Raw genomic sequence first — 144,179 nt, 5'->3', positions numbered from 1 at the left:
TGTATCAGGTACAAGGCTGTATCAGTGACAAGGATGTATCCGGGACAAGGCTGTATCAGGTACAAGGCTGTGTCAGGTACAAGGCTGTATCAGTGACAAGGCTGTATCAGGTACAAGGCTGTATCAAGTGCAAGGCTGTATCAGCGACAAAGCTGTATCAGCAGCAAGGCAGCATCACTGACAAGGCTGTATCAGGTACAAGGCTGTATCAGGTACAAGGCTGTAACAGTGACCCGGCTGTATCAGGTACACGGCTGTATCAGTGACAAGGCTGTATCAGTGACAAGGCTGTATCAGGCACAAGGCTGTATCAAGAGCAAGGCTGTATCAGCGACAAAGCTATATCAGCGACACGGCTGCATCACTGACAAGGCTGTATCAGGTACAAGGTTGTTTCAGTGACAAGGCTGTATCAGTGACCAGGCTGTATAAGGTAGAGGCCTGTATCAGTGATAAGGCTGTATCAGTGACAAGGCTGTATCAGGTACAAGGCTGTATCAAGTGCAAGGCTGTATCAGCGACAAAGCTGTATCAGCGACAAGGCTGTATCACGCACAAGGCTGTATCAGGTACAAGGCATAATCAATGACAAGGCTGTATCAGAGAAAAGGCTGTATCAGGTACAAGGCTGTATCAGTGACAAGGCTGTATCAGGTACAAGGCTCTATCAGTGACAAGGCTATATTAGTGACAAGGCTGTATCAGGTACAAGGCTGTATCGGTGACAAGGCTGTATCAGCTATAAGGGTGTATCAGGTACAAGGCTGTATCAGTGACCAGGCTGTATCAGTGACCAGGCTGTATCAGGTACAAGGCTGTACCAGGTACAAGTCTGTATCAGGTACAACGCTGTAACAGAGACAAGGCTGTATCAGGTACAAGGCTGTATCAGGTACAAGGCTGTATCAGGTACAAGGCTGTATAAGTGAAAAGGCTGTATCAGAGACAAGGCTGTATCAGGGACAAGGCTGCATCAGGGAAGAGGCTGTATCAGGGGTACAAGGCTGTATCAGGTACAAGGCTGTATCAGGGTCAAGGCTGTATCAGGTACAGGGCTGTATCAGTGACAAGGATGTATCAGGAACAAGGCTGTATCAGGTACAAGGCTGTGTCAGGTACAAGGCTGTATCAGTGACAAGGCTGTATCAGGTACAAGGCTGTATCAAGTGCAAGGCTGTATCAGCGACAAAGCTGTATCAGCAACAAGGCAGCATCACTGACAAGGCTGTATCAGGTACAAGGCTGTATCAGGTACAAGGCTGTAACAGTGACCCGGCTGTATCAGGTACAGGGCTGTATCAGTGACAAGGCTGTATCAGTGACCCGGATGTATCAGGTACAGGGCTGTATCAGTGACAAGGCTGTATCAGTAACAAGGCTGTATCAGGCACAAGGCTGTATCAAGAGCAAGGCTGTATCAGCGACAAAGCTATATCAGCGAAACGGCTGCATCACTGACAAGGCTGTATCAGGTACAAGGCTGCATCAGCGACAAGGCGGTATCAGAGACAAGACTGTATCAGCCACAAGCCTGTATCAGGTAAAAGGCTGTATCAGGTACAAGGCTGTATCGGTGACAAGGCTGTATCAGCTATAAGGGTGTATCAGGTACAAGGCTGTATCAGTGACCAGGCTGTATCAGTGACCAGGCTGTATCAGGTACAAGGCTGTACCAGGTACAAGTCTGTATCAGGTACAACGCTGTAACAGAGACAAGGCTGTATCAGGTACAAGGCTGTATCACGTACAAGGCTGTATCAGGTACAAGGCTGTATCAGTGACAAGGCTGTATCAGTGACAAGGCTGTATCAGGGACAAGGCTGCATCAGGGACAAGCCTGTATCAGGTACAAGGCTGTATCAGGTACAAGGCTGTATCAGGGACAAGGATGTATCAGGTACAAGGCTGTATCAGTGACAAGGATGTATCAGGAACAAGGCTGTATCAGGTACAAGGCTGTGTCAGGTACAAGGCTGTATCAGTGACAAGGCTGTATCAGGTACATGGCTGTATCAAGTGCAAGGCTGTAACAGTGACCCGGCTGTATCAGGTACAGAGCTGTATCAGTGACAAGGCTGTATCAGTGACCCGGATGTATCAGGTACAGGGCTGTATCAGTGACAAGGCTGTATCAGTAACAAGGCTGTATCAGGCACAAGGCTGTATCAAGAGCAAGGCTGTATCAGCGACAAAGCTATATCAGCGAAACGGCTGCATCACTGACAAGGCTGTATCAGGTACAAGGCTGCATCAGCGACAAGGCGGTATCAGAGACAAGACTGTATCAGCCACAAGCCTGTATCAGGTAAAAGGCTGTATCAGGTACAAGGCTGTATCATCACCAGGCTGTATCCGGACAAGGCTGTATCAGCGACAAGGCTGTATCAGCGACAAGGCTGTATCAGGTACAAGGCTGTATCAGGTACAGTTCTGTATCAGGCAAGGGCTGTATCAGGAACAAGGCTGTATCAGCGACAAGGCTATATCAGCGATAAGCCTGTATCAGGTACAAGGCTGTTTCAGGTGCAAGGCTGTATCACGACAAGGCTGCATCCGCGAAAAAGCTGTATCAGGGACAATGCTATCTCAGCGACAAGGCTGTATCAGGTAAAAGGCTGTATCAGGTACAAGGCTTTATCAGGTAAAAGGCTGTGTCAGGTACAAGGCAGTATCAGGTACAAGGCTGTATCAGTGACAAGGCTGTATCAGTGACAAGGCTGTATCAGGTACAAGGCTGTATCAGGTACAAGGCAGAATCAGTAACAAGGCTGTATCAGTGAAAAGGCTGTATCAGGTAAAAGGCTGCATCAGTGACAAGGCTGCATCACATAAAAGGCTGCATCAGGTAAAAGGCTGTATCAGTGACAAGGCTGTATCAGGGACAATGCTATCTCAGCGACAAGGCTGTATCAGGTATAAGGCTGTATCACGTACAAGGCATATAATGACATGCTGTACAGAAAGGCTGTATCAGGTACAAGGCTGTATCAGGTACAAGGCTGTATCAGTGACAAAGCTGTATCAGCGACAAGGCTGTAACAGTGAAAAAGCTGTATCAGCGACAAGGCTCTATCAGCGACCAAGCTGTATCAGGTACAAGGCGGTATCAGCGAGAAGGCTGTGTTCGGTATAAGGGTGTATCAGGTTCAAAGCTGTATCAGGTACAAAGCTGTTTCAGGTACAAGGCTGTAACAGTGACCCGGCTGTATCAGGTACAGGGCTGTATCAGTGACAAGGCTGTATCAGTGACAAGGCTGTATCAGGCACAAGGCTGTATCAAGTGCAAGGCTGTATCAGCGACAAAGCTATATCAGCGACAAGGCTGCATCACTGACAAGGCTGTATCAGGTACAAGGTTGTATCAGTGACAAGGCTGTATCAGTGACAAGGCTATATCAGGTACAAGGCTGTATCAGGTACAAGGCAGAATCAGGCACAAGGTTGTGTCAGGTGCAAGGCAGTGTCAGGTACAAGGCTGTATCAGTGACAAGGGCTGTATCAGTGACAAGGCTGTATCAGGTACAAGGCTTTATCAGGTAAAAGGCTGTATCAGTGACAAGGCTGTATCAGTGACAAGGCTGTATCAGGGACAAGGCTGCATCAGGGACAAGGCTGTATCAGGTACAAGGCTGTATCAGGTACAAGGCTGTATCAGGGACAAGGATGTATCAGGTACAAGGCTGTATCAGTGACAAGGATGTATCAGGAACAAGGCTGTATCAGGTACAAGGCTGTATCAAGTGCAAGGCTGTATCAGCGACAAAGCTGTATCAGCAACAAGGCAGCATCACTGACAAGGCTGTATCAGGTACAAGGCTGTATCAGGTACAAGGCTCTAACAGTGACCCGGCTGTATCAGGTACAGGGCTGTATCAGTGACAAGGCTGTATCAGTGACAAGGCTGCATCAGGCACAAGGCTGTATCAAGAGCAAGGCTGTATCAGCGACAAAGCTATATCAGCGACACGGATGCATCACTGACAAGGCTGTATCAGGTACAAGGTTGTATCAGTGACAAGGCTGTATCAGTGACCAGGCTGTATAAGGTAGAGGCCTGTATCAGTGATAAGGCTGTATCAGTGACAAGGCTGTATCAGGTACAAGGCTGTATCAAGTGCAAGGCTGTATCAGCGACAAAGCTGTATCAGCGACAAGGCTGTATCACGTACAAGGCTGTATCAGGTACAAGGCATAATCAATGACAAGGCTGTATCAGAGAAAAGGCTGTATCAGGTACAAGGCTGTATCAGTGACAAGGCTGTATCAGTGACAAGGCTGTATCAGGTACAAGGCTGTATCAGTGACAAGGCTATATCAGTGACAAGGCTGTATCAGGTACAAGGCTGTATCGGTGACAAGGCTGTATCAGAAATAAGGGTGTATCAGGTACAAGGCTGTATCGGTGACCAGGCTGTATCAGTGACCAGGCTGTATCAGGTACAAGGCTGTACCAGGTACAAGTCTGTATCAGGTACAACGCTGTAACAGAGACAAGGGCTGTATCAGGTACAAGGCTGTATCACGTACAAGGCTGTATCAGGTACAAGGCTGTATCAGTGACAAGGCTGTATCAGTGACAAGGCTGTATCAGGGACAAGGCTGCATCAGGGACAAGGCTGTATCAGGTACAAGGCTGTATCAGGTACAAGGCTGTATCAGGGACAAGGATGTATCAGGTACAAGGCTGTATCAGTGACAAGGATGTATCAGGAACAAGGCTGTATCAGGTACAAGGCTGTGTCAGGTACAAGGCTGTATCAGTGACAAGGCTGTATCAGGTACAAGGCTGTATCAAGTGCAAGGCTGTATCAGCGACAAAGCTGTATCAGCGACAAGGCAGCATCACTGACAAGGCTGTATCAGGTACAAGGCTGTATCAGGTACAAGGCTGTAACAGTGACCCGGCTGTATCAGGTACAGGGCTGTATCAGTGACAAGGCTGTATCAGTGACCCGGCTGTATCAGGTACAGGGCTGTATCAGTGACAAGGCTGTATCAGTGACAAGGCTGTATCAGGCACAAGGCTGTATCAAGAGCAAGGCTGTATCAGCGACAAAGCTATATCAGCGAAACGGCTGCATCACTGACAAGGCTGTATCAGGTACAAGGCTGCATCAGCGACAAGGCGGTATCAGCGACAAGACTGTATCAGCCACAAGCCTGTATCAGGTAAAAGGCTGTATCAGGTACAAGGCTGTATCATCACCAGGCTGTATCCGGACAAGGCTGTATCAGCGACAAGGCTGTATCAGCGACAAGGCTGTATCAGGTACAAGGCTGTATCAGGTACAGGTCTGTATCAGGTACAGGGCTGTATCAGGAACAAGGCTGTATCAGCGACAAGGCTATATCAGCGATAAGCCTGTATCAGGTACAAGGCTGTTTCAGGTGCAAGGCTGTATCACGACAAGGCTGCATCCGGGAAAAGGCTGTATCAGGGACAATGCTATCTCAGCGACAAGGCTGTATCAGGTATAAGGCTGTATCACGTACAAGGCTTTATCAGGAACAAGGCTGTGTCAGGTACAAGGCAGTATCAGGTACAAGGCTGTATCAGTGACAAGGGCTGTATCAGTGACAAGGCTGTATCAGGTACAAGGCTGTATCAGGTACAAGGCAGAATCAGTAACAAGGCTGTATCAGTGAAAAGGCTGTATCAGGTAAAAGGCTGCATCAGTGACAAGGCTGCATCACATAAAAGGCTGCATCAGGTAAAAGGCTGTATCAGTGACAAGGCTGTATCAGGTACAAGGCTGCATCAGCTACAAGGCTGCATCAGGTACAAGGCTGCATCAGGTACAAGGATGTATAAGTGACAAGGTTGTATCTGGTACAAGGATGTATCAGGTACAAGGCTGTATCAGTGACAAAGCTGTATCAGCGACAAGGCTCTATCAGTGACAAAGCTGTATCAGCGACAAGGCTCTATCAGCGACCAAGCTGTATCAGGTACAAGGCGGTATCAGCGAGAAGGCTGTGTTCGGTATAAGGGTGTATCAGGTTCAAAGCTGTATCAGGTACAAGGCTGTTTCAGGTACAAGGCTGTAACAGTGACCCGGCTGTATCAGGTACAGGGCTGTATCAGTGACAAGGCTGTATCAGTGACAAGGCTGTATCAGGCACAAGGCTGTATCAAGTGCAAGGCTGTATCAGCGACAAAGCTATATCAGCGACAAGGCTGCATCACTGACAAGGCTGTATCAGGTACAAGGTTGTATCAGTGACAAGGCTGTATCAGTGACAAGGCTATATCAGGTACAAGGCTGTATCAGGTACAAGGCAGAATCAGGCACAAGGTTGTGTCAGGTGCAAGGCAGTATCAGGTACAAGGCTGTATCAGTGACAAGGGCTGTATCAGTGACAAGGCTGTATCAGGTACAAGGCTGTATCAGGCACAAGGCTGTATCAAGAGCAAGGCTGTATCAGCGACAAAGCTATATCAGCGACACGGCTGCATCACTGACAAGGCTGTATCAGGTACAAGGTTGTTTCAGTGACAAGGCTGTATCAGTGACCAGGCTGTATAAGGTAGAGGCCTGTATCAGTGATAAGGCTGTATCAGTGACAAGGCTGTATCAGGTACAAGGCTGTATCAAGTGCAAGGCTGTATCAGCGACAAAGCTGTATCAGCGACAAGGCTGTATCACGCACAAGGCTGTATCAGGTACAAGGCATAATCAATGACAAGGCTGTATCAGAGAAAAGGCTGTATCAGGTACAAGGCTGTATCAGTGACAAGGCTGTATCAGGTACAAGGCTGTATCAGTGACAAGGCTATATCAGTGACAAGGCTGTATCAGGTACAAGGCTGTATCGGTGACAAGGCTGTATCAGCTATAAGGCTCTATCAGGTACAAGGCTGTATCAGTGACCAGGCTGTATCAGTGACCAGGCTGTATCAGGTACAAGGCTGTACCAGGTACAAGTCAGTATCAGGTACAACGCTGTAACAGAGACAAGGCTGTATCAGGTACAAGGCTGTATCACGTACAAGGCTGTATCAGGTACAAGGCTGTATCAGTGACAAGGCTGTATCAGTGACAAGGCTGTATCAGTGACAAGGCGGCATCAGTGACAAGGCTGTATCAGGTACAAGGCTGTATCAGGTACAAGGCCGTATCCGGTACAAGGAGGTATCAGGTACAAGGCTGTAACAGCGACAAGGCTGCATCACATCCAAGGCTGTATCAGGTACAAGGCTGTATCAGGTACAAGGCTGTATCAGTGACAAGGCTGTATCAGGTACAAGGCTGTATCAAGTGCAAGGCTGTATCAGCGACAAAGCTGTATCAGCAACAAGGCAGCATCACTGACAAGGCTGTATCAGGTACAAGGCTGTATCAGCTACAAGGCTGTAACAGTGACCCGGCTGTATCAGGTACAGGGCTGTATCAGTGACAAGGCTGTATCAGTGACCCGGATGTATCAGGTACAGGGCTGTATCAGTGACAAGGCTGTATCAGTAACAAGGCTGTATCAGGCACAAGGCTGTATCAAGAGCAAGGCTGTATCAGCGACAAAGCTATATCAGCGAAACGGCTGCATCACTGACAAGGCTGTATCAGGTACAAGGCTGCATCAGCGACAAGGCGGTATCAGAGACAAGACTGTATCAGCCACAAGCCTGTATCAGGTAAAAGGCTGTATCAGGTACAAGGCTGTATCGGTGACAAGGCTGTATCAGCTATAAGGGTGTATCAGGTACAAAGCTGTATCAGTCAACAGGCTGTATCAGTGACCAGGCTGTATCAGGTACAAGGCTGTACCAGGTACAAGTCTGTATCAGGTACAACGCTGTAACAGAGACAAGGCTGTATCAGGTACAAGGCTGTATCACGTACAAGGCTGTATCAGGTACAAGGCTGTATCAGTGACAAGGCTGTATCAGTGACAAGGCTGTATCAGGGACAAGGCTGCATCAGGGACAAGCCTGTATCAGGTACAAGGCTGTATCAGGTACAAGGCTGTATCAGGGACAAGGATGTATCAGGTACAAGGCTGTATCAGTGACAAGGATGTATCAGGAACAAGGCTGTATCAGGTACAAGGCTGTGTCAGGTACAAGGCTGTATCAGTGACAAGGCTGTATCAGGTACATGGCTGTATCAAGTGCAAGGCTGTAACAGTGACCCGGCTGTATCAGGTACAGAGCTGTATCAGTGACAAGGCTGTATCAGTGACCCGGATGTATCAGGTACAGGGCTGTATCAGTGACAAGGCTGTATCAGTAACAAGGCTGTATCAGGCACAAGGCTGTATCAAGAGCAAGGCTGTATCAGCGACAAAGCTATATCAGCGAAACGGCTGCATCACTGACAAGGCTGTATCAGGTACAAGGCTGCATCAGCGACAAGGCGGTATCAGAGACAAGACTGTATCAGCCACAAGCCTGTATCAGGTAAAAGGCTGTATCAGGTACAAGGCTGTATCATCACCAGGCTGTATCCGGACAAGGCTGTATCAGCGACAAGGCTGTATCAGCGACAAGGCTGTATCAGGTACAAGGCTGTATCAGGTACAGTTCTGTATCAGGCAAGGGCTGTATCAGGAACAAGGCTGTATCAGCGACAAGGCTATATCAGCGATAAGCCTGTATCAGGTACAAGGCTGTTTCAGGTGCAAGGCTGTATCACGACAAGGCTGCATCCGCGAAAAAGCTGTATCAGGGACAATGCTATCTCAGCGACAAGGCTGTATCAGGTATAAGGCTGTATCACGTACAAGGCTTTATCAGGTAAAAGGCTGTGTCAGGTACAAGGCAGTATCAGGTACAAGGCTGTATCAGTCACAAGTGCTGTATCAGTGACAAGGCTGTATCAGGTACAAGGCTGTATCAGGTACAAGGCAGAATCAGTAACAAGGCTGTATCAGTGAAAAGGCTGTATCAGGTAAAAGGCTGCATCAGTGACAAGGCTGCATCACATAAAAGGCTGCATCAGGTAAAAGGCTGTATCAGTGACAAGGCTGTATCAGGTACAAGGCTATATCAGCGACAAGACTATATCAGGAACAAGGCTGTATCAGGTACAAGGCATAATCAATGACAATGCTGTATCAGAGAAAAGGCTGTATCAGGTACAAGGCTGTATCAGTGACAAGGCTGTATCAGTGACAAAGCTGTATCAGCGACAAGGCTCTATCAGTGACAAAGCTGTATCAGCGACAAGGCTCTATCAGCGACCAAGCTGTATCAGGTACAAGGCGGTATCAGCGAGAAGGCTGTGTTCGGTATAAGGGTGTATCAGGTTCAAAGCTGTATCAGGTACAAAGCTGTTTCAGGTACAAGGCTGTAACAGTGACCCGGCTGTATCAGGTACAGGGCTGTATCAGTGACAAGGCTGTATCAGTGACAAGGCTGTATCAGGCACAAGGCTGTATCAAGTGCAAGGCTGTATCAGCGACAAAGCTATATCAGCGACAAGGCTGCATCACTGACAAGGCTGTATCAGGTACAAGGTTGTATCAGTGACAAGGCTGTATCAGTGACAAGGCTATATCAGGTACAAGGCTGTATCAGGTACAAGGCAGAATCAGGCACAAGGTTGTGTCAGGTGCAAGGCAGTGTCAGGTACAAGGCTGTATCAGTGACAAGGGCTGTATCAGTGACAAGGCTGTATCAGGTACAAGGCTTTATCAGGTAAAAGGCTGTATCAGTGACAAGGCTGTATCAGTGACAAGGCTGTATCAGGGACAAGGCTGCATCAGGGACAAGGCTGTATCAGGTACAAGGCTGTATCAGGTACAAGGCTGTATCAGGGACAAGGATGTATCAGGTACAAGGCTGTATCAGTGACAAGGATGTATCAGGAACAAGGCTGTATCAGGTACAAGGCTGTATCAAGTGCAAGGCTGTATCAGCGACAAAGCTGTATCAGCAACAAGGCAGCATCACTGACAAGGCTGTATCAGGTACAAGGCTGTATCAGGTACAAGGCTCTAACAGTGACCCGGCTGTATCAGGTACAGGGCTGTATCAGTGACAAGGCTGTATCAGTGACAAGGCTGCATCAGGCACAAGGCTGTATCAAGAGCAAGGCTGTATCAGCGACAAAGCTATATCAGCGACACGGATGCATCACTGACAAGGCTGTATCAGGTACAAGGTTGTATCAGTGACAAGGCTGTATCAGTGACCAGGCTGTATAAGGTAGAGGCCTGTATCAGTGACAAGGCTGTATCAGGTACAAGGCGGTATCAGGTACAAGGCTGTATCAAGTGCAAGGCTGTATCAGCGACAAAGCTGTATCAGCGACAAGGCTGTATCACGTACAAGGCTGTATCAGGTACAAGGCATAATCAATGACAAGGCTGTATCAGAGAAAAGGCTGTATCAGGTACAAGGCTGTATCAGTGACAAGGCTGTATCAGTGACAAGAATGTATCAGTGACAAGGCTGTATCAGTGACAAGGCTATATCAGTGACAAGGCTGTATCAGGTACAAGGCTGTATCAGTGACAAGGCTGTATCAGAAATAAGGGTGTATCAGGTACAAGGCTGTATCGGTGACCAGGCTGTATCAGTGACCAGGCTGTATCAGGTACAAGGCTGTACCAGGTACAAGTCTGTATCAGGTACAACGCTGTAACAGAGACAAGGGCTGTATCAGGTACAAGGCTGTATCACGTACAAGGCTGTATCAGGTACAAGGCTGTATCAGTGACAAGGCTGTATCAGTGACAAGGCTGTATCAGGGACAAGGCTGCATCAGGGACAAGGCTGTATCAGGTACAAGGCTGTATCAGGTACAAGGCTGTATCAGGGACAAGGCTGTATCAGGTACAAGGCTGTATCAGTGACAAGAATGTATCAGGGACAAGGCTGTATCAGGTACAAGGCTGTGTCAGGTACAAGGCTGTATCAGTGACAAGGCTGTATCAGGTACAAGGCTATATCAAGTGCAAGGCTGTATCAGCGACAAAGCTGTATCAGCAACAAGGCAGCATCACTGACAAGGCTGTATCAGGTACAAGGCTGTATCAGGTACAAGGCTGTAACAGTGACCCGGCTGTATCAGGTACAGGGCTGTATCAGTGACAAGGCTGTATCAGTGACCCGGCTGTATCAGGTACAGGGCTGTATCAGTGACAAGGCTGTATCAGTGACAAGGCTGTATCAGGCACAAGGCTGTATCAAGAGCAAGGCTGTATCAGCGACAAAGCTATATCAGCGAAACGGCTGCATCACTGACAAGGCTGTATCAGGTACAAGGCTGCATCAGCGACAAGGCGGTATCAGAGACAAGACTGTATCAGCCACAAGCCTGTATCAGGTAAAAGGCTGTATCAGGTACAAGGCTGTATCATCACTAGGCTGTATCCGGACAAGGCTGTATCAGCGACAAGGCTGTATCAGCGACAAGGCTGTATCAGGTACAAGGCTGTATCAGGTACAGTTCTGTATCAGGCACAGGGCTGTATCAGGAACAAGGCTGTATCAGCGACAAGGCTATATCAGCGATAAGCCTGTATCAGGTACAAGGCTGTTTCAGGAGCAAGGCTGTATCACGACAAGGCTGCATCCGCGAAAAGGCTGTATCAGGGACAATGCTATCTCAGCGACAAGGCTGTATCAGGTATAAGCCTGTATCACGTACAAGGCTTTATCAGGTAAAAGGCTGTGTCAGGTACAAGGCAGTATCAGGTACAAGGCTGTATCAGTGACAAGTGCTGTATCAGTGACAAGGCTGTATCAGGTACAAGGCTGTATCAGGTACAAGGCAGAATCAGTAACAAGGCTGTATCAGTGAAAAGGCTGTATCAGGTAAAAGGCTGCATCAGTGACAAGGCTGCATCACATAAAAGGCTGCATCAGGTAAAAGGCTGTATCAGTGACAAGGCTGTATCAGGTACAAGGCTGCATCAGCTACAAGGCTGCATCAGGTACAAGGCTGCATCAGGTACAAGGATGTATAAGTGACAAGGTTGTATCTGGTACAAGGATGTATCAGGTACAAGGCTGTATCAGTGACAAAGCTGTATCAGCGACAAGGCTCTATCAGTGACAAAGCTGTATCAGCGACAAGGCTCTATCAGCGACCAAGCTGTATCAGGTACAAGGCGGTATCAGCGAGAAGGCTGTGTTCGGTATAAGGGTGTATCAGGTTCAAAGCTGTATCAGGTACAAGGCTGTTTCAGGTACAAGGCTGTAACAGTGACCCGGCTGTATCAGGTACAGGGCTGTATCAGTGACAAGGCTGTATCAGTGACAAGGCTGTATCAGGCACAAGGCTGTATCAAGTGCAAGGCTGTATCAGCGACAAAGCTATATCAGCGACAAGGCTGCATCACTGACAAGGCTGTATCAGGTACAAGGTTGTATCAGTGACAAGGCTGTATCAGTGACAAGGCTATATCAGGTACAAGGCTGTATCAGGTACAAGGCAGAATCAGGCACAAGGTTGTGTCAGGTGCAAGGCAGTATCAGGTACAAGGCTGTATCAGTGACAAGGGCTGTATCAGTGACAAGGCTGTATCAGGTACAAGGCTTTATCAGGTACAAGGCTGTATCAGTGACAAGGCTGTATCAGTGACAAGGCTGTATCAGGGACAAGGCTGCATCAGGGACAAGGCTGTATCAGGTACAAGGCTGTATCAGGTACAAGGCTGTATCAGGGACAAGGATGTATCAGGTACAAGGCTGTATCAGTGACAAGGATGTATCAGGAACAAGGCTGTATCAGGTACAAGGCTGTATCAAGTGCAAGGCTGTATCAGCGACAAAGCTGTATCAGCAACAAGGCAGCATCACTGACAAGGCAGTATCAGGTACAAGGCTGTATCAGGTACAAGGCTGTAACAGTGACCCGGCTGTATCAGGTACACGGCTGTATCAGTGACAAGGCTGTATCAGTGACAAGGCTGTATCAGGCACAAGGCTGTATCAAGAGCAAGGCTGTATCAGCGACAAAGCTATATCAGCGACACGGCTGCATCACTGACAAGGCTGTATCAGGTACAAGGTTGTATCAGTGACAAGGCTGTATCAGTGACCAGGCTGTATAAGGTAGAGGCCTGTATCAGTGATAAGGCTGTATCAGTGACAAGGCTGTATCAGGTACAAGGCTGTATCAAGTGCAAGGCTGTATCAGCGACAAAGCTGTATCAGCGACAAGGCTGTATCAAGTACAAGGCTGTATCAGGTACAAGGCATAATCAATGACAAGGCTGTATCAGAGAAAAGGCTGTATCAGGTACAAGGCTGTATCAGTGACAAGGCTGTATCAGTGACAAGGCTGTATCAGGTACAAGGCTGTATCAGTGACAAGGCTATATCAGTGACAAGGCTGTATCAGGTACAAGGCTGTATCAGGTACAAGACTGTATCGGTGACAAGGCTGTATAAGTGACAAGGCTGTATCAGTGACAAGGCTCTATCAGGGACAAGGCTGTATCAGGTAAAAGGCTGTGTCAGGTACAAGGCTGTGTCAGGAACAAGGCTGTATCAGTGACAAGGCTGTATCAGGGACAAGGCTGTATCACGTACAAGGCTGTGTCAGGAACAAGGCTGTGTCAGGTACAAGGCTGTATCAGTGACAAGGCTGTATCAAGTAAAAGGCTGTATCAGTGACATGGCTGTATCAGCGACAAGGCTGTATCTGCGACAAGGATTTATCAGCTACAAGGCTGTATCAGGCACAAGGCTATATCAGCGACAAGGCTGTATCAGCGACAAGGCTATATCAGCGACAAGACTGTATCAGGAACAAGGCTGTATCAGGTACAAGGCTGTATCAGTGACAAGGCTGTATCAGTGACAAGGCTATATCAGTGACAAGGCTGTATCAGGTACAAGGCTGTATCAGGTACAAGGCTGTATCGGTGACAAGGCTGTATAAGTGACAAGGCTGTATGAGTGACAAGGCTGTATCAGGGACAAGGCTGTATCAGGTACAAGGCTGTGTCAGGTACAAGGCTGTGTCAGGAACAAGGCTGTATCAGTGACAAGGCTGTATCAGGGACAAGGCTGTATCAGGTACAAGGCTGTGTCAGGAACAAGGCTGTGTCAGGTACAAGGCTGTATCAGTGACAAGGCTGTATCAAGTAAAAGGCTGTATCAGTGACATGGCTGTATCAGCGACAAGGCTGTATCTGCGACAAGGATTTATCAGCTACAAGGCTGTATCAGGCACACTGCTATATCAGCGACAAGGCTGTATCAGGTACAAGGCTATATCAGCGACAAGACTGTATCAGGAACAAGGCTGTATCAGGTACAAGGCTTTATCAGGTACAAGGCTGTGTCAGGTACAAGGTTGTATCAGGGACAAGGCTGTATCAGAGACAAGGCTGTATCAGGGACAAGGCTGTATCAGTGACAAGGATGTATCAGGAACAAGGCTGTATCAGGTACAAGGCTGTGTCAGGTACAAGGCTGCATCAGTGACAAAGCTGTATCAGGTACAATGCTGTATCAAGTGTAAGGCTGTATCAGCGACAAAGCTGTATCAGCGACAAGGCTGCATCACTGACAAGGCTGTATCAGGTACAAGGTTGTATAAGCGAAAAGGTTGTATCGGCGACAACACTATCAGTGACAAAGCTGTATCAGTGACAAGGCTGTATCAGGTACAAGGTTGTATCAGGTACAGCGCTGTATCAGGGACAGGGCTGTTTCAGGTTACAAGGCTGTATGAGGTCAAAGGCTGTATCTCGGACAGGGATGTATCAGGTACAAGGCTGTATCAGAGACAAGGCTGTATCAGGGACAAGGCTGTATCAGGTACAAGGCTGTATCAGGTACAAGGCTGTATCGGTGACAAGTCTGTATCAGTGACAAGGCTGTATCAGTGACAAGGCTCTTTCAGGGACAAGGCTGTATGAGTGACAAGGCTGTATCAGGGACAAGGCTGTGTCAGGAACAAGGCTGTATTAGTGACAAGGTTGTATCAGGGACAAGGCTGTATCAGGTACATGGCTGTGTCAGGTACAAGGCTGTGTCAGGTACAAGGCTGTATCAGTGACAAGGCTGTATCAGTGACAAGGCTGTATCAAGTAAAAGGCTGTATCAGTGCCATGGCTGTATCAGCGACAAGGCTGTATCTGCGACAAGGAATTATCAGCTACAAGGCTGTATCAGGTACAAGGCTATATCAGTGACAAGGCTGTATCAGCAACAAGGCTGTATCAGCGACAAGGTTGTATCAGTCATATGGCTGTATCAGTGACAAGGCTGTATCATGTAAAACGTTGTATCAGGTACACGGCTGTATCAAGGACAGGGCTGTTTCAGAAATAAGGCTGTATGAGCTACAAGGCTGTATCAGGGACAAGGCTGTATCAGTAACAAGGCTGTATCAGGTACCAGGCTGTATCTGGTACAAGGCTGTATCAGGGACAAGGCAGTATCAGGGACAAGGCTGTATCAGGTACAAGGCAGTATCAGGTATAAGGCTGTATCAGTGACAAGGCTGTATCAGTGACAAGGCTGTATCAGGTACAATGCTGCATCAGTGACAAAGCTGTATCACGTAAAAGGCTGTATCAGGTACAAAGCTGTATCAGTGACAAAGCTGTATCTGTGACAAGGCTATATCAGGTACAAGGCTGTATCAGGTACAAGGCAGAATCAGTGACAAGGCTGTATCAGTGACAAGGCTGTAACAGTGACAAGGCTGTATCAGTGACAAGGCTGTATCAGGTACAACGTTGTATCAGGTACACGACGGTATCAGGGAAAGGGCTCTTTCAGATATAAGGATGTATGAGCTACAAGGCAGTATCACGGACAAGGCTGTAACGAATACACGGCAGAATCTGGTACAAGGCTGTATCAGTGACAAGGCTGTATCAGTGACAAGGCTGTATCATTGACAAGGCTGTATCAGGTACAAGGCAGTATCAGGTACAAGGCTGCATCAGGTACAAGGCTGTATCAGAGACAAGGTTTTATCTGGTACAAGGCTGTGTCAGGTACAAGGCTGTATAAGGGACAAACCTGTATCAGGTACAAGGCTGTATCAGGTACAAGGCTGTATCAGCGACAAGGCTATATCAGTGACAAGGCTGTATAAAGTACTAGGCTGTATCAGCAACATGGCTGTATCAGCGACAAGGCTGTATCAGCGACAAGGCTGTATCAGGTACAAGGCTGTATCAGGTACAGTTCTGTATCAGGCACAGGGCTGCATCAGGAACAAGGCTGTATCAGCGACAAGGCTGTATCAGGTACAACGCTGTAACAGAGACAAGGCTGTATCAGGTACAGGGCTGTATCACGTACAAGGCTGTATCAGGTACAAGGCAGAATCAGTGACAAGGCTGTATCAGAGAAAAGGCTGTATCAGGTACAAGGCTGTATCAGTGACAAGGCTGTATCAGGTACAAGGCTGTATCAGTGACAAGGCTATATCAGTGTCAAGGCTGTATCAGGTACAAGGCTGTATCATGTACAAGACTGTATCGGTGACAAGGATGTATAAGTGACAAGGCTGTATCAGTGACAAGGCTCTATCAGGGACAAGGCTGTATGATTGACAAGGCTGTATCAGGGACAAGGCTGTATCAGGTACAAGGCTGTGTCAGGTACAAGGCTGTGTCAGGAACAAGGCTGTATCAGTGACAAGGCTGTATCAGGGACAAGGCTGTATCAGGTACAAGGCTGTGTCAGGAACAAGGCTGTGTCAGGTAAAAGGCTGTATCAGTGACAAGGCTGTATCAAGTAAAAGGCTGTATCAGTGACATAGCTGTATCAGTGACAAGGATGTATCAGGAACAAGGCTGTATCAGGTACAAGGCTGTGTCAGGTACAAGGCTGTATCAGTGACAAAGCTGTATCAGGTACAATGCTGTATCAAGTGTAAGGCTGTATCAGCGACAAAGCTGTATCAGCGACAAGGCTGTATCACTGACAAGGCTGTATTAGGTACAAGGTTGTATAAGCGAAAAGGTTGTATCGGCGACAACACTATCAGTGACAAGGCTGTATCAGTGACAAGGCTGTATCAGGTACAAGGTTGTATCAGGTACAACGCTGTATCAGGGACAGGGCTGTTTCAGGTTACAAGGCTGTATGAGGTCAAAGGCTGTATCTCGGACAAGGATGTATCAGGTACAAGGCTGTATCAGAGACAAGGCTGTATCAGGGACAAGGCTGTATCAGGTACAAGGCTGTATCAGGTACAAGGCTGTATCGGTGACAAGTCTGTATCAGTGACAAGGCTGTATCAGTGACAAGGCTCTATCAGGGACAAGGCTGTATGAGTGACAAGGCTGTATCAGGGACAAGGCTGTGTCAGGAACAAGGCTGTATCAGTGACAAGGTTGTATCAGGGACAAGGCTGTATCAGGTACAAGGCTGTGTCAGGTACAAGGCTGTGTCAGGTACAAGGCTGTATCAGTGACAAGGCTGTATCAGTGACAAGGCTGTATCAAGTAAAAGGCTGTATCAGTGACATGGCTGTATCAGCGACAAGGCTGTATCAGCGACAAGGATTTATCAGCTACAAGGCTGTATCAGGTACAAGGCTATATCAGTGACAAGGCTGTATCAGCAACAAGGCTGTATCAGCGACAAGGCTGTATCAGTTAAAACGTTGTATCAGGTACACGGCTGTATCAAGGACAGGGCTGTTTCAGATATAAGGCTGTATGAGCTACAAGGCTGTATCAGGGACAAGTCTGTATCAGTAACAAGGCTGTATCAGGTACCAGGCTGTATCTGGTACAAGGCTGTATCAGGGACAAGGCAGTATCAGGGACAAGGCTGTATCAGGTACAAGGCAGTATCAGGTATAAGGCTGTATCAGTGACAAGGCTGTATCAGTGACAAGGCTGTATCAGGTACAATGCTGCATCAGTGACAAAGCTGTATCACGTAAAAGGCTGTATCAGTGACATAGCTGTATCAGCGACAAGGCTGTATCTGCGACAAGGATTTATCAGCTACAAGGCTGTATCAGGCACAAGGCTATATCAGCGACAAGGCTGTATCAGCGACAAGGCTATATCAGCGACAAGACTGTATCAGGAACAAGGCTGTATCAGGTACAAGGCTTTATCAGGTACAAGGCTGTGTCAGGTACAAGGTTGTATCAGGGACAAGGCTGTATCAGAGACAAGGCTGTATCAGGGACAAGGCTGTATCAGTGACAAGGCTGTATCAGGTACAAGGCTGTATCAGTGACAAGGCTGTATCAGTGACAAGGCTGTATCAGGTACAAGGCTGTATCAGGTACAAGACTGTATCGGTGACAAGGCTGTATAAGTGACAAGGCTGTATCAGTGACAAGGCTCTATCAGGGACAAGGCTGTATGAGTGACAAGGCTGTATCAAGGACAAGGCTGTATCAGGTACAAGGCTGTGTCAGGTACTTGGCTGTGTCAGGAACAAGGCTGTATCAGTGACAAGGCTGTATCAGGGACAAGGCTGTATCAGGTACAAGGCTGTGTCAGGAACAAGGCTGTGTCAGGTACAAGGCTGTATCAGTGACAAGGCTGTATCAAGTAAAAGGCTGTATCAGTGACATAGCTGTATCAGCGACAAGGCTGTATCTGCGACAAGGATTTATCAGCTACAAGGCTGTATCAGGCACAAGGCTATATCAGCGACAAGGCTGTATCAGCGACAAGGCTATATCAGCGACAAGACTGTATCAGGAACAAGGCTGTATCAGGTACAAGGCTTTATCAGGTACAAGGCTGTGTCAGGTACAAGGTTGTATCAGGGACAAGGCTGTATCAGAGACAAGGCTGTATCAGGGACAAGGCTGTATCAGTGACAAGGATGTATCAGGAACAAGGCTGTATCAGGTACAAGGCTGTGTCAGGTACAAGGCTGTATCAGTGACAAAGCTGTATCAGGTACAATGCTGTATCAAGTGTAAGGCTGTATCAGCGACAAAGCTGTATCAGCGACAAGGCTGCATCACTGACAAGGCTGTATTAGGTACAAGGTTGTATAAGCGAAAAGGTTGTATCGGCGACAACACTATCAGTGACAAGGCTGTATCAGTGACAAGGCTGTATCAGGTACAAGGTTGTATCAGGTACAACGCTGTATCAGGGACAGGGCTGTTTCAGGTACAAGGCTGTATGAGGTCAAAGGCTGTATCTCGGACAAGGCTGTATCAGGTACAAGGCTGTATCAGAGACAAGGCTGTATCAGGGACAAGGCTGTATCAGGTACAAGGCTGTATCAGGTACAAGGCTGTATCAGTGACAAGGCTGTATCACTGACAAGGCTGTATCAAGTACAAGGCTGTATCAGTGACATGGCTGTATCAGCGACAAGGCTGTATCAGTGACAAGGCTGTATCAGGGACAAGGCTGTATCAGGTACAAGGCTGTGTCAGGTACAAGGCTGTGTCAGGTAAAAGGCTGTAGCAGTGACAAGGCTGTATCAGGGACAAGGCTGCATCAGGTAAAAGGCTGTATCAGGCACAAGGCTGTATCAGTGACCAGGCTGTATCAGTGAGCAGGCTGTATCAGGTACAAGGCTGTACAAGGTACAAGGCTGTATCAGTGACAAGGCTGTATCAGCAACAAGGCTGTATCAGCGACAAGGCTCTATCAGGTACAACGTTGTATCAGGTACACGGCTGTATCAGGGACAGGGCTGTTTCAGATATAAGGCTGTATGAGCTACAAGGCTGTATCAGGGACAAGGCTGTATCAGTGACAAGGCTGTATCAGGTACCAGGCTGTATCTGGTACAAGGCTGTATCAGGGACAAGGCAGTATCAGGGACAAGGCTGTATCAGGTACAAGGCAGTATCAGGTATAAGGCTGTATCAGTGACAAGGCTGTATCAGTGACAAGGCTGTATCAGGTACAACGCTGCATCAGTGACAAAGCTGTATCACGTAAAAGGCTGTATCAGGTACAAAGCTGTATCAGTGACAAGGCTGTATCTGTGACAAGGCTATATCAGGTACAAGGCTGTATCAGGTACAAGGCAGAATCAGTGACAAGGCTGTTTCAGTGACAAGGCTGTATCACTTACAAGGCTGTATCAGTGACAAGGCTGTATCAGGTACAAGGCTGCATCAGTGACAAGGCTTTATCAGGGACAAGGCTGTATCAGCGACAAGGCTGTATCTGCGACAAGGCTGTATCAGGTACAAGGCTGTATCAGGTACAAGGCTGTATCAGGTACAAGGCTGTATCAGGTACAAGACTGTATCAGCGACAAGGCTGCATCACATACAAGGCTGCATCAGGTACAAAGCTGTATCAGGTACAAGGCTGTATCAGTGACGAGGATGTATCAGGAACAAGGCTGTATCAGGTACAAGGCTGTATCAGGTACAAGGCTGTATCAAGTGCAAGGCTGCATCAGCGACAAAGCTGTATCAGCGACTAGGCTTCATCACTGACAAGGCTGTATCAGGTACAAGGTTGTATCAGCGAAAAGGCTGTATCAGCGACAACGCTGTATCAGTGACAAGGCTGTATCAGTGACAAGGCTGTATCAGGTACAAGGTTGTATCAGGTACAAGGCTGTATCAGGGACTGGGCTGTTTCAGGTAAGAGGCTGTATGAGGTCCAAGGCTGTATCTGGGACAAGGCTGTTTCAGGTACAAAGATGTATCAGAGACAAGGCTGTATCAGGGACAAGGCTGTATCAGGTACAAGGCTGTAGCGGTGACAAGGCTGTATCAGTGACAAGGCTTTATCAGTGACAAGGCTGTATCAGGGACAAGGCTGTATCAGGTACAAGGCTGTGTCAGGTACAAGGCTGTGTCAGGTACAAGGCTGTGTCAGGTACAAGGCTGTATCAGGTACAAGGCTGTATCAGGTACAAGGAGGTGTCAGGTACAAGGCTGTGTCAGGTACAAGGCTGTATCAGTGACAAGGCTGCATCAGTGACAAGGCTGTATCAAGTACAAGACTGTATCAGTGACATGGCTGTATCAGCGACAAGGCCATATCTGCGACAAGGATGTATCAGCTACAAGGCTTTATCAGGTACAAGGCTGTATCAGGTACAGGGCTGTTTCAGCAACAAGGCTGTATCAGCGACTAGGCTGTATCAGCGACAAGGCTGTATCAGTGACAAGGCTGTATCAGGTAAAAGGCTGTGTCAGGTACAAGGCTGTGTCAGGTACAAGGCTGTATGAGGTACAAGGCTCTATCAGGTACAAGGCTGTGTCAGGTTCAAGACTGTGTCAGGTACAAGGCTGCATCAGTGACAAGGCTGCATCAGTGACAAGGCTGTATCAAGTACAAGACTGTATCAGTGACATGGCTGTATCAGCGACAAGGCCGTATCTGCGACAAGGATTTATCAGCTACAAGGCTTTATCAGGTACAAGGCTGTATCAGGTACAAGGCTGTATCAGCGACAAGGCTGTATCAGCGACTAGGCTGTATCAGCGACAAGGCTGTATCAGTGATATGGCTGTATCAGTGACAAGGCTGTATCAGGTACAACATTGTATCAGGTACACGACGGTATCAGGGAAAGGGCTGTATCAGATATAAGGATGTATGAGCTACAAGGCAGTATCACGGACAAGGCTGTATCGGGTACACGGCAGAATCAAGTACAAGGCTGTATCAGTGACAAGGCTGTATCAGTGACAAGGCTGTATCAGGTACAAGGCAGTATCAGGTACAAGGCTGCATCAGGTACAAGGCTGTATCAGAGACAAGGTTTTATCTGGTACAAGGCTGTATCAGGTACAAGGCTGTATCAGTGACATGGCTGTATCAGCGACAAGGCTGTATCAGGTACAAGGCTGTATCAGGTACAAGGCTGTATCAGGTACAAGGCTGCATCAGGTACAAGGCTGTACCAGGTAAAAGGCTGTATCAGGTACAAGGCTGCATCAGAGACAAGGCTGTATCAGAGACAAGGAAGTATCAAGAACAAGGCTGTATCAGGTACAAGGCTGTATCAGGTACAAGGCTGTATCAAGTGCAAGGCTGTATCAGCGACAAAGCTGTATCAGCGACAAGGCTGCATCACTGACAAGGCTGTATCAGGTACAAGGTTGTATCAGCGAAAAGGCTGTATCAGCGACAACGCTGTATCAGTGACAAGGCTGTATCAGTGACAAGGCTGTATCAGGTACAAGGTTGTATCAGGTACAAGGCTGTATCAGGGACACGGCTGTTTCAGGTACAAGGCTGTATGAGGTGCAAGGCTGTATCTGGGACAAGGCTGTTTCAGGTACAAGGTTGTATCAGAGACAAGGCTGTATCAGGGACAAGGCTGTATCAGGTACAAGGCTGTAGCGGTGACAAGGCTGTATCAGTGACAAGGCTGTATCAGTGACAAGGCTGTATCAGGGACAAGGCTGTATCAGGTACAAGGCTGTGTCAGGTACAAGGCTGTGTCAGGTACAAGGCTGTACCAGGGACAAGGCTGTATCAGGTACAAGGCTGTATCAGGTACAAGGAGGTGTCAGGTACAAGGCTGTGTCAGGTACAAGGCTGTATCAGAGACAAGGCTGCATCAGTGACAAGGCTGTATCAAGTACAAGGCTGTATCAGTGACATGGCTGTATCAGCGACAAGGCCATATCTGCGACAAGGATGTATCAGGTACAAGGCTGTATCAGGTACAAGGCTGTATCAGGTACAGGGCTGTTTCAGCAACAAGGCTGTATCAGCGACTAGGCTGTATCAGCGACAAGGCTGTATCAGTGACAAGGCTGTATCAGGTAAAAGGTTGTGTCAGGTACAAGGCTGTGTCAGGTACAAGGCTGTATCAGGTACAAGGCTCTATCAGGTACAAGGCTGTGTCAGGTTCAAGACTGTGTCAGGTACAAGGCTGCATCAGTGACAAGGCTGCATCAGTGACAAGGCTGTATCAAGTACAAGACTGTATCAGTGACATGGCTGTATCAGCGACAAGGCCGTATCTGCGACAAGGATTTATCAGCTACAAGGCTTTATCAGGTACAAGGCTGTATCAGGTACAAGGCTGTATCAGCGACAAGGCTGTATCAGCGACTAGGCTGTATCAGCGACAAGGCTGTATCAGTGATATGGCTGTATCAGTGACAAGGCTGTATCAGGTACAACATTGTATCAGGTACACGACGGTATCAGGGAAAGGGCTGTATCAGATATAAGGATGTATGAGCTACAAGGCAGTATCACGGACAAGGCTGTATCGGGTACACGGCAGAATCAAGTACAAGGCTGTATCAGGTACAAGGCAGTATCAGTGACATGGCTGTATCAGCGACAAGGCTGTATCAGGTACAAGGCTGTATCAGGTACAAGGCTGTATCAGGGACAAGGCTGTATCAGGTACAAGACTGAATCAGCGACAAGGCTGCATCACATACAAGGCTGCATCAGGTACAAGGCTGTATCAGCGACAAGACTGTATCAGGTACAAGTCTGTATCAGGTAGAAGGCTGCATCAGCTACAAGGCTGCATCAGAAACAAGGCTGCATCAGGTACAAGGTTGTATCAGCGAAAAGGCTGTATCAGCGACAACGCTGCATCAGTGACAAGGCTGTATCATTGACAAGGCTGTATCAGGTACAAGGTTGTATCAGGTAATTGGCTGTATCAGGGACATGGCTGTTTCAGGTACAAGGCTGTATGAGGTCCAAGGCTGTATCTGGGACAACGTTGTATCAGGTACAAGGCTGTATCAGAGACAAGGGTGTATAAGGGACAAGGCTGTATCAGGTACAAAGCTGTATCAGTGACAAGGCTGTATCAGGTACAAGGTTGTATCAGGTCCAAGGCTGTATCTGGGACAAGGCTGTATCAGGTACAAGGCTGTCTCAGAGACAAGGCTGTATCAGGGACAAGGCTGTATCAGGTACAAGGCTGTATCAGGTACAAGGCTGTATCAGTGACAAGGCTGTATCAGTGACAAGGCTGAATCAGTGACAAGGCTCTATCAGTGACAAGGCTGTATCAGTGACAAGGCTAAATCAGGTACAAGGCTGTATCAGGTACAAGGCAGAATCAGTGACAAGGCTGTATCAGAGACAAGGATGTAACAGGTACAAGGATGTATCAGTGACAAGGATGTATCAGGGACAAGTCTGTATCAGTGACAAGGCTGTATCAGTGACAAGGCTGTATCAGTGACAAGGCTGTATCCGGTACAAGGCAGTATCAGGTATAAGGCTGTATCAGTGACAAGGCTGTATCAGTGACAAGGCTGTATCAGGTACAATGCTGCATCAGTGACAAAGCTGTATCACGTAAAAGGCTGTATCAGTGACATAGCTGTATCAGCGACAAGGCTGTATCTGCGACAAGGATTTATCAGCTACAAGGCTGTATCAGGCACAAGGCTATATCAGCGACAAGGCTGTATCAGCGACAAGGCTATATCAGCGACAAGACTGTATCAGGAACAAGGCTGTATCAGGTACAAGGCTTTATCAGGTACAAGGCTGTGTCAGGTACAAGGTTGTATCAGGGACAAGGCTGTATCAGAGACAAGGCTGTATCAGGGACAAGGCTGTATCAGTGACAAGGCTGTATCAGGTACAAGGCTGTATCAGTGACAAGGCTATATCAGTGACAAGGCTGTATCAGGTACAAGGCTGTATCAGGTACAAGACTGTATCGGTGACAAGGCTGTATAAGTGACAAGGCTGTATCAGTGACAAGGCTCTATCAGGGACAAGGCTGTATGAGTGACAAGGCTGTATCAAGGACAAGGCTGTATCAGGTACAAGGCTGTGTCAGGTACAAGGCTGTGTCAGGAACAAGGCTGTATCAGTGACAAGGCTGTATCAGGGACAAGGCTGTATCAGGTACAAGGCTGTGTCAGGAACAAGGCTGTGTCAGGTACAAGGCTGTATCAGTGACAAGGCTGTATCAAGTAAAAGGCTGTATCAGTGACATAGCTGTATCAGCGACAAGGCTGTATCTGCGACAAGGATTTATCAGCTACAAGGCTGTATCAGGCACAAGGCTATATCAGCGACAAGGCTGTATCAGCGACAAGGCTATATCAGCGACAAGACTGTATCAGGAACAAGGCTGTATCAGGTACAAGGCTTTATCAGGTACAAGGCTGTGTCAGGTACAAGGTTGTATCAGGGACAAGGCTGTATCAGAGACAAGGCTGTATCAGGGACAAGGCTGTATCAGTGACAAGGATGTATCAGGAACAAGGCTGTATCAGGTACAAGGCTGTGTCAGGTACAAGGCTGTATCAGTGACAAAGCTGTATCAGGTACAATGCTGTATCAAGTGTAAGGCTGTATCAGCGACAAAGCTGTATCAGCGACAAGGCTGCATCACTGACAAGGCTGTATTAGGTACAAGGTTGTATAAGCGAAAAGGTTGTATCGGCGACAACACTATCAGTGACAAGGCTGTATCAGTGACAAGGCTGTATCAGGTACAAGGTTGTATCAGGTACAACGCTGTATCAGGGACAGGGCTGTTTCAGGTTACAAGGCTGTATGAGGTCAAAGGCTGTATCTCGGACAAGGATGTATCAGGTACAAGGCTGTATCAGAGACAAGGCTGTATCAGGGACAAGGCTGTATCAGGTACAAGGCTGTATCAGGTACAAGGCTGTATCGGTGACAAGGCTGTATCACTGACAAGGCTGTATCAAGTAAAAGGCTGTATCAGTGACATGGCTGTATCAGCGACAAGGCTGTATCAGCGACAAGGATTTATCAGCTACAAGGCTGTATCAGGTACAAGGCTGTGTCAGGTACAAGGCTGTGTCAGGTACAAGGCTGTATCAGTGACAAGGCTGTATCAGTGACAAGGCTGTATCAAGTAAAAGGCTGTATCAGTGACATGGCTGTATCAGCGACAAGGCTGTATCAGCGACAAGGATTTATCAGCTACAAGGCTGTATCAGGTACAAGGCTATATCAGTGACAAGGCTGTATCAGCAACAAGGCTGTATCAGCGACAAGGCTGTATCAGTTAAAACGTTGTATCAGGTACACGGCTGTATCAAGGACAGGGCTGTTTCAGATATAAGGCTGTATGAGCTACAAGGCTGTATCAGGGACAAGGCTGTATCAGTAACAAGGCTGTATCAGGTACCAGGCTGTATCTGGTACAAGGCTGTATCAGGGACAAGGCAGTATCAGGGACAAGGCTGTATCAGGTACAAGGCAGTATCAGGTATAAGGCTGTATCAGTGACAAGGCTGTATCAGTGACAAGGCTGTATCAGGTACAATGCTGCATCAGTGACAAAGCTGTATCACGTAAAAGGTTGTATCAGGTACAAAGCTGTATCAGTGACAAAGCTGTATCTGTGACAAGGCTATATCAGGTACAAGGCTGTATCAGGTACAAGGCAGAATCAGTGACAAGGCTGTATCCGTGACACGGCTGTATCACTTACAAGGCTGTATCAGTGACAAGGCTGTATCAGGTACAAGGCTGCATCAGTGACAAGGCTTTATCAGGGACATGGCTGTATCAGCGACAAGGCTGTATCAGCAACAAGGCTGTATCAGGTACAAGGCTGTATCAGGTACAAGGCTGTATCAGGGACAAGGCTGTATCAGGTACAAGACTGTATCAGCGACAAGGCTGCATCACATACAAGGCTGCATCAGGTACAAAGCTGCATCAGGTACAAGGCTGTATCAGTGACGAGGAAGTATCAAGAACAAGGCTGTATCAGGTACAAGGCTGTATCAGGTACAAGGCTGCATCAAATGCAAGGCTGCATCAGCGCCAAAGCTGTATCAGCGACTAGGCTTCATCACTGACAAGGCTGTATCAGGTACAAGGTTGTATCAGCGAAAAGGCTGTATCAGCGACAACGCTGTATCAGTGACAAGGCTGTATCAGTGACAAGGCTGTATCAGGTACAAGGTTGTATCAGGTACAAGGCTGTATCAGGGACTGGGCTGTTTCAGGTAAGAGGCTGTATGAGGTCCAAGGCTGTATCTGGGACAAGGCTGTTTCAGGTACAAAGATGTATCAGAGACAAGGCTGTATCAGGGACAAGGCTGTATCAGGTACAAGGCTGTAGCGGTGACAAGGCTGTATCAGTGACAAGGCTTTATCAGTGACAAGGCTGTATCAGGGACAAGGCTGTATCAGGTACAAGGCTGTGTCAGGTACAAGGCTGTGTCAGGTACAAGGCTGTGTCAGGTACAAGGCTGTATCAGGTACAAGGCTGTATCAGGTACAAGGAGGTGTCAGGTACAAGGCTGTGTCAGGTACAAGGCTGTATCAGTGACAAGGCTGCATCAGTGACAAGGCTGTATCAAGTACAAGGCTGTATCAGTGACATGGCTGTATCAGCGACAAGGCCATATCTGCGACAAGGATGTATCAGCTACAAGGCTTTATCAGGTACAAGGCTGTATCAGGTACAGGGCTGTTTCAGCAACAAGGCTGTATCAGCGACTAGGCTGTATCAGCGACAAGGCTGTATCAGTGACAAGGCTGTATCAGGTAAAAGGCTGTGTCAGGTACAAGGCTGTGTCAGGTACAAGGCTGTATCAGGTACAAGGCTCTATCAGGTACAAGGCTGTGTCAGGTTCAAGACTGTGTCAGGTACAAGGCTGCATCAGTGACAAGGCTGCATCAGTGACAAGGCTGTATCAAGTACAAGACTGTATCAGTGACATGGCTGTATCAGCGACAAGGCCGTATCTGCGACAAGGATTTATCAGCTACAAGGCTTTATCAGGTACAAGGCTGTATCAGGTACAAGGCTGTATCAGCGACAAGGCTGTATCAGCGACTAGGCTGTATCAGCGACAAGGCTGTATCAGTGATATGGCTGTATCAGTGACAAGGCTGTATCAGGTACAACATTGTATCAGGTACACGACGGTATCAGGGAAAGGGCTGTATCAGATATAAGGATGTATGAGCTACAAGGCAGTATCACGGACAAGGCTGTATCGGGTACACGGCAGAATCAAGTACAAGGCTGTATCAGTGACAAGGCTGTATCAGTGACAAGGCTGTATCAGGTACAAGGCAGTATCAGGTACAAGGCTGCATCAGGTACAAGGCTGTATCAGAGACAAGGTTTTATCTGGTATAAGGCTGTATCAGGTACAAGGCTGTATCAGTGACATGGCTGTATCAGCGACAAGGCTGTATCAGGTACAAGGCTGTATCAGGTACAAGGCTGTATCAGGTACAAGGCTGCATCAGGTACAAGGCTGTATCAGAGACAAGGTTTTATCTGGTATAAGGCTGTATCAGGTACAAGGCTGCATCAGGTACAAGGCTGTATCAGTGACGAGGAAGTATCAAGAACAAGGCTGTATCAGGTACAAGGCTGTATCAGGTACAAGGCTTCATCAAATGCAAGGCTGCATCAGCGCCAAAGCTGTATCAGCGACTAGGCTTCATCACTGACAAGGCTGTATCAGGTACAAGGTTGTATCAGCGAAAAGGCTGTATCAGCGACAACGCTGTATCAGTGACAAGGCTGTATCAGTGACAAGGCTGTATCAGGTACAAGGTTGTATCAGGTACAAGGCTGTATCAGGGACTGGGCTGTTTCAGGTAAGAGGCTGTATGAGGTCCAAGGCTGTATCTGGGACAAGGCTGTTTCAGGTACAAAGATGTATCAGAGACAAGGCTGTATCAGGGACAAGGCTGTATCAGGTACAAGGCTGTAGCGGTGACAAGGCTGTATCAGTGACAAGGCTGTATCAGTGACAAGGCTGTATCAGGGACAAGGCTGTATCAGGTACAAGGCTGTGTCAGGTACAAGGCTGTGTCAGGTACAAGGCTGTACCAGGGACAAGGCTGTATCAGGTACAAGGCTGTATCAGGTACAAGGAGGTGTCAGGTACAAGGCTGTGTCAGGTACAAGGCTGTATCAGAGACAAGGCTGCATCAGTGACAAGGCTGTATCAAGTACAAGGCTGTATCAGTGACATGGCTGTATCAGCGACAAGGCCATATCTGCGACAAGGATGTATCAGGTACAAGGCTGTATCAGGTACAAGGCTGTATCAGGTACAGGGCTGTTTCAGCAACAAGGCTGTATCAGCGACTAGGCTGTATCAGCGACAAGGCTGTATCAGTGACAAGGCTGTATCAGGTAAAAGGCTGTGTCAGGTACAAGGCTGTGTCAGGTACAAGGCTGTATCAGGTACAAGGCTCTATCAGGTACAAGGCTGTGTCAGGTTCAAGACTGTGTCAGGTACAAGGCTGCATCAGTGACAAGGCTGCATCAGTGACAAGGCTGTATCAAGTACAAGACTGTATCAGTGACATGGCTGTATCAGCGACAAGGCCGTATCTGCGACAAGGATTTATCAGCTACAAGGCTTTATCAGGTACAAGGCTGTATCAGGTACAAGGCTGTATCAGCGACAAGGCTGTATCAGCGACTAGGCTGTATCAGCGACAAGGCTGTATCAGTGATATGGCTGTATCAGTGACAAGGCTGTATCAGGTACAACATTGTATCAGGTACACGACGGTATCAGGGAAAGGGCTGTATCAGATATAAGGATGTATGAGCTACAAGGCAGTATCACGGACAAGGCTGTATCGGGTACACGGCAGAATCAAGTACAAGGCTGTATCAGGTACAAGGCTGTATCAGTGACATGGCTGTATCAGCGACAAGGCTGTATCAGGTACAAGGCTGTATCAGGTACAAGGCTGTATCAGGGACAAGGCTGTATCAGGTACAAGACTGAATCAGCGACAAGGCTGCATCACATACAAGGCTGCATCAGGTACAAGGCTGTATCAGCGACAAGACTGTATCAGGTACAAGGCTGTATCAGGTAGAAGGCTGCATCAGCTACAAGGCTGCATCAGAAACAAGGCTGCATCAGGTACAAGGTTGTATCAGCGAAAAGGCTGTATCAGCGACAACGCTGCATCAGTGACAAGGCTGTATCATTGACAAGGCTGTATCAGGTACAAGGTTGTATCAGGTAATTGGCTGTATCAGGGACACGGCTGTTTCAGGTACAAGGCTGTATGAGGTCCAAGGCTGTATCTGGGACAACGTTGTATCAGGTACAAGGCTGTATCAGAGACAAGGGTGTATAAGGGACAAGGCTGTATCAGGTACAAAGCTGTATCAGTGACAAGGCTGTATCAGGTACAAGGTTGTATCAGGTCCAAGGCTGTATCTGGGACAAGGCTGTATCAGGTACAAGGCTGTCTCAGAGACAAGGCTGTATCAGGGACAAGGCTGTATCAGGTACAAGGCTGTATCAGGTACAAGGCTGTATCAGTGACAAGGCTGTATCAGTGACAAGGCTGAATCAGTGACAAGGCTCTATCAGTGACAAGGCTGTATCAGTGACAAGGCTAAATCAGGTACAAGGCTGTATCAGGTACAAGGCAGAATCAGTGACAAGGCTGTATCAGAGACAAGGATGTAACAGGTACAAGGATGTATCAGTGACAAGGATGTATCAGGGACAAGTCTGTATCAGTGACAAGGCTGTATCAGTGACAAGGCTGTATCAGGTACAAGGCTGTATCCGGTACAAGGAGGTATCAGGTACAAGGTTGTATCAGGGACAAGGAGGTATCAGGTACAAGACTGTATCAGCGACAAGGCTGCATCACATACAAGGCTGCATCAGGTACAAGGCTGTATCAGGTACAAGGCTGTATCAGGGACAAGGCTGTATCAGGTACAAGGCTGTATCAGGTACAAGGCTGTATCGGTGACAAGTCTGTATCAGTGACAAGGCTGTATCAGTGACAAGGCTCTATCAGGGACAAGGCTGTATGAGTGACAAGGCTGTATCAGGGACAAGGCTGTGTCAGGACCAAGGCTGTATTAGTGACAAGGTTGTATCAGGGACAAGGCTGTATCAGGTACAAGGCTGTGTCAGGTACAAGGCTGTGTCAGGTACAAGGCTCTATCAGTGACAAGGCTGTATCAGTGACAAGGCTGTATCAAGTAAAAGGCTGTATCAGTGACATGGCTGTATCAGCGACAAGGCTGTATCTGCGACAAGGATTTATCAGCTACAAGGCTGTATCAGGTACAAGGCTATATCAGTGACAAGGCTGTATCAGCAACAAGGCTGTATCAGCGACAAGGCTGTATCAGTCATATGGCTGTATCAGTGACAAGGCTGTATCATGTAAAACGTTGTATCAGGTACACGGCTGTATCAAGGACAGGGCTGTTTCAGATATAAGGCTGTATGAGCTACAAGGCTGTATCAGGGACAAGGCTGTATCAGTAACAAGGCTGTATCAGGTACCAGGCTGTATCTGATACAAGGCTGTATCAGGGACAAGGCAGTATCAGGGACAAGGCTGTATCAGGTACAAGGCAGTATCAGGTATAAGGCTGTATCAGTGACAAGGCTGTATCAGTGACAAGGCTGTATCAGGTACAATGCTGCATCAGTGACAAAGCTGTATCACGTAAAAGGCTGTATCAGGTACAAAGCTGTATCAGTGACAAAGCTGTATCTGTGACAAGGCTATATCAGGTACAAGGCTGTATCAGGTACAAGGCAGAATCAGTGACAAGGCTGTATCAGTGACAAGGCTGTAACAGTGACAAGGCTGTATCAGTGACAAGGCTGTATCAGGTACAACGTTGTATCAGGTACACGACGGTATCAGGGAAAGGGCTGTTTCAGATATAAGGATGTATGAGCTACAAGGCAGTATCACGGACAAGGCTGTATCGGGTACACGGCAGAATCTGGTACAAGGCTGTATCAGTGACAAGGCTGTATCAGTGACAAGGCTGTATCATTGACAAGGCTGTATCAGGTACAAGGCAGTATCAGGTACAAGGCTGCATCAGGTACAAGGCTGTATCAGAGACAAGGTTTTATCTGGTACAAGGCTGTGTCAGGTACAAGGCTGTATAAGGGACAAACCTGTATCAGGTACAAGGCTGTATCAGGTACAAGGCTGTATCAGCGACAAGGCTATATCAGTGACAAGGCTGTATAAAGTACAAGGCTGTATCAGCAACATGGCTGTATCAGCGACAAGGCTGTATCAGCGACAAGGCTGTATCAGGTACAAGGCTGTATCAGGTACAGTTCTGTATCAGGCACAGGGCTGTATCAGGAACAAGGCTGTATCAGCGACAAGGCTGTATCAGGTACAACGCTGTAACAGAGACAAGGCTGTATCAGGTACAAGGCTGTATCACGTACAAGGCTGTATCAGGTACAAGGCAGAATCAGTGACAAGGCTGTATCAGAGAAAAGGCTGTATCAGGTACAAGGCTGTATCAGTGACAAGGCTGTATCAGGTACAAGGCTGTATCAGTGACAAGGCTATATCAGTGACAAGGCTGTATCAGGTACAAGGCTGTATCAGGTACAAGACTGTATCGGTGACAAGGCTGTGTAATTGACAAGGCTGTATCAGTGACAAGGCTCTATCAGGGACAAGGCTGTATGAGTGACAAGGCTGTATCAAGGACAAGGCTGTATCAGGTACAAGGCTGTGTCAGGTACAAGGCTGTGTCAGGAACAAGGCTGTGTCAGGAACAAGGCTGTATCAGTGACAAGGCTGTATCAGGGACAAGGCTGTATCAGGTACAAGGCTGTGTCAGGAACAAGGCTGTGTCAGGTACAGGGCTGTATCAGTGACAAGGCTGTATCAAGTAAAAGGCTGTATCAGTGACATAGCTGTATCAGCGACAAGGCTGTATCTGCGACAAGGATTTATCAGCTACAAGGCTGTATCAGGCACAAGGCTATATCAGCGACAAGGCTGTATCAGCGACAAGGCTATATCAGCGACAAGACTGTATCAGGAACAAGGCTGTATCAGGTACAAGGCTTTATCAGGTACAAGGCTGTGTCAGGTACAAGGTTGTATCAGGGACAAGGCTGTATCAGAGACAAGGCTGTATCAGGGACAAGGCTGTATCAGTGACAAGGCTGTATCAGGTACAAGGCTGTATCAGTGACAAGGCTATATCAGTGACAAGGCTGTATCAGGTACAAGGCTGTATCAGGTACAAGACTGTATCGGTGACAAGGCTGTATAAGTGACAAGGCTGTATCAGTGACAAGGCTCTATCAGGGACAAGGCTGTATGAGTGACAAGGCTGTATCAAGGACAAGGCTGTATCAGGTACAAGGCTGTGTCAGGTACAAGGCTGTGTCAGGAACAAGGCTGTATCAGTGACAAGGCTGTATCAGGGACAAGGCTGTATCAGGTACAAGGCTGTGTCAGGAACAAGGCTGTGTCAGGTACAAGGCTGTATCAGTGACAAGGCTGTATCAAGTAAAAGGCTGTATCAGTGACATGGCTGTATCAGCGACAAGGCTGTATCTGCGACAAGGCTGTATCAGGTACAAGGCTGTATCAGGTACAAGGCTGTATCAGCGACAAGGCTGTATCAGCGACAAGGCTGTATCAGCGACAAGGCTGTATCAGGTACAAGGCTGTATCAGGTACAAGGCTGTATCAGGTACAAGGCTGTATCAGGTACAAGGCTGTATCAGTGACAAGGCTGTATCAGGTACAAGGCTGTATCAGGTACAAGGCTGTATCAGTACAAGGCTGTATCAGTACAAGGCTGTATCAGTACAAGGCTGTATCAGGACAAGGCTGTATCAGCGACAAGGCTGTATCAGGTACAAGGCTGTATCAGGTACAAGGCTGTATCAGGTACAAGGCTGTATCAGGACAAGGCTGTATCAGGTACAAGGCTGTATCAGGTACAAGGCTGTATCAGGTACAAGGCTGTATCAGGTACAAGGCTGTATCAGGCACAAGGCTGTATCAGGTACAAGGCTGTATCAGGTACATGGCTGTATCAGGTACAAGGCTGTATCAGGTACAAGGCTGTATCAGTGACAAGGCTGTATCAGGTACAAGGTTGTATCAGGTACAACGCTGTATCAGGGACAGGGCTGTTTCAGGTTCAAGGCTGTATGAGGTCAAAGGCTGTATCTCGGACAAGGCTGTATCAGGTACAAGGCTGTATCAGAGACAAGGCTGTATCAGGGACAAGGCTGTATCAGGTACAAGGCTGTATCAGGTACAAGGCTGTATCGGTGACAAGGCTGTATCAGTGACAAGGCTGTATCAAGTAAAAGGCTGTATCAGTGACATGGCTGTATCAGCGACAAGGCTGTATCAGGGACAAGGCTGTATCAGGTAAAAGGCTGTATCAGGTACAAGGCTGTGTCAGGTACAAGGCTGTGTCAGGTACAAGGCTGTATCAGTGACAAGGCTGTATCAGTGACAAGGCTGTATCAAGTACAAGGCTGTATCAGTGACATGGCTGTATCAGCGACAAGGCTGTATCAGAGACAAGGATGTATCCGTGACAAGGCTGTATCAGGTACAAGGTTGTATCAGGTACAGGCTGTATCAAGGACAGGGCTGTTGCAATTAAAAGGCTGTATGAGCTACACGGCTGTATCAGGGACAAGGCTGTATCAGGTACAAGGCTGTATCAGTGACAAGGCTGTATCAGGTACAAGGCTGTATCAGGGACAAGGCAGTATCAGGTACAAGGCTGTATCAGTAACAAGGCTGTATCAGGTACCAGGCTGTATCTGGTACAAGGCTGTATCAGGGACAAGGCAGTATCAGGGACAAGGCTGTATCAGGTACAAGGCAGTATCAGGTATAAGGCTGTATCAGTGACAAGGCTGTATCAGTGACAAGGCTGTATCAGGTACAATGCTGCATCAGTGACAAAGCTGTATCACGTAAAAGGTTGTATCAGGTACAAAGCTGTATCAGTGACAAAGCTGTATCTGTGACAAGGCTATATCAGGTACAAGGCTGTATCAGGTACAAGGCAGAATCAGTGACAAGGCTGTATCCGTGACACGGCTGTATCACTTACAAGGCTGTATCAGTGACAAGGCTGTATCAGGTACAAGGCTGCATCAGTGACAAGGCTTTATCAGGGACATGGCTGTATCAGCGACAAGGCTGTATCAGCAACAAGGCTGTATCAGTTACAAGGCTGTATCAGGTACAAGGCTGTATCAGGGACAAGGCTGTATCAGGTACAAGACTGTATCAGCGACAAGGCTGCATCACATACAAGGCTGCATCAGGTACAAAGCTGCATCAGGTACAAGGCTGTATCAGTGACGAGGAAGTATCAAGAACAAGGCTGTATCAGGTACAAGGCTGTATCAGGTACAAGGCTGCATCAAATGCAAGGCTGCATCAGCGCCAAAGCTGTATCAGCGACTAGGCTTCATCACTGACAAGGCTGTATCAGGTACAAGGTTGTATCAGCGAAAAGGCTGTATCAGCGACAACGCTGTATCAGTGACAAGGCTGTATCAGTGACAAGGCTGTATCAGCAACAAGGCTGTATCAGCGACAAGGCTGTATCAGTTAAAACGTTGTATCAGGTACACGGCTGTATCAGGTCCAAGGCTGTATCAGGTACAAGGCTGTATCAGGTACAAGGCTGTATCAGGTACAAGGCTGTATCAGGTACAAGGCTGTATCAGTGACAAGGCTGTATCAGGTACAAGGCTGTATCAGTGACAAGGCTGTATCAGGTACAAGGCTGTATCAGGTACAAGGCTGTATCAGGTACAAGGCTGTATCAGTGACAAGGCTGTATCAGTGACAAGGCTGTATCAGGTACAAGGCTGTATCAGGTACAAGGCTGTATCAGGTACAAGGCTGTATCAGGTACAAGGCTGTATCAGGGACAAGGCTGTATCAGGACAAGGCTGTATCAGGACAAGGCTGTATCAGGTACAAGGCTGTATCAGGACAAGGCTGTATCAGGACAAGGCTGTATCAGGTACAAGGCTGTATCAGTACAAGGCTGTATCAGGACAAGGCTGTATCAGGACAAGGCTGTATCAGGTACAAGGCTGTATCAGGTACAAGGCTGTATCAGCAACAAGGCTGTATCAGGTACAAGGCTGTATCAGGTACAAGGCTGTATCAGGGACAAGGCTGTATCAGGTACAAGACTGTATCAGCGACAAGGCTGCATCACATACAAGGCTGCATCAGGTACAAAGCTGCATCAGGTACAAGGCTGTATCAGTGACGAGGAAGTATCAAGAACAAGGCTGTATCAGGTACAAGGCTGTATCAGGTACAAGGCTGCATCAAATGCAAGGCTGCATCAGCGACAAAGCTGTATCAGCGACAAAGCTGCATCACTGACAAGGCTGTATCAGCTACAAGGTTGTATCAGCGAAAAGGCTGTATCAGCGACAACGCTGTATCAGTGACAAGGCTGTATCAGTGACAAGGCTGTATCAGGTACAAGGTTGTATCAGGTACAAGGCTGTATCAGGGACTGGGCTGTTTCAGGTAAGAGGCTGTATGAGGTCCAAGGCTGTATCTGGGACAAGGCTGTTTCAGGTACAAAGATGTATCAGAGACAAGGCTGTATCAGGGACAAGGCTGTATCAGGTACAAGGCTGTATCGGAGAAAAGGCTGTATCAGGTACAAGGCTGTATCAGTGACAAGGCTGTATCAGGTACAAGGCTGTATCAGGTACAAGGCTGTATCAGGTACAAGGCTGTATCGGTGACAAGGCTGTATAAGTGACAAGGCTGTATCAGTGACAAGGCTGTATCAGGACAAGGCTGTATGAGTGACAAGGCTGTATCAACGACAAGGCTGTATCAGTACAAGGCTGTGTCAGGTACAAGGCTGTGTCAGGAACAAGGCTGTATCAGTGACAAGGCTGTATCAGGACAAGGCTGTATCAGGTACAAGGCTGTGTCAGGAACAAGGCTGTGTCAGGTACAAGGCTGTATCAGTGACAAGGCTGTATCAAGGTAAAAGGCTGTATCAGTGACATAGCTGTATCAGCGACAAGGCTGTATCTGCGACAAGGATTTATCAGCTACAAGGCTGTATCAGGCACAAGGCTATATCAGCGACAAGGCTGTATCAGCGACAAGGCTATATCAGCGACAAGGCTGTATCAGGAACATGGCTGTATCAGGTACAAGGCTGTATCAGGTACAAGGCTGTATCAGGTACAAGGCTGTATCAGGGACAAGGCTGTATCAGGGACAAGGCTGTATCAGGGACAAGGCTGTATCAGTGACAAGGATGTATCAGGTACAAGGCTGTATCAGGTACAAGGCTGTATCAGGTACAAGGCTGTATCAGTGACAAAGCTGTATCAGGTACCCAAGGCTGCATCATGTAACAATGCTGAAACAGGTACAAGGCAGTATCTGGTACAAGGCTCATCAGGTACAAGTCTGTACAGTGACAATGTTGTATCTGGTACAAGGCTTGTTTCAAAGTACAAGGCTTTAACATGACAAGCTTATCATCGACAAGGGCTGTAACAGGATCAAGGCTGGATCAGTTACAAGGCTTTATCATGTACAAGGATGTATCAGGTACAAGGCAGCATCAGCAACAAGGCTGTATCAGGTACAAGGGCTGTATCGGCGACAACTGCTGTATCCGTGACTAGGCTGTATCAGGTACAAGGCCTGTATCAGGTACAAGGCTGTATCAGGTACAAGCGGTATCAGGACAAGGCTGTATCAGGTTACAAGGCTGTATCAGGTAAAGGCTGTATCACTGACAAGGCTGTATCAGTACAAGGCTGTATCAGTGACAAGGCTGTATCAGGACAAGGCTGTATCAGGTACAAGGCTGTATAGGTACAAGGCTGTATCAGGGACAAGGCTGTTTCAGGTACAAAGGCTGTCTCAGAGTACAAGGCTGTATCAGTGACAAGGCTGTATCAGTGACAAGGCTGTATCAGCTACAAGGCTGTATCAGCTGACAAGGCTGTATCAGGACAAGGCTGTATCAGTACAAGGCCGTATCAGGTACAATCCTGTATCAGTTACAAGGCTGTATCCGTGACAAGGCTGTATCAGAACAAGGCTGTATCTGGACAAGGCTGTATCAGCGTACAAGGCTGTATCAGCGACAAGGCTGTATCAGGTACAAGGCTGTATCAGGACAAGGCTGTATCAGGTACAAGGCTGTATCAGTACAAGGCTGTATCAGGACAAGGCTGTATCAGGACAAGGCTGTATCAGGTACAAGGCTGTATCAGGTACAAGGCTGTATCAGCGACAAGGCTGTATCAGGTACAAGGCTGTATCAGGACAAGGCTGTATCAGGACAAGGCTGTATCAGTACAAGGCTGTATCAGGTACAAGGCTGTATCAGTGACAAGGCTGTATCAGGTACAAGGCTGTATCAGAGATAATGCTGTATCAGTGACAAGGCTGTATCAGCGACAAGGCTGTATCAGGTACAAGGCTGTATCAGGTACAAGGCTGTATCACTGACAAGGCTGTATCAGGTACAAGGCTGTATCAGTGACATGGCTGTATCAGGTACAAGGATGTATCAGGTACAAGGCTGTATCAGGTACAAGGCTGTATCAGGTACAAGGCTGTATCAGGTACAAGGCTGTATCAGGTACAAGGCTGTATCACTTACAAGGCTGTATCAGTGACAAGGCTGTATGACTTACAAGGCTGTATCAGTGACAAGGCTGTATCAGGTACAAGGCTGCATCAGTGACAAGGCTTTATCAGGGACATGGCTGTATCAGCGACAAGGCTGTATCAGCAACAAGGCTGTATCAGGTACAAGGCTGTATCAGGTACAAGGCTGTATCAGGGACAAGGCTGTATCAGGTACAAGACTGTATCAGCGACAAGGCTGCATCACATACAAGGCTGCATCAGGTACAAAGCTGCATCAGGTACAAGGCTGTATCAGTGACGAGGAAGTATCAAGAACAAGGCTGTATCAGGTACAAGGCTGTATCAGGTACAAGGCTGCATCAAATGCAAGGCTGCATCAGCGCCAAAGCTGTATCAGCGACTAGGCTTCATCACTGACAAGACTGTATCAGGTACAAGGTTGTATCAGCGAAAACGCTGTATCAGCGACAACGCTGTATCAGTGACAAGGCTGTATCAGTGACAAGGCTGTATCAGGTACAAGGTTGTATCAGGTACAAGGCTGTATCAGGGACAGTGCTGTTTCAGGTAAGAGGCTGTATGAGGTCCAAGGCTGTATCTGGGACAAGGCTGTTTCAGGTACAAAGATGTATCAGAGACAAGGCTGTATCAGGGACAAGGCTGTATCAGGTACAAGGCTGTAGCGGTGACAAGGCTGTATCAGTGACAAGGCTTTATCAGTGACAAGGCTGTATCAGTGACAAGGATGTATCAGTGACAAGGCTGTATCAGGGACAAGGCTGTATCAGGTACAAGGCTGTGTCAGGTACAAGGCTGTGTCAGGTACAAGGCTGTACCAGGGACAAGGCTGCATCAGTGACAAGGCTGTATCAAGTACAAGGCTGTATCAGTGACATGGCTGTATCAGCGACAAGGCCATATCTGCGACAAGGATGTATCAGCTACAAGGCTTTATCAGGTACAATGCTGTATCAGGTACAGGGCTGTTTCAGGGAAAGGCTGTATCAGCGACTAGGCTGTATCAGGTACAAGGCTGTATCAGGTACAAGGCTGTATCAGCGACAAGGCTGTATCAGGTACAAGGCTGTATCAGGTACAAGGCTGTATCAGGTACAAGGCTGTATCAGGTACAAGGCTGTATCAGGTACAAGGCTGTATCAGTGACAAGGCTGTATCAGGTACAAGGCTGTATCAGGACAAGGCTGTATCAGGTACAAGGCTGTATCAGTACAAGGCTGTATCAGGTACAAGGCTGTATCAGGTACAAGGCTGTATCAGGACAAGGCTGTATCAGGTACAAGGCTGTATCAGGACAAGGCTGTATCAGGACAAGGCTGTATCAGGTACAAGGCTGTATCAGGTACAAGGCTATATCAGCGACAAGGCTGTATCAGCGACAAGGCTGTATCAGGTACAAGGTTGTATCAGGTACAAGGATGTATCAGGTACAAGGCTGTATCAGGTACAAGGCTGTATCAGGTACAAGGCTATATCAGTGACAAGGCTGTATCAGGTACAAGGCTGTATCAGGTACAAGGCTGTATCAGGTACAAGGCTGTATCAGGTACAAGGCTGTATCAGGTACAAGGCTGTATCAGGTACAAGGCTGTATCAGGTACAAGGCTGTATCAGGTACAAGGCTGTATCAGGTACAAGGCTGTATCAGGGACAAGGCTGTATCAGGTACAAGGCTGTATCATGTACAACGCTGTATCACGGACAAGGCTGTATCAGGTACAAGGCTGTATCACCGACAAGGCTGTATCAGGACAAGGCTGTATCAGGACAAGGCTGTATCAGGTACAAGGCTGTATCAGGTACAAGGCTGTATCAGTACAAGGCTGTATCAGTGACAAGGCTGTATCAGGTACAAGGCTGTATCAGGTACAAGGCTGTATCAGGTACAAGGCTGTATCAGTACAAGGCTGTATCAGGTACAAGGCTGTATCAGGACAAGGCTGTATCAGGTACAAGGCTGTATCAGGACAAGGCTGTATCAGGACAAGGCTGTATCAGGTACAAGGCTGTATCAGGTACAAGGCTGTATCAGGACAAGGCTGTATCAGGACAAGGCTGTATCAGGTACAAGGCTGTATCAGTGACAAGGCTGTATCAGGACAAGGCTGTATCAGGACAAGGCTGTATCAGGACAAGGCTGTATCAGTACAAGGCTGTATCAGTACAAGGCTGTATCAGGTACAAGGCTGTATCAGGACAAGGCTGTATCAGGACAAGGCTGTATCAGGTACAAGGCTGTATCAGGTACAAGGCTGTATCAGTACAAGGCTGTATCAGTGACAAGGCTGTATCAGGTACAAGGCTGTATCAGGTACAAGGCTGTATCAGGTACAAGGCTGTATCAGGACAAGGCTGTATCAGGACAAGGCTGTATCAGGACAAGGCTGTATCAGGACAAGGCTGTATCAGGTACAAGGCTGTATCAGGGACAAGGCTGTATCAGGTACAAGGCTGTATCAGGTACAAGGCTGTATCAGGACAAGGCTGTATCAGGACAAGGCTGTATCAGGTACAAGGCTGTATCAGGTACAAGGCTGTATCAGTGACAAGGCTGTATCAGTGACAAGGCTGTATAAGTGACAAGGCTGTATCAGGTACAAGGCTGTATCAGGTACAAGGCTGTATAAGTGACAAGGCTGTATCAGGTACAAGGCTGTATCAGGTACAAGGCTGTATCAGGTACAAGGCTGTATCAGGTACAAGGCTATATCAGTGACAAGGCTGTATCAGGTACAAGGCTGTATCAGGAACAAGGCTGTATCAGGTACAAGGCTGTATCAGGTACAAGGCTGTATCAGGTACAAGGCTGTATCAGGTACAAGGCTGTGTCAGGTACAAGGCTGTATCAGGTACAAGGCTGTATCAGGTACAAGGCTGTATTATGTACAAGGCTGTATCAGTGACAAGGCTGTATCAGCGACAAGGCTGTATCAGGACAAGGCTATGTCAGGTACAAGGCTGTATCAGGACAAGGCTGTATCAGGTACAAGGCTGTATCAGGTACAAGGCTGTATCAGGACAAGGCTGTATCAGGTACAAGGCTGTATCAGGTACAAGGCTGTATCAGGTACAAGGCTGTATCAGGGACAAGGCTGTATCAGGTACAAGGCTGTATCAGGTACAAGGCTGTATCAGGTACAAGGCTGTATCAGGTACAAGGCTGTATCAGGTACAAGGCTGTATCAGTGACAAGGCTGTATCAGGTACAAGGCTGTATCAGGTACAAGGCTGTATCAGGTACAAGGCTGTATCAGGTAAAAGGCTGTATCAGGTACAAGGCTGTATCAGTGACAAGGCTGTATCAGGTACAAGGCTGTATCAGTACAAGGCTGTATCAGTGACAAGGCTGTATCAGTACAAGGCTGTATCAGGTACAAGGCTGTATCAGGTACAAGGCTGTATCAGGACAAGGCTGTATCAGGTACAAGGCTGTATCAGTACAAGGCTGTATCAGGACAAGGCTGTATCAGGTACAAGGCTGTATCAGGTACAAGGCTGTATCAGGTACAAGGCTGTATCAGTACAAGGCTGTATCAGTACAAGGCTGTATCAGTACAAGGCTGTATCAGGTACAAGGCTGTATCAGGGACAAGGCTGTATCAGTGACAAGGCTGTATCAGCGATAAGGCTGTATCAGGTACAAGGCTGTATCAGGTACAAGGCTGTATCAGGTACAATGCTGCATCATGAAAAAGCTGTATCAGTGAAAAGGCTGCATCAGGTAAAAGGATGTATCAGGTACAAGGCTGAATATATGACAAGGCTGTATCAGGTACAAGGCTGTATCAGCGACAAGGCTGTATCAGGTACAAGGCTGTATCAGGTACAAGGCTGTATCAGGTACAAGGCTGTATCAGGTACAAGGCTGTATCAGGTACAAGGCTGTATCAGGTACAAGGCTGTATCAGGTACAAGGCTGTATCAGGTACAAGGCTGTATCAGGACAAGGCTGTATCAGTAACAAGGCTGTATCAGGTACAAGGCTGTATCAGGTACAAGGCTGTATCAGTGACAAGGCTGTATCAGGTACAAGGCTGTATCAGCGACAAGGCTGTATCAGGTACAAGGCTGTATCAGGTACAAGGCTGTATCAGGTACAAGGCTGTATCAGGTACAAGGCTGTATCAGGTACAAGGCTGTATCAGGTACAAGGCTGTATCAGTGACAAGGCTGTATCAGTGACAAGGCTGTATCAGGTACAAGGCTGTATCAGTGACAAGGCTGTATCAGGTACAAGGCTGTATCAGGTACAAGGCTGTATCAGGTACAAGGCTGTATCAGTACAAGGCTGTATCAGGTACAAGGCTGCATCAGGTACAAGGCTGTATCAGGACAAGGCTGTATCAGGTACAAGGCTGTATCAGGTACAAGGCTGTATCAGGTACAAGGCTGTATCAGGTACAAGACTGCATCAGGTACAAGGCTGCATCAGCTATCAAGGCTGCATCAGGTACAAGGCTGCATCAGGTACAAGGCTGTATCAGGACAAGGTTGTATCTGGTACAAGGATGTATCAGGTACAAGGCTGTATCAGTGACAAGGCTGTATCAGGGACAAGGCTGTATCAGGTACAAGGCTGTATCAGGTACAAGGCTGTATCAGGACAAGGCTGTATCAGTACAAGGCTGTATCAGGTACAAGGCTGTATCAGTACAAGGCTGTATCAGGACAAGGCTGTATCAGGTACAAGGCTGTATCAGGTACAAGGCTGTATCAGGACAAGGCTGTATCAGAGACAAGGCTGTATCAGGACAAGGCTGTATCAGGTACAAGGCTGTATCAGTACAAGGCTGTATCAGGACAAGGCTGTATCAGGACAAGGCTGTATCAGTACAAGGCTGTATCAGTGACAAGGCTGTATCAGGACAAGGCTGTATCAGTGACAAGGCTGTATCAGGACAAGGCTGTATCAGGTACAAGGCTGTATCAGTACAAGGCTGTATCAGGTACAAGGCTGTATCAGTACAAGGCTGTATCAGGTACAAGGCTGTATCAGGTACAAGGCTGTATCAGGACAAGGCTGTATCAGGTACAAGGCTGTATCAGGTACAAGGCTGTATCAGGTACAAGGCTGTATCAGTACAAGGCTGTATCAGTGACAAGGCTGTATCAGGTACAAGGCTGTATCAGTGACAAGGCTGTATCAGATTCAAGGCCATAACAGGTACAAGGCTGTATCACTGACACGGCTGTATCAGTAAAAGGATGTATCTGGTACAAGGCTCTATCAGGGACAAGGCTGTGTCAGTTCCAAGGCTGTATCAGGGACAAGTCTGTATCAGGTACAAGGCTGTATCAGGTACAAGGCTGTATCATTGACAAGGCTGTATCAAAAACAAGGCTGTATCAGGACAAGGCTGTATCAGGTACAAGGCTGTATCAGGTACAAGGCTGTATCAGGACAAGGCTGTATCAGGTACAAGGCTGTATCAGGACAAGGCTGTATCAGGTACAAGGCTGTATCAGGACAAGGCTGTATCAGGTACAAGGCTGTATCAGTACAAGGCTGTATCAGGTACAAGGCTGTATCAGCGACAAGGCTGTATCAGGTACAAGGCTGTATCAGGTACAAGGCTGTATCAGGTACAAGGCTGTATCAGGTACAAGGCTGTATCAGGTACAAGGCTGTATCAGGTACAAGGCTGTATCAGGTACAAGGCTGTATCAGGTACAAGGCTGTATCAGGTACAAGGCTGTATCAGGTACAAGGCTGTATCAGTACAAGGCTGTATCAGGTACAAGGCTGTATCAGGACAAGGCTGTATCAGGTACAAGGCTGTATCAGGACAAGGCTGTATCAGGTACAAGGCTGTATCAGGTACAAGGCTGTATCAGGACAAGGCTGTATCAGGTACAAGGCTGTATCAGGACAAGGCTGTATCAGGTACAAGGCTGTATCAGGACAAGGCTGTATCAGGACAAGGCTGTATCAGGTACAAGGCTGTATCAGGTACAAGGCTGTATCAGGTACAAGGCTGTATCAGGACAAGGCTGTATCAGGTACAAGGCTGTATCAGGTACAAGGCTGTATCAGTACAAGGCTGTATCAGGTACAAGGCTGTATCAGGTACAAGGCTGTATCAGGACAAGGCTGTATCAGGTACAAGGCTGTATCAGGTACAAGGCTGTATCAGGTACAAGGCTGTATCAGGTACAAGGCTGTATCAAGGACAAGGCAGCATCAGGTACAAGGCTGTATCAGGTACAAGGCTGTATCAGGTACAAGGCTGTATCAGGTACAAGGCTGTATCAGGTACAAGGCTGTGTCAAGTACAAGGCTGTATCAGTGACAAGGCTGTATCAGGTACAAGGCTGTATCAGTGACAAGGCTGTATAATGTACCAGGTTGTATCAGGTACAAGGCTGTATCAGGTACAAGGCTGTATCAGGTACAAGGCTGTATCAGCGACAAGGCTGTATCAGGTACAAGGCTGTATCAGGACAAGGCTGTATCAGGTACAAGGCTGTATCAGGACAAGGCTGTATCAGGTACAAGGCTGTATCAGGTACAAGGCTGTATCAGGACAAGGCTGTATCAGGACAAGGCTGTATCAGGTACAAGGCTGTATCAGGTACAAGGCTGTATCAGGTACAAGGCTGTATCAGGTACAAGGCTGTATAAGTTACTAGGCTGTATCAGGACAAGGCTGTATAAGGTACAAAGCTGTAACAGGTATAAGGCTGTCTCATTTACAAGGTTGTATCAGGTTCAAGGCTGTATCAGGACAAGGCTGTATCAGGACAAGGCTGTATCAGGACAAGGCTGTATCAGGTACAAGGCTGTATCAGGTACAAGGCTGTATCAGGACAAGGCTGTATCAGGTACAAGGCTGTATCAGTGACAAGGCTGTATCAGTACAAGGCTGTATCAGTACAAGGCTGTATCAGGTACAAGGCTGTATCAGGACAAGGCTGTATCAGGTACAAGGCTGTATCAGGTACAAGGCTGTATCAGGTACAAGGCTGTATCAGTACAAGGCTGTATCAGTGACAAGGCTGTATCAGGTACAAGGCTGTATCAGTACAAGGCTGTATCAGGTACAAGGCTGTATCAGGACAAGGCTGTATCAGGACAAGGCTGTATCAGGACAAAGCAGTATCAGCGACAAGCCTGCATCAGGTACAAGGCTGTATCAGGGACAAGGCTGTATCAGGTACAAGGCTGTATCATGACAAGGCTGTATAATGACAAGGCTGCATCAGGGACAAGGCTGTATCAGGTACAAGGCTGTATCAGGTACAATGCTGTATCAGGGACAAGGCTGTATCAGGTACAAGGCTGTATCAGGTACAAGGCTGTATCAGGTACAAGGCTGTATCAGGACAAGGCTGTATCAGGTACAAGGCTGTATCAGGTACAAGGCTGTATCAGGTACAAGGCTGTATCAGGTACAAGGCTGTATCAGGACAAGGCTGTATCAGGTACAAGGCTGTATCAGTACAAGGCTGTATCAGGTACAAGGCTGTATCAGGTACAAGGCTGTATCAGGTACAAGGCTGTATCAGGTACAAGGCTGTATCAGTACAAGGCTGTATCAGGTACAAGGCTGTATCAGGTACAAGGCTGTATCAGGTACAAGGCTGTATCAGGTACAAGGCTGTATCAGTACAAGGCTGTATCAGGTACAAGGCTGTATCAGGACAAGGCTGTATCAGGTACAAGGCTGTATCAGGACAAGGCTGTATCAGGTACAAGGCTGTATCAGTACAAGGCTGTATCAGGACAAGGCTGTATCAGGTACAAGGCTGTATCAGGACAAGGCTGTATCAGGTACAAGGCTGTATCAGGTACAAGGCTGTATCAGGACAAGGCTGTATCAGGTACAAGGCTGTATCAGGACAAGGCTGTATCAGGTACAAGGCTGTATCAGGTACAAGGCTGTATCAGGTACAAGGCTGTATCAGTGACAAGGCTGTATCAGGACAAGGCTGTATCAGGTACAAGGCTGTATCAGGTACAAGGCTGTATCAGGTACAAGGCTGTATCAGGACAAGGCTGTATCAGGTACAAGGCTGTATCAGGTACAAGGCTGTATCAGGTACAAGGCTGTATCAGGTACAAGGCTGTATCAGGTACAAGGCTGTATCAGGTACAAGGCTGTATCAGGTACAAGGCTGTATCAGTACAAGGCTGTATCAGGTACAAGGCTGTATCAGGACAAGGCTGTATCAGGTACAAGGCTGTATCAGGTACAAGGCTGTATCAGGTACAAGGCTGTATCAGGTACAAGGCTGTATCAGGTACAAGGCTGTATCAGTGACAAGGCTGTATCAGGACAAGGCTGTATCAGGACAAGGCTGTATCAGGACAAGGCTGTATCAGGTACAAGGCTGTATCAGGTACAAGGCTGTATCAGGTACAAGGCTGTATCAGGTACAAGGCTGTATCAGGTACAAGGCTGTATCAGGTACAAGGCTGTATCAGTGACAAGGCTGTATCAGGTACAAGGCTGTATCAGTGACAAGGCTGTATCAGGACAAGGCTGTATCAGGTACAAGGCTGTATCAGGTACAAGGCTGTATCAGGACAAGGCTGTATCAGGACAAGGCTGTATCAGGTACAAGGCTGTATCAGGTACAAGGCTGTATCAGTGACAAGGCTGTATCAGGTACAAGGCTGTATCAGGACAAGGCTGTATCAGGACAAGGCTGTATCAGGTACAAGGCTGTATCAGGACAAGGCTGTATCAGGTACAAGGCTGTATCAGGTACAAGGCAGTATCAGGACAAGGCTGTATCAGGTACAAGGCTGTATCAGGTACAAGGCTGTATCAGGTACAAGGCTGTATCAGGTACAAGGCTGTATCAGGTACAAGGCTGTATCAGGTACAAGGCTGTATCAGTGACAAGGCTGTATCAGGTACAAGGCTGTATCAGGTACAAGGCTGTATCAGGTACAAGGCTGTATCAGGTACAAGGCTGTATCAGGTACAAGGCTGTATCAGTTACAAGGCTGTATCAGGACAAGGCTGTATCAGGTACAAGGCTGTATCAGGACAAGGCTGTATCAGGTACAAGGCTGTATCAGGACAAGGCTGTATCAGGTACAAGGCTGTATCAGGTACAAGGCTGTATCAGGTACAAGGCTGTATAAGTGACAAGGCTGTATCAGTGACAAGGCTATAACAGGTACAAGGCTGTATCAGGTACAAGGTTGTATCAGGTACAAGGCTGTAGCAGGTACAAGGCTGTATCAGGACAAGGCTGTATCAGGACAAGGCTGTATCAGGTACAAGGCTGTATCAGGTACAAGGCTGTATCAGGTACAAGGCTGTATCAGGTACAAGGCTGTATCAGGTACAAGGCTGTATCAGGACAAGGCTGTATCAGGACAAGGCTGTATCAGGTACAAGGCTGTATCAGTACAAGGCTGTATCAGCGACAAGGCTGTATCAGTACAAGGCTGTATCAGGTACAAGGCTGTATCAGGTACAAGGCTGTATCAGTGACAAGGCTGTATCAGGTACAAGGCTGTATCAGGTACAAGGCTGTATCAGGTACAAGGCTGTATCAGGTACAAGGCTGTATCAGGGACAAGGCTGTATCAGGGACAAGGCTGTATCAGTGACAAGGCTGTATCAGGTACAAGGCTGTATCAGGTACAAGGCTGTATCAGGTACAAGGCTGTATCAGGTACAAGGCTGTATCAGGTACAAGGCTGTATCATCGACAAGGCTGTATCAGGTACAATCCTGCATCTGTTACAAGGCTGTATCAGGTACAAGGCTGTATCAGTGACAAGGCTGTATCAGGTACAAGGCTGTATCAGGACAAGGCTGTATCAGGTACAAGGCTGTATCAGGTACAAGGCTGTATCAGGTACAAGGCTGTATCAGTACAAGGCTGTATCAGGACAAGGCTGTATCAGGTACAAGGCTGTATCAGGACAAGGCTGTATCAGGTACAAGGCTGTATCAGTGACAAGGCTGTATCAGGACAAGGCTGTATCAGTACAAGGCTGTATCAGGTACAAGGCTGTATCAGGTACAAGGCTGTATCAGCGACAAGGCTGTATCAGGACAAGGCTGTATCAGGTACAAGGCTGTATCAGGTACAAGGCTGTATCAGGTACAAGGCTGTATCAGGGACAAGGCTGTATCAGGTACAAGGCTGTACCAGGTACAAGGCTGTATCAGATACAAGGCTGTATCAGGTACAAGGCTGTATCAGGGACAAGGCTGTATCAGGAACATGGCTGTATCAGGTACAAGGCTTTATCAGGTACAAGGCTGTGTCAGATACAAGGCTGTATCAGGTACAAGGCTGTATCAGGTACAAGGCTGTATCAGTGAAAAGGCTGTATCAGGTACAAGGCTGTATCAGCGACAAGGCTGTATCAGGTACAAGGCTGTATCAGGTACAAGGCTGTATCAGGTACAAGGCTGTATCGGGTACAAGGCTGTATCAGGACAAGGCTGTATCAGGGACAAGGCTGTATCAGGACAAGGCTGTATCAGGTACAAGGCTGTATCAGGTACAAGGCTGTGTCAGATACAAGGCAGTATCAGGTACAATGCTGTATCAGTGACAAGGCTGTATCAGTGACAAGGGCTGTATCAGGTACAAGGCTGTATCAGGTACAAGGCTGTATCAGTGACAAGGCTGTATCAGGGACAAGGCTGTATCAGGTACAAGGCTGTATCAGGTACAAGGCTGTATCAGGACAAGGCTGCATCAGGGACAAGGCTGTATCAGGTACAAGGCTGTATCAGGTACAAGGCTGTATCAGGGACAAGGCTGTATCAGGTACAAGGCTGTATCAGGTACAAGGCTGTATCAGGTACAAGGCTGTATCAGGTACAAGGCTTATCAGGTACAAGGCTGTATCAGGTACAAGGCTCTATCACGTACAAGGCTGTATCAGCGACAAGGCTGTATCAGTGACAAGGCTGTATCAGGTACAAGGCTGTATCAGGTACAAGGCTGTATCAGGTACAAGGCTGTATCAGGTACAAGGCTGTATCAGGTACAAGGCTGTATCAGGTACAAGGCTGTATCAGGTACAAGGCTGTATCATGACAAGGCTGTATCAGGTACAAGGCTGTATCAGGGACAAGGCTGTATCAGGTACAAGGCTGTATCAGGTACAAGGCTGTATCATGACAAGGCTGTATCCGGGACAAGGCTGTATCAGCGACAAGGCTGTATCAGGTACAGGGCTTTATCAGTGACAAGGCCGTATCAGGTACAAGGCTGTATCAGGTACAAGGCTGTATCAGGTACAAGGCTGTATCAGGACAAGGCTGTATCAGGTACAAGGCTGTATCAGGTACAAGGCTGTATCAGGTACAAGGCTGTATCAGGTACAAGGCTGTATCAGGTACAAGGCTGTATCAGGTACAAGGCTGTATCAGGTACAAGGCTGTATCAGGTACAAGGCTGTATCAGGACAAGGCTGTATCAGGTACAAGGCTGTATCAGGTACAAGGCTGTATCAGTGACAAGGCTGTATCAGGACAAGGCTGTATCAGGTACAAGGCTGTATCAGTACAAGGCTGTATCAGGACAAGGCTGTATCAGGACAAGGCTGTATCAGGTACAAGGCTGTATCAGGTACAAGGCTGTATCAGGTACAAGGCTGTATCAGGTACAAGGCTGTATCAGGTACAAGGCTGTATCAGGTACAAGGCTGTATCAGTACAAGGCTGTATCAGGTACAAGGCTGTATCAGGACAAGGCTGTATCAGGTACAAGGCTGTATCAGGTACAAGGCTGTATCAGGTACAAGGCTGTATCAGGTACAAGGCTGTATCAGTACAAGGCTGTATCAGGTACAAGGCTGTATCAGGTACAAGGCTGTATCAGGTACAAGGCTGTATCAGTACAAGGCTGTATCAGGTACAAGGCTGTATCAGGACAAGGCTGTATCAGGTACAAGGCTGTATCAGGACAAGGCTGTATCAGGTACAAGGCTGTATCAGGTACAAGGCTGTATCAGGTACAAGGCTGTATCAGGACAAGGCTGTATCAGGACAAGGCTGTATCAGGTACAAGGCTGTATCAGGTACAAGGCTGTATCAGGACAAGGCTGTATCAGGACAAGGCTGTATCAGTGACAAGGCTGTATCAGGTACAAGGCTGTATCAGGACAAGGCTGTATCAGGTACAAGGCTGTATCAGTACAAGGCTGTATCAGGTACAAGGCTGTATCAGGTTCAAGGCTGTGTCAGCGACAAGGCTGTATCAGGTACATGGCTGTATCAGCGACGAGTGTGTATCAGGTACAAGGCTGTATCAGGTACAAGGCTGTATCAGGTACAAGGCTGTGTCAGACAAGGCTGTATCAGGACAAGGCTGTATCAGGACAAGGCTGTATCAGGTACAAGGCTGTATCAGGTACAAGGCTGTATCAGGTACAAGGCTGTATCAGTGACAAGGCTGTATCAGGACAAGGCTGTATCAGGTACAAGGCTGTATCAGGTACAAGGCTGTATCAGGTACAAGGCTGTATCAGTGACAAGGCTGTATCAGTACAAGGCTGTATCAGGTACAAGGCTGTATCAGGTACAAGGCTGTATCAGGACAAGGCTGTATCAGGTACAAGGCTGTATCAGGTACAAGGCTGTATCAGGACAAGGCTGTATCAGGTACAAGGCTGTATCAGGTACAAGGCTGTATCAGGTACAAGGCTGTATCAGGTACAAGGCTGTATCAGGACAAGGCTGTATCAGGTACAAGGCTGTATCAGGTACAAGGCTGTATCAGGTACAAGGCTGTATCAGGACAAGGCTGTATCAGGACAAGGCTGTATCAGTACAAGGCTGTATCAGGTACAAGGCTGTATCAGGTACAAGGCTGTATCAGTACAAGGCTGTATCAGGTACAAGGCTGTATCAGGTACAAGGCTGTATCAGGTACAAGGCTGTATCAGGCACAAGGCTGTATCAGGTACAAGGCTGTATCAGGTACAAGGCTGTATCAGGTACAAGGCTGTATCAGGTACAAGGCTGTATCAGGTACAAGGCTGTATCAGTGACAAGGCTGTATCAGGTACAAGGCTGTATCAGGACAAGGCTGTATCAGGTACAAGGCTGTATCAGGGACAAGGCTGTATCAGTGACAAGGCTGTATCAGGTACAAGGCTGTATCAGGACAAGGCTGTATCAGGTACAAGGCTGTATCAGGACAAGGCTGTATCAGGACAAGGCTGTATCAGGACAAGGCTGTATCAGGTACAAGGCTGTATCAGGTACAAGGCTGTATCAGGACAAGGCTGTATCAGGACAAGGCTGTATCAGGACAAGGCTGTATCAGGTACAAGGCTGTATCAGGACAAGGCTGTATCAGGACAAGGCTGTATCAGTGACAAGGCTGTATCAGGTACAAGGCTGTATCAGGACAAGGCTGTATCAGGTACAAGGCTGTATCAGGACAAGGCTGTATCAGGACAAGGCTGTATCAGGTACAAGGCTGTATCAGGTACAAGGCTGTATCAGGACAAGGCTGAATCAGTGACAAGGCTGTATCAGGTACAAGGCTGTAACAGGTACAAGGCTGTAACAGTGAAAAGCTGTATCCGGTACAAGGTTGTATCAATGACAAGGCTGTATCAGGTACAAGGCTGTATCAGGTACAAAGGCTGTATCAGGTACAAGGCTGTATCAGGTACAAGGCTGTATCAGGTACAAGGCTGTATCAGGACAAGGCTGTATCAGGTACAAGGCTGTATCAGGACAAGGCTGTATCAGGTACAAGGCTGTATCAGGTACAAGGCTGTATCAGGTACAAGGCTGTATCAGGACAAGGCTGTATCAGGACAAGGCTGTATCAGTTACAAGGCCGTATCAGGTACAAGGCTGTATCAGGTACAAGGCTGTATCAGGACAAGGATGTATTAGTGACAAGGCTGTATCAGTGACAAGGCTGTATCAGCTTCAAGGCTGTATCAGGTACAAGGCTGTATCAGGACAAGGCTGTATCAGGACAAGGCTGTATCAGGACAAGGCTGTATCAGGTACAAGGCTGTATCAGGTACAAGGCTGTATCAGGACAAGGCTGTATCAGGTACAAGGCTGTATCAGGTACAAGGCTGTATCAGGTACAAGGCTGTATCAGGACAAGGCTGTATCAGGTACAAGGCTGTATCAGGACAAGGCTGTATCAGGTACAAGGCTGTATCAGGACAAGGCTGTATCAGGTACAAGGCTGTATCAGGTACAAGGCTGTATCAGGTACAAGGCTGTATCAGTTACAAGGCTGTATCAGGACAAGGCTGTATCAGGTACAAGGCTGTATCAGTACAAGGCTGTATCAGGTACAAGGCTGTATCAGGACAAGGCTGTATCAGGTACAAGGCTGTATCAGTACAAGGCTGTATCAGTACAAGGCTGTATCAGGTACAAGGCTGTATCAGGACAAGGCTGTATCAGGTACAAGGCTGTATCAGGTACAAGGCTGTATCAGGTACAAGGCTGTATCAGTGACAAGGCTGTATCAGTACAAGGCTGTATCAGGTACAAGGCTGTATCAGGTACAAGGCTGTATCAGGTACAAGGCTGTATCAGGTACAAGGCTGTATCAGGACAAGGCTGTATCAGGACAAGGCTGTATCAGGTACAAGGCTGTATCAGGTACAAGGCTGTATCAGGTACAAGGCTGTATCAGGTACAAGGCTGTATCAGGTACAAGGCTGTATCAGGACAAGGCTGTATCAGGTACAAGGCTGTATCAGTACAAGGCTGTATCAGGACAAGGCTGTATCAGTACAAGGCTGTATCAGTACAAGGCTGTATCAGGTACAAGGCTGTATCAGTACAAGGCTGTATCAGGACAAGGCTGTATCAGGTACAAGGCTGTATCAGGTACAAGGCTGCATCAGTACAAGGCTGTATCAGGTACAAGGCTGTATCAGCGACAAGGCTGTATCAGGGACAAGGCTGTATCAGGTACAAGGCTGTATCAGGTACAAGGCTGTATCAGGTACAAGGCTGTATCAGGTACAAGGCTGTATCAGGTACAAGGCTGTATCAGTGACAAGGCTGCATCAGGTACAAGGCTGTATCAGGTACAAGGCTGTATCAGGTACAAGGCTGTATCAGTGACAAGGCTGTATCAGGTACAAGGCTGTATCAGGTACAAGGCTGTATCAGGTACAAGGCTGTATCAGGTACAAGGCTGTATCAGGTACAAGGCTGTATCAGGTACAAGGCTGTATCAGGACAAGGCTGTATCAGTACAAGGCTGTATCAGGTACAAGGCTGTATCAGGACAAGGCTGTATCAGGTACAAGGCTGTATCAGGACAAGGCTGTATCAGGACAAGGCTGTATCAGGTACAAGGCTGTATCAGTGACAAGGCTGTATCAGGACAAGGCTGTATCAGGACAAGGCTGTATCAGTACAAGGCTGTATCAGGTACAAGGCTGTATCAGGTACAAGGCTGTATCAGGACAAGGCTGTATCAGGTACAAGGCTGTATCAGGTACAAGGCTGTATCAGGTACAAGGCTGTATCAGGACAAGGCTGTATCAGGACAAGGCTGTATCAGGTACAAGGCTGTATCAGTACAAGGCTGTATCAGGACAAGGCTGTATCAGGTACAAGGCTGTATCAGGTACAAGGCTGTATCAGGTACAAGGCTGTATCAGGTACAAGGCTGTATCAGGTACAAGGCTGTATCAGTACAAGGCTGTATCAGGACAAGGCTGTATCAGGTACAAGGCTGTATCAGGTACAAGGCTGTATCAGGTACAAGGCTGTATCAGGACAAGGCTGTATCAGGTACAAGGCTGTATCAGGTACAAGGCTGTATCAGGACAAGGCTGTATCAGGACAAGGCTGTATCAGGTACAAGGCTGTATCAGGTACAAGGCTGTATCAGGACAAGGCTGTATCAGGTACAAGGCTGTATCAGTACAAGGCTGTATCAGGTACAAGGCTGTATCAGGACAAGGCTGTATCAGGTACAAGGCTGTATCAGTGACAAGGCTGTATCAGTACAAGGCTGTATCAGGTACAAGGCTGTATCAGGTACAAGGCTGTATCAGTACAAGGCTGTATCAGGTACAAGGCTGTATCAGGTACAAGGCTGTATCAGACAAGGCTGTATCAGGTACAAGGCTGTATCAGTACAAGGCTGTATCAGGTACAAGGCTGTATCAGGGTACTGTATCTGTATCAGGTACAAGGCTGTATCAGGTACAAGGCTGTATCAGGTACAAGGCTGTATCAGGTACAAGGCTGTATCAGGTACAAGGCTGTATCAGGTACAAGGCTGTATCAGGTACAAGGCTGTATCAGGTACAAGGCTGTATCAGAGACAAGGCTGTATCAGAGACAAGGCTGTATCATTGACAAAGCTGTATCAGTGACAAGGCTGTATCAGTGACAAGGCTGTATCAGGAACAAGGCTGTATCAGGTACAAGGCTGTATCAGGTACAAGGCTGTATCAGGTACAAAGCTGTATCAGTGACAAGGCTGTATCTGGTACAAGGATGTATCAGCGACAAGGCTGTATCAGGTACAAGGCTGTATCAGCGACAAGGCTGTATCAGGTACAAGGCTGTATCAGGTACAAGGCTGTATCAGGGACAAGGCTGTATCAGGTACAAGGCTGTATCAGGTACAAGGCTGTATCAGGTACAAGGCTGTATCAGGTACAAGGCTGTATCAGTGACAAGGCTGTATCAGGTACAAGGCTGTATCAGGTACAAGGCTGTATCAGGTACAAGGCTGTATCAGTGACAAGGCTGTATCAGGTACAAGGCTGTATCAGCGACAAGGCTGTATCAGGTACAAGGCTGTATCAGGGACAAGGCTGTATCAGGTACAAGGCTGTGTCAGGTACAAGGCTGTATCAGCGACAAGGCTGTATCAGGTACAAGGCTGGATCAGGTACAAGGCTGTATCAGGTACAAGGCTGTATCAGGTACAAGGCTGTATCAGGACAAGGCTGTATCAGGTACAAGGCTGTATCAGGACAAGGCTGTATCAGGTACAAGGCTGTATCAGGTACAAGGCTGTATCAGGTACAAGGCTGTATCAGTACAAGGCTGTATCAGGTACAAGGCTGTATCAGGTACAAGGCTGTATCAGGTACAAGGCTGTATCAGGTACAAGGCTGTATCAGGTACAAGGCTGTATCAGGTACAAGGCTGTATCAGGTACAAGGCTGTATCAGGTACAAGGCTGTATCAGGTACAAGGCTGTATCAGCTACAAGGCTGTATCAGGTACAAGGCTGTATCAGGTACAAGGCTGTATCAGTGACAAGGCTGTATCAGGTACAAGGCTGTAACAGTGACAAGGCTGTATCAGGTACAAGGCTGTATCAGGTACAAGGCTGTATCAGGTACAAGGCTGTATCAGGTACAAGGCTGTATCAGGTACAAGGCTCTATCAGGTACAAGGCTGTATCAGGACAAGGCTGTATCAGGTACAAGGCTGTATCAGGTACAAGGCTGTATCAGGACAAGGCTGTATCAGGTACAAGGCTGTATCAGGTACAAGGCTGTATCAGGACAAGGCTGTATCAGGACAAGGCTGTATCAGGTACAAGGCTGTATCAGGTACAAGGCTGTATCAGTGACAAGGCTGTATCAGGTACAAGGCTGTATCAGGTACAAGGCTGTATCAGGTACAAGGCTGTATCAGGTACAAGGCTGTATCAGTGACAAGGCTGTATCAGGTACAAGGCTGTATCAAGTGCAAGGCTGTATCATGACAAGGCTGTATCAGGTACAAGGCTGTATCAGGTACAAGGCTGTATCATGACAAGGCTGTATCAGGTACAAGGCTGTATCAGGTACAAGGCTGTATCAGGTACAAGGCTGTATCAGGTACAAGGCTGTATCAGTACAAGGCTGTATCAGGTACAAGGCTGTATCAGGACAAGGCTGTATCAGGTACAAGGCAGTATCAGGTAAAAGGCTGTATCAGTGAAAGGGCTGTATCAGTGACGAGGGCTGTATCAGTGACAAGGCTGTATCAGTGACAAGCCTGCATCAGGGACAAGGCTGTATCAGGTACAAGGCTGTACCAGGTACAAGGCTGTATCAGATACAAGGCTGTATCAGGTACAAGGCTGTATCAGGGACAAGGCTGTATCAGGAACATGGCTGTATCAGGTACAAGGCTTTATCAGGTACAAGGCTGTGTCAGATACAAGGCAGTATCAGGTACAATGCTGTATCAGTGACAAGGCTGTATCAGGACAAGGCTGTATCAGGTACAAGGCTGTATCAGTGACAAGGCTGTATCAGGTACAAGGCTGTATCAGGTACAAGGCTGTATCAGGTACAAGGCTGTATCAGTACAAGGCTGTATCAGGACAAGGCTGTATCAGGTACAAGGCTGTATCAGGACAAGGCTGTATCAGGACAAGGCTGTATCAGGACAAGGCTGTATCAGTACAAGGCTGTATCAGTACAAGGCTGTATCAGTACAAGGCTGTATCAGGTACAAGGCTGTATCAGGACAAGGCTGTATCAGGTACATGGCTGTATCAGGTACAAGGCTGTATCAGCGACAAGGCTGTATCAGTGACAAGGCTGTATCAGGGACAAGGCTGTATCAGGTACAAGGCTGTATCAGGTACAAGGCTGTATCAGGTACAAGGCTGTATCAGGTACAAGGCTGTATCAGGTACAAGGCTGTATCAGGACAAGGCTGTATCAGGACAAGGCTGTATCAGGTACAAGGCTGTATCAGGTACAAGGCTGTATCAGTACAAGGCTGTATCAGGTACAAGGCTGTATCAGTGACAAGGCTGTATCAGGACAAGGCTGTATCAGGACAAGGCTGTATCAGGTACAAGGCTGTATCAGGTACAAGGCTGTATCAGGTACAAGGCTGTATCAGTACAAGGCTGTATCAGGTACAAGGCTGTATCAGGTACAAGGCTGTATCAGGACAAGGCTGTATCAGGTACAAGGCTGTATCAGGTACAAGGCTGTATCAGGTACAAGGCTGTATCAGGTACAAGGCTGTATCAGGACAAGGCTGTATCAGGTACAAGGCTGTATCAGTACAAGGCTGTATCAGGTACAAGGCTGTATCAGGACAAGGCTGTATCAGGTACAAGGCTGTATCAGGTACAAGGCTGTATCAGTGACAAGGCTGTATCAGGTACAAGGCTGTATCAGGTACAAGGCTGTATCAGGTACAAGGCTGTATCAGGTACAAGGCTGTATCAGGTACAAGGCTGTATCAGGACAAGGCTGTATCAGTACAAGGCTGTATCAGGTACAAGGCTGTATCAGGTACAAGGCTGTATCAGGTACAAGGCTGTATCAGGACAAGGCTGTATCAGGTACAAGGCTGTATCAGGACAAGGCTGTATCAGGTACAAGGCTGTATCAGGTACAAGGCTGTATCAGGACAAGGCTGTATCAGGTACAAGGCTGTATCAGGTACAAGGCTGTATCAGGTACAAGGCTGTATCAGGACAAGGCTGTATCAGGACAAGGCTGTATCAGGTACAAGGCTGTATCAGTACAAGGCTGTATCAGGTACAAGGCTGTATCAGGTACAAGGCTGTATCAGGTACAAGGCTGTATCAGGTACAAGGCTGTATCAGGACAAGGCTGTATCAGGTACAAGGCTGTATCAGGTACAAGGCTGTATCAGGTACAAGGCTGTATCAGGGACAGGGCTGTATCAGGTACAAGGCTGTATCAGGTACAAGGCTGTATCTGGGACAAGGCTGTATCAGGTACAAGGCTGTATCATGGACAAGGCTGTATCATGGACAAGGCTGTATCAGGGACAAGGCTGTATCAGGTACAAGGCTGTATCAGGTACAAGGCTGCATCAGTGACAAGGCTGTATCAGGTACAAGGCTGTATCAGCGACAAGGCTGTATCAGGACAAGGCTGTATCAGGACAAGGCTGTATCAGGTACAAGGCTGTATCAGGTACAAGGCTGTATCAGGTACAAGGCTGTATCAGGTACAAGGCTGTATCAGGACAAGGCTGTATCAGTGACAAGGCTGTATCAGGTACAAGGCTGTATCAGGTACAAGGCTGTATCAGTGACAAGGCTGTATCAGGACAAGGCTGTATCAGGTACAAGGCTGTATCAGGTACAAGGCTGTATCAGGACAAGGCTGTATCAGGACAAGGCTGTATCAGGTACAAGGCTGTATCAGGTACAAGGCTGTATCAGTGACAAGGCTGTATCAGGTACAAGGCTGTATCAGGTACAAGGCTGTATCAGGTACAAGGCTGTATCAGGTACAAGGCTGTATCAGGTACAAGGCTGTATCAGGTACAAGGCTGTATCAGGACAAGGCTGTATCAGGACAAGGCTGTATCAGGTACAAGGCTGTATCAGGTACAAGGCTGTATCAGGTACAAGGCTGTATCAGTACAAGGCTGTATCAGGTACAAGGCTGTATCAGGTACAAGGCTGTATCAGTGACAAGGCTGTATCAGGTACAAGGCTGTATCAGGACAAGGCTGTATCAGGTACAAGGCTGTATCAGGTACAAGGCTGTATCAGGTACAAGGCTGTATCAGGTACAAGGCTGTATCAGTACAAGGCTGTATCAGCTGATACAGGCTGTATCAGGACAAGGCTGTATCTGATACAGGCTGTATCAGATACAAGGCTGTATCTGATACAGGCTTGTCCTGATACAGGCTGTATCAGATACAAGGCTGTATCTGGTACAAGGCTGTATCAGTGATACAGGCTGTATCTGATACAGGCTGTATCTGATACAGCCTTGTATCTGATACAGCCTTGTCCTGATACAGGCTGTATCTGATACAGCCTGTATCTGATACAGGCTTGTATCTGATACAGCCTTGTCCTGATAGCCTGTATCTGATACAGGCTTGTCCTGATACAGCCTTGTATCTGATACAGGCTTGTCCTGATACAGCTTGTATCTGATACAGCCTTGTATCTGATACAAGGCTGTACCTGATACAGCCTTGTATCTGATACAGCCTTGTATCTGATACAGCCTTGTCACTGATACAGCCTTGTACCTGATACAGGCTGTATCTGATACAGCCTTGTCAGTGATACAGCCTGTATCTGATACAGCCTTGTATCTGATACAGCCTTGTACTGATACAGCCTTGTACCTGATACAGCCTTGTCCTGATACAGCCTGTATCTGATACAGCCTTGTCCTGATACAGCCTTGTATCTGATACAGCTTGTCTGATACAGCCCTTTACCTGATACAGCCCTGTATCTGATACAGCCCTGTATCTGATACAGCCTTGTATCTGATACAGCCTTGTATCTGATACAGCCTTGTACCTGATACAGCCTTGTAACTGATACAGCCTTGTATCTGATACAGCCTTGTATCTGATACAGCCTTGTATCTGATACAGCCTTGTCCTGATACAGCCTTGTCCTGATACAGCCTTGTCCTGATACAGCCTTGTATCTGATACAGCCTTGTCCTGATACAGCCTTGTACTGATACAGCCTTGTCGCTGATACAGCCTTGTACTGATACAGCCTTGTACCTGATACAGCCTTGTCCTGATACAGCCTTGTACCTGATACAGCCTTGTCCTGATACAGCCTTGTACCTGATACAGCCTTGTACCTGATACAGCCTTGTCCTGATACAGCCTTGTACCTGATACAGCCTTGTACCTGATACAGCCTTGTACCTGATACAGCCTTGTCTGATACAGCCTTGTACCTGATACAGCCTTGTACCTGATACAGCCTTGTACCTGATACAGCCTTGTCACTGATACAGCCTTGTACCTGATACAGCCTTGTACCTGATACAGCCTTGTACCTGATACAGCCTTGTACTGATACAGCCTTGTCCTGATACAGCCTTGTACCTGATACAGCCTTGTCCTGATACAGCCTTGTACCTGATACAGCCTTGTACCTGATACAGCCTTGTACTGATACAGCCTTGTACCTGATACAGCCTTGTCCTGATACAGCCTTGTACTGATACAGCCTTGTCCTGATACAGCCTTGTCACTGATACAGCCTTGTCACTGATACAGCCTTGTACCTGATACAGCCTTGTACCTGATACAGCCTTGTCCTGATACAGCCTTGTCCTGATACAGCCTTGTACTGATACAGCCTTGTACCTGATACAGCCTTGTCCTGATACAGCCTTGTACCTGATACAGCCTTGTCCTGATACAGCCTTGTCCTGATACAGCCTTGTCCTGATACAGCCTTGTACCTGATACAGCCTTGTACCTGATACAGCCTTGTACTGATACAGCCTTGTACCTGATACAGCCTTGTCACTGATACAGCCTTGTCACTGATACAGCCTTGTCCTGATACAGCCTTGTACCTGATACAGCCTTGTACCTGATACAGCCTTGTCCTGATACAGCCTTGTACCTGATACAGCCTTGTCCTGATACAGCCTTGTCCTGATACAGCCTTGTCCTGATACAGCCTTGTCCTGATACAGCCTTGTCCTGATACAGCCTTGTCCTGATACAGCCTTGTCCTGATACAGCCTTGTACCTGATACAGCCTTGTCCTGATACAGCCTTGTACCTGATACAGCCTTGTACCTGATACAGCCTTGTCCTGATACAGCCTTGTCCTGATACAGCCTTGTACTGATACAGCCTTGTCCTGATACAGCCTTGTACCTGATACAGCCTTGTACCTGATACAGCCTTGTCCTGATACAGCCTTGTACCTGATACAGCCTTGTACCTGATACAGCCTTGTCCTGATACAGCCTTGTCCTGATACAGCCTTGTACCTGATACAGCCTTGTACCTGATACAGCCTTGTCCTGATACAGCCTTGTCCTGATACAGCCTTGTCCTGATACAGCCTTGTACTGATACAGCCTTGTACCTGATACAGCCTTGTACTGATACAGCCTTGTACCTGATACAGCCTTGTCCTGATACAGCCTTGATACACCTGATACAGCCTTGTCCTGATACAGCCTTGTCCTGATACAGCCTTGTCCTGATACAGCCTTGTACCTGATACAGCCTTGTACCTGATACAGCCTTGTACTGATACAGCCTTGTACCTGATACAGCCTTGTACCTGATACAGCCTTGTACCTGATACAGCCTTGTCCTGATACAGCCTTGTACCTGATACAGCCTTGTACCTGATACAGCCTTGTCCTGATACAGCCTTGTACTGATACAGCCTTGTCCTGATACAGCCTTGTACCTGATACAGCCTTGTACTGATACAGCCTTGTCCTGATACAGCCTTGTACCTGATACAGCCTTGTACCTGATACAGCCTTGTCCTGATACAGCCTTGTCCTGATACAGCCTTGTACCTGATACAGCCTTGTACCTGATACAGCCTTGTCCTGATACAGCCTTGTCCTGATACAGCCTTGTACCTGATACAGCCTTGTCCTGATACAGCCTTGTACCTGATACAGCCTTGTCCTGATACAGCCTTGTACCTGATACAGCCTTGTACCTGATACAGCCTTGTACCTGATACAGCCTTGTACCTGATACAGCCTTGTCCTGATACAGCCTTGTCCTGATACAGCCTTGTCCTGATACAGCCTTGTACCTGATACAGCCTTGTACCTGATACAGCCTTGTACCTGATACAGCCTTGTACTGATACAGCCTTGTACCTGATACAGCCTTGTACCTGATACAGCCTTGTACCTGATACAGCCTTGTACCTGATACAGCCTTGTACCTGATACAGCCTTGTACCTGATACAGCCTTGTACCTGATACAGCCTTGTACCTGATACAGCCTTGTCCTGATACAGCCTTGTCCTGATACAGCCTTGTCCTGATACAGCCTTGTACCTGATACAGCCTTGTCCTGATACAGCCTTGTACCTGATACAGCCTTGTCCTGATACAGCCTTGTCCTGATACAGCCTTGTACCTGATACAGCCTTGTCCTGATACAGCCTTGTACCTGATACAGCCTTGTCCTGATACAGCCTTGTACCTGATACAGCCTTGTACCTGATACAGCCTTGTCCTGATACAGCCTTGTACCTGATACAGCCTTGTCCTGATACAGCCTTGTACCTGATACAGCCTTGTCCTGATACAGCCTTGTACCTGATACAGCCTTGTACCTGATACAGCCTTGTACCTGATACAGCCTTGTCCTGATACAGCCTTGTACCTGATACAGCCTTGTACCTGATACAGCCTTGTCCTGATACAGCCTTGTACCTGATACAGCCTTGTACCTGATACAGCCTTGTCCTGATACAGCCTTGTCCTGATACAGCCTTGTCCTGATACAGCCTTGTACCTGATACAGCCTTGTCCTGATACAGCCTTGTACCTGATACAGCCTTGTACTGATACAGCCTTGTCCTGATACAGCCTTGTCCTGATACAGCCTTGTACCTGATACAGCCTTGTCCTGATACAGCCTTGTCCTGATACAGCCTTGTCCTGATACAGCCTTGTCCTGATACAGCCTTGTACCTGATACAGCCTTGTCCTGATACAGCCTTGTACCTGATACAGCCTTGTCCTGATACAGCCTTGTACCTGATACAGCCTTGTCCTGATACAGCCTTGTACCTGATACAGCCTTGTACCTGATACAGCCTTGTCCTGATACAGCCTTGTACCTGATACAGCCTTGTCCTGATACAGCCTTGTCCTGATACAGCCTTGTACCTGATACAGCCTTGTACCTGATACAGCCTTGTCCTGATACAGCCTTGTCCTGATACAGCCTTGTACCTGATACAGCCTTGTACCTGATACAGCCTTGTACTGATACAGCCTTGTCCTGATACAGCCTTGTACTGATACAGCCTTGTACTGATACAGCCTTGTACCTGATACAGCCTTGTACCTGATACAGCCTTGTACCTGATACAGCCTTGTCCTGATACAGCCTTGTACCTGATACAGCCTTGTCCTGATACAGCCTTGTACCTGATACAGCCTTGTACCTGATACAGCCTTGTACCTGATACAGCCTTGTACCTGATACAGCCTTGTCCTGATACAGCCTTGTACCTGATACAGCCTTGTCCTGATACAGCCTTGTACCTGATACAGCCTTGTACCTGATACAGCCTTGTCCTGATACAGCCTTGTACCTGATACAGCCTTGTACCTGATACAGCCTTGTACCTGATACAGCCTTGTACTGATACAGCCTTGTCCTGATACAGCCTTGTACCTGATACAGCCTTGTACCTGATACAGCCTTGTACCTGATACAGCCTTGTCCTGATACAGCCTTGTCCTGATACAGCCTTGTACCTGATACAGCCTTGTACCTGATACAGCCTTGTACCTGATACAGCCTTGTACTGATACAGCCTTGTACCTGATACAGCCTTGTCCTGATACAGCCTTGTACCTGATACAGCCTTGTCCTGATACAGCCTTGTACCTGATACAGCCTTGTCCTGATACAGCCTTGTACCTGATACAGCCTTGTCCCTGATACAGCCTTGTCCCTGATACAGCCTTGTAACTGAAACAGCCCTGATCCTGATACAGCCTTGTACCTGATACAGCCTTGTACCTGATACAGCCTTGTCGCTGATACAGCCTTGTCACTGATACAGCCTTGTACCTGATACAGCCTTGTACCTGATACAGCCTTGTACCTGATACAGCCTTGTACCTGATACAGCCTTATCCCGGATACAGCCTTGTCCCGGATACAGCCTTGTCATGATACAGCCTTGTACCCGATAAAACCTTGTACCTGATACAGCCTTGTACCAGATACAGCCTTGTACCTGATACAGCCTTGTCCCTGATACAGCCTTGTCACTGATACAGCCTTGTACCTGATACAGCCTTGTCCTGATACAGCCTTGTCCTGATACAGCCTTGTACCTGATACAGCCTTGTACCTGATACAGCCTTGTACTGATACAGCCTTGTCCTGATACAGCCTTGTACCTGATACAGCCTTGTACCTGATACAGCCTTGTACCTGATACAGCCTTGTCCTGATACAGCCTTGTACTGATACAGCCTTGTCCTGATACAGCCTTGTCCTGATACAGCCTTTCCCTGAAACAGCCTTGTACCTGATACAGCCTTGTACCTGATACAGCCTTGTACCTGATACAGCCTTGTACCTGATACAGCCTTGTCACTGATACAGCCTTGTCACTGATACAGCCTTGTCCCTGATACAGCCTTGTACCTCATACAGCCTTGTACCTGATAGAGCCATGTACCTGATACAGCCTTGTACCTGATACAGCCTTGTACCTGATACAGCCTTGTCTCTGATACAGCCTTGTCGTTATTACAGCCTTGTCGCTGATACATCCTTGTACCTGATACAGCCTTGTCCTGATACAGCCTTGTACCTGATACAGCCTTGTCCTGATACAGCCTTGTCCTGATACAGCCTTGTACCTGATACAGCCTTGCACTTGATACAGCCTTGTACCTGATACAGCCTTGTCACTGATTCAGCCTTGTACCTGATACAGCCTTGTCCTGGATACAGCCTTGTCCCGGATACAGCCTTGTCATGATACAGCCTTGTACCCGATAAAACCTTGTACCTGATACAGCCTTGTACCAGATACAGCCTTGTACCTGATGCAGCCTTGTCCCTGATACAGCCTTGTCACTGATACAGCCTTGTACCTGATACAGCCTTGTCCTGATACAGCCTTGTCCTGATACAGCCTTGTCCTGAAACAGCCCTGTACCTGACACAGCCTTGTACCTGATACAGCCTTGTACCTGATACAGCCTTGTCACTGATACAGCCTTGTACCTGATACAGCCTTGTCCCTGATACAGCCTTGTACCAGATACAACCTTTTCTCTGATACAGACTTGTACCTGATACGGCCTTGTACCTGATACAGCCTTGTACCTGATACAGCCTTGTACCTGATACAGCCATGTACCTGATGCAGCCTTGTACCTGATACAGCCTTGTCCCTGATGCAGCTTTGTCCCTGATACAGCCTTGTACCTGATACAGCCTTGTACCTGATACAGCCTTGTACCTGATACAGCCTTGTCCTGATACAGCCTTGTACCTGATACAGCCTTGTACCTGATACAGCCTTGTCCTGATACAGCCTTGTACCTGATACAGCCTTGTACCTGATACAGCCTTGTCCTGATACAGCCTTGTACCTGATACAGCCTTGTACCTGATACAGCCTTGTACCTGATACAGCCTTGTCCTGATACAGCCTTGTCCTGATACAGCCTTGTACCTGATACAGCCTTGTCCTGATACAGCCTTGTACCTGATACAGCCTTGTCCTGATACAGCCTTGTACTGATACAGCCTTGTCCTGATACAGCCTTGTACCTGATACAGCCTTGTACCTGATACAGCCTTGTACTGATACAGCCTTGTACTGATACAGCCTTGTACCTGATACAGCCTTGTACCTGATACAGCCTTGTACCTGATACAGCCTTGTACCTGATACAGCCTTGTCCTGATACAGCCTTGTACCTGATACAGCCTTGTCCTGATACAGCCTTGTACTGATACAGCCTTGTACCTGATACAGCCTTGTACCTGATACAGCCTTGTACCTGATACAGCCTTGTCCTGATACAGCCTTGTACCTGATACAGCCTTGTCCTGATACAGCCTTGTACCTGATACAGCCTTGTACCTGATACAGCCTTGTCCTGATACAGCCTTGTACCTGATACAGCCTTGTACCTGATACAGCCTTGTACCTGATACAGCCTTGTACTGATACAGCCTTGTACCTGATACAGCCTTGTACCTGATACAGCCTTGTACTGATACAGCCTTGTACCTGATACAGCCTTGTCCTGATACAGCCTTGTCCTGATACAGCCTTGTACCTGATACAGCCTTGTCCTGATACAGCCTTGTACTGATACAGCCTTGTCCTGATACAGCCTTGCACTTGATACAGCCTTGTACCTGATACAGCCTTGTCACTGATTCAGCCTTGTACCTGATACAGCCTTGTCCTGGATACAGCCTTGTCCCGGATACAGCCTTGTCATGATACAGCCTTGTACCCGATACAACCTTGTACCTGATACAGCCTTGTACCAGATACAGCCTTGTACCTGATGCAGCCTTGTCCCTGATACAGCCTTGTCACTGATACAGCCTTGTCACTTATTCAGCCTTGTACCTGATACAGCCTTGTACCTGATACAGCCTTGTACCTGATACAGCCTTGTCCTGATACAGCCTTGTACTGATACAGCCTTGTACCTGATACAGCCTTGTACCTGATACAGCCTTGTACCTGATACAGCCTTGTCCTGATACAGCCTTGTCCTGATACAGCCTTGTCCTGATACAGCCTTGTACCTGATACAGCCTTGTACCTGATACAGCCTTGTACTGATACAGCCTTGTACCTGATACAGCCTTGTCCTGATACAGCCTTGTCCTGATACAGCCTTGTACCTGATACAGCCTTGTTGATACAGCCTTGTACCTGATACAGCCTTGTCCTGATACAGCCTTGTACCTGATACAGCCTTGTACCTGATACAGCCTTGTCCTGATACAGCCTTGTACCTGATACAGCCTTGTCCTGATACAGCCTTGTCCTGATACAGCCTTGTCCTGATACAGCCTTGTCCTGATACAGCCTTGTACTGATACAGCCTTGTCCTGATACAGCCTTGTCCTGATACAGCCTTGTACCTGATACAGCCTTGTACCTGATACAGCCTTGTCCTGATACAGCCTTGTCCTGATACAGCCTTGTACCTGATACAGCCTTGTCCTGATACAGCCTTGTACCTGATACAGCCTTGTCCTGATACAGCCTTGTACCTGATACAGCCTTGTACCTGATACAGCCTTGTACCTGATACAGCCTTGTCCTGATACAGCCTTGTCCTGATACAGCCTTGTACCTGATACAGCCTTGTACCTGATACAGCCTTGTCCTGATACAGCCTTGTCCTGATACAGCCTTGTCCTGATACAGCCTTGTACCTGATACAGCCTTGTCCTGATACAGCCTTGTACTGATACAGCCTTGTCCTGATACAGCCTTGTACCTGATACAGCCTTGTACTGATACAGCCTTGTACCTGATACAGCCTTGTCCTGATACAGCCTTGTACCTGATACAGCCTTGTCCTGATACAGCCTTGTACCTGATACAGCCTTGTCCTGATACAGCCTTGTCCTGATACAGCCTTGTACCTGATACAGCCTTGTACCTGATACAGCCTTGTCCTGATACAGCCTTGTCCTGATACAGCCTTGTACCTGATACAGCCTTGTCCTGATACAGCCTTGTCACTGATACAGCCTTGTCCTGATACAGCCTTGTCCTGATACAGCCTTGTACCTGATACAGCCTTGTACCTGATACAGCCTTGTCCTGATACAGCCTTGTCCTGATACAGCCTTGTACCTGATACAGCCTTGTACCTGATACAGCCTTGTCCTGATACAGCCTTGTCCTGATACAGCCTTGTACCTGATACAGCCTTGTACCTGATACAGCCTTGTCCTGATACAGCCTTGTACCTGATACAGCCTTGTACCTGATACAGCCTTGTCCTGATACAGCCTTGTACCTGATACAGCCTTGTCCTGATACAGCCTTGTACCTGATACAGCCTTGTCCTGATACAGCCTTGTACCTGATACAGCCTTGTACCTGATACAGCCTTGTACCTGATACAGCCTTGTACCTGATACAGCCTTGTACCTGATACAGCCTTGTACCTGATACAGCCTTGTCCTGATACAGCCTTGTCCTGATACAGCCTTGTACCTGATACAGCCTTGTCCTGATACAGCCTTGTACCTGATACAGCCTTGTCCTGATACAGCCTTGTACCTGATACAGCCTTGTACCTGATACAGCCTTGTCCTGATACAGCCTTGTACCTGATACAGCCTTGTACTGATACAGCCTTGTACCTGATACAGCCTTGTACCTGATACAGCCTTGTACCTGATACAGCCTTGTACCTGATACAGCCTTGTACCTGATACAGCCTTGTACCTGATACAGCCTTGTACCTGATACAGCCTTGTACCTGATACAGCCTTGTACCTGATACAGCCTTGTCCTGATACAGCCTTGTACCTGATACAGCCTTGTACCTGATACAGCCTTGTACCTGATACAGCCTTGTACCTGATACAGCCTTGTCCTGATACAGCCTTGTACCTGATACAGCCTTGTCCTGATACAGCCTTGTACCTGATACAGCCTTGTCCTGATACAGCCTTGTACCTGATACAGCCTTGTACCTGATACAGCCTTGTACCTGATACAGCCTTGTACCTGATACAGCCTTGTCCTGATACAGCCTTGTACCTGATACAGCCTTGTCCTGATACAGCCTTGTACCTGATACAGCCTTGTACCTGATACAGCCTTGTACCTGATACAGCCTTGTACCTGATACAGCCTTGTACCTGATACAGCCTTGTACTGATACAGCCTTGTGTACTGATACAGCCTTGTACCTGATACAGCCTTGTACTGATACAGCCTTGTACCTGATACAGCCTTGTCCTGATACAGCCTTGTACCTGATACAGCCTTGTCCTGATACAGCCTTGTCCTGATACAGCCTTGTCCTGATACAGCCTTGTACCTGATACAGCCTTGTACCTGATACAGCCTTGTACCTGATACAGCCTTGTCCTGATACAGCCTTGTACCTGATACAGCCTTGTACCTGATACAGCCTTGTCCTGATACAGCCTTGTACCTGATACAGCCTTGTCCTGATACAGCCTTGTACCTGATACAGCCTTGTACCTGATACAGCCTTGTACCTGATACAGCCTTGTACCTGATACAGCCTTGTCCTGATACAGCCTTGTACCTGATACAGCCTTGTCCTGATACAGCCTTGTACCTGATACAGCCTTGTACCTGATACAGCCTTGTCCTGATACAGCCTTGTCCTGATACAGCCTTGTACCTGATACAGCCTTGTACCTGATACAGCCTTGTACCTGATACAGCCTTGTACCTGATACAGCCTTGTCCTGATACAGCCTTGTACCTGATACAGCCTTGTCCTGATACAGCCTTGTACCTGATACAGCCTTGTACTGATACAGCCTTGTACCTGATACAGCCTTGTCCTGATACAGCCTTGTCCTGATACAGCCTTGTACCTGATACAGCCTTGTACCTGATACAGCCTTGTCCTGATACAGCCTTGTCCTGATACAGCCTTGTACCTGATACAGCCTTGTACCTGATACAGCCTTGTCCTGATACAGCCTTGTCCTGATACAGCCTTGTACCTGATACAGCCTTGTACCTGATACAGGCTTGTCGCTGATACAGCCCTGTACCTGATACAGCCCTGTACCTGATACTGCCTTGTTACTGATACAGCCTTTTCACTGATACAGCCTTGTCGCTGATACAGCCTTGTAGCTGATACAGCCTTGTACCTGATACAGCCTTGTACCTGATACAGCCTTGTCCTGATACAGCCTTGTCCTGATACAGCCTTGTACCTGATACAGCCTTGTACCTGATACAGCCTTGTACCTGATACAGCCTTGTCCTGATACAGCCTTGTACCTGATACAGCCTTGTCCTGATACAGCCTTGTACCTGATACAGCCTTGTCCTGATACAGCCTTGTACCTGATACAGCCTTGTACCTGATACAGCCTTGTCCTGATACAGCCTTGTACCTGATACAGCCTTGTACCTGATACAGCCTTGTACCTGATACAGCCTTGTACCTGATACAGCCTTGTACCTGATACAGCCTTGTACCTGATACAGCCTTGTCCTGATACAGCCTTGTCACTGATACAGCCTTGTACCTGATACAGCCTTGTACTGATACAGCCTTGTACCTGATACAGCCTTGTCCTGATACAGCCTTGTCCTGATACAGCCTTGTACCTGATACAGCCTTGTCCTGATACAGCCTTGTACTGATACAGCCTTGTCCTGATACAGCCTTGTACCTGATACAGCCTTGTACCTGATACAGCCTTGTCCTGATACAGCCTTGTCCTGATACAGCCTTGTACCTGATACAGCCTTGTCCTGATACAGCCTTGTCCTGATACAGCCTTGTACCTGATACAGCCTTGTCCTGATACAGCCTTGTCCTGATACAGCCTTGTCCTGATACAGCCTTGTACTGATACAGCCTTGTACCTGATACAGCCTTGTACCTGATACAGCCTTGTACCTGATACAGCCTTGTACCTGATACAGCCTTGTACCTGATACAGCCTTGTACCTGATACAGCCTTGTACCTGATACAGCCTTGTCCTGATACAGCCTTGTCCTGATACAGCCTTGTCCTGATACAGCCTTGTACCTGATACAGCCTTGTCCTGATACAGCCTTGTACCTGATACAGCCTTGTACCTGATACAGCCTTGTCCTGATACAGCCTTGTACCTGATACAGCCTTGTCCTGATACAGCCTTGTACCTGATACAGCCTTGTCCTGATACAGCCTTGTACCTGATACAGCCTTGTACCTGATACAGCCTTGTACCTGATACAGCCTTGTACTGATACAGCCTTGTACCTGATACAGCCTTGTACCTGATACAGCCTTGTACCTGATACAGCCTTGTACCTGATACAGCCTTGTACCTGATACAGCCTTGTCCTGATACAGCCTTGTACCTGATACAGCCTTGTACTGATACAGCCTTGTCCTGATACAGCCTTGTCCTGATACAGCCTTGTCCTGATACAGCCTTGTACCTGATACAGCCTTGTCCTGATACAGCCTTGTACCTGATACAGCCTTGTCCTGATACAGCCTTGTACCTGATACAGCCTTGTACCTGATACAGCCTTGTCCTGATACAGCCTTGTACCTGATACAGCCTTGTCCTGATACAGCCTTGTACCTGATACAGCCTTGTACCTGATACAGCCTTGTCCTGATACAGCCTTGTACCTGATACAGCCTTGTCCTGATACAGCCTTGTACCTGATACAGCCTTGTCCTGATACAGCCTTGTACCTGATACAGCCTTGTACCTGATACAGCCTTGTACCTGATACAGCCTTGTACCTGATACAGCCTTGTACCTGATACAGCCTTGTACCTGATACAGCCTTGTACCTGATACAGCCTTGTACCTGATACAGCCTTGTCCTGATACAGCCTTGTCCTGATACAGCCTTGTCCTGATACAGCCTTGTACCTGATACAGCCTTGTACCTGATACAGCCTTGTACCTGATACAGCCTTGTACCTGATACAGCCTTGTCCTGATACAGCCTTGTACCTGATACAGCCTTGTACCTGATACAGCCTTGTCCTGATACAGCCTTGTCCTGATACAGCCTTGTACCTGATACAGCCTTGTACCTGATACAGCCTTGTACCTGATACAGCCTTGTCCTGATACAGCCTTGTACCTGATACAGCCTTGTACCTGATACAGCCTTGTACCTGATACAGCCTTGTACCTGATACAGCCTTGTCCTGATACAGCCTTGTCCTGATACAGCCTTGTCCTGATACAGCCTTGTACCTGATACAGCCTTGTACCTGATACAGCCTTGTACTGATACAGCCTTGTACCTGATACAGCCTTGTCACTGATACAGCCTTGTCCTGATACAGCCTTGTACCTGATACAGCCTTGTACCTGATACAGCCTTGTACCTGATACAGCCTTGTCCTGATACAGCCTTGTACCTGATACAGCCTTGTCCTGATACAGCCTTGTCCTGATACAGCCTTGTACCTGATACAGCCTTGTCCTGATACAGCCTTGTCCTGATACAGCCTTGTCCTGATACAGCCTTGTACCTGATACAGCCTTGTCCTGATACAGCCTTGTACTGATACAGCCTTGTCCTGATACAGCCTTGTACCTGATACAGCCTTGTACTGATACAGCCTTGTCCTGATACAGCCTTGTACCTGATACAGCCTTGTCCTGATACAGCCTTGTACCTGATACAGCCTTGTACCTGATACAGCCTTGTACCTGATACAGCCTTGTACCTGATACAGCCTTGTACTGATACAGCCTTGTCCTGATACAGCCTTGTCCTGATACAGCCTTGTACCTGATACAGCCTTGTACCTGATACAGCCTTGTCCTGATACAGCCTTGTCCTGATACAGCCTTGTCCTGATACAGCCTTGTACCTGATACAGCCTTGTCCTGATACAGCCTTGTACCTGATACAGCCTTGTACCTGATACAGCCTTGTCGCTGATACAGCCTTGTACCTGATACAGCCTTGTCCTGATACAGCCTTGTACCTGATACAGCCTTGTCCTGATACAGCCTTGTCTGATACCTGATACAGCCTTGTACCTGATACAGCCTTGTACCTGATACAGCCTTGTACCTGATACAGCCTTGTACCTGATACAGCCTTGTACCTGATACAGCCTTGTCCTGATACAGCCTTGTCCTGATACAGCCTTGTACCTGATACAGCCTTGTACCTGATACAGCCTTGTACCTGATACAGCCTTGTCCTGATACAGCCTTGTACCTGATACAGCCTTGTACCTGATACAGCCTTGTACCTGATACAGCCTTGTACCTGATACAGCCTTGTACCTGATACAGCCTTGTCCTGATACAGCCTTGTCCTGATACAGCCTTGTACCTGATACAGCCTTGTACCTGATACAGCCTTGTCCTGATACAGCCTTGTCCTGATACAGCCTTGTACCTGATACAGCCTTGTCCTGATACAGCCTTGTACCTGATACAGCCTTGTCACTGATACAGCCTTGTACCTGATACAGCCTTGTACCTGATACAGCCTTGTACCTGATACAGCCTTGTACCTGATACAGCCTTGTCCTGATACAGCCTTGTCCTGATACAGCCTTGTACCTGATACAGCCTTGTCCTGATACAGCCTTGTACCTGATACAGCCTTGTACCTGATACAGCCTTGTACCTGATACAGCCTTGTACCTGATACAGCCTTGTACCTGATACAGCCTTGTACCTGATACAGCCTTGTACCTGATACAGCCTTGTACTGATACAGCCTTGTACCTGATACAGCCTTGTACCTGATACAGCCTTGTACCTGATACAGCCTTGTACCTGATACAGCCTTGTCCTGATACAGCCTTGTCCTGATACAGCCTTGTACCTGATACAGCCTTGTACCTGATACAGCCTTGTCCTGATACAGCCTTGTACCTGATACAGCCTTGTCCTGATACAGCCTTGTACCTGATACAGCCTTGTACCTGATACAGCCTTGTCCTGATACAGCCTTGTACCTGATACAGCCTTGTCCTGATACAGCCTTGTACCTGATACAGCCTTGTCCTGATACAGCCTTGTACTGATACAGCCTTGTACCTGATACAGCCTTGTCCTGATACAGCCTTGTACCTGATACAGCCTTGTCCTGATACAGCCTTGTACCTGATACAGCCTTGTACCTGATACAGCCTTGTACCTGATACAGCCTTGTCCTGATACAGCCTTGTACTGATACAGCCTTGTACCTGATACAGCCTTGTACCTGATACAGCCTTGTACCTGATACAGCCTTGTCCTGATACAGCCTTGTCCTGATACAGCCTTGTACCTGATACAGCCTTGTCCTGATACAGCCTTGTACCTGATACAGCCTTGTCCTGATACAGCCTTGTACCTGATACAGCCTTGTCCTGATACAGCCTTGTCCTGATACAGCCTTGTCCTGATACAGCCTTGTACCTGATACAGCCTTGTCCTGATACAGCCTTGTACCTGATACAGCCTTGTCCTGATACAGCCTTGTCCTGATACAGCCTTGTCCTGATACAGCCTTGTCCTGATACAGCCTTGTACCTGATACAGCCTTGTCCTGATACAGCCTTGTACCTGATACAGCCTTGTCCTGATACAGCCTTGTACCTGATACAGCCTTGTACTGATACAGCCTTGTCCTGATACAGCCTTGTACCTGATACAGCCTTGTACCTGATACAGCCTTGTACCTGATACAGCCTTGTCCTGATACAGCCTTGTACCTGATACAGCCTTGTCCTGATACAGCCTTGTCCTGATACAGCCTTGTACTGATACAGCCTTGTACTGATACAGCCTTGTCCTGATACAGCCTTGTACCTGATACAGCCTTGTACCTGATACAGCCTTGTACCTGATACAGCCTTGTACCTGATACAGCCTTGTACCTGATACAGCCTTGTACCTGATACAGCCTTGTACCTGATACAGCCTTGTACCTGATACAGCCTTGTACCTGATACAGCCTTGTCCTGATACAGCCTTGTACCTGATACAGCCTTGTACCTGATACAGCCTTGTACCTGATACAGCCTTGTACTGATACAGCCTTGTACCTGATACAGCCTTGTACCTGATACAGCCTTGTCCTGATACAGCCTTGTACCTGATACAGCCTTGTACCTGATACAGCCTTGTCCTGATACAGCCTTGTCCTGATACAGCCTTGTACCTGATACAGCCTTGTACCTGATACAGCCTTGTACTGATACAGCCTTGTCCTGATACAGCCTTGTACCTGATACAGCCTTGTCCTGATACAGCCTTGTACCTGATACAGCCTTGTCCTGATACAGCCTTGTACCTGATACAGCCTTGTACCTGATACAGCCTTGTACCTGATACAGCCTTGTCCTGATACAGCCTTGTACCTGATACAGCCTTGTCCTGATACAGCCTTGTACCTGATACAGCCTTGTACTGATACAGCCTTGTACCTGATACAGCCTTGTACTGATACAGCCTTGTACCTGATACAGCCTTGTACCTGATACAGCCTTGTACCTGATACAGCCTTGTACCTGATACAGCCTTGTACCTGATACAGCCTTGTACCTGATACAGCCTTGTACCTGATACAGCCTTGTCCTGATACAGCCTTGTCACTGATACAGCCTTGTACCTGATACAGCCTTGTACCTGATACAGCCTTGTCCTGATACAGCCTTGTCCTGATACAGCCTTGTCCTGATACAGCCTTGTCCTGATACAGCCTTGTACCTGATACAGCCTTGTCCTGATACAGCCTTGTACCTGATACAGCCTTGTACCTGATACAGCCTTGTACCTGATACAGCCTTGTACCTGATACAGCCTTGTCCTGATACAGCCTTGTACCTGATACAGCCTTGTCCTGATACAGCCTTGTACCTGATACAGCCTTGTACCTGATACAGCCTTGTCCTGATACAGCCTTGTACCTGATACAGCCTTGTACTGATACAGCCTTGTACCTGATACAGCCTTGTACCTGATACAGCCTTGTACTGATACAGCCTTGTACCTGATACAGCCTTGTACTGATACAGCCTTGTACCTGATACAGCCTTGTACCTGATACAGCCTTGTCCTGATACAGCCTTGTCCTGATACAGCCTTGTCCTGATACAGCCTTGTACCTGATACAGCCTTGTACCTGATACAGCCTTGTACCTGATACAGCCTTGTCCTGATACAGCCTTGTACCTGATACAGCCTTGTCCTGATACAGCCTTGTACCTGATACAGCCTTGTCCTGATACAGCCTTGTACTGATACAGCCTTGTACCTGATACAGCCTTGTCCTGATACAGCCTTGTACCTGATACAGCCTTGTCCTGATACAGCCTTGTACCTGATACAGCCTTGTCCTGATACAGCCTTGTACCTGATACAGCCTTGTACCTGATACAGCCTTGTACCTGATACAGCCTTGTACCTGATACAGCCTTGTACTGATACAGCCTTGTACCTGATACAGCCTTGTACCTGATACAGCCTTGTCCTGATACAGCCTTGTACCTGATACAGCCTTGTCCTGATACAGCCTTGTACCTGATACAGCCTTGTACCTGATACAGCCTTGTACCTGATACAGCCTTGTACCTGATACAGCCTTGTCCTGATACAGCCTTGTACCTGATACAGCCTTGTACCTGATACAGCCTTGTCACTGATACAGCCTTGTCCTGATACAGCCTTGTACCTGATACAGCCTTGTACCTGATACAGCCTTGTACCTGATACAGCCTTGTCCTGATACAGCCTTGTCACCTGATACAGCCTTGTACCTGATACAGCCTTGTCCTGATACAGCCTTGTACCTGATACAGCCTTGTCCTGATACAGCCTTGTCCTGATACAGCCTTGTCCTGATACAGCCTTGTCCTGATACAGCCTTGTACCTGATACAGCCTTGTACCTGATACAGCCTTGTACTGATACAGCCTTGTCCTGATACAGCCTTGTCCTGATACAGCCTTGTACCTGATACAGCCTTGTACCTGATACAGCCTTGTACCTGATACAGCCTTGTCCTGATACAGCCTTGTACCTGATACAGCCTTGTCACTGATACAGCCTTGTCCTGATACAGCCTTGTCCTGATACAGCCTTGTACCTGATACAGCCTTGTCCTGATACAGCCTTGTCCTGATACAGCCTTGTACCTGATACAGCCTTGTCCTGATACAGCCTTGTCCTGATACAGCCTTGTACCTGATACAGCCTTGTACCTGATACAGCCTTGTCCTGATACAGCCTTGTACCTGATACAGCCTTGTACCTGATACAGCCTTGTCCTGATACAGCCTTGTACCTGATACAGCCTTGTCCTGATACAGCCTTGTACCTGATACAGCCTTGTACCTGATACAGCCTTGTACCTGATACAGCCTTGTCCTGATACAGCCTTGTCCTGATACAGCCTTGTACCTGATACAGCCTTGTCCTGATACAGCCTTGTCCTGATACAGCCTTGTCCTGATACAGCCTTGTACCTGATACAGCCTTGTACCTGATACAGCCTTGTCCTGATACAGCCTTGTACCTGATACAGCCTTGTCACTGATACAGCCTTGTACCTGATACAGCCTTGTACCTGATACAGCCTTGTACTGATACAGCCTTGTACCTGATACAGCCTTGTCCTGATACAGCCTTGTCCTGATACAGCCTTGTCCTGATACAGCCTTGTACTGATACAGCCTTGTCCTGATACAGCCTTGTACCTGATACAGCCTTGTCCTGATACAGCCTTGTACCTGATACAGCCTTGTACCTGATACAGCCTTGTCCTGATACAGCCTTGTACCTGATACAGCCTTGTACCTGATACAGCCTTGTACCTGATACAGCCTTGTCCTGATACAGCCTTGTACCTGATACAGCCTTGTACCTGATACAGCCTTGTCCTGATACAGCCTTGTCCTGATACAGCCTTGTACCTGATACAGCCTTGTCCTGATACAGCCTTGTACCTGATACAGCCTTGTCCTGATACAGCCTTGTACCTGATACAGCCTTGTACCTGATACAGCCTTGTCCTGATACAGCCTTGTACCTGATACAGCCTTGTCCTGATACAGCCTTGTACCTGATACAGCCTTGTACCTGATACAGCCTTGTCACTGATACAGCCTTGTACCTGATACAGCCTTGTACCTGATACAGCCTTGTACCTGATACAGCCTTGTACCTGATACAGCCTTGTACCTGATACAGCCTTGTACCTGATACAGCCTTGTACCTGATACAGCCTTGTACCTGATACAGCCTTGTACCTGATACAGCCTTGTCGCTGATACAGCCTTGTCCTGATACAGCCTTGTCCTGATACAGCCTTGTACCTGATACAGCCTTGTACCTGATACAGCCTTGTCACTGATACAGCCTTGTACCTGATACAGCCTTGTTGCTGATACAGCCTTGTCACTGATACAGCCTTGTCCCGGATACAGCCTTGTCATGATACAGCCTTGTACCTGATACAGCCTTGTACCTGATACAGCCTTGTCACTGATACAGCCTTGTACCTGATACAGCCTTGTCCTTGATACAGCCTTGTACCTGATACAGCCTTGTACCTGCTACAGCCTTGTACCTGATACAGCCTTGTACCTGATTCGGACTTGTACCTGATACAGCCTTGTCACTGATACAGCCTTGTACCTGATACAGCCTTGTCCCTGATACAGCCTTGTACCTGATACAGCCTTGTACCTGATACAGCCTTGTACCTGATACAGCCTTGTACCTGATACAGCCTTGTCCTGATACAGCCTTGTACTGATACAGCCTTGTACCTGATACAGCCTTGTACCTGATACAGCCTTGTACCTGATACAGCCTTGTCCTGATACAGCCTTGTACCTGATACAGCCTTGTACCTGATACAGCCTTGTCCTGATACAGCCTTGTCCTGATACAGCCTTGTACCTGATACAGCCTTGTACTGATACAGCCTTGTCCTGATACAGCCTTGTCCTGATACAGCCTTGTACCTGATACAGCCTTGTACCTGATACAGCCTTGTACCTGATACAGCCTTGTACCTGATACAGCCTTGTCCTGATACAGCCTTGTCCTGATACAGCCTTGTCCTGATACAGCCTTGTACCTGATACAGCCTTGTACCTGATACAGCCTTGTACCTGATACAGCCTTGTACCTGATACAGCCTTGTCCTGATACAGCCTTGTCCTGATACAGCCTTGTACCTGATACAGCCTTGTACCTGATACAGCCTTGTACCTGATACAGCCTTGTCCTGATACAGCCTTGTACCTGATACAGCCTTGTACCTGATACAGCCTTGTCCTGATACAGCCTTGTACCTGATACAGCCTTGTCCTGATACAGCCTTGTACCTGATACAGCCTTGTCCTGATACAGCCTTGTCCTGATACAGCCTTGTCCTGATACAGCCTTGTCCTGATACAGCCTTGTACCTGATACAGCCTTGTCCTGATACAGCCTTGTACTGATACAGCCTTGTCCTGATACAGCCTTGTCCTGATACAGCCTTGTCCTGATACAGCCTTGTCCTGATACAGCCTTGTACCTGATACAGCCTTGTCCTGATACAGCCTTGTCCTGATACAGCCTTGTCCTGATACAGCCTTGTCCTGATACAGCCTTGTCCTGATACAGCCTTGTACCTGATACAGCCTTGTCCTGATACAGCCTTGTCCTGATACAGCCTTGTACCTGATACAGCCTTGTACCTGATACAGCCTTGTCCTGATACAGCCTTGTCCTGATACAGCCTTGTCCTGATACAGCCTTGTCCTGATACAGCCTTGTACCTGATACAGCCTTGTACCTGATACAGCCTTGTCCTGATACAGCCTTGTCCTGATACAGCCTTGTACCTGATACAGCCTTGTACTGATACAGCCTTGTCCTGATACAGCCTTGTACCTGATACAGCCTTGTACCTGATACAGCCTTGTACCTGATACAGCCTTGTCCTGATACAGCCTTGTACCTGATACAGCCTTGTACCTGATACAGCCTTGTACCTGATAAAGCCTTGTACCTGATACAGCCTTGTACCTGATACAGCCTTGTACCTGATACAGCCTTGTACCTGATACAGCCTTGTCCTGATACAGCCTTGTACCTGATACAGCCTTGTACCTGATACAGCCTTGTCCTGATACAGCCTTGTCCTGATACAGCCTTGTACCTGATACAGCCTTGTCCTGATACAGCTTTGTACCTGATACAGCCTTGTCACTGATACAGCCTTGTACCTGATACAGCCTTGTCGCTGATACAGCCTTGTACCTGATGCAGCCTTGTACCTGATACAGCCTTGTACCTGATACAGCCTTGTACCTGATACAGCCTTGTACCTGATACAGCCTTGTACCTGATACAGCCTTGTACCTGATACAGCCTTGTCACTGATACAGCCTTGTACCTGATACAGCCTTGTACCTGATACAGCCTTGTACCTGATACATCCTTGTACTGATACAGCCTTGTACCTGATACAGCCTTGTACCTGATACAGCCTTGTACCTGATACAGCCTTGTACCTGATACAGCCTTGTACCTGATACAGCCTTGTACCTGATACAGCCTTGTCCTGATACAGCCTTGTCCTGATACAGCCTTGTCCTGATACAGCCTTGTACCTGATACAGCCTTGTCCTGATACAGCCTTGTCCTGATACAGCCTTGTCCTGATACAGCCTTGTCCTGATACAGCCTTGTACCTGATACAGCCTTGTCCTGATACAGCCTTGTACCTGATACAGCCTTGTACCTGATACAGCCTTGTCCTGATACAGCCTTGTACCTGATACAGCCTTGTCCTGATACAGCCTTGTACCTGATACAGCCTTGTCCTGATACAGCCTTGTACCTGATACAGCCTTGTACTGATACAGCCTTGTACTGATACAGCCTTGTACCTGATACAGCCTTGTACCTGATACAGCCTTGTCCTGATACAGCCTTGTCACTGATACAGCCTTGTACCTGATACAGCCTTGTACCTGATACAGCCTTGTCCTGATACAGCCTTGTACCTGATACAGCCTTGTACCTGATACAGCCTTGTACCTGATACAGCCTTGTCCTGATACAGCCTTGTCCTGATACAGCCTTGTCCTGATACAGCCTTGTACCTGATACAGCCTTGTCCTGATACAGCCTTGTACTGATACAGCCTTGTCACTGATACAGCCTTGTACCTGATACAGCCTTGTCCTGATACAGCCTTGTACCTGATACAGCCTTGTCCTGATACAGCCTTGTACCTGATACAGCCTTGTACCTGATACAGCCTTGTACCTGATACAGCCTTGTACCTGATACAGCCTTGTCCTGATACAGCCTTGTACCTGATACAGCCTTGTCCTGATACAGCCTTGTACCTGATACAGCCTTGTACCTGATACAGCCTTGTACCTGATACAGCCTTGTCACTGATACAGCCTTGTACCTGATACAGCCTTGTACCTGATACAGCCTTGTACCTGATACAGCCTTGTACCTGATACAGCCTTGTCCTGATACAGCCTTGTCCTGATACAGCCTTGTCCTGATACAGCCTTGTACCTGATACAGCCTTGTACCTGATACAGCCTTGTACCTGATACAGCCTTGTACCTGATACAGCCTTGTCCTGATACAGCCTTGTACCTGATACAGCCTTGTACCTGATACAGCCTTGTCCTGATACAGCCTTGTCCTGATACAGCCTTGTACCTGATACAGCCTTGTACCTGATACAGCCTTGTCCTGATACAGCCTTGTCCTGATACAGCCTTGTACCTGATACAGCCTTGTACCTGATACAGCCTTGTCCTGATACAGCCTTGTACCTGATACAGCCTTGTCCTGATACAGCCTTGTCCTGATACAGCCTTGTCCTGATACAGCCTTGTACCTGATACAGCCTTGTACTGATACAGCCTTGTACTGATACAGCCTTGTACCTGATACAGCCTTGTCCTGATACAGCCTTGTCCTGATACAGCCTTGTACCTGATACAGCCTTGTACCTGATACAGCCTTGTACCTGATACAGCCTTGTCCTGATACAGCCTTGTACCTGATACAGCCTTGTCCTGATACAGCCTTGTCCTGATACAGCCTTGTCCTGATACAGCCTTGTCCTGATACAGCCTTGTCCTGATACAGCCTTGTCCTGATACAGCCTTGTACCTGATACAGCCTTGTCCTGATACAGCCTTGTCCTGATACAGCCTTGTACCTGATACAGCCTTGTACCTGATACAGCCTTGTCCTGATACAGCCTTGTCCTGATACAGCCTTGTACCTGATACAGCCTTGTCCTGATACAGCCTTGTACCTGATACAGCCTTGTCCTGATACAGCCTTGTACTGATACAGCCTTGTACCTGATACAGCCTTGTACCTGATACAGCCTTGTCCTGATACAGCCTTGTCCTGATACAGCCTTGTACCTGATACAGCCTTGTACCTGATACAGCCTTGTCCTGATACAGCCTTGTACCTGATACAGCCTTGTCCTGATACAGCCTTGTACCTGATACAGCCTTGTCCTGATACAGCCTTGTACTGATACAGCCTTGTACCTGATACAGCCTTGTACCTGATACAGCCTTGTACCTGATACAGCCTTGTCCTGATACAGCCTTGTCCTGATACAGCCTTGTCACTGATACAGCCTTGTACCTGATACAGCCTTGTACCTGATACAGCCTTGTACCTGATACAGCCTTGTACCTGATACAGCCTTGTACCTGATACAGCCTTGTACCTGATACAGCCTTGTCCTGATACAGCCTTGTCCTGATACAGCCTTGTACCTGATACAGCCTTGTACCTGATACAGCCTTGTACCTGATACAGCCTTGTCCTGATACAGCCTTGTACCTGATACAGCCTTGTACCTGATACAGCCTTGTCCTGATACAGCCTTGTACCTGATACAGCCTTGTACCTGATACAGCCTTGTCCTGATACAGCCTTGTCCTGATACAGCCTTGTACCTGATACAGCCTTGTACCTGATACAGCCTTGTCCTGATACAGCCTTGTCCTGATACAGCCTTGTACCTGATACAGCCTTGTCCTGATACAGCCTTGTACTGATACAGCCTTGTCCTGATACAGCCTTGTACCTGATACAGCCTTGTACTGATACAGCCTTGTACCTGATACAGCCTTGTACCTGATACAGCCTTGTCCTGATACAGCCTTGTCCTGATACAGCCTTGTCCTGATACAGCCTTGTACCTGATACAGCCTTGTCCTGATACAGCCTTGTACCTGATACAGCCTTGTACCTGATACAGCCTTGTACCTGATACAGCCTTGTACCTGATACAGCCTTGTCCTGATACAGCCTTGTACCTGATACAGCCTTGTCCTGATACAGCCTTGTACCTGATACAGCCTTGTACTGATACAGCCTTGTACCTGATACAGCCTTGTACCTGATACAGCCTTGTACCTGATACAGCCTTGTACCTGATACAGCCTTGTACCTGATACAGCCTTGTACCTGATACAGCCTTGTACCTGATACAGCCTTGTACCTGATACAGCCTTGTACCTGATACAGCCTTGTACCTGATACAGCCTTGTCCTGATACAGCCTTGTACCTGATACAGCCTTGTACCTGATACAGCCTTGTACCTGATACAGCCTTGTCCTGATACAGCCTTGTACCTGATACAGCCTTGTCCTGATACAGCCTTGTACCTGATACAGCCTTGTACCTGATACAGCCTTGTCCTGATACAGCCTTGTACCTGATACAGCCTTGTCCTGATACAGCCTTGTACCTGATACAGCCTTGTACCTGATACAGCCTTGTCCTGATACAGCCTTGTACCTGATACAGCCTTGTCCTGATACAGCCTTGTACCTGATACAGCCTTGTCCTGATACAGCCTTGTACCTGATACAGCCTTGTACCTGATACAGCCTTGTACCTGATACAGCCTTGTCCTGATACAGCCTTGTACCTGATACAGCCTTGTACCTGATACAGCCTTGTACCTGATACAGCCTTGTACCTGATACAGCCTTGTCCTGATACAGCCTTGTCCTGATACAGCCTTGTCCTGATACAGCCTTGTCCTGATACAGCCTTGTACCTGATACAGCCTTGTACCTGATACAGCCTTGTCCTGATACAGCCTTGTACCTGATACAGCCTTGTACCTGATACAGCCTTGTACCTGATACAGCCTTGTCCTGATACAGCCTTGTCCTGATACAGCCTTGTACCTGATACAGCCTTGTACCTGATACAGCCTTGTACCTGATACAGCCTTGTCCTGATACAGCCTTGTACCTGATACAGCCTTGTCCTGATACAGCCTTGTACCTGATACAGCCTTGTCCTGATACAGCCTTGTACCTGATACAGCCTTGTCCTGATACAGCCTTGTCCTGATACAGCCTTGTCCTGATACAGCCTTGTACCTGATACAGCCTTGTACTGATACAGCCTTGTCCTGATACAGCCTTGTACCTGATACAGCCTTGTCCTGATACAGCCTTGTACCTGATACAGCCTTGTACCTGATACAGCCTTGTACCTGATACAGCCTTGTCCTGATACAGCCTTGTCCTGATACAGCCTTGTACCTGATACAGCCTTGTACCTGATACAGCCTTGTCCTGATACAGCCTTGTCCTGATACAGCCTTGTCCTGATACAGCCTTGTACCTGATACAGCCTTGTCACTGATACAGCCTTGTACTGATACAGCCTTGTACCTGATACAGCCTTGTCCTGATACAGCCTTGTACCTGATACAGCCTTGTCCTGATACAGCCTTGTACCTGATACAGCCTTGTCCTGATACAGCCTTGTACCTGATACAGCCTTGTACTGATACAGCCTTGTCCTGATACAGCCTTGTACCTGATACAGCCTTGTACCTGATACAGCCTTGTACTGATACAGCCTTGTCCTGATACAGCCTTGTCCTGATACAGCCTTGTACCTGATACAGCCTTGTACCTGATACAGCCTTGTACCTGATACAGCCTTGTACCTGATACAGCCTTGTCATGATACATCCTTGTACCTGATACAGCCTTGTACCTGATACAGCCCTTTACCTGATACAGCCCTGTATCTGGTACAGCCCTGTATCTGATACAGCCTTGTACCTGATACAGCCTTGTCGCTGATGCAGCCTTGTCGCTGATACAGCCTTGTCGCTGATGCAGCCTTGTCCCTGATACAGCCTTGTACCTGATACAGCCTTGTACCTGATACAGCCTTGTCCTGATACAGCCTTGTACCTGATACAGCCTTGTACCTGATACAGCCTTGTCCTGATACAGCCTTGTACCTGATACAGCCTTGTACCTGATACAGCCTTGTCCTGATACAGCCTTGTCCTGATACAGCCTTGTACCTGATACAGCCTTGTACCTGATACAGCCTTGTCCTGATACAGCCTTGTCCTGATACAGCCTTGTACCTGATACAGCCTTGTCCTGATACAGCCTTGTACCTGATACAGCCTTGTCCTGATACAGCCTTGTACCTGATACAGCCTTGTACCTGATACAGCCTTGTACCTGATACAGCCTTGTACCTGATACAGCCTTGTCCTGATACAGCCTTGTCCTGATACAGCCTTGTCCTGATACAGCCTTGTACCTGATACAGCCTTGTCCTGATACAGCCTTGTACCTGATACAGCCTTGTACCTGATACAGCCTTGTCCTGATACAGCCTTGTACCTGATACAGCCTTGTCCTGATACAGCCTTGTACCTGATACAGCCTTGTCCTGATACAGCCTTGTACCTGATACAGCCTTGTACTGATACAGCCTTGTACCTGATACAGCCTTGTACCTGATACAGCCTTGTACCTGATACAGCCTTGTCCTGATACAGCCTTGTACCTGATACAGCCTTGTACCTGATACAGCCTTGTACCTGATACAGCCTTGTACCTGATACAGCCTTGTACCTGATACAGCCTTGTACCTGATACAGCCTTGTCACTGATACAGCCTTGTCCTGATACAGCCTTGTCCTGATACAGCCTTGTACCTGATACAGCCTTGTCCTGATACAGCCTTGTACCTGATACAGCCTTGTCCTGATACAGCCTTGTACTGATACAGCCTTGTACCTGATACAGCCTTGTCCTGATACAGCCTTGTACCTGATACAGCCTTGTCCTGATACAGCCTTGTACCTGATACAGCCTTGTACCTGATACAGCCTTGTCACTGATACAGCCTTGTACCTGATACAGCCTTGTCCTGATACAGCCTTGTACCTGATACAGCCTTGTCCTGATACAGCCTTGTACCTGATACAGCCTTGTACCTGATACAGCCTTGTACCTGATACAGCCTTGTCCTGATACAGCCTTGTACCTGATACAGCCTTGTACCTGATACAGCCTTGTACCTGATACAGCCTTGTACCTGATACAGCCTTGTACCTGATACAGCCTTGTCCTGATACAGCCTTGTCCTGATACAGCCTTGTACCTGATACAGCCTTGTACCTGATACAGCCTTGTACCTGATACAGCCTTGTACCTGATACAGCCTTGTCCTGATACAGCCTTGTCCTGATACAGCCTTGTACCTGATACAGCCTTGTACCTGATACAGCCTTGTACCTGATACAGCCTTGTCCTGATACAGCCTTGTACCTGATACAGCCTTGTACCTGATACAGCCTTGTCCTGATACAGCCTTGTCCTGATACAGCCTTGTCCTGATACAGCCTTGTACCTGATACAGCCTTGTCCTGATACAGCCTTGTCCTGATACAGCCTTGTACCTGATACAGCCTTGTACCTGATACAGCCTTGTCCTGATACAGCCTTGTACCTGATACAGCCTTGTACCTGATACAGCCTTGTCCTGATACAGCCTTGTACCTGATACAGCCTTGTACCTGATACAGCCTTGTCCTGATACAGCCTTGTCCTGATACAGCCTTGTACCTGATACAGCCTTGTACCTGATACAGCCTTGTCCTGATACAGCCTTGTCCTGATACAGCCTTGTCCTGATACAGCCTTGTACCTGATACAGCCTTGTCCTGATACAGCCTTGTACCTGATACAGCCTTGTACCTGATACAGCCTTGTACCTGATACAGCCTTGTACCTGATACAGCCTTGTCCTGATACAGCCTTGTACCTGATACAGCCTTGTCCTGATACAGCCTTGTACCTGATACAGCCTTGTACCTGATACAGCCTTGTCCTGATACAGCCTTGTACCTGATACAGCCTTGTCCTGATACAGCCTTGTACCTGATACAGCCTTGTCCTGATACAGCCTTGTCCTGATACAGCCTTGTACCTGATACAGCCTTGTCCTGATACAGCCTTGTACCTGATACAGCCTTGTACTGATACAGCCTTGTCCTGATACAGCCTTGTTGTACCTGATACAGCCTTGTCCTGATACAGCCTTGTACCTGATACAGCCTTGTACCTGATACAGCCTTGTCCTGATACAGCCTTGTACCTGATACAGCCTTGTACCTGATACAGCCTTGTCCTGATACAGCCTTGTCCTGATACAGCCTTGTACCTGATACAGCCTTGTACCTGATACAGCCTTGTCCTGATACAGCCTTGTCCTGATACAGCCTTGTACCTGATACAGCCTTGTACCTGATACAGCCTTGTACCTGATACAGCCTTGTCACTGATACAGCCTTGTCACTGATACAGCCTTGGACCTGATACAGCCTTGGACCTGATACAGCCTTGTACCTGATACAGCCTTGTCCTGATACAGCCTTGTCCTGATACTGCCTTGTCCCTGATACAGCCTTGTACCTGATACAGCCATATCACTGATACAGCCTTGTACCTGATACAGCCTTGTACCTGATACAGCCTTGTACCTGATACAGCCTTGTACCTGATACAGCCTTGTTCCTGATACAGCCTTGTACCTGATACAGCCTTGTCACTGATACAGCCTTGTACCTGATACAGCCTTGTACCTGATACAGCCTTGTACCTGATACAGCCTTGTACCTGATACAGCCTTGTACCTGATACAGCCTTGTACCTGATACAGCCTTGTACCTGATACAGCCTTGTACCTGATACAGCCTTGTACCTGATACAGCCTTGTACCTGATACAGCCTTGTAACTGATACAGCCTTGTACCTGATACAGCCTTGTACCTGATACAGCCTTGTCCTGATACAGCCTTGTCCTGATACAGCCTTGTCCTGATACAGCCTTGTACCTGATACAGCCTTGTACCTGATACAGCCTTGTACCTGATACAGCCTTGTCCTGATACAGCCTTGTACCTGATACAGCCTTGTACCTGATACAGCCTTGTCCTGATACAGCCTTGTACCTGATACAGCCTTGTCCTGATACAGCCTTGTACCTGATACAGCCTTGTACCTGATACAGCCTTGTACCTGATACAGCCTTGTACCTGATACAGCCTTGTCACTGATACAGCCTTGTACCTGATACAGCCTTGTCACTGATACAGCCTTGTACCTGATACAGCCTTGTACCTGATACAGCCTTGTACCTGATACAGCCTTGTCCTGATACAGCCTTGTAACTGAAACAGCATTATACCTGATACAGCCTTGTACTGATACAGCCTTGTACCTGATACAGCCTTGTCACTGATGCAGCATTGATCCTGATACAGCCTTGTCTCTGATACAGCCATGTACCTGATATAGCCTTGTACCTGTTACAGCCTTGTACCTGATACAGCCTTGTACCTGATACAGTCTTGTATCTAATACAGCCTTGTACCTGATACAGCCTTTTCACTGATACAGCCTTGTCACTGATACAGCCTTGTCGCTGATACAGCCTTGTACCTGATACAGCCTTGTACCTGATACAGCCTTGTCCTGATACAGCCTTGTCCTGATACAGCCTTGTACCTGATACAGCCTTGTACCTGATACAGCCTTGTCACTGATACAGCCTTGTACCTGATACAGCCTTGTCCTGATACAGCCTTGTCCTGATACAGCCTTGTCCTGATACAGCCTTGTCCTGATACAGCCTTGTACCTGATACAGCCTTGTACCTGATACAGCCTTGTACCTGATACAGCCTTGTCCTGATACAGCCTTGTCCTGATACAGCCTTGTACCTGATACAGCCTTGTACCTGATACAGCCTTGTACCTGATACAGCCTTGTCCTGATACAGCCTTGTACCTGATACAGCCTTGTCACTGATACAGCCTTGTCCTGATACAGCCTTGTCCTGATACAGCCTTGTCCTGATACAGCCTTGTCCTGATACAGCCTTGTCACTGATACAGCCTTGTACCTGATACAGCCTTGTCCTGATACAGCCTTGTCCTGATACAGCCTTGTACCTGATACAGCCTTGTACCTGATACAGCCTTGTCCTGATACAGCCTTGTCCTGATACAGCCTTGTACCTGATACAGCCTTGTCCTGATACAGCCTTGTACCTGATACAGCCTTGTACCTGATACAGCCTTGTACCTGATACAGCCTTGTACCTGATACAGCCTTGTACCTGATACAGCCTTGTCCTGATACAGCCTTGTCCTGATACAGCCTTGTACCTGATACAGCCTTGTACCTGATACAGCCTTGTCCTGATACAGCCTTGTCCTGATACAGCCTTGTCCTGATACAGCCTTGTACCTGATACAGCCTTGTCCTGATACAGCCTTGTACCTGATACAGCCTTGTCCTGATACAGCCTTGTACCTGATACAGCCTTGTACCTGATACAGCCTTGTCCTGATACAGCCTTGTACCTGATACAGCCTTGTCCTGATACAGCCTTGTACCTGATACAGCCTTGTACTGATACAGCCTTGTACCTGATACAGCCTTGTACCTGATACAGCCTTGTACCTGATACAGCCTTGTCCTGATACAGCCTTGTACCTGATACAGCCTTGTACTGATACAGCCTTGTACCTGATACAGCCTTGTACCTGATACAGCCTTGTCCTGATACAGCCTTGTACCTGATACAGCCTTGTACTGATACAGCCTTGTACCTGATACAGCCTTGTACTGATACAGCCTTGTACTGATACAGCCTTGTACCTGATACAGCCTTGTACTGATACAGCCTTGTCCTGATACAGCCTTGTCCTGATACAGCCTTGTCCTGATACAGCCTTGTACCTGATACAGCCTTGTACCTGATACAGCCTTGTCCTGATACAGCCTTGTACCTGATACAGCCTTGTACCTGATACAGCCTTGTCCTGATACAGCCTTGTACCTGATACAGCCTTGTCCTGATACAGCCTTGTACTGATACAGCCTTGTACCTGATACAGCCTTGTACCTGATACAGCCTTGTACCTGATACAGCCTTGTACCTGATACAGCCTTGTACCTGATACAGCCTTGTCCTGATACAGCCTTGTACCTGATACAGCCTTGTACCTGATACAGCCTTGTACTGATACAGCCTTGTCCTGATACAGCCTTGTACCTGATACAGCCTTGTACCTGATACAGCCTTGTACCTGATACAGCCTTGTACCTGATACAGCCTTGTCCTGATACTTGCCTTGTCCTGATACAGCCTTGTCCTGATACAGCCTTGTACTGATACAGCCTTGTACCTGATACAGCCTTGTCCTGATACAGCCTTGTACCTGATACAGCCTTGTCCTGATACAGCCTTGTACCTGATACAGCCTTGTACCTGATACAGCCTTGTCCTGATACAGCCTTGTCACTGATACAGCCTTGTCCTGATACAGCCTTGTACTGATACAGCCTTGTCCTGATACAGCCTTGTCCTGATACAGCCTTGTACCTGATACAGCCTTGTACCTGATACAGCCTTGTACCTGATACAGCCTTGTACCTGATACAGCCTTGTCCTGATACAGCCTTGTCCTGATACAGCCTTGTCCTGATACAGCCTTGTCCTGATACAGCCTTGTACCTGATACAGCCTTGTACCTGATACAGCCTTGTACCTGATACAGCCTTGTCCTGATACAGCCTTGTCCTGATACAGCCTTGTACCTGATACAGCCTTGTACCTGATACAGCCTTGTACCTGATACAGCCTTGTCACTGATACAGCCTTGTACCTGATACAGCCTTGTCCTGATACAGCCTTGTCCTGATACAGCCTTGTACCTGATACAGCCTTGTCCTGATACAGCCTTGTACCTGATACAGCCTTGTCCTGATACAGCCTTGTACCTGATACAGCCTTGTCCTGATACAGCCTTGTCCTGATACAGCCTTGTACCTGATACAGCCTTGTCACTGATACAGCCTTGTACCTGATACAGCCTTGTCCTGATACAGCCTTGTCCTGATACAGCCTTGTACCTGATACAGCCTTGTACCTGATACAGCCTTGTCCTGATACAGCCTTGTCCTGATACAGCCTTGTCCTGATACAGCCTTGTCCTGATACAGCCTTGTCCTGATACAGCCTTGTCCTGATACAGCCTTGTACCTGATACAGCCTTGTCCTGATACAGCCTTGTCCTGATACAGCCTTGTACCTGATACAGCCTTGTACCTGATACAGCCTTGTCACTGATACAGCCTTGTACCTGATACAGCCTTGTACTGATACAGCCTTGTCACTGATACAGCCCTGTACCTGACACAGCCTTGTACCTGATACATCCTTGTCACTAATACAGCCTTGTACCTGATACAGCCTTGTCCCTGATACAGCATTGTACCTGATACAGCCTTGTACCTGATACAGCCTTGTCCCTGATGCAGCCTTGTCATTATACAGCCTTGTACCTGATACAGCCTTGTACCTGATACAGCCCTGTACCTGATACAGCCCAGTACCTGATACAGCCTTGTACCTGATACAGCCTTGTCCCGGATACAGCCTTGTAGCTGATACAGCCTTGTACCTGATACAGCCTTGTACCTGATACAGCCTTGTACCTGATACAGCCTTGTACCTGATACAGCCTTGTCATTGCTACAGCCTTGTCACTGATACAGCCTTGTACCTGATACAGCCTTGTACCTGATACAGCCTTGTCCTGATACAGCCTTGTCACTGATACAGCCTTGTACCTGATACAGCCTTGTACCTGATACAGCCTTGTACCTGATACAGCCTTGTACTGATACAGCCTTGTCCTGATACAGCCTTTGTGCCTGATACAGCCTTGTCCTGATACAGCCTTGTACCTGATACAGCCTTGTACCTGATACAGCCTTGTACTGATACAGCCTTGTACCTGATACAGCCTTGTACTGATACAGCCTTGTCACTGATACAGCCTTGTACCTGATACAGCCTTGTACCTGATACAGCCTTGTACTGATACAGCCTTGTACCTGATACAGCCTTGTACCTGATACAGCCTTGTACCTGATACAGCCTTGTCCTGATACAGCCTTGTACCTGATACAGCCTTGTCCTGATACAGCCTTGTCTGATACAGCCTTGTACTGATACAGCCTTGTACCTGATACAGCCTTGTACCTGATACAGCCTTGTACCTGATACAGCCTTGTCCTGATACAGCCTTGTCCTGATACAGCCTTGTCCTGATACAGCCTTGTACCTGATACAGCCTTGTACCTGATACAGCCTTGTACCTGATACAGCCTTGTACCTGATACAGCCTTGTCCTGATACAGCCTTGCTGATACAGCCTTGTACCTGATACAGCCTTGTCCTGATACAGCCTTGTCCTGATACAGCCTTGTACCTGATACAGCCTTGTCCTGATACAGCCTTGTACCTGATACAGCCTTGTCCTGATACAGCCTTGTACCTGATACAGCCTTGTACCTGATACAGCCTTGTACCTGATACAGCCTTGTACCTGATACAGCCTTGTCCTGATACAGCCTTGTACCTGATACAGCCTTGTCCTGATACAGCCTTGTACCTGATACAGCCTTGTACCTGATACAGCCTTGTCCTGATACAGCCTTGTACCTGATACAGCCTTGTACCTGATACAGCCTTGTAACTGATACAGCCTTATACCTGATACAGCTTTGTACCTGATACAGCCTTGTACCTGATACAGCCTTGTAACTGATACAGCCTTGTAACTGATACAGCCTTGTAACTGATACAGCCTTGTACCTGATACAGCCTTGTCCTGATACAGCCTTGTACCTGATACAGCCTTGCTGATACAGCCTTGTCCTGATACAGCCTTGTACCTGATACAGCCTTGTACCTGATACAGCCTTGTACCTGATACAGCCTTGTCACTGATACAGCTTTGTACCTGATTGGGCCTTGTCACTGATACAGCCTTGTACCTGATACAGCCTTGTACCTGATACAGCCTTGTACCTGATACAGCCTTGTACCTGATACAGCCTTGTCACTGATACAGCCTTGTACCTGATACAGCCTTGTGCCTGATACAGCATTGTACCTGATACAGCCTTGTACCTGATACAGCCTTGTACCTGATACAGCCTTGTACCTGATACAGCCTTGTACCTGATACAGCCTTGTATCTGATACAGCCTTGTACCTGATACAGCCTTGTCACTGATACAGCCTTGTACCTGATACAGCCGTGTAGCTGATACAGCCTTGTCACTGATGCAGGCTTGTACTGATACAGCCTTGTACTGATACAGCCTTGTACCTGATACAGCCTTGTCCTGATACAGCCTTGTACCTGATACAGCCTTGTCCTGATACAGCCTTGTCCTGATACAGCCTTGTACCTGATACAGCCTTGTACCTGATACAGCCTTGTCTGATACAGCCTTGTACCTGATACAGCCTTGTCCTGATACAGCCTTGTACCTGATACAGCCTTGTACCTGATACAGCCTTGTCCTGATACAGCCTTGTCCTGATACAGCCTTGTACCTGATACAGCCTTGTACCTGATACAGCCTTGTCCTGATACAGCCTTGTCCTGATACAGCCTTGTCCTGATACAGCCTTGTCCTGATACAGCCTTGTACCTGATACAGCCTTGTACCTGATACAGCCTTGTCCTGATACAGCCTTGCTGATACAGCCTTGTACCTGATACAGCCTTGTGATACAGCCTTGTCTGATACAGCCTTGTACCTGATACAGCCTTGTACCTGATACAGCCTTGTACCTGATACAGCCTTGTCCTGATACAGCCTTGTCCTGATACAGCCTTGTACCTGATACAGCCTTGTACCTGATACAGCCTTGCTGATACAGCCTTGTCCTGATACAGCCTTGTCCTGATACAGCCTTGTACCACAGATACAGCCTTGTACTGATACAGCCTTGTACCTGATACAGCCTTGTCACTGATACAGCCTTGTACCTGATACAGCCTTGTCACTGATACAGCCTTGTGTACTGATACAGCCTTGCCTTGTACCTGATACAGCCTTGTCCTGATACAGCCTTGTCCTGATACAGCCTTGTACCTGATACAGCCTTGTACTGATACAGCCTTGTACCTGATACAGCCTTGTCCTGATACAGCCTTGTCTGATACAGCCTTGTACCTGATACAGCCTTGTCCTGATACAGCCTTGTCACTGATACAGCCTTGTACCTGATACAGCCTTGTACCTGATACAGCCTTGTCCTGATACAGCCTTGTACCTGATACAGCCTTGTACCTGATACAGCCTTGTCCTGATACAGCCTTGTCCTGATACAGCCTTGTACCTGATACAGCCTTGTACCTGATACAGCCTTGTCCTGATACAGCCTTGTCCTGATACAGCCTTGTACCTGATACAGCCTTGTACCAGCCTTGTCCTGATACAGCCTTGCACTTGATACAGCCTTGTCACTGATAGCGCCTTGTACCTGATACAGCCTTGTACCTGATACAGCGTTGTGGCTGATACAGCCTTGTCCTGATACAGCCTTGTACCTGATACAGCCTTGTCCTGATACAGCCTTGTCCTGATACAGCCTTGTCCTGATACAGCCTTGTCACTGATACAGCCTTGTACCTGATACAGCCTTGTCCTGATACAGCCTTGTCCTGATACAGCCTTGTACTGATACAGCCTTGTCCTGATACAGCCTTGTACTGATACAGCCTTGTCCTGATACAGCCTTGTACCTGATACAGCCTTGTACCTGATACAGCCTTGTACCTGATACAGCCTTGTACCTGATACAGCCTTGTACCTGATACAGCCTTGTACTGATACAGCCTTGTCCTGATACAGCCTTGTACCTGATACAGCCTTGTCCTGATACAGCCTTGTACCTGATACAGCCTTGTCCTGATACAGCCTTGTCCCTGATACAGCCTTGTACCTGATACAGCCTTGTACCTGATACAGCCTTTCCACTGATACAGCTTTGTCACTGAAAGAGCCTTGTACCTGATACAGCCTTGTACCTGATACAGCCTTGTACCTGATACAGCCTTTCCACTGATACAGCCTTGTCACTGATACAGCCTTGTACCTGATACAGCCTTGTCACTGATACAGCCTTGTACCTGATACAGCCTTGTACCTGATACAGCCTTGTCCTGATACAGCCTTGTACCTGATACAGCCTTGTCTGATACAGCCTGATACAGCCTTGTACCTGATACAGCCTTGTACCTGATACAGCCTTGTCCTGATACAGCCTTGTCCTGATACAGCCTTGTACCTGATACAGCCTTGTCCTGATACAGCCTTGTACCTGATACAGCCTTGTACCTGATACAGCCTTGTCCTGATACAGCCTTGTACCTGATACAGCCTTGTACCTGATACAGCCTTGTACTGATACAGCCTTGTACCTGATACAGCCTTGTACCTGATACAGCCTTGTACCTGATACAGCCTTGTCCTGATACAGCCTTGTCCTGATACAGCCTTGTCCTGATACAGCCTTGTACCTGATACAGCCTTGTGATACAGCCTTGTCGCTGATACAGCCTTGTACCTGATACAGCCTTGTACCTGATACAGCCTTGTCCTGATACAGCCTTGTACCTGATACAGCCTTGTCCTGATACAGCCTTGTACCTGATACAGCCTTGTCCTGATACAGCCTTGTCCTGATACAGCCTTGTACCTGATACAGCCTTGTACCTGATACAGCCTTGTACCTGATACAGCCTTGTACCTGATACAGCCTTGTCCTGATACAGCCTTGTACCTGATACAGCCTTGTACCTGATACAGCCTTGTACCTGATACAGCCTTGTACCTGATACAGCCTTGTACCTGATACAGCCTTGTCCTGATACAGCCTTGTCCTGATACAGCCTTGTCCTGATACAGCCTTGTCCTGATACAGCCTTGTACCTGATACAGCCTTGTCCTGATACAGCCTTGTACTGATACAGCCTTGTACCTGATACAGCCTTGTCCTGATACAGCCTTGTACCTGATACAGCCTTGTACCTGATACAGCCTTGTACCTGATACAGCCTTGTCCTGATACAGCCTTGTACCTGATACAGCCTTGTCCTGATACAGCCTTGTACCTGATACAGCCTTGTCCTGATACAGCCTTGTCCTGATACAGCCTTGTACTGATACAGCCTTGTCCTGATACAGCCTTGTACCTGATACAGCCTTGTCCTGATACAGCCTTGTACTGATACAGCCTTGTACCTGATACAGCCTTGTACCTGATACAGCCTTGTCCTGATACAGCCTTGTACCTGATACAGCCTTGTACCTGATACAGCCTTGTACCTGATACAGCCTTGTACCTGATACAGCCTTGTCCTGATACAGCCTTGTCCTGATACAGCCTTGTCCTGATACAGCCTTGCCTGATACAGCCTTGTACCTGATACAGCCTTGTACCTGATACAGCCTTGTACCTGATACAGCCTTGTCCTGATACAGCCTTGTCCTGATACAGCCTTGTACCTGATACAGCCTTGTACCTGATACAGCCTTGTCCTGATACAGCCTTGTCCTGATACAGCCTTGTACCTGATACAGCCTTGTCCTGATACAGCCTTGTCCTGATACAGCCTTGTACCTGATACAGCCTTGTCCTGATACAGCCTTGTCCTGATACAGCCTTGTACCTGATACAGCCTTGTCCTGATACAGCCTTGTCCTGATACAGCCTTGTACCTGATACAGCCTTGTCTGATACAGCCTTGTACCTGATACAGCCCTGTCCTGATAGAGCCTTCTATCTGACACAGCCTTGTACCTGATAAAGCCTTTTACCTGATACAGCCTTTTACCTGATACAGCCTTGTCACTGATACAGCCTTGTACCTGATACAGCCTTGTCCCTGATACAGCCTTGTCCTGATACAGCCTTGTACCTGATACAGCCTTGTACCTGATACAGCCTTGTCCTGATACAGCCTTGTCCTGATACAGCCTTGTACCTGATACAGCCTTGTCCTGATACAGCCTTTTACCTGATACAGCCTTGTCACTGATACAGCCTTGTACCTGATACAGCCTTGTACCTGATACAGCCTTGTACCTGATACAGCCTTGTACCTGATACAGCCTTGTCGCTAATACAGCCTTGTACCTGATACAGCCTTGTCACTGATACAGCCTTGTACCTGATACAGCCTTGTACCTGATACAGCCTTGTACCTGATACAGCCTTGTACCTGATACAGCCTTGTACCTGATACAGCCTTGTACCTGATACAGCCTTGTCACTGATACAGCCTTGTCCTGATACAGCCTTGTCCTGATACAGCCTTGTCCTGATACAGCCTTGTACCTGATACAGCCTTGTCCTGATACAGCCTTGTACCTGATACAGCCTTGTCCTGATACAGCCTTGTACTGATACAGCCTTGTACCTGATACAGCCTTGTACCTGATACAGCCTTGTACCTGATACAGCCTTGTACCTGATACAGCCTTGTCCTGATACAGCCTTGTCCTGATACAGCCTTGTACCTGATACAGCCTTGTACCTGATGCAGCCTTGTCACTGATACAGCCTTGTCCTGATACCGCCTTGTAAGTGATACAGCCTTGTACCTGATGCAGCTTTGTACCTGATAAAGCCTTGTACATGATACGTCCTTGTACCTGATACAGCCTTGTACCTGATACAGCCTTGTACTGATACAGCCTTGTACCTGATACAGCCTTGTACCTGATACAGCCTTGTACTGATACAGCCTTGTACCTGATACAGCCTTGTACCTGATACAGCCTTGTCCTGATACAGCCTTGTCCTGATACAGCCTTGTCCTGATACAGCCTTGTACCTGATACAGCCTTGTACCTGATACAGCCTTGTACTGATACAGCCTTGTCCTGATACAGCCTTGTACCTGATACAGCCTTGTCCTGATACAGCCTTGTCCTGATACAGCCTTGTACCTGATACAGCCTTGTCCTGATACAGCCTTGTACCTGATACAGCCTTGTACCTGATACAGCCTTGTACCTGATACAGCCTTGTACCTGATACAGCCTTGTACCTGATACAGCCTTGTACCTGATACAGCCTTGTCCTGATACAGCCTTGTACCTGATACAGCCTTGTACCTGATACAGCCTTGTACCTGATACAGCCTTGTCCTGATACAGCCTTGTCCTGATACAGCCTTGTACCTGATACAGCCTTGTACCTGATACAGCCTTGTACCTGATACAGCCTTGTCCTGATACAGCCTTGTCCTGATACAGCCTTGTCCTGATACAGCCTTGTCCTGATACAGCCTTGTACCTGATACAGCCTTGTCCTGATACAGCCTTGTACCTGATACAGCCTTGTCCTGATACAGCCTTGTACCTGATACAGCCTTGTCCTGATACAGCCTTGTACCTGATACAGCCTTGTACCTGATACAGCCTTGTACCTGATACAGCCTTGTCCTGATACAGCCTTGTACCTGATACAGCCTTGTCCTGATACAGCCTTGTCCTGATACAGCCTTGTACCTGATACAGCCTTGTACCTGATACAGCCTTGTACCTGATACAGCCTTGTACCTGATACAGCCTTGTACCTGATACAGCCTTGTACCTGATACAGCCTTGTCCTGATACAGCCTTGTCACTGATACAGCCTTGTACCTGATACAGCCTTGTCCTGATACAGCCTTGTACCTGATACAGCCTTGTACCTGATACAGCCTTGTACCTGATACAGCCTTGTCCTGATACAGCCTTGTACCTGATACAGCCTTGTACCTGATACAGCCTTGTCCTGATACAGCCTTGTACCTGATACAGCCTTGTACCTGATACAGCCTTGTCCTGATACAGCCTTGTACCTGATACAGCCTTGTCCTGATACAGCCTTGTCCTGATACAGCCTTGTACCTGATACAGCCTTGTCCTGATACAGCCTTGTACCTGATACAGCCTTGTACCTGATACAGCCTTGTACCTGATACAGCCTTGTACTGATACAGCCTTGTCCTGATACAGCCTTGTACCTGATACAGCCTTGTCCTGATACAGCCTTGTACCTGATACAGCCTTGTCCTGATACAGCCTTGTCCTGATACAGCCTTGTACCTGATACAGCCTTGTACCTGATACAGCCTTGTACCTGATACAGCCTTGTCCTGATACAGCCTTGTACCTGATACAGCCTTGTACCTGATACAGCCTTGTACCTGATACAGCCTTGTCCTGATACAGCCTTGTCCTGATACAGCCTTGTCCTGATACAGCCTTGTACTGATACAGCCTTGTACCTGATACAGCCTTGTACCTGATACAGCCTTGTCCTGATACAGCCTTGTACCTGATACAGCCTTGTCCTGATACAGCCTTGTACCTGATACAGCCTTGTCCTGATACAGCCTTGTACTGATACAGCCTTGTACCTGATACAGCCTTGTCCTGATACAGCCTTGTACCTGATACAGCCTTGTCCTGATACAGCCTTGTACCTGATACAGCCTTGTCCTGATACAGCCTTGTACCTGATACAGCCTTGTACCTGATACAGCCTTGTACCTGATACAGCCTTGTCCTGATACAGCCTTGTCCTGATACAGCCTTGTACCTGATACAGCCTTGTACCTGATACAGCCTTGTCCTGATACAGCCTTGTCCTGATACAGCCTTGTCCTGATACAGCCTTGTCCTGATACAGCCTTGTACCTGATACAGCCTTGTACCTGATACAGCCTTGTCCTGATACAGCCTTGTCCTGATACAGCCTTGTCCTGATACAGCCTTGTACCTGATACAGCCTTGTACTGATACAGCCTTGTCCTGATACAGCCTTGTCCTGATACAGCCTTGTACCTGATACAGCCTTGTACCTGATACAGCCTTGTCCTGATACAGCCTTGTCCTGATACAGCCTTGTACCTGATACAGCCTTGTCCTGATACAGCCTTGTACCTGATACAGCCTTGTACCTGATACAGCCTTGTCCTGATACAGCCTTGTCCTGATACAGCCTTGTCCTGATACAGCCTTGTCCTGATACAGCCTTGTACCTGATACAGCCTTGTACCTGATACAGCCTTGTACCTGATACAGCCTTGTCCTGATACAGCCTTGTCCTGATACAGCCTTGTACCTGATACAGCCTTGTACCTGATACAGCCTTGTACCTGATACAGCCTTGTCCTGATACAGCCTTGTACCTGATACAGCCTTGTCCTGATACAGCCTTGTCCTGATACAGCCTTGTCCTGATACAGCCTTGTCCTGATACAGCCTTGTCCTGATACAGCCTTGTCCTGATACAGCCTTGTACCTGATACAGCCTTGTCCTGATACAGCCTTGTCCTGATACAGCCTTGTACCTGATACAGCCTTGTACCTGATACAGCCTTGTCCTGATACAGCCTTGTCCTGATACAGCCTTGTACCTGATACAGCCTTGTCCTGATACAGCCTTGTACCTGATACAGCCTTGTCCTGATACAGCCTTGTACCTGATACAGCCTTGTACTGATACAGCCTTGTACCTGATACAGCCTTGTACCTGATACAGCCTTGTCCTGATACAGCCTTGTACCTGATACAGCCTTGTACCTGATACAGCCTTGTACCTGATACAGCCTTGTCCTGATACAGCCTTGTCCTGATACAGCCTTGTACCTGATACAGCCTTGTACCTGATACAGCCTTGTACCTGATACAGCCTTGTCCTGATACAGCCTTGTACCTGATACAGCCTTGTACCTGATACAGCCTTGTACCTGATACAGCCTTGTCCTGATACAGCCTTGTACCTGATACAGCCTTGTACTGATACAGCCTTGTACCTGATACAGCCTTGTACCTGATACAGCCTTGTACCTGATACAGCCTTGTACCTGATACAGCCTTGTCCTGATACAGCCTTGTCCTGATACAGCCTTGTACTGATACAGCCTTGTACCTGATACAGCCTTGTACCTGATACAGCCTTGTCCTGATACAGCCTTGTACCTGATACAGCCTTGTACCTGATACAGCCTTGTCCTGATACAGCCTTGTACTGATACAGCCTTGTACCTGATACAGCCTTGTCCTGATACAGCCTTGTCCTGATACAGCCTTGTACCTGATACAGCCTTGTACCTGATACAGCCTTGTCCTGATACAGCCTTGTCCTGATACAGCCTTGTACCTGATACAGCCTTGTCCTGATACAGCCTTGTACCTGATACAGCCTTGTCCTGATACAGCCTTGTACCTGATACAGCCTTGTCCTGATACAGCCTTGTACCTGATACAGCCTTGTCCTGATACAGCCTTGTACCTGATACAGCCTTGTACCTGATACAGCCTTGTACCTGATACAGCCTTGTCCTGATACAGCCTTGTCCTGATACAGCCTTGTCCTGATACAGCCTTGTCCTGATACAGCCTTGTACCTGATACAGCCTTGTCCTGATACAGCCTTGTACCTGATACAGCCTTGTACCTGATACAGCCTTGTCACTGATACAGCCTTGTACCTGATACAGCCTTGTCCTGATACAGCCTTGTCCTGATACAGCCTTGTACTGATACAGCCTTGTACCTGATACAGCCTTGTACCTGATACAGCCTTGTCACTGATACAGCCTTGTACCTGATACAGCCTTGTACCTGATACAGCCTTGTACCTGATACAGCCTTGTACCTGATACAGCCTTGTACCTGATACAGCCTTGTACCTGATACAGCCTTGTACCTGATACAGCCTTGTACCTGATACAGCCTTGTACCTGATACAGCCTTTTCACTGATACAGCCTTGCCACTGATACTGCCTTGTACCTGATACAGCCTTGTACCTGATACAGCCTTGTCCTGATACAGCCTTGTACCTGATACAGCCTTGTCCTGATACAGCCTTGTACCTGATACAGCCTTGTACCTGATACAGCCTTGTCCTGATACAGCCTTGTACCTGATACAGCCTTGTCCTGATACAGCCTTGTACCTGATACAGCCTTGTACCTGATACAGCCTTGTCCTGATACAGCCTTGTACCTGATACAGCCTTGTCCTGATACAGCCTTGTACCTGATACAGCCTTGTCCTGATACAGCCTTGTACCTGATACAGCCTTGTCCTGATACAGCCTTGTACTGATACAGCCTTGTCCTGATACAGCCTTGTACCTGATACAGCCTTGTACCTGATACAGCCTTGTACCTGATACAGCCTTGTACCTGATACAGCCTTGTCACTGATACAGCCTTGTCCTGATACAGCCTTGTCCTGATACAGCCTTGTCCTGATACAGCCTTGTACTGATACAGCCTTGTACCTGATACAGCCTTGTACCTGATACAGCCTTGTCCTGATACAGCCTTGTCCTGATACAGCCTTGTACCTGATACAGCCTTGTACCTGATACAGCCTTGTACCTGATACAGCCTTGTCCTGATACAGCCTTGTACCTGATACAGCCTTGTCCTGATACAGCCTTGTCCTGATACAGCCTTGTCCTGATACAGCCTTGTACCTGATACAGCCTTGTACCTGATACAGCCTTGTCCTGATACAGCCTTGTCCTGATACAGCCTTGTACCTGATACAGCCTTGTACCTGATACAGCCTTGTCCTGATACAGCCTTGTACCTGATACAGCCTTGTACCTGATACAGCCTTGTACCTGATACAGCCTTGTACCTGATACAGCCTTGTACCTGATACAGCCTTGTACCTGATACAGCCTTGTACCTGATACAGCCTTGTACCTGATACAGCCTTGTCCTGATACAGCCTTGTCCTGATACAGCCTTGTACCTGATACAGCCTTGTACCTGATACAGCCTTGTCCTGATACAGCCTTGTACCTGATACAGCCTTGTCCTGATACAGCCTTGTACCTGATACAGCCTTGTCCTGATACAGCCTTGTACCTGATACAGCCTTGTCCTGATACAGCCTTGTACCTGATACAGCCTTGTACCTGATACAGCCTTGTACCTGATACAGCCTTGTCCTGATACAGCCTTGTACCTGATACAGCCTTGTCCTGATACAGCCTTGTACCTGATACAGCCTTGTCCTGATACAGCCTTGTCCTGATACAGCCTTGTACCTGATACAGCCTTGTACCTGATACAGCCTTGTCCTGATACAGCCTTGTCCTGATACAGCCTTGTACCTGATACAGCCTTGTCCTGATACAGCCTTGTACCTGATACAGCCTTGTCACTGATACAGCCTTGTACCTGATACAGCCTTGTACCTGATACAGCCTTGTACCTGATACAGCCTTGTCCTGATACAGCCTTGTCCTGATACAGCCTTGTACCTGATACAGCCTTGTACCTGATACAGCCTTGTCCTGATACAGCCTTGTCCTGATACAGCCTTGTCCTGATACAGCCTTGTACCTGATACAGCCTTGTCCTGATACAGCCTTGTACCTGATACAGCCTTGTACCTGATACAGCCTTGTCCTGATACAGCCTTGTACCTGATACAGCCTTGTCCTGATACAGCCTTGTACCTGATACAGCCTTGTCCTGATACAGCCTTGTACCTGATACAGCCTTGTACCTGATACAGCCTTGTACCTGATACAGCCTTGTACCTGATACAGCCTTGTACCTGATACAGCCTTGTACCTGATACAGCCTTGTCCTGATACAGCCTTGTCCTGATACAGCCTTGTACCTGATACAGCCTTGTCCTGATACAGCCTTGTACCTGATACAGCCTTGTCCTGATACAGCCTTGTACCTGATACAGCCTTGTACTGATACAGCCTTGTCCTGATACAGCCTTGTACCTGATACAGCCTTGTACCTGATACAGCCTTGTCCTGATACAGCCTTGTACCTGATACAGCCTTGTACCTGATACAGCCTTGTACCTGATACAGCCTTGTCCTGATACAGCCTTGTCCTGATACAGCCTTGTACCTGATACAGCCTTGTCCTGATACAGCCTTGTACCTGATACAGCCTTGTCCTGATACAGCCTTGTACCTGATACAGCCTTGTACCTGATACAGCCTTGTCCTGATACAGCCTTGTACCTGATACAGCCTTGTCCTGATACAGCCTTGTCCTGATACAGCCTTGTCACTGATACAGCCTTGTACCTGATACAGCCTTGTCCTGATACAGCCTTGTACCTGATACAGCCTTGTACCTGATACAGCCTTGTCCTGATACAGCCTTGTACCTGATACAGCCTTGTCCTGATACAGCCTTGTACCTGATACAGCCTTGTCCTGATACAGCCTTGTACCTGATACAGCCTTGTACCTGATACAGCCTTGTACCTGATACAGCCTTGTACCTGATACAGCCTTGTACCTGATACAGCCTTGTACCTGATACAGCCTTGTACCTGATACAGCCTTGTACCTGATACAGCCTTGTCCTGATACAGCCTTGTACCTGATACAGCCTTGTACCTGATACAGCCTTGTCCTGATACAGCCTTGTCCTGATACAGCCTTGTCCTGATACAGCCTTGTCCTGATACAGCCTTGTACCTGATACAGCCTTGTACCTGATACAGCCTTGTACCTGATACAGCCTTGTCCTGATACAGCCTTGTACCTGATACAGCCTTGTACCTGATACAGCCTTGTCCTGATACAGCCTTGTACCTGATACAGCCTTGTCCTGATACAGCCTTGTACCTGATACAGCCTTGTACCTGATACAGCCTTGTACCTGATACAGCCTTGTCCTGATACAGCCTTGTCCTGATACAGCCTTGTACCTGATACAGCCTTGTCCTGATACAGCCTTGTACCTGATACAGCCTTGTACCTGATACAGCCTTGTACCTGATACAGCCTTGTCCTGATACAGCCTTGTCCTGATACAGCCTTGTACCTGATACAGCCTTGTCCTGATACAGCCTTGTACCTGATACAGCCTTGTCCTGATACAGCCTTGTCCTGATACAGCCTTGTCCTGATACAGCCTTGTACCTGATACAGCCTTGTACCTGATACAGCCTTGTACCTGATACAGCCTTGTACCTGATACAGCCTTGTCCTGATACAGCCTTGTACCTGATACAGCCTTGTACCTGATACAGCCTTGTCCTGATACAGCCTTGTCCTGATACAGCCTTGTACCTGATACAGCCTTGTACCTGATACAGCCTTGTCCTGATACAGCCTTGTCCTGATACAGCCTTGTACCTGATACAGCCTTGTACCTGATACAGCCTTGTACCTGATACAGCCTTGTACCTGATACAGCCTTGTCCTGATACAGCCTTGTCCTGATACAGCCTTGTCCTGATACAGCCTTGTACCTGATACAGCCTTGTACCTGATACAGCCTTGTCCTGATACAGCCTTGTACCTGATACAGCCTTGTCCTGATACAGCCTTGTCCTGATACAGCCTTGTACCTGATACAGCCTTGTACCTGATACAGCCTTGTACCTGATACAGCCTTGTCCTGATACAGCCTTGTACCTGATACAGCCTTGTCCTGATACAGCCTTGTACCTGATACAGCCTTGTCCTGATACAGCCTTGTACCTGATACAGCCTTGTACCTGATACAGCCTTGTCCTGATACAGCCTTGTACCTGATACAGCCTTGTACCTGATACAGCCTTGTACCTGATACAGCCTTGTCCTGATACAGCCTTGTACCTGATACAGCCTTGTACCTGATACAGCCTTGTACCTGATACAGCCTTGTACCTGATACAGCCTTGTACCTGATACAGCCTTGTACTGATACAGCCTTGTCCTGATACAGCCTTGTCCTGATACAGCCTTGTCCTGATACAGCCTTGTACCTGATACAGCCTTGTACCTGATACAGCCTTGTCCTGATACAGCCTTGTACCTGATACAGCCTTGTACCTGATACAGCCTTGTCCTGATACAGCCTTGTCCTGATACAGCCTTGTACCTGATACAGCCTTGTCCTGATACAGCCTTGTCCTGATACAGCCTTGTACCTGATACAGCCTTGTCCTGATACAGCCTTGTCCTGATACAGCCTTGTCCTGATACAGCCTTGTCCTGATACAGCCTTGTCCTGATACAGCCTTGTACCTGATACAGCCTTGTCCTGATACAGCCTTGTACCTGATACAGCCTTGTACTGATACAGCCTTGTACCTGATACAGCCTTGTACCTGATACAGCCTTGTCCTGATACAGCCTTGTCCTGATACAGCCTTGTCCTGATACAGCCTTGTACCTGATACAGCCTTGTCCTGATACAGCCTTGTACCTGATACAGCCTTGTACCTGATACAGCCTTGTCCTGATACAGCCTTGTACCTGATACAGCCTTGTCCTGATACAGCCTTGTACCTGATACAGCCTTGTACCTGATACAGCCTTGTACCTGATACAGCCTTGTACCTGATACAGCCTTGTACCTGATACAGCCTTGTACCTGATACAGCCTTGTACCTGATACAGCCTTGTACTGATACAGCCTTGTACCTGATACAGCCTTGTACCTGATACAGCCTTGTACCTGATACAGCCTTGTACCTGATACAGCCTTGTACCTGATACAGCCTTGTCCTGATACAGCCTTGTCCTGATACAGCCTTGTCCTGATACAGCCTTGTACCTGATACAGCCTTGTACTGATACAGCCTTGTACCTGATACAGCCTTGTACCTGATACAGCCTTGTCCTGATACAGCCTTGTACCTGATACAGCCTTGTACCTGATACAGCCTTGTCCTGATACAGCCTTGTACTGATACAGCCTTGTCCTGATACAGCCTTGTCCTGATACAGCCTTGTACCTGATACAGCCTTGTACCTGATACAGCCTTGTACCTGATACAGCCTTGTCCTGATACAGCCTTGTACCTGATACAGCCTTGTCCTGATACAGCCTTGTACCTGATACAGCCTTGTACCTGATACAGCCTTGTCCTGATACAGCCTTGTCCTGATACAGCCTTGTACCTGATACAGCCTTGTACCTGATACAGCCTTGTACCTGATACAGCCTTGTCCTGATACAGCCTTGTCCTGATACAGCCTTGTCCTGATACAGCCTTGTCCTGATACAGCCTTGTACCTGATACAGCCTTGTACCTGATACAGCCTTGTACCTGATACAGCCTTGTACCTGATACAGCCTTGTCCTGATACAGCCTTGTACCTGATACAGCCTTGTACCTGATACAGCCTTGTCCTGATACAGCCTTGTCCTGATACAGCCTTGTACCTGATACAGCCTTGTACCTGATACAGCCTTGTCCTGATACAGCCTTGTCCTGATACAGCCTTGTACCTGATACAGCCTTGTACCTGATACAGCCTTGTACCTGATACAGCCTTGTACCTGATACAGCCTTGTCCTGATACAGCCTTGTCCTGATACAGCCTTGTCCTGATACAGCCTTGTCCTGATACAGCCTTGTACCTGATACAGCCTTGTACCTGATACAGCCTTGTACCTGATACAGCCTTGTCCTGATACAGCCTTGTCCTGATACAGCCTTGTACCTGATACAGCCTTGTACCTGATACAGCCTTGTACCTGATACAGCCTTGTCCTGATACAGCCTTGTACCTGATACAGCCTTGTCCTGATACAGCCTTGTCCTGATACAGCCTTGTCCTGATACAGCCTTGTCCTGATACAGCCTTGTCCTGATACAGCCTTGTCCTGATACAGCCTTGTACCTGATACAGCCTTGTCCTGATACAGCCTTGTCCTGATACAGCCTTGTACCTGATACAGCCTTGTACCTGATACAGCCTTGTCCTGATACAGCCTTGTCCTGATACAGCCTTGTACCTGATACAGCCTTGTCCTGATACAGCCTTGTACCTGATACAGCCTTGTACTGATACAGCCTTGTCCTGATACAGCCTTGTACCTGATACAGCCTTGTACCTGATACAGCCTTGTCCTGATACAGCCTTGTACCTGATACAGCCTTGTACCTGATACAGCCTTGTACCTGATACAGCCTTGTCCTGATACAGCCTTGTCCTGATACAGCCTTGTCCTGATACAGCCTTGTACCTGATACAGCCTTGTCCTGATACAGCCTTGTACCTGATACAGCCTTGTACCTGATACAGCCTTGTCCTGATACAGCCTTGTACCTGATACAGCCTTGTCCTGATACAGCCTTGTACCTGATACAGCCTTGTCCTGATACAGCCTTGTACCTGATACAGCCTTGTACCTGATACAGCCTTGTACCTGATACAGCCTTGTACCTGATACAGCCTTGTACTGATACAGCCTTGTACCTGATACAGCCTTGTCCTGATACAGCCTTGTCCTGATACAGCCTTGTACCTGATACAGCCTTGTACCTGATACAGCCTTGTACCTGATACAGCCTTGTCCTGATACAGCCTTGTACCTGATACAGCCTTGTACCTGATACAGCCTTGTCCTGATACAGCCTTGTACCTGATACAGCCTTGTACCTGATACAGCCTTGTCCTGATACAGCCTTGTCCTGATACAGCCTTGTACCTGATACAGCCTTGTACCTGATACAGCCTTGTCCTGATACAGCCTTGTCCTGATACAGCCTTGTACCTGATACAGCCTTGTCCTGATACAGCCTTGTACCTGATACAGCCTTGTCCTGATACAGCCTTGTACCTGATACAGCCTTGTACCTGATACAGCCTTGTCCTGATACAGCCTTGTACCTGATACAGCCTTGTCCTGATACAGCCTTGTACCTGATACAGCCTTGTCCTGATACAGCCTTGTACCTGATACAGCCTTGTACTGATACAGCCTTGTACCTGATACAGCCTTGTACCTGATACAGCCTTGTACCTGATACAGCCTTGTACCTGATACAGCCTTGTACCTGATACAGCCTTGTACCTGATACAGCCTTGTACCTGATACAGCCTTGTACCTGATACAGCCTTGTACTGATACAGCCTTGTACCTGATACAGCCTTGTCCTGATACAGCCTTGTCCTGATACAGCCTTGTCCTGATACAGCCTTGTACCTGATACAGCCTTGTCCTGATACAGCCTTGTACCTGATACAGCCTTGTCCTGATACAGCCTTGTACCTGATACAGCCTTGTACCTGATACAGCCTTGTCCTGATACAGCCTTGTACCTGATACAGCCTTGTCCTGATACAGCCTTGTACCTGATACAGCCTTGTACCTGATACAGCCTTGTACCTGATACAGCCTTGTACCTGATACAGCCTTGTCCTGATACAGCCTTGTACCTGATACAGCCTTGTCACTGATACAGCCTTGTACCTGATACAGCCTTGTACCTGATACAGCCTTGTACCTGATACAGCCTTGTCCTGATACAGCCTTGTACCTGATACAGCCTTGTACCTGATACAGCCTTGTACCTGATACAGCCTTGTACCTGATACAGCCTTGTACCTGATACAGCCTTGTCCTGATACAGCCTTGTCCTGATACAGCCTTGTACCTGATACAGCCTTGTACCTGATACAGCCTTGTACCTGATACAGCCTTGTACCTGATACAGCCTTGTCCTGATACAGCCTTGTACCTGATACAGCCTTGTCCTGATACAGCCTTGTACCTGATACAGCCTTGTCCTGATACAGCCTTGTCCTGATACAGCCTTGTCCTGATACAGCCTTGTCCTGATACAGCCTTGTCCTGATACAGCCTTGTCCTGATACAGCCTTGTACCTGATACAGCCTTGTCCTGATACAGCCTTGTACCTGATACAGCCTTGTCCTGATACAGCCTTGTACCTGATACAGCCTTGTACCTGATACAGCCTTGTCCTGATACAGCCTTGTCCTGATACAGCCTTGTACCTGATACAGCCTTGTCCTGATACAGCCTTGTACCTGATACAGCCTTGTACCTGATACAGCCTTGTCCTGATACAGCCTTGTCCTGATACAGCCTTGTCCTGATACAGCCTTGTACCTGATACAGCCTTGTCCTGATACAGCCTTGTACCTGATACAGCCTTGTACCTGATACAGCCTTGTACCTGATACAGCCTTGTACCTGATACAGCCTTGTCCTGATACAGCCTTGTACCTGATACAGCCTTGTACCTGATACAGCCTTGTACCTGATACAGCCTTGTCCTGATACAGCCTTGTCCTGATACAGCCTTGTACCTGATACAGCCTTGTACCTGATACAGCCTTGTACCTGATACAGCCTTGTACTGATACAGCCTTGTACCTGATACAGCCTTGTCCTGATACAGCCTTGTACCTGATACAGCCTTGTACCTGATACAGCCTTGTCCTGATACAGCCTTGTCCTGATACAGCCTTGTACCTGATACAGCCTTGTACCTGATACAGCCTTGTACCTGATACAGCCTTGTACCTGATACAGCCTTGTACCTGATACAGCCTTGTCCTGATACAGCCTTGTACCTGATACAGCCTTGTACCTGATACAGCCTTGTACTGATACAGCCTTGTACCTGATACAGCCTTGTACCTGATACAGCCTTGTCCTGATACAGCCTTGTACTGATACAGCCTTGTCCTGATACAGCCTTGTACCTGATACAGCCTTGTACCTGATACAGCCTTGTACCTGATACAGCCTTGTACTGATACAGCCTTGTACCTGATACAGCCTTGTACCTGATACAGCCTTGTACCTGATACAGCCTTGTACCTGATACAGCCTTGTACCTGATACAGCCTTGTACCTGATACAGCCTTGTACCTGATACAGCCTTGTCCTGATACAGCCTTGTCCTGATACAGCCTTGTACCTGATACAGCCTTGTACCTGATACAGCCTTGTCCTGATACAGCCTTGTCCTGATACAGCCTTGTCCTGATACAGCCTTGTCCTGATACAGCCTTGTACCTGATACAGCCTTGTCCTGATACAGCCTTGTACCTGATACAGCCTTGCTGATACAGCCTTGTACCTGATACAGCCTTGTACCTGATACAGCCTTGTCCTGATACAGCCTTGTACCTGATACAGCCTTGTCCTGATACAGCCTTGTCCTGATACAGCCTTGTACCTGATACAGCCTTGTACCTGATACAGCCTTGTCCTGATACAGCCTTGTACCTGATACAGCCTTGTACCTGATACAGCCTTGTACCTGATACAGCCTTGTACCTGATACAGCCTTGTACCTGATACAGCCTTGTACCTGATACAGCCTTGTACCTGATACAGCCTTGTACCTGATACAGCCTTGTCCTGATACAGCCTTGTCCTGATACAGCCTTGTCCTGATACAGCCTTGTACCTGATACAGCCTTGTCCTGATACAGCCTTGTACCTGATACAGCCTTGTCCTGATACAGCCTTGTACTGATACAGCCTTGTCCTGATACAGCCTTGTACCTGATACAGCCTTGTCCTGATACAGCCTTGTACCTGATACAGCCTTGTACCTGATACAGCCTTGTCCTGATACAGCCTTGTACCTGATACAGCCTTGTCCTGATACAGCCTTGTACCTGATACAGCCTTGTCCTGATACAGCCTTGTACCTGATACAGCCTTGTACCTGATACAGCCTTGTACCTGATACAGCCTTGTACCTGATACAGCCTTGTACCTGATACAGCCTTGTACCTGATACAGCCTTGTACCTGATACAGCCTTGTCCTGATACAGCCTTGTACCTGATACAGCCTTGTCCTGATACAGCCTTGTACCTGATACAGCCTTGTACCTGATACAGCCTTGTCCTGATACAGCCTTGTACCTGATACAGCCTTGTCCTGATACAGCCTTGTACCTGATACAGCCTTGTACCTGATACAGCCTTGTCCTGATACAGCCTTGTCCTGATACAGCCTTGTACCTGATACAGCCTTGTACCTGATACAGCCTTGTCCTGATACAGCCTTGTCCTGATACAGCCTTGTACCTGATACAGCCTTGTACCTGATACAGCCTTGTACCTGATACAGCCTTGTACCTGATACAGCCTTGTCCTGATACAGCCTTGTCCTGATACAGCCTTGTCCTGATACAGCCTTGTACCTGATACAGCCTTGTACCTGATACAGCCTTGTACCTGATACAGCCTTGTACCTGATACAGCCTTGTCCTGATACAGCCTTGTCCTGATACAGCCTTGTACCTGATACAGCCTTGTACCTGATACAGCCTTGTACCTGATACAGCCTTGTCCTGATACAGCCTTGTACCTGATACAGCCTTGTCCTGATACAGCCTTGTCCTGATACAGCCTTGTCCTGATACAGCCTTGTCCTGATACAGCCTTGTCCTGATACAGCCTTGTCCTGATACAGCCTTGTACCTGATACAGCCTTGTCCTGATACAGCCTTGTCCTGATACAGCCTTGTACCTGATACAGCCTTGTACCTGATACAGCCTTGTCCTGATACAGCCTTGTCCTGATACAGCCTTGTACCTGATACAGCCTTGTCCTGATACAGCCTTGTACCTGATACAGCCTTGTCCTGATACAGCCTTGTACCTGATACAGCCTTGTACTGATACAGCCTTGTACCTGATACAGCCTTGTCCTGATACAGCCTTGTCCTGATACAGCCTTGTACCTGATACAGCCTTGTACCTGATACAGCCTTGTCCTGATACAGCCTTGTCCTGATACAGCCTTGTCCTGATACAGCCTTGTACCTGATACAGCCTTGTCCTGATACAGCCTTGTACCTGATACAGCCTTGTACCTGATACAGCCTTGTACCTGATACAGCCTTGTACCTGATACAGCCTTGTACCTGATACAGCCTTGTACCTGATACAGCCTTGTCCTGATACAGCCTTGTCCTGATACAGCCTTGTCCTGATACAGCCTTGTACCTGATACAGCCTTGTACCTGATACAGCCTTGTACCTGATACAGCCTTGTCCTGATACAGCCTTGTACCTGATACAGCCTTGTACCTGATACAGCCTTGTCCTGATACAGCCTTGTACCTGATACAGCCTTGTACCTGATACAGCCTTGTCCTGATACAGCCTTGTCCTGATACAGCCTTGTACCTGATACAGCCTTGTACCTGATACAGCCTTGTCCTGATACAGCCTTGTCCTGATACAGCCTTGTACCTGATACAGCCTTGTCCTGATACAGCCTTGTACCTGATACAGCCTTGTCCTGATACAGCCTTGTACTGATACAGCCTTGTACCTGATACAGCCTTGTCCTGATACAGCCTTGTACCTGATACAGCCTTGTCCTGATACAGCCTTGTACCTGATACAGCCTTGTACCTGATACAGCCTTGTACTGATACAGCCTTGTACCTGATACAGCCTTGTACCTGATACAGCCTTGTCACTGATACAGCCTTGTACCTGATACAGCCTTGTACCTGATACAGCCTTGTACCTGATACAGCCTTGTACCTGATACAGCCTTGTACCTGATACAGCCTTGTACCTGATACAGCCTTGTCCTGATACAGCCTTGTCCTGATACAGCCTTGTCCTGATACAGCCTTGTACCTGATACAGCCTTGTACCTGATACAGCCTTGTCCTGATACAGCCTTGTACCTGATACAGCCTTGTACCTGATACAGCCTTGTCCTGATACAGCCTTGTACCTGATACAGCCTTGTCCTGATACAGCCTTGTACCTGATACAGCCTTGTACCTGATACAGCCTTGTACCTGATACAGCCTTGTCCTGATACAGCCTTGTCCTGATACAGCCTTGTACCTGATACAGCCTTGTCCTGATACAGCCTTGTACCTGATACAGCCTTGTACCTGATACAGCCTTGTACCTGATACAGCCTTGTCCTGATACAGCCTTGTACCTGATACAGCCTTGTACCTGATACAGCCTTGTACCTGATACAGCCTTGTACCTGATACAGCCTTGTCCTGATACAGCCTTGTCCTGATATAGCCTTGTACTGATACAGCCTTGTAACTGATACAGCCTTGTACCTGATACATCCTTTTACCTAATACAGCCTTGTACCTGATACAGCCTGTGACCTGATACAGCCTTCTACCTGATACGGCCTTGTACCTGATACAGCCTTGTCGCTGATACAGCTTTGTCCTGATACAGCCTTGTACCTGATACAGCCTTGTACCTGATACAGCCTTGTCCTGATACAGCCTTGTCCTGATACAGCCTTGTACCTGATACAGCCTTGTACCTGATACAGCCTTGTCCTGATACAGCCTTGTACCTGATACAGCCTTGTACCTGATACAGCCTTGTCCTGATACAGCCTTGTCCTGATACAGCCTTGTACCTGATACAGCCTTGTACCTGATACAGCCTTGTACCTGATACAGCCTTGTACCTGATACAGCCTTGTCCTGATACAGCCTTGTACTGATACAGCCTTGTACCTGATACAGCCTTGTACCTGATACAGCCTTGTACCTGATACAGCCTTGTCCTGATACAGCCTTGTACCTGATACAGCCTTGTCCTGATACAGCCTTGTACCTGATACAGCCTTGTACCTGATACAGCCTTGTACCTGATACAGCCTTGTACCTGATACAGCCTTGTCCTGATACAGCCTTGTCCTGATACAGCCTTGTCCTGATACAGCCTTGTCCTGATACAGCCTTGTACCTGATACAGCCTTGTCCTGATACAGCCTTGTACCTGATACAGCCTTGTCCTGATACAGCCTTGTCCTGATACAGCCTTGTCCTGATACAGCCTTGTACCTGATACAGCCTTGTCCTGATACAGCCTTGTCCTGATACAGCCTTGTCCTGATACAGCCTTGTCCTGATACAGCCTTGTCCTGATACAGCCTTGTCCTGATACAGCCTTGTACCTGATACAGCCTTGTCCTGATACAGCCTTGTCCTGATACAGCCTTGTCCTGATACAGCCTTGTACCTGATACAGCCTTGTCCTGATACAGCCTTGTCCTGATACAGCCTTGTACCTGATACAGCCTTGTACCTGATACAGCCTTGTACTGATACAGCCTTGTACCTGATACAGCCTTGTCCTGATACAGCCTTGTCCTGATACAGCCTTGTACCTGATACAGCCTTGTACCTGATACAGCCTTGTACTGATACAGCCTTGTCCTGATACAGCCTTGTACCTGATACAGCCTTGTACCTGATACAGCCTTGTACCTGATACAGCCTTGTCCTGATACAGCCTTGTACCTGATACAGCCTTGTACCTGATACAGCCTTGTACCTGATACAGCCTTGTCCTGATACAGCCTTGTACCTGATACAGCCTTGTACCTGATACAGCCTTGTACCTGATACAGCCTTGTCCTGATACAGCCTTGTACCTGATACAGCCTTGTACTGATACAGCCTTGTCCTGATACAGCCTTGTCCTGATACAGCCTTGTACCTGATACAGCCTTGTACCTGATACAGCCTTGTACCTGATACAGCCTTGTCCTGATACAGCCTTGTACCTGATACAGCCTTGTCCTGATACAGCCTTGTACCTGATACAGCCTTGTCCTGATACAGCCTTGTACTGATACAGCCTTGTACCTGATACAGCCTTGTACCTGATACAGCCTTGTACCTGATACAGCCTTGTACCTGATACAGCCTTGTCCTGATACAGCCTTGTACCTGATACAGCCTTGTACCTGATACAGCCTTGTACCTGATACAGCCTTGTACCTGATACAGCCTTGTACCTGATACAGCCTTGTACCTGATACAGCCTTGTACTGATACAGCCTTGTACCTGATACAGCCTTGTACCTGATACAGCCTTGTACCTGATACAGCCTTGTCCTGATACAGCCTTGTCCTGATACAGCCTTGTACCTGATACAGCCTTGTCCTGATACAGCCTTGTCCTGATACAGCCTTGTCCTGATACAGCCTTGTCCTGATACAGCCTTGTCCTGATACAGCCTTGTACCTGATACAGCCTTGTCCTGATACAGCCTTGTACCTGATACAGCCTTGTACCTGATACAGCCTTGTACCTGATACAGCCTTGTACCTGATACAGCCTTGTCCTGATACAGCCTTGTACCTGATACAGCCTTGTCCTGATACAGCCTTGTACCTGATACAGCCTTGTACCTGATACAGCCTTGTACCTGATACAGCCTTGTACCTGATACAGCCTTGTACCTGATACAGCCTTGTCCTGATACAGCCTTGTACCTGATACAGCCTTGTACCTGATACAGCCTTGTACCTGATACAGCCTTGTACCTGATACAGCCTTGTACCTGATACAGCCTTGTACCTGATACAGCCTTGTCCTGATACAGCCTTGTCCTGATACAGCCTTGTCCTGATACAGCCTTGTCCTGATACAGCCTTGTACCTGATACAGCCTTGTACCTGATACAGCCTTGTCCTGATACAGCCTTGTACCTGATACAGCCTTGTCCTGATACAGCCTTGTACCTGATACAGCCTTGTCCTGATACAGCCTTGTACCTGATACAGCCTTGTCCTGATACAGCCTTGTACCTGATACAGCCTTGTACCTGATACAGCCTTGTCCTGATACAGCCTTGTACCTGATACAGCCTTGTCCTGATACAGCCTTGTACCTGATACAGCCTTGTACCTGATACAGCCTTGTACCTGATACAGCCTTGTCCTGATACAGCCTTGTACCTGATACAGCCTTGTACCTGATACAGCCTTGTACCTGATACAGCCTTGTACCTGATACAGCCTTGTCCTGATACAGCCTTGTCCTGATACAGCCTTGTCCTGATACAGCCTTGTACCTGATACAGCCTTGTACCTGATACAGCCTTGTACTGATACAGCCTTGTACCTGATACAGCCTTGTCCTGATACAGCCTTGTACCTGATACAGCCTTGTACCTGATACAGCCTTGTCCTGATACAGCCTTGTCCTGATACAGCCTTGTCCTGATACAGCCTTGTACCTGATACAGCCTTGTCCTGATACAGCCTTGTCCTGATACAGCCTTGTACCTGATACAGCCTTGTACCTGATACAGCCTTGTACCTGATACAGCCTTGTACCTGATACAGCCTTGTCCTGATACAGCCTTGTCCTGATACAGCCTTGTCCTGATACAGCCTTGTACCTGATACAGCCTTGTACCTGATACAGCCTTGTACCTGATACAGCCTTGTACCTGATACAGCCTTGTCCTGATACAGCCTTGTCCTGATACAGCCTTGTACTGATACAGCCTTGTACCTGATACAGCCTTGTACCTGATACAGCCTTGTCCTGATACAGCCTTGTACCTGATACAGCCTTGTCCTGATACAGCCTTGTCCTGATACAGCCTTGTCCTGATACAGCCTTGTCCTGATACAGCCTTGTACCTGATACAGCCTTGTCCTGATACAGCCTTGTACCTGATACAGCCTTGTACCTGATACAGCCTTGTCCTGATACAGCCTTGTACCTGATACAGCCTTGTACCTGATACAGCCTTGTCCTGATACAGCCTTGTACCTGATACAGCCTTGTACCTGATACAGCCTTGTCCTGATACAGCCTTGTACCTGATACAGCCTTGTCCTGATACAGCCTTGTACCTGATACAGCCTTGTACCTGATACAGCCTTGTACCTGATACAGCCTTGTCCTGATACAGCCTTGTCCTGATACAGCCTTGTACCTGATACAGCCTTGTACCTGATACAGCCTTGTCCTGATACAGCCTTGTCCTGATACAGCCTTGTCCTGATACAGCCTTGTACCTGATACAGCCTTGTCCTGATACAGCCTTGTACCTGATACAGCCTTGTACCTGATACAGCCTTGTACCTGATACAGCCTTGTACCTGATACAGCCTTGTCCTGATACAGCCTTGTACCTGATACAGCCTTGTCCTGATACAGCCTTGTACCTGATACAGCCTTGTCCTGATACAGCCTTGTACCTGATACAGCCTTGTACCTGATACAGCCTTGTACCTGATACAGCCTTGTACCTGATACAGCCTTGTACCTGATACAGCCTTGTACCTGATACAGCCTTGTCCTGATACAGCCTTGTCCTGATACAGCCTTGTACCTGATACAGCCTTGTACCTGATACAGCCTTGTACCTGATACAGCCTTGTCCTGATACAGCCTTGTACCTGATACAGCCTTGTCCTGATACAGCCTTGTCCTGATACAGCCTTGTACCTGATACAGCCTTGTACCTGATACAGCCTTGTCCTGATACAGCCTTGTCCTGATACAGCCTTGTACTGATACAGCCTTGTACCTGATACAGCCTTGTCCTGATACAGCCTTGTCCTGATACAGCCTTGTACCTGATACAGCCTTGTACCTGATACAGCCTTGTACCTGATACAGCCTTGTCCTGATACAGCCTTGTACCTGATACAGCCTTGTACCTGATACAGCCTTGTACCTGATACAGCCTTGTACCTGATACAGCCTTGTCCTGATACAGCCTTGTCCTGATACAGCCTTGTCCTGATACAGCCTTGTACCTGATACAGCCTTGTCCTGATACAGCCTTGTACCTGATACAGCCTTGTACTGATACAGCCTTGTACCTGATACAGCCTTGTACTGATACAGCCTTGTCCTGATACAGCCTTGTACCTGATACAGCCTTGTCCTGATACAGCCTTGTACCTGATACAGCCTTGTACCTGATACAGCCTTGTACCTGATACAGCCTTGTACCTGATACAGCCTTGTACCTGATACAGCCTTGTCCTGATACAGCCTTGTACCTGATACAGCCTTGTACCTGATACAGCCTTGTACCTGATACAGCCTTGTACCTGATACAGCCTTGTACCTGATACAGCCTTGTACCTGATACAGCCTTGTCCTGATACAGCCTTGTACTGATACAGCCTTGTCCTGATACAGCCTTGTACCTGATACAGCCTTGTACCTGATACAGCCTTGTACCTGATACAGCCTTGTCCTGATACAGCCTTGTCCTGATACAGCCTTGTACCTGATACAGCCTTGTCCTGATACAGCCTTGTACCTGATACAGCCTTGTCCTGATACAGCCTTGTACCTGATACAGCCTTGTACCTGATACAGCCTTGTCCTGATACAGCCTTGTACCTGATACAGCCTTGTCCTGATACAGCCTTGTACCTGATACAGCCTTGTACCTGATACAGCCTTGTACCTGATACAGCCTTGTACCTGATACAGCCTTGTACCTGATACAGCCTTGTCCTGATACAGCCTTGTCCTGATACAGCCTTGTACCTGATACAGCCTTGTACCTGATACAGCCTTGTACCTGATACAGCCTTGTACCTGATACAGCCTTGTCCTGATACAGCCTTGTCCTGATACAGCCTTGTACCTGATACAGCCTTGTACCTGATACAGCCTTGTACCTGATACAGCCTTGTACCTGATACAGCCTTGTCCTGATACAGCCTTGTCCTGATACAGCCTTGTACCTGATACAGCCTTGTACCTGATACAGCCTTGTACCTGATACAGCCTTGTCCTGATACAGCCTTGTACCTGATACAGCCTTGTCCTGATACAGCCTTGTCCTGATACAGCCTTGTCCTGATACAGCCTTGTCCTGATACAGCCTTGTACTGATACAGCCTTGTCCTGATACAGCCTTGTCCTGATACAGCCTTGTACCTGATACAGCCTTGTACCTGATACAGCCTTGTCCTGATACAGCCTTGTACCTGATACAGCCTTGTCCTGATACAGCCTTGTACCTGATACAGCCTTGTACCTGATACAGCCTTGTACCTGATACAGCCTTGTCCTGATACAGCCTTGTCCTGATACAGCCTTGTACCTGATACAGCCTTGTACCTGATACAGCCTTGTCCTGATACAGCCTTGTCCTGATACAGCCTTGTCCTGATACAGCCTTGTACCTGATACAGCCTTGTCCTGATACAGCCTTGTACCTGATACAGCCTTGTACCTGATACAGCCTTGTACCTGATACAGCCTTGTACCTGATACAGCCTTGTCCTGATACAGCCTTGTACTGATACAGCCTTGTCCTGATACAGCCTTGTACCTGATACAGCCTTGTACCTGATACAGCCTTGTACCTGATACAGCCTTGTACCTGATACAGCCTTGTACCTGATACAGCCTTGTACCTGATACAGCCTTGTCCTGATACAGCCTTGTCCTGATACAGCCTTGTACCTGATACAGCCTTGTACCTGATACAGCCTTGTCCTGATACAGCCTTGTACCTGATACAGCCTTGTCCTGATACAGCCTTGTACCTGATACAGCCTTGTCCTGATACAGCCTTGTACCTGATACAGCCTTGTACCTGATACAGCCTTGTACCTGATACAGCCTTGTACCTGATACAGCCTTGTCCTGATACAGCCTTGTCCTGATACAGCCTTGTACCTGATACAGCCTTGTCCTGATACAGCCTTGTACCTGATACAGCCTTGTCCTGATACAGCCTTGTACCTGATACAGCCTTGTACCTGATACAGCCTTGTCCTGATACAGCCTTGTACCTGATACAGCCTTGTACCTGATACAGCCTTGTCCTGATACAGCCTTGTCCTGATACAGCCTTGTACCTGATACAGCCTTGTACCTGATACAGCCTTGTCCTGATACAGCCTTGTCCTGATACAGCCTTGTACTGATACAGCCTTGTCCTGATACAGCCTTGTACCTGATACAGCCTTGTCCTGATACAGCCTTGTACCTGATACAGCCTTGTACCTGATACAGCCTTGTACCTGATACAGCCTTGTACCTGATACAGCCTTGTCCTGATACAGCCTTGTCCTGATACAGCCTTGTCCTGATACAGCCTTGTACCTGATACAGCCTTGTCCTGATACAGCCTTGTACCTGATACAGCCTTGTCCTGATACAGCCTTGTACCTGATACAGCCTTGTACCTGATACAGCCTTGTCCTGATACAGCCTTGTACCTGATACAGCCTTGTCCTGATACAGCCTTGTACCTGATACAGCCTTGTACCTGATACAGCCTTGTACCTGATACAGCCTTGTACTGATACAGCCTTGTACCTGATACAGCCTTGTACCTGATACAGCCTTGTCCTGATACAGCCTTGTACCTGATACAGCCTTGTACCTGATACAGCCTTGTACCTGATACAGCCTTGTACCTGATACAGCCTTGTACCTGATACAGCCTTGTCCTGATACAGCCTTGTCCTGATACAGCCTTGTCCTGATACAGCCTTGTACCTGATACAGCCTTGTCCTGATACAGCCTTGTACCTGATACAGCCTTGTCCTGATACAGCCTTGTACCTGATACAGCCTTGTACCTGATACAGCCTTGTCCTGATACAGCCTTGTACCTGATACAGCCTTGTACCTGATACAGCCTTGTACCTGATACAGCCTTGTACCTGATACAGCCTTGTCCTGATACAGCCTTGTACCTGATACAGCCTTGTCCTGATACAGCCTTGTACCTGATACAGCCTTGTCCTGATACAGCCTTGTACCTGATACAGCCTTGTACCTGATACAGCCTTGTACCTGATACAGCCTTGTCCTGATACAGCCTTGTACCTGATACAGCCTTGTACTGATACAGCCTTGTACCTGATACAGCCTTGTACTGATACAGCCTTGTCCTGATACAGCCTTGTCCTGATACAGCCTTGTCCTGATACAGCCTTGTCCTGATACAGCCTTGTACTGATACAGCCTTGTACCTGATACAGCCTTGTACCTGATACAGCCTTGTCCTGATACAGCCTTGTCCTGATACAGCCTTGTACCTGATACAGCCTTGTACCTGATACAGCCTTGTACCTGATACAGCCTTGTCCTGATACAGCCTTGTACCTGATACAGCCTTGTCCTGATACAGCCTTGTCCTGATACAGCCTTGTCCTGATACAGCCTTGTCCTGATACAGCCTTGTACCTGATACAGCCTTGTCCTGATACAGCCTTGTCCTGATACAGCCTTGTACCTGATACAGCCTTGTACCTGATACAGCCTTGTCCTGATACAGCCTTGTCCTGATACAGCCTTGTCCTGATACAGCCTTGTCCTGATACAGCCTTGTACCTGATACAGCCTTGTACCTGATACAGCCTTGTACCTGATACAGCCTTGTCCTGATACAGCCTTGTACCTGATACAGCCTTGTACCTGATACAGCCTTGTCCTGATACAGCCTTGTACCTGATACAGCCTTGTCCTGATACAGCCTTGTACCTGATACAGCCTTGTCCTGATACAGCCTTGTACCTGATACAGCCTTGTACCTGATACAGCCTTGTACCTGATACAGCCTTGTCCTGATACAGCCTTGTCCTGATACAGCCTTGTACCTGATACAGCCTTGTCCTGATACAGCCTTGTACCTGATACAGCCTTGTACCTGATACAGCCTTGTACCTGATACAGCCTTGTACCTGATACAGCCTTGTACCTGATACAGCCTTGTACCTGATACAGCCTTGTCCTGATACAGCCTTGTCCTGATACAGCCTTGTCCTGATACAGCCTTGTACCTGATACAGCCTTGTACCTGATACAGCCTTGTCCTGATACAGCCTTGTACCTGATACAGCCTTGTACCTGATACAGCCTTGTCCTGATACAGCCTTGTACCTGATACAGCCTTGTACCTGATACAGCCTTGTACCTGATACAGCCTTGTCCTGATACAGCCTTGTACCTGATACAGCCTTGTACCTGATACAGCCTTGTCCTGATACAGCCTTGTCCTGATACAGCCTTGTACCTGATACAGCCTTGTCCTGATACAGCCTTGTCCTGATACAGCCTTGTCCTGATACAGCCTTGTACCTGATACAGCCTTGTACCTGATACAGCCTTGTACCTGATACAGCCTTGTACTGATACAGCCTTGTCCTGATACAGCCTTGTCCTGATACAGCCTTGTCCTGATACAGCCTTGTACCTGATACAGCCTTGTCCTGATACAGCCTTGTACCTGATACAGCCTTGTACCTGATACAGCCTTGTCCTGATACAGCCTTGTACCTGATACAGCCTTGTACCTGATACAGCCTTGTACCTGATACAGCCTTGTACCTGATACAGCCTTGTACCTGATACAGCCTTGTACCTGATACAGCCTTGTACCTGATACAGCCTTGTACTGATACAGCCTTGTACCTGATACAGCCTTGTACCTGATACAGCCTTGTACCTGATACAGCCTTGTACCTGATACAGCCTTGTACCTGATACAGCCTTGTACCTGATACAGCCTTGTACCTGATACAGCCTTGTACCTGATACAGCCTTGTCCTGATACAGCCTTGTCCTGATACAGCCTTGTCCTGATACAGCCTTGTACCTGATACAGCCTTGTCCTGATACAGCCTTGTACCTGATACAGCCTTGTCCTGATACAGCCTTGTACCTGATACAGCCTTGTACTGATACAGCCTTGTCCTGATACAGCCTTGTACCTGATACAGCCTTGTCCTGATACAGCCTTGTACCTGATACAGCCTTGTACCTGATACAGCCTTGTACCTGATACAGCCTTGTACCTGATACAGCCTTGTCCTGATACAGCCTTGTACCTGATACAGCCTTGTCCTGATACAGCCTTGTACCTGATACAGCCTTGTACCTGATACAGCCTTGTACCTGATACAGCCTTGTCCTGATACAGCCTTGTACCTGATACAGCCTTGTACCTGATACAGCCTTGTACCTGATACAGCCTTGTACCTGATACAGCCTTGTCCTGATACAGCCTTGTACCTGATACAGCCTTGTCCTGATACAGCCTTGTACCTGATACAGCCTTGTACCTGATACAGCCTTGTACCTGATACAGCCTTGTACCTGATACAGCCTTGTCCTGATACAGCCTTGTACCTGATACAGCCTTGTACCTGATACAGCCTTGTCCTGATACAGCCTTGTCCTGATACAGCCTTGTCCTGATACAGCCTTGTACCTGATACAGCCTTGTCCTGATACAGCCTTGTCCTGATACAGCCTTGTACCTGATACAGCCTTGTACCTGATACAGCCTTGTCCTGATACAGCCTTGTACCTGATACAGCCTTGTCCTGATACAGCCTTGTCCTGATACAGCCTTGTCCTGATACAGCCTTGTCCTGATACAGCCTTGTACCTGATACAGCCTTGTACCTGATACAGCCTTGTACCTGATACAGCCTTGTCCTGATACAGCCTTGTCCTGATACAGCCTTGTACCTGATACAGCCTTGTACCTGATACAGCCTTGTACCTGATACAGCCTTGTCCTGATACAGCCTTGTACCTGATACAGCCTTGTCCTGATACAGCCTTGTCCTGATACAGCCTTGTCCTGATACAGCCTTGTCCTGATACAGCCTTGTACCTGATACAGCCTTGTCCTGATACAGCCTTGTACCTGATACAGCCTTGTCCTGATACAGCCTTGTCCTGATACAGCCTTGTACCTGATACAGCCTTGTACCTGATACAGCCTTGTCCTGATACAGCCTTGTCCTGATACAGCCTTGTACCTGATACAGCCTTGTCCTGATACAGCCTTGTACCTGATACAGCCTTGTACCTGATACAGCCTTGTCCTGATACAGCCTTGTACCTGATACAGCCTTGTACCTGATACAGCCTTGTCCTGATACAGCCTTGTCCTGATACAGCCTTGTACCTGATACAGCCTTGTACCTGATACAGCCTTGTCCTGATACAGCCTTGTCCTGATACAGCCTTGTCCTGATACAGCCTTGTACCTGATACAGCCTTGTCCTGATACAGCCTTGTACTGATACAGCCTTGTACCTGATACAGCCTTGTACCTGATACAGCCTTGTACCTGATACAGCCTTGTCCTGATACAGCCTTGTACCTGATACAGCCTTGTCCTGATACAGCCTTGTACCTGATACAGCCTTGTACCTGATACAGCCTTGTACCTGATACAGCCTTGTCCTGATACAGCCTTGTACCTGATACAGCCTTGTCCTGATACAGCCTTGTACCTGATACAGCCTTGTACCTGATACAGCCTTGTACCTGATACAGCCTTGTACCTGATACAGCCTTGTACCTGATACAGCCTTGTACCTGATACAGCCTTGTACTGATACAGCCTTGTACCTGATACAGCCTTGTACCTGATACAGCCTTGTACCTGATACAGCCTTGTACCTGATACAGCCTTGTACCTGATACAGCCTTGTACCTGATACAGCCTTGTCCTGATACAGCCTTGTACCTGATACAGCCTTGTACCTGATACAGCCTTGTACCTGATACAGCCTTGTCCTGATACAGCCTTGTACCTGATACAGCCTTGTACCTGATACAGCCTTGTCCTGATACAGCCTTGTACCTGATACAGCCTTGTCCTGATACAGCCTTGTACCTGATACAGCCTTGTACCTGATACAGCCTTGTACCTGATACAGCCTTGTACCTGATACAGCCTTGTCCTGATACAGCCTTGTACCTGATACAGCCTTGTCCTGATACAGCCTTGTACCTGATACAGCCTTGTACCTGATACAGCCTTGTACCTGATACAGCCTTGTACCTGATACAGCCTTGTACCTGATACAGCCTTGTACCTGATACAGCCTTGTCCTGATACAGCCTTGTACCTGATACAGCCTTGTCCTGATACAGCCTTGTACCTGATACAGCCTTGTCCTGATACAGCCTTGTACCTGATACAGCCTTGTACCTGATACAGCCTTGTCCTGATACAGCCTTGTACCTGATACAGCCTTGTCCTGATACAGCCTTGTACCTGATACAGCCTTGTACCTGATACAGCCTTGTCCTGATACAGCCTTGTCCTGATACAGCCTTGTCCTGATACAGCCTTGTACCTGATACAGCCTTGTCCTGATACAGCCTTGTCCTGATACAGCCTTGTACCTGATACAGCCTTGTACCTGATACAGCCTTGTCCTGATACAGCCTTGTACCTGATACAGCCTTGTCCTGATACAGCCTTGTCCTGATACAGCCTTGTCCTGATACAGCCTTGTCCTGATACAGCCTTGTACCTGATACAGCCTTGTACCTGATACAGCCTTGTACCTGATACAGCCTTGTCCTGATACAGCCTTGTCCTGATACAGCCTTGTACCTGATACAGCCTTGTACCTGATACAGCCTTGTACCTGATACAGCCTTGTCCTGATACAGCCTTGTACCTGATACAGCCTTGTCCTGATACAGCCTTGTACCTGATACAGCCTTGTACCTGATACAGCCTTGTACCTGATACAGCCTTGTACCTGATACAGCCTTGTCCTGATACAGCCTTGTCCTGATACAGCCTTGTCCTGATACAGCCTTGTCCTGATACAGCCTTGTACCTGATACAGCCTTGTCCTGATACAGCCTTGTACCTGATACAGCCTTGTCCTGATACAGCCTTGTCCTGATACAGCCTTGTCCTGATACAGCCTTGTACCTGATACAGCCTTGTCCTGATACAGCCTTGTCCTGATACAGCCTTGTCCTGATACAGCCTTGTCCTGATACAGCCTTGTCCTGATACAGCCTTGTCCTGATACAGCCTTGTACCTGATACAGCCTTGTCCTGATACAGCCTTGTCCTGATACAGCCTTGTACCTGATACAGCCTTGTACCTGATACAGCCTTGTCCTGATACAGCCTTGTCCTGATACAGCCTTGTCCTGATACAGCCTTGTACCTGATACAGCCTTGTACCTGATACAGCCTTGTACTGATACAGCCTTGTCCTGATACAGCCTTGTCCTGATACAGCCTTGTACCTGATACAGCCTTGTACCTGATACAGCCTTGTCCTGATACAGCCTTGTACCTGATACAGCCTTGTACCTGATACAGCCTTGTACCTGATACAGCCTTGTCCTGATACAGCCTTGTACCTGATACAGCCTTGTACCTGATACAGCCTTGTACCTGATACAGCCTTGTACCTGATACAGCCTTGTACCTGATACAGCCTTGTACCTGATACAGCCTTGTACCTGATACAGCCTTGTCCTGATACAGCCTTGTACCTGATACAGCCTTGTACCTGATACAGCCTTGTCCTGATACAGCCTTGTCCTGATACAGCCTTGTACCTGATACAGCCTTGTCCTGATACAGCCTTGTACCTGATACAGCCTTGTCCTGATACAGCCTTGTACCTGATACAGCCTTGTCCTGATACAGCCTTGTACCTGATACAGCCTTGTCCTGATACAGCCTTGTACCTGATACAGCCTTGTACCTGATACAGCCTTGTACCTGATACAGCCTTGTACCTGATACAGCCTTGTACCTGATACAGCCTTGTCCTGATACAGCCTTGTACTGATACAGCCTTGTACCTGATACAGCCTTGTACCTGATACAGCCTTGTACCTGATACAGCCTTGTACCTGATACAGCCTTGTCCTGATACAGCCTTGTACCTGATACAGCCTTGTACCTGATACAGCCTTGTACCTGATACAGCCTTGTCCTGATACAGCCTTGTACCTGATACAGCCTTGTCCTGATACAGCCTTGTCCTGATACAGCCTTGTACTGATACAGCCTTGTACCTGATACAGCCTTGTCCTGATACAGCCTTGTCCTGATACAGCCTTGTCCTGATACAGCCTTGTCCTGATACAGCCTTGTACCTGATACAGCCTTGTCCTGATACAGCCTTGTACCTGATACAGCCTTGTACCTGATACAGCCTTGTACCTGATACAGCCTTGTACCTGATACAGCCTTGTCCTGATACAGCCTTGTACCTGATACAGCCTTGTCCTGATACAGCCTTGTACCTGATACAGCCTTGTACCTGATACAGCCTTGTACCTGATACAGCCTTGTACCTGATACAGCCTTGTACCTGATACAGCCTTGTACCTGATACAGCCTTGTACCTGATACAGCCTTGTACCTGATACAGCCTTGTACCTGATACAGCCTTGTACCTGATACAGCCTTGTACCTGATACAGCCTTGTACCTGATACAGCCTTGTCCTGATACAGCCTTGTCCTGATACAGCCTTGTCCTGATACAGCCTTGTACCTGATACAGCCTTGTCCTGATACAGCCTTGTACCTGATACAGCCTTGTCCTGATACAGCCTTGTACCTGATACAGCCTTGTCCTGATACAGCCTTGTACCTGATACAGCCTTGTCCTGATACAGCCTTGTACCTGATACAGCCTTGTACCTGATACAGCCTTGTACCTGATACAGCCTTGTACCTGATACAGCCTTGTCCTGATACAGCCTTGTCCTGATACAGCCTTGTCCTGATACAGCCTTGTACCTGATACAGCCTTGTACCTGATACAGCCTTGTACCTGATACAGCCTTGTCCTGATACAGCCTTGTACCTGATACAGCCTTGTACCTGATACAGCCTTGTACCTGATACAGCCTTGTACCTGATACAGCCTTGTCCTGATACAGCCTTGTCCTGATACAGCCTTGTCCTGATACAGCCTTGTACCTGATACAGCCTTGTACCTGATACAGCCTTGTACCTGATACAGCCTTGTACCTGATACAGCCTTGTCCTGATACAGCCTTGTACCTGATACAGCCTTGTACCTGATACAGCCTTGTCCTGATACAGCCTTGTCCTGATACAGCCTTGTACCTGATACAGCCTTGTACCTGATACAGCCTTGTCCTGATACAGCCTTGTCCTGATACAGCCTTGTACCTGATACAGCCTTGTACCTGATACAGCCTTGTACCTGATACAGCCTTGTCCTGATACAGCCTTGTCCTGATACAGCCTTGTCCTGATACAGCCTTGTCCTGATACAGCCTTGTACCTGATACAGCCTTGTACCTGATACAGCCTTGTACCTGATACAGCCTTGTACCTGATACAGCCTTGTCCTGATACAGCCTTGTCCTGATACAGCCTTGTACCTGATACAGCCTTGTACTGATACAGCCTTGTACCTGATACAGCCTTGTCCTGATACAGCCTTGTACCTGATACAGCCTTGTCCTGATACAGCCTTGTCCTGATACAGCCTTGTCCTGATACAGCCTTGTCCTGATACAGCCTTGTCCTGATACAGCCTTGTCCTGATACAGCCTTGTACCTGATACAGCCTTGTCCTGATACAGCCTTGTCCTGATACAGCCTTGTACCTGATACAGCCTTGTACCTGATACAGCCTTGTCCTGATACAGCCTTGTCCTGATACAGCCTTGTACCTGATACAGCCTTGTCCTGATACAGCCTTGTACCTGATACAGCCTTGTACTGATACAGCCTTGTACCTGATACAGCCTTGTACCTGATACAGCCTTGTACTGATACAGCCTTGTCCTGATACAGCCTTGTCCTGATACAGCCTTGTACTGATACAGCCTTGTACCTGATACAGCCTTGTACCTGATACAGCCTTGTCCTGATACAGCCTTGTCCTGATACAGCCTTGTACCTGATACAGCCTTGTCCTGATACAGCCTTGTACCTGATACAGCCTTGTACCTGATACAGCCTTGTACCTGATACAGCCTTGTACCTGATACAGCCTTGTACTGATACAGCCTTGTACCTGATACAGCCTTGTCCTGATACAGCCTTGTACCTGATACAGCCTTGTACCTGATACAGCCTTGTACCTGATACAGCCTTGTACCTGATACAGCCTTGTACCTGATACAGCCTTGTACCTGATACAGCCTTGTCCTGATACAGCCTTGTCCTGATACAGCCTTGTACCTGATACAGCCTTGTACCTGATACAGCCTTGTACCTGATACAGCCTTGTCCTGATACAGCCTTGTACCTGATACAGCCTTGTACCTGATACAGCCTTGTCCTGATACAGCCTTGTACCTGATACAGCCTTGTACCTGATACAGCCTTGTCCTGATACAGCCTTGTCCTGATACAGCCTTGTACCTGATACAGCCTTGTACCTGATACAGCCTTGTCCTGATACAGCCTTGTCCTGATACAGCCTTGTACTGATACAGCCTTGTCCTGATACAGCCTTGTACCTGATACAGCCTTGTCCTGATACAGCCTTGTACCTGATACAGCCTTGTACCTGATACAGCCTTGTACCTGATACAGCCTTGTACCTGATACAGCCTTGTCCTGATACAGCCTTGTCCTGATACAGCCTTGTCCTGATACAGCCTTGTACCTGATACAGCCTTGTACCTGATACAGCCTTGTACCTGATACAGCCTTGTACCTGATACAGCCTTGTACCTGATACAGCCTTGTACCTGATACAGCCTTGTCCTGATACAGCCTTGTACCTGATACAGCCTTGTCCTGATACAGCCTTGTACCTGATACAGCCTTGTACCTGATACAGCCTTGTACCTGATACAGCCTTGTACCTGATACAGCCTTGTACCTGATACAGCCTTGTACCTGATACAGCCTTGTACCTGATACAGCCTTGTACTGATACAGCCTTGTACCTGATACAGCCTTGTACCTGATACAGCCTTGTACCTGATACAGCCTTGTACCTGATACAGCCTTGTCCTGATACAGCCTTGTCCTGATACAGCCTTGTCCTGATACAGCCTTGTACCTGATACAGCCTTGTCCTGATACAGCCTTGTACTGATACAGCCTTGTCCTGATACAGCCTTGTACCTGATACAGCCTTGTACCTGATACAGCCTTGTCCTGATACAGCCTTGTACCTGATACAGCCTTGTCCTGATACAGCCTTGTACCTGATACAGCCTTGTACCTGATACAGCCTTGTACCTGATACAGCCTTGTCCTGATACAGCCTTGTCCTGATACAGCCTTGTACCTGATACAGCCTTGTCCTGATACAGCCTTGTACCTGATACAGCCTTGTACCTGATACAGCCTTGTACCTGATACAGCCTTGTCCTGATACAGCCTTGTACCTGATACAGCCTTGTCCTGATACAGCCTTGTACCTGATACAGCCTTGTACCTGATACAGCCTTGTCCTGATACAGCCTTGTCCTGATACAGCCTTGTCCTGATACAGCCTTGTCCTGATACAGCCTTGTACCTGATACAGCCTTGTACCTGATACAGCCTTGTACCTGATACAGCCTTGTCCTGATACAGCCTTGTCCTGATACAGCCTTGTACCTGATACAGCCTTGTACCTGATACAGCCTTGTCCTGATACAGCCTTGTCCTGATACAGCCTTGTACCTGATACAGCCTTGTCCTGATACAGCCTTGTCCTGATACAGCCTTGTCCTGATACAGCCTTGTCCTGATACAGCCTTGTACCTGATACAGCCTTGTCCTGATACAGCCTTGTCCTGATACAGCCTTGTACCTGATACAGCCTTGTACCTGATACAGCCTTGTCCTGATACAGCCTTGTACTGATACAGCCTTGTCCTGATACAGCCTTGTACCTGATACAGCCTTGTACCTGATACAGCCTTGTACCTGATACAGCCTTGTCCTGATACAGCCTTGTCCTGATACAGCCTTGTACCTGATACAGCCTTGTACCTGATACAGCCTTGTCCTGATACAGCCTTGTCCTGATACAGCCTTGTCCTGATACAGCCTTGTACCTGATACAGCCTTGTCCTGATACAGCCTTGTGATACAGCCTGATACAGCCTTGTACCTGATACAGCCTTGTACCTGATACAGCCTTGTCCTGATACAGCCTTGTACCTGATACAGCCTTGTCCTGATACAGCCTTGTACCTGATACAGCCTTGTCCTGATACAGCCTTGTACCTGATACAGCCTTGTACCTGATACAGCCTTGTCCTGATACAGCCTTGTCCTGATACAGCCTTGTACCTGATACAGCCTTGTACCTGATACAGCCTTGTCCTGATACAGCCTTGTCCTGATACAGCCTTGTACCTGATACAGCCTTGTCCTGATACAGCCTTGTACTGATACAGCCTTGTACCTGATACAGCCTTGTACCTGATACAGCCTTGTCCTGATACAGCCTTGTACCTGATACAGCCTTGTACCTGATACAGCCTTGTCCTGATACAGCCTTGTACCTGATACAGCCTTGTACCTGATACAGCCTTGTCCTGATACAGCCTTGTCCTGATACAGCCTTGTACCTGATACAGCCTTGTACCTGATACAGCCTTGTCCTGATACAGCCTTGTCCTGATACAGCCTTGTACCTGATACAGCCTTGTACCTGATACAGCCTTGTACCTGATACAGCCTTGTCCTGATACAGCCTTGTACCTGATACAGCCTTGTACCTGATACAGCCTTGTACCTGATACAGCCTTGTACCTGATACAGCCTTGTCCTGATACAGCCTTGTCCTGATACAGCCTTGTCCTGATACAGCCTTGTACCTGATACAGCCTTGTCCTGATACAGCCTTGTACCTGATACAGCCGTGCACCTGATAAAGCCTTGTACCTGATACAGCATTGTCACTGATACAGCCTTGTACCTGGTACAGCCTTGTACCTGATACAGCCTTGTCACTGATACAACCTATTAACTGATACAGCCTCGTTCCTGATAATGCCTTGTACCTGATACAGCTTTGTACCTGATACAGCCTTGTACCTGATACAGCCTTGTACCTGATACAGCCTTGTACCTGATACAGCCTTGTACCTGATACAGCCTAATACCTGATAAAGTGTTGTACCTGATACAGCCTTGTACCTGATACAGCCTTGTACCTGATACAGCCTTGTCACTGATACAGCCTTGTACCTGATACAGCCTTGTCCTGATACAGCCTTGTACCTGATACAGCCTTGTACCTGATACAGCCTTGTACCTGATACAGCCTTGTCCTGATACAGCCTTGTACCTGATACAGCCTTGTACCTGATACAGCCTTGTCCTGATACAGCCTTGTACCTGATACAGCCTTGTCCTGATACAGCCTTGTACCTGATACAGCCTTGTACCTGATACAGCCTTGTACCTGATACAGCCTTGTACCTGATACAGCCTTGTCCTGATACAGCCTTGTACCTGATACAGCCTTGTCCTGATACAGCCTTGTACCTGATACAGCCTTGTACCTGATACAGCCTTGTACCTGATACAGCCTTGTCCTGATACAGCCTTGTACCTGATACAGCCTTGTAACTGATACAGCCTTGTAACTGAGACAGCCTTGTACCTGATACAGCCTTGTCACTGATACAGCCTTGTAACTGATACAGCCTTGTCCTGATACAGCCTTGTACCTGATACAGCCTTGTACCTGATACAGCCTTGTACCTGATACAGCCTTGTACCTGATACAGCCTTGTCCTGATACAGCCTTGTACCTGATACAGCCTTGTCCTGATACAGCCTTGTCCTGATACAGCCTTGTCCTGATACAGCCTTGTACCTGATACAGCCTTGTACCTGATACAGCCTTGTCCTGATACAGCCTTGTCCTGATACAGCCTTGTACCTGATACAGCCTTGTACTGATACAGCCTTGTACCTGATACAGCCTTGTACCTGATACAGCCTTGTCCTGATACAGCCTTGTCCTGATACAGCCTTGTCCTGATACAGCCTTGTACCTGATACAGCCTTGTACCTGATACAGCCTTGTACCTGATACAGCCTTGTACCTGATACAGCCTTGTCCTGATACAGCCTTGTCCTGATACAGCCTTGTACCTGATACAGCCTTGTACCTGATACAGCCTTGTACCTGATACAGCCTTGTCCTGATACAGCCTTGTACCTGATACAGCCTTGTCCTGATACAGCCTTGTCCTGATACAGCCTTGTCCTGATACAGCCTTGTCCTGATACAGCCTTGTCCTGATACAGCCTTGTCCTGATACAGCCTTGTACCTGATACAGCCTTGTCCTGATACAGCCTTGTCCTGATACAGCCTTGTACCTGATACAGCCTTGTACCTGATACAGCCTTGTCCTGATACAGCCTTGTCCTGATACAGCCTTGTACCTGATACAGCCTTGTCCTGATACAGCCTTTGTACTGATACAGCCTTGTACCTGATACAGCCTTGTACCTGATACAGCCTTGTACCTGATACAGCCTTGTACCTGATACAGCCTTGTCCTGATACAGCCTTGTCCTGATACAGCCTTGTACCTGATACAGCCTTGTACCTGATACAGCCTTGTCCTGATACAGCCTTGTCCTGATACAGCCTTGTCCTGATACAGCCTTGTACCTGATACAGCCTTGTCCTGATACAGCCTTGTACCTGATACAGCCTTGTACCTGATACAGCCTTGTCCTGATACAGCCTTGTACCTGATACAGCCTTGTCCTGATACAGCCTTGTACCTGATACAGCCTTGTCCTGATACAGCCTTGTACCTGATACAGCCTTGTACCTGATACAGCCTTGTACCTGATACAGCCTTGTACCTGATACAGCCTTGTACCTGATACAGCCTTGTACCTGATACAGCCTTGTACGTGATACAGCCTTGTCACTGATACAGCCTTGTACCTGACACAGCCTTGTACCTGATACAGCCTTGTACCTGATACAGCCTGGTTACATATAGCCTTGCACCTGATACAGCCTTGTCCCTGATACAGATTTGTACCTGATAATGCCTTGTACCTGATACAGCCTTGTCCCTGATACAGCCTTGTACCTGATACAGCCTTGTACCTGATACAGCCTTGTCCTGATACAGCCTTGTCCTGATACAGCCTTGTACCTGATACAGCCTTGTACCTGATACAGCCTTGTACCTGATACAGCCTTGTCCTGATACAGCCTTGTACCTGATACAGCCTTGTACCTGATACAGCCTTGTCCTGATACAGCCTTGTACCTGATACAGCCTTGTCCTGATACAGCCTTGTACCTGATACAGCCTTGTCACTGATACAGCCTTGTACCTGATACAGCCTTGTACCTGATACAGCCTTGTCCTGATACAGCCTTGTACCTGATACAGCCTTGTACTGATACAGCCTTGTACCTGATACAGCCTTGTACCTGATACAGCCTTGTACCTGATACAGCCTTGTACCTGATACAGCCTTGTACCTGATACAGCCTTGTACCTGATACAGCCTTGTACCTGATACAGCCTTGTACCTGATACAGCCTTGTACCTGATACAGCCTTGTACCTGATACAGCCTTGTACCTGATACAGCCTTGTACCTGATACAGCCTTGTCCTGATACAGCCTTGTCCTGATACAGCCTTGTCCTGATACAGCCTTGTACCTGATACAGCCTTGTCCTGATACAGCCTTGTACCTGATACAGCCTTGTCCTGATACAGCCTTGTACCTGATACAGCCTTGTACCTGATACAGCCTTGTCCTGATACAGCCTTGTACCTGATACAGCCTTGTCCTGATACAGCCTTGTACCTGATACAGCCTTGTACCTGATACAGCCTTGTACCTGATACAGCCTTGTACCTGATACAGCCTTGTCCTGATACAGCCTTGTACCTGATACAGCCTTGTCCTGATACAGCCTTGTACCTGATACAGCCTTGTACCTGATACAGCCTTGTACCTGATACAGCCTTGTCCTGATACAGCCTTGTACCTGATACAGCCTTGTACCTGATACAGCCTTGTACTGATACAGCCTTGTACCTGATACAGCCTTGTCCTGATACAGCCTTGTCCTGATACAGCCTTGTCCTGATACAGCCTTGTCCTGATACAGCCTTGTACCTGATACAGCCTTGTCCTGATACAGCCTTGTACCTGATACAGCCTTGTCCTGATACAGCCTTGTCCTGATACAGCCTTGTCCTGATACAGCCTTGTACCTGATACAGCCTTGTCCTGATACAGCCTTGTCCTGATACAGCCTTGTCCTGATACAGCCTTGTCCTGATACAGCCTTGTCCTGATACAGCCTTGTCCTGATACAGCCTTGTACCTGATACAGCCTTGTACCTGATACAGCCTTGTACCTGATACAGCCTTGTCCTGATACAGCCTTGTCCTGATACAGCCTTGTACCTGATACAGCCTTGTACCTGATACAGCCTTGTCCTGATACAGCCTTGTCCTGATACAGCCTTGTCCTGATACAGCCTTGTCCTGATACAGCCTTGTACCTGATACAGCCTTGTACCTGATACAGCCTTGTCCTGATACAGCCTTGTCCTGATACAGCCTTGTACCTGATACAGCCTTGTACCTGATACAGCCTTGTACCTGATACAGCCTTGTACCTGATACAGCCTTGTCCTGATACAGCCTTGTACCTGATACAGCCTTGTCCTGATACAGCCTTGTACCTGATACAGCCTTGTCCTGATACAGCCTTGTACCTGATACAGCCTTGTACCTGATACAGCCTTGTACCTGATACAGCCTTGTCCTGATACAGCCTTGTACCTGATACAGCCTTGTACCTGATACAGCCTTGTACCTGATACAGCCTTGTACCTGATACAGCCTTGTACCTGATACAGCCTTGTACCTGATACAGCCTTGTCCTGATACAGCCTTGTCCTGATACAGCCTTGTCCTGATACAGCCTTGTACCTGATACAGCCTTGTCCTGATACAGCCTTGTACCTGATACAGCCTTGTCCTGATACAGCCTTGTACCTGATACAGCCTTGTCCTGATACAGCCTTGTACCTGATACAGCCTTGTCCTGATACAGCCTTGTACCTGATACAGCCTTGTACCTGATACAGCCTTGTACCTGATACAGCCTTGTACCTGATACAGCCTTGTCCTGATACAGCCTTGTACCTGATACAGCCTTGTCCTGATACAGCCTTGTACCTGATACAGCCTTGTACCTGATACAGCCTTGTACCTGATACAGCCTTGTCCTGATACAGCCTTGTACCTGATACAGCCTTGTACCTGATACAGCCTTGTACCTGATACAGCCTTGTACCTGATACAGCCTTGTCCTGATACAGCCTTGTACCTGATACAGCCTTGTCCTGATACAGCCTTGTACCTGATACAGCCTTGTACCTGATACAGCCTTGTACCTGATACAGCCTTGTACCTGATACAGCCTTGTCCTGATACAGCCTTGTACCTGATACAGCCTTGTACCTGATACAGCCTTGTCCTGATACAGCCTTGTCCTGATACAGCCTTGTACCTGATACAGCCTTGTACCTGATACAGCCTTGTCCTGATACAGCCTTGTCCTGATACAGCCTTGTACCTGATACAGCCTTGTACCTGATACAGCCTTGTTCCTGATACAGCCTTGTTGCTGTTACAGCCTTGTCCTGATACAGCCTTGTCCTGATACAGCCTTGTCCTGATACAGCCTTGTACCTGATACAGCCTTGTACCTGATACAGCCTTGTACCTGATACAGCCTTGTACCTGATACAGCCTTGTCCTGATACAGCCTTGTCCTGATACAGCCTTGTACCTGATACAGCCTTGTACCTGATACAGCCTTGTACCTGATACAGCCTTGTCCTGATACAGCCTTGTACCTGATACAGCCTTGTCCTGATACAGCCTTGTCCTGATACAGCCTTGTCCTGATACAGCCTTGTCCTGATACAGCCTTGTCCTGATACAGCCTTGTCCTGATACAGCCTTGTACCTGATACAGCCTTGTCCTGATACAGCCTTGTCCTGATACAGCCTTGTACCTGATACAGCCTTGTACCTGATACAGCCTTGTCCTGATACAGCCTTGTCCTGATACAGCCTTGTACCTGATACAGCCTTGTCCTGATACAGCCTTGTACCTGATACAGCCTTGTCCTGATACAGCCTTGTACCTGATACAGCCTTGTACCTGATACAGCCTTGTACCTGATACAGCCTTGTCCTGATACAGCCTTGTCCTGATACAGCCTTGTACCTGATACAGCCTTGTACCTGATACAGCCTTGTCACTGATACAGCCTTGTCCTGATACAGCCTTGTCCTGATACAGCCTTGTACCTGATACAGCCTTGTCCTGATACAGCCTTGTACCTGATACAGCCTTGTACCTGATACAGCCTTGTACCTGATACAGCCTTGTACCTGATACAGCCTTGTCCTGATACAGCCTTGTACCTGATACAGCCTTGTCCTGATACAGCCTTGTACCTGATACAGCCTTGTACCTGATACAGCCTTGTACCTGATACAGCCTTGTCCTGATACAGCCTTGTACTGATACAGCCTTGTACCTGATACAGCCTTGTCCTGATACAGCCTTGTCCTGATACAGCCTTGTACCTGATACAGCCTTGTCCTGATACAGCCTTGTACCTGATACAGCCTTGTCCTGATACAGCCTTGTACCTGATACAGCCTTGTACCTGATACAGCCTTGTCCTGATACAGCCTTGTACCTGATACAGCCTTGTACCTGATACAGCCTTGTCCTGATACAGCCTTGTCCTGATACAGCCTTGTACCTGATACAGCCTTGTACCTGATACAGCCTTGTCCTGATACAGCCTTGTCCTGATACAGCCTTGTACCTGATACAGCCTTGTCCTGATACAGCCTTGTACCTGATACAGCCTTGTCCTGATACAGCCTTGTACCTGATACAGCCTTGTCCTGATACAGCCTTGTACCTGATACAGCCTTGTACCTGATACAGCCTTGTCCTGATACAGCCTTGTCCTGATACAGCCTTGTCCTGATACAGCCTTGTACCTGATACAGCCTTGTCCTGATACAGCCTTGTACCTGATACAGCCTTGTACCTGATACAGCCTTGTACCTGATACAGCCTTGTACCTGATACAGCCTTGTCCTGATACAGCCTTGTACCTGATACAGCCTTGTCCTGATACAGCCTTGTACCTGATACAGCCTTGTACCTGATACAGCCTTGTACCTGATACAGCCTTGTACCTGATACAGCCTTGTACCTGATACAGCCTTGTACCTGATACAGCCTTGTACCTGATACAGCCTTGTACCTGATACAGCCTTGTACCTGATACAGCCTTGTACCTGATACAGCCTTGTACCTGATACAGCCTTGTACCTGATACAGCCTTGTCCTGATACAGCCTTGTCCTGATACAGCCTTGTCCTGATACAGCCTTGTACCTGATACAGCCTTGTACCTGATACAGCCTTGTACCTGATACAGCCTTGTCCTGATACAGCCTTGTACTGATACAGCCTTGTACCTGATACAGCCTTGTCCTGATACAGCCTTGTACCTGATACAGCCTTGTACCTGATACAGCCTTGTCCTGATACAGCCTTGTACCTGATACAGCCTTGTACCTGATACAGCCTTGTACCTGATACAGCCTTGTACCTGATACAGCCTTGTCCTGATACAGCCTTGTACCTGATACAGCCTTGTCCTGATACAGCCTTGTACCTGATACAGCCTTGTCCTGATACAGCCTTGTACCTGATACAGCCTTGTCCTGATACAGCCTTGTACCTGATACAGCCTTGTACTGATACAGCCTTGTCCTGATACAGCCTTGTACCTGATACAGCCTTGTCCTGATACAGCCTTGTCCTGATACAGCCTTGTCCTGATACAGCCTTGTCCTGATACAGCCTTGTACCTGATACAGCCTTGTACCTGATACAGCCTTGTACCTGATACAGCCTTGTCCTGATACAGCCTTGTCCTGATACAGCCTTGTACCTGATACAGCCTTGTACCTGATACAGCCTTGTACCTGATACAGCCTTGTCCTGATACAGCCTTGTACCTGATACAGCCTTGTCCTGATACAGCCTTGTCCTGATACAGCCTTGTCCTGATACAGCCTTGTCCTGATACAGCCTTGTACCTGATACAGCCTTGTCCTGATACAGCCTTGTCCTGATACAGCCTTGTACCTGATACAGCCTTGTACCTGATACAGCCTTGTCCTGATACAGCCTTGTACCTGATACAGCCTTGTCCTGATACAGCCTTGTACCTGATACAGCCTTGTACCTGATACAGCCTTGTACCTGATACAGCCTTGTACCTGATACAGCCTTGTCCTGATACAGCCTTGTCCTGATACAGCCTTGTACCTGATACAGCCTTGTACCTGATACAGCCTTGTCCTGATACAGCCTTGTCCTGATACAGCCTTGTCCTGATACAGCCTTGTACCTGATACAGCCTTGTCCTGATACAGCCTTGTACCTGATACAGCCTTGTACCTGATACAGCCTTGTACCTGATACAGCCTTGTACCTGATACAGCCTTGTCCTGATACAGCCTTGTACCTGATACAGCCTTGTCCTGATACAGCCTTGTACCTGATACAGCCTTGTACCTGATACAGCCTTGTACCTGATACAGCCTTGTACCTGATACAGCCTTGTACCTGATACAGCCTTGTACTGATACAGCCTTGTCCTGATACAGCCTTGTCCTGATACAGCCTTGTACCTGATACAGCCTTGTCCTGATACAGCCTTGTACCTGATACAGCCTTGTCCTGATACAGCCTTGTACCTGATACAGCCTTGTACCTGATACAGCCTTGTCCTGATACAGCCTTGTACCTGATACAGCCTTGTACCTGATACAGCCTTGTCCTGATACAGCCTTGTCCTGATACAGCCTTGTACTGATACAGCCTTGTACCTGATACAGCCTTGTCCTGATACAGCCTTGTCCTGATACAGCCTTGTACCTGATACAGCCTTGTACCTGATACAGCCTTGTACCTGATACAGCCTTGTCCTGATACAGCCTTGTACCTGATACAGCCTTGTACCTGATACAGCCTTGTACCTGATACAGCCTTGTACCTGATACAGCCTTGTCCTGATACAGCCTTGTCCTGATACAGCCTTGTCCTGATACAGCCTTGTACCTGATACAGCCTTGTCCTGATACAGCCTTGTACCTGATACAGCCTTGTACCTGATACAGCCTTGTCCTGATACAGCCTTGTCCTGATACAGCCTTGTCCTGATACAGCCTTGTACCTGATACAGCCTTGTCCTGATACAGCCTTGTACCTGATACAGCCTTGTACCTGATACAGCCTTGTACCTGATACAGCCTTGTACCTGATACAGCCTTGTACCTGATACAGCCTTGTACCTGATACAGCCTTGTCCTGATACAGCCTTGTACCTGATACAGCCTTGTACCTGATACAGCCTTGTACCTGATACAGCCTTGTCCTGATACAGCCTTGTCCTGATACAGCCTTGTCCTGATACAGCCTTGTACCTGATACAGCCTTGTCCTGATACAGCCTTGTACCTGATACAGCCTTGTCCTGATACAGCCTTGTACCTGATACAGCCTTGTACCTGATACAGCCTTGTCCTGATACAGCCTTGTACCTGATACAGCCTTGTCCTGATACAGCCTTGTACCTGATACAGCCTTGTACCTGATACAGCCTTGTACCTGATACAGCCTTGTACCTGATACAGCCTTGTCCTGATACAGCCTTGTACCTGATACAGCCTTGTCCTGATACAGCCTTGTACCTGATACAGCCTTGTACCTGATACAGCCTTGTACCTGATACAGCCTTGTCCTGATACAGCCTTGTACTGATACAGCCTTGTACCTGATACAGCCTTGTACCTGATACAGCCTTGTACCTGATACAGCCTTGTCCTGATACAGCCTTGTCACTGATACAGCCTTGTCCTGATACAGCCTTGTACCTGATACAGCCTTGTACCTGATACAGCCTTGTACCTGATACAGCCTTGTACCTGATACAGCCTTGTCCTGATACAGCCTTGTACCTGATACAGCCTTGTACCTGATACAGCCTTGTACCTGATACAGCCTTGTCCTGATACAGCCTTGTACCTGATACAGCCTTGTACCTGATACAGCCTTGTCCTGATACAGCCTTGTCCTGATACAGCCTTGTCACTGATACAGCCTTGTACCTGATACAGCCTTGTACCTGATACAGCCTTGTACCTGATACAGCCTTGTCCTGATACAGCCTTGTCCTGATACAGCCTTGTCCTGATACAGCCTTGTACCTGATACAGCCTTGTACCTGATACAGCCTTGTACCTGATACAGCCTTGTACCTGATACAGCCTTGTCCTGATACAGCCTTGTCCTGATACAGCCTTGTACCTGATACAGCCTTGTACTGATACAGCCTTGTACCTGATACAGCCTTGTCCTGATACAGCCTTGTACCTGATACAGCCTTGTCCTGATACAGCCTTGTCCTGATACAGCCTTGTCCTGATACAGCCTTGTCCTGATACAGCCTTGTCCTGATACAGCCTTGTCCTGATACAGCCTTGTACCTGATACAGCCTTGTCCTGATACAGCCTTGTCCTGATACAGCCTTGTACCTGATACAGCCTTGTACCTGATACAGCCTTGTCCTGATACAGCCTTGTACCTGATACAGCCTTGTACCTGATACAGCCTTGTCCTGATACAGCCTTGTACCTGATACAGCCTTGTACCTGATACAGCCTTGTACCTGATACAGCCTTGTACCTGATACAGCCTTGTACCTGATACAGCCTTGTCCTGATACAGCCTTGTCCTGATACAGCCTTGTACCTGATACAGCCTTGTACCTGATACAGCCTTGTCCTGATACAGCCTTGTCCTGATACAGCCTTGTCCTGATACAGCCTTGTACCTGATACAGCCTTGTCCTGATACAGCCTTGTACCTGATACAGCCTTGTACCTGATACAGCCTTGTACCTGATACAGCCTTGTACCTGATACAGCCTTGTACCTGATACAGCCTTGTACCTGATACAGCCTTGTCCTGATACAGCCTTGTACCTGATACAGCCTTGTACCTGATACAGCCTTGTCCTGATACAGCCTTGTACCTGATACAGCCTTGTACCTGATACAGCCTTGTACCTGATACAGCCTTGTCCTGATACAGCCTTGTCCTGATACAGCCTTGTACCTGATACAGCCTTGTACCTGATACAGCCTTGTACCTGATACAGCCTTGTCCTGATACAGCCTTGTACCTGATACAGCCTTGTACCTGATACAGCCTTGTCCTGATACAGCCTTGTACCTGATACAGCCTTGTACCTGATACAGCCTTGTCCTGATACAGCCTTGTCCTGATACAGCCTTGTACCTGATACAGCCTTGTACCTGATACAGCCTTGTCCTGATACAGCCTTGTCCTGATACAGCCTTGTACCTGATACAGCCTTGTCCTGATACAGCCTTGTACCTGATACAGCCTTGTCCTGATACAGCCTTGTACCTGATACAGCCTTGTACCTGATACAGCCTTGTCCTGATACAGCCTTGTACCTGATACAGCCTTGTCCTGATACAGCCTTGTACCTGATACAGCCTTGTCCTGATACAGCCTTGTACCTGATACAGCCTTGTACTGATACAGCCTTGTACCTGATACAGCCTTGTACCTGATACAGCCTTGTACCTGATACAGCCTTGTCCTGATACAGCCTTGTACCTGATACAGCCTTGTACCTGATACAGCCTTGTACCTGATACAGCCTTGTACCTGATACAGCCTTGTACCTGATACAGCCTTGTACCTGATACAGCCTTGTCCTGATACAGCCTTGTCCTGATACAGCCTTGTCCTGATACAGCCTTGTACCTGATACAGCCTTGTACCTGATACAGCCTTGTACTGATACAGCCTTGTCCTGATACAGCCTTGTACCTGATACAGCCTTGTACTGATACAGCCTTGTCCTGATACAGCCTTGTACCTGATACAGCCTTGTCCTGATACAGCCTTGTACCTGATACAGCCTTGTACCTGATACAGCCTTGTACCTGATACAGCCTTGTACCTGATACAGCCTTGTCCTGATACAGCCTTGTACCTGATACAGCCTTGTCCTGATACAGCCTTGTACCTGATACAGCCTTGTACCTGATACAGCCTTGTACCTGATACAGCCTTGTCCTGATACAGCCTTGTACCTGATACAGCCTTGTACTGATACAGCCTTGTACTGATACAGCCTTGTACCTGATACAGCCTTGTCCTGATACAGCCTTGTACCTGATACAGCCTTGTCCTGATACAGCCTTGTCCTGATACAGCCTTGTACCTGATACAGCCTTGTCCTGATACAGCCTTGTACCTGATACAGCCTTGTCCTGATACAGCCTTGTCCTGATACAGCCTTGTCCTGATACAGCCTTGTCCTGATACAGCCTTGTCCTGATACAGCCTTGTCCTGATACAGCCTTGTCCTGATACAGCCTTGTCCTGATACAGCCTTGTCCTGATACAGCCTTGTCCTGATACAGCCTTGTACCTGATACAGCCTTGTCCTGATACAGCCTTGTACCTGATACAGCCTTGTCCTGATACAGCCTTGTCCTGATACAGCCTTGTACCTGATACAGCCTTGTACCTGATACAGCCTTGTACCTGATACAGCCTTGTCCTGATACAGCCTTGTCCTGATACAGCCTTGTCCTGATACAGCCTTGTACCTGATACAGCCTTGTCCTGATACAGCCTTGTCCTGATACAGCCTTGTCCTGATACAGCCTTGTCCTGATACAGCCTTGTCCTGATACAGCCTTGTACCTGATACAGCCTTGTCCTGATACAGCCTTGTACCTGATACAGCCTTGTACCTGATACAGCCTTGTACCTGATACAGCCTTGTACCTGATACAGCCTTGTACCTGATACAGCCTTGTACCTGATACAGCCTTGTACTGATACAGCCTTGTACTGATACAGCCTTGTCCTGATACAGCCTTGTACCTGATACAGCCTTGTACCTGATACAGCCTTGTCCTGATACAGCCTTGTCCTGATACAGCCTTGTACCTGATACAGCCTTGTCCTGATACAGCCTTGTACCTGATACAGCCTTGTCCTGATACAGCCTTGTACCTGATACAGCCTTGTCCTGATACAGCCTTGTACCTGATACAGCCTTGTACTGATACAGCCTTGTACCTGATACAGCCTTGTACCTGATACAGCCTTGTACCTGATACAGCCTTGTACCTGATACAGCCTTGTACCTGATACAGCCTTGTCCTGATACAGCCTTGTACC

The sequence above is a fragment of the Carcharodon carcharias genome, unplaced genomic scaffold (assembly GCF_017639515.1).
Source record: "Carcharodon carcharias isolate sCarCar2 unplaced genomic scaffold, sCarCar2.pri U02, whole genome shotgun sequence".
Classification (NCBI taxonomy): Eukaryota; Metazoa; Chordata; class Chondrichthyes; order Lamniformes; family Lamnidae; genus Carcharodon; species Carcharodon carcharias.
The sequence above is the reverse complement of the archived record's forward strand: the minus strand, read 5'-3'. Positions refer to the sequence as shown.